This window comes from Melospiza georgiana, chromosome 3, assembly GCF_028018845.1.
Source record: "Melospiza georgiana isolate bMelGeo1 chromosome 3, bMelGeo1.pri, whole genome shotgun sequence".
NCBI lineage: Eukaryota > Metazoa > Chordata > Aves > Passeriformes > Passerellidae > Melospiza > Melospiza georgiana.
Genome location: NC_080432.1, coordinates 31,068,795 through 31,190,690, shown reverse-complemented (window position 1 = coordinate 31,190,690; position 121,896 = coordinate 31,068,795). Strand labels below are relative to the sequence as shown.

The window sequence follows — 121,896 nt, the reverse complement described above, 5'->3', positions numbered from 1 at the left end:
TCCTTTAAACCCCAGACACGACTTTCCGACAGTTTCGATACATTATTAAAAGTGTGTCTATTAGGCTGTGGCTCTTTGGGCAGATTTGGACATGTTCCATTCATCGCAGCCACTACCCCAGGAGCCGGGCAGGCTGCTAGAGGCAGAGTGAGTCTTCACGCCACGCTCAAGATGGCGGCCCGCGGGAGCCGGGCCGGGCGCCACGCCTTCTCCGCTCCGCCGGCTGTGACTTCCGGAGGGGGCGGGAGAGGGCGTCCGTCCCATGGTAACTGCGCCACGGTGGGGACGCTGCGGCCGCCTTTCGCTTCCTGCCGCCGTCCGGCCCGCGAAGACAGGCAGCCGCCGCCTCCGGGGTCGCGCTGCCGGCAGCCGCCAGGTCGCGAGGTGAGAGGAGCCCGCCAGGGCGGGCGGGCCGACCCCGCGGGGCGGTCTTTCCGCACCGCCGAGGTACCAGGTCGGGCCGGCGGCGCCGGGGGAGGAGGAGGAGGAGGAGGTGGCGGCGGTGCTCGTGGCGGCCGCGGTGGTGGCGGCGGCCGCGGTGGTGGCGGCGGCCGCCTTGTGCTCGTGTAGCGGGGGAGGAAGCCCCGGTCCAGGGGCAGCGCCCCGGGGAGCCGCGCCCGCAGGACAGCGGCGGCCCCGCCGCGGGGAGAGCCCTGTTGGGGGCGGCGGTGCCCTTGTGTCGGCTGAGCCCTACCTTAAAATATCTTGTAAAAATGAATTAATTCTTCACCTTCACTTCTGAATCTTTTGTATTTATTTTACTGGGATCTGGAGCCTTTTTTTTCCTCCTTTATTTAAAGGAGAAAAAGCACCTAACTTTTTTCGTTCGCTACGGGCTGAGATGTGATCAGCCTTTCGCGTGCTCCTGTCCTGCCCTTTGTTCAGACATAAGGTGCTTGTAGTTGCCTATTTTATTTGTTAGGAGCAAAGACGCCTTAAGAGCAGGTATACAGGCAGTGGTTTCGAAAGGGAGCTCATATGGCACCTTTGTCTTGGGAAATAAGGATACGGTTATTCCCGACTTCTGGTCGTACAACCGATATTATAAGGTTACTCATTGCTTCCAGTGGCGGTGGAAAACGCTGGAGGTGTTGGAGAGACCATTAGGGCAGAGGTCTGTCCAGAGAGGTGTGGAAGCCTCTTCAATTTCCGGATTCAGTGCGAGCAGCCAGTTCCGATGTCTTTTGTGGAGTTGGCACCTGCAGCCAGTGCAGGAACTCTCTCTGTACCCCACTTTGGGAATGGCTTAGTTGCTGCATCAGGGACAGCTCACCTGCTGGATCTTCACATCTTCATCCTAGGAGAGATTGAGAGGATACTAGAAGTTTAATGAAAAACTTTTCTGTGAGTAAGGCAATATGACACTCCATCTCTTTTTCTCAGCCTCTGGAGGAGATGGAAAAATAGATTTTTGCAGTATGGTTGATGGTTCACGTTGCATGGATGTAAATGAGAACCAGCTTTTCAGGAAAGAGATGAAGAGCTGTAGTTACTCAAAGTGTGTCTGTACCATGTGTGTGATTTAAATGAACAAAAACTCTCTGATCAGAGTTGCAAGTAGCTTGTTATAGAATATCTGGCATGGATAAGCTGTGAAGTAGTAACAAATATTTAGGGCAAGGCATCTGTGTTGTCAGTGAGTTGATAAAAGTGCTCAGCTTAAAGAGTGTCGACTGGTGGAGCTACAGGCAAAAATGGGTGCCAGGAAGCAGATGGCATGAATTGAGACTGGAAGGAATGAGGGATTTCTTAACTGAATAAATGAATAAGAGCCTGAAGCAAGCAGCCTGCAGGGATGGGCGTGGAAGAGATCTAGTGTCAAACAGCCAAGGTGGGGCCAGGGAAAAGTGCATTAGAAAAATATAAATATTTCAGACGTTGGCATGGCACTAAGGCTGCCAGAGTTCAAGTGTTTGGACAATGCTCTCAGACACACGGTGTGATTCTTGGGGCTGTCCCATGCAGGTGTTGGACTGGATGATTCCTGTGGTTCTGTTCCAACCCAGGAGATTCTGTGATTTGTAGTCTCTTGTGGCAGATATTTAAGCTTGTAATCAAACCTTCACACTATATTAGAATGTATATAACATTTACAGATTGTATTTATTTTACTCATGTTTATGTTTTTCTCTGAATATGAAATAAATTACTTGTGCTTATTCAGTTTTTTAGTAGCTCCCAGAAACTAACTACTACTGGGGGACTGCTGTGCTGATTGCTGAATGCTTGTGTAAATTGAAACACAAAGAAGCAAACATCCAGGTAGGGGCTTTTTTTCTTAAGTAATTGTCTTTAAATGTTAAAGTAAGGAAACAAAACAGCCTTTGACACTCATGTTCTGTTTCAGAACAGAGTGGTTGAACTTTATCATTGTTGTAGAGTAGGATATTTTGGTGGTCATTAAATAGAAAGAAAAATCAAATTCCACAGGAAGATTTGTTTTCTCCTTTAGAATGAAGGGAGTGATATCTGGTAGTAATATCATAGCCTAGTTGGAGGACAGTTGTTTTGAGATTAGAAGCTCAAATATGTATGTTGGTTAGAAGCAGATGGATGTTGAAGTGGGGACTTGACTCTAGAGTGGTGCTAAGTATGGAAGAGTGCCTTTGGCACCTTGTGCCATCACTCAGGGGGGCTTTTCCCCCTTTTGAGGGACACAGTATATATGTAGGGAATAAAACTCACTGATTGGCTTTTTCCATTTTTTTTTTGCCTGCTTTTGAGCTCACTGTAGCGAAGTTAAGGTTGTTTGCCGGTTATATGAAGTGATAAATAAGGCCACAGCCATGTCTGTTGGCCTTCAAGGCACCTGGGAGAGGGCAGTGTCAGTGGCTGGGCTTTCCTGTCTGTGGAGCCAAAACTTTGCTTCAATGGATTTGCCTTCTCCAGGGCAGGGGCAGACACAACTTGAGGATGAAGCTTTCTTAGCAGAGTCTCAACATTGCTGAGAATGGGGTTTTTTTTCTCTTCAATTTTTTTTTCACTCCTTCTTTCCAAATACACTACCATCACACATTCCTGGCTCTGTTGGAGCATGCCATTTGAAGCTATTTTTGACTGCTCAGAGAATTACTGTAGCAGGAACAAAGGACAGTAATTGGGGCCTTGAGAAGAAGGTCCCAAGGGGCCTTGAGAAGAAAGAGATGGAATTCAGATTAGTAGCCTCAAAAAAAATCTTGCCGTAGAAGAGGTGAAAAGTAAGACTTTGAAAGAACAAAGGTAAAAACAACATGTGAAAACACTTAGTTCTCAAAATGTTACCCTTTCCCATGAGGAGGCTTTTTGAATGGCTTTCATAGTAATGTTTCTCATATGTTGACCATAGATTTATTTGGGCAGTAAGCTTGACTTTTTCTCTCAGCCTTTAACAGAGATGATTGATTTACTGGCTTTGATAGAGGGATAGAATTACTTTCAAACTTCAAAATACATAAGAAGCACCTCAGGTAATTAGCAAGCCTACGTCTGTCTCTCTTTAAAGTGATCAATGGCATGAATTTGGTTTGGTAATCATGGCTATTTTCTTGTTCAGCAGCCATATGGTATTTCTGAGTTTAGTGTAATTTCCTGTATGTGGTTTTTTACAGAGTCTACTGGGCTTTGGTGTGAAGTGCAGCAAAAATTAAATACTGTGGGAAGGTGTGAAAATGTTCTTATGTTAAAAGAGAGAAAAAAAAATGTTGCTTTAACTTTGGGGTAAGAGTAGATTGTAACCTCTAAATCACACTTTCAGGCAGCCTGTTATGTGAAAGCAGTACAAATTTGTAACTGCTGCTTGTATGACACTGAAGTTTTTAATGCAAATAATGATCAACAGACCAGTGTTTAGTTGTAAACAAAATACTTTTTTGTTTTTCTGTAAAAAGGAGACCCTTCTTTCAGTATTATATCCTTTTAAGGGGTTTTCTTCTTGAGGTGATACATTAATGCTGTTGTTAAATGTGTCATGACATTAATAGAACAGCCACAGCAAATTTCCGTCTTTCTGATTTTTTGAGGCCTGCAGTAATGAAAAAAGTGTGAATTGCATCTGTCACATGAGAAGTGGCTGAGGGTTGTTTAGTCTGGAGAAAAGGAGGCCCAGGAGGACCTTACTGCTTTTTACAACCACCTGAAAGGAGGTTGTTGACAGGTGGGAGTTGGTTCCTTCTCCCAGGTACCAAGTAATAGCACAAAATGAAACAGCCTCTGGTTGCTCCAGAGGAGGTTTAGATTGGATATTAGGAAAAATGTCTTCATTAAAAAGATGGGTCATGCATTGAAACAGGCTGCCCAGGGAAGTGATGGAGTCACCATCCCTAGAAGTGTTCAAAAAACACGCAGGTGTGGTGCTTACAGATGGGATTTAGTGGTGGACTTGGCCAGTGTTTGTTTAATGGTCAGACTAGATGATCTTAGAGATCTTTTCCAATTGTAATGATTCTAAGAAACTTCTGAGAAACTTTCTGGGCATCAAGAAGCATAGTCCATCTGAGCTGAGCAAAGCTAGAATTACAGAGGAGTCTGGTTGGGAAGCTCAGAGCTGTTTCTGAAGCAGTTTTATAAAGGTGGAAAATCCTGGGTTTTTTTTAAGCTGACCTTTATGCTAATAAATAGCAGCTTAAATTTCTCTGTGGGAGATTCTCCAGCATGCAATATTAACAGAAATAAATCTGTCTGGGAGAGTTGTGGGAAGGGGAACCAGTGTCAGATGATGATCTTGGAAGGAGATCTGGAAGTGGAAGCATTTCAAATAAGGGGAGTGGGGCAAAGAAAAGCAGCAAAAGTGGTATTGGGAAATGGAATGGGGCAAAGCCCGGGATCACAGAAGAGTAAAAGTTGCTAATGGTGTTGTAGACTAGTGTAGACCTTGTGAGCATAGTTTTCTGGTTAGTAAAGGTAGCATTGAGGAGAGACAGAGGAAGAAACTGTGTGGGATACAGTCAGGTAAGTGCCATTTAAAATTAAGTAGAAATACATCTGTAAGGCACCAGAGAAAAAATTAGTGATTGTAAGGTGCATATTCTTGGAGTGTGTGGAAGGAAATGAGAATAAGGGCATCTGGAGCCAATTCCTGTGAGGGGGGAGAACCTTACTGCAGAGGTGGGGAAGTAGAGGTCTTGTGATATGGAGACAGCCTAACACTTGCAGCCCCAAATGAGAGAAGCTGTATGGTAACCTAGGGGCATGTCAGTGTGCCATGCTGGGTGTTCTCATTGATGCAGAGGCCAGAGTGCTGCTCACAGTGTGTGCAGCTTATAGAAGCTGTGAAAGAAACATTCTTTTTGTTCTCTCTGTTCTTATTTCTCCCCCCATCTTTATCCTCTGTAGGAGACATGAAAAACTTGCTTTCATGGGTTGGTACAGGCAGCATATGACTGGAAATAACATCTTTCTGCATTCAAATTTCTGAAGAAAGGTCTTGCTGTGTATCTTTTTGTATAGCATTGTTGTTTTTGTAGAAACAGATAAACCCAGCATGATAAACACATTCTTGTGCTGTCTATAGTACAACATAACTCTTGTGCTGTGTAACACAAATTAATAAAAATGACTGAATTAAGCCCTAACTAATAGCAGATGGAAACTGTGGTTTAGTCTTGTGTAATCTTTCCTTGTTAATGAACTTCACATGCAGATGAAATGGGAGGGAGATAGGCTTTAATAAGGGAAAATGTTTGCCGTGTCATCTGAGAACACTTATGCTCCTGGGTGAAGCTTGTGTGCTCAGCAGTACTCCTTTCTTGTGCAGACCCAGAGTGTTTAGAAATTAAACTTGTTACTCCTGGGATGACAAGAATATATCCCCCTCCTAGAGCTTTAATTCTTATCTTTCCTCTTTATGTAAACTGGGTTGGTCACGGGCTGTAAACAGCCTTGTTTTAGACTTTGTCATTGCCATCCTTGCATGTGATAAGGCGTGCCTGCTGGAGCTGAACCAGGAAGTCAGTCTCAAAGGCACTAAGGTTTATTGCCACAGCTAATACTGGGCTTGTGCCTTGCTTTTTTGAAAGCATCCTGTCTGCTGTTTACTGAGTGTTTGAAGAGAGTCTCGAGGAGAATTGTTTCAGGTTTCACAGTTTAGGTACAGCATCATCTTCCTGTGACTTGTACATATTCTGGTCATGAATATGCTTGAAAAATATTTTAGATCTAAAGTGACTCACTTAAGAAATTGTTTCTTTGAATGCATCTCTCTTTAAGGCTTTTTTTCCAATACCTTGTTTATTTGTAACATAAATTTTCTTTAACTTATAGAAGATTCATCTGCTGATGAGCTGCCTTTTGTGAAGTGTTTGTGATTAAGTATTTATAGACAGGATTGAGCATCGGTAGTGAGATTTGAGAAGACGCATTTTGTAAACACAAAACCCATTCTACCTGGAATGTGAGTGGAATGGTACAGCTAAGATTACACTTGTGCTTTGGGTATTGTTGGAATTAAAGCTGGGAGTTTTGGAGCATGTTTATTAGTTTTTTTGCAAAGCCTCAATTGTGGTCTTCTGCACTTTCTTATTACTTGTTGTAAGACCTAGAGGGTCCTTGATACTTACAAGCTTAGACTGAAAATGCTTTTAGACTTGATGTGAACTTAAAAGACTTTCTTAGGAATTTTCTCCCTGTTGTGTTTACTGAAAGTAGTTGCTATGCTCAGCAATGCAGCTGATAAGATCCATTTCTAATTGTAAAAGTATTTAATATTGAAACACCCCTCTTGGGCAGCAGTTCTTGAAGTTGCATCAAAACTGGGTGATGTGGAGATATCTTTGGGTGGGAGGAAGGAAGAGGGGATTTTGAGAACTAGGTAATTAATTAAAGATTGCTGTGGTTATGATGTTTTAGGCTTAGAAAATTACAGAGTGCTATGCCACATACTTTGAATATGCAAGTTAAAATATTTTCTTTAATACATATGCTGTTCTAAATAATTATATAAAGATGAAGGGAATTTTTGCCTTGTGGAATAAACTTTACCCTAGTCTTAAACATATGTTCTCACTTATTGTTGATAGCTTCTTTACTACTATAAAAAACTACAGTAGGTATTGCAAGAATTCAGTAACTTAACACTTTGAAGTTGAGTCCTGTGAAATGTATGTCATGCTGATAGCTTTATAAAAACATAATGCAATTAAAACTAAAATCCATTATTAAAGCTAAAAGTAAGATAATTTATATAGTTTAGAACTCACTCCTGTGGCAGTGAAGTCTAAGATCTTGAATAGTCCTGTACGCTTTCTGGGTCTGAATTAGGCATCAGGTATTTTCTTTGACAGTGAAACTTTACAAACAAGATTTGCTTTAAGGGTTTTGAAAATGTCATTGTCTAATAATGTTTATGGACCATGACAGCTGAAGAAAGTAGTTGTGGATGACTGTGAGCTGTAACTGGGGGGTTTTTGTGTTACTGCTTAACTGTTGCATCAGTAAACTGCTTTTCTTTGGTGTCAAACAAAGCCAGTTTGATCTGCTGCAAACTGAGTACTTTGGCAGCTTTTTCTCTGTTAAAAAAGTGATGGAGGTGGCATTAGTGGGAAAACAATTACTTGCTTTGTAAGTAGTGAAACTGAGTTATGACTAAGTGTATTGATTTGCCTGGCCAACACAAACTCCAGACAATTTTTTTTTTCATGGCCTTTCCATAAGAGGGTTACATGGTGGTTTGTTATTTCCCTGTACATGGCTGAATTTTACAAACCAAACCGCTTTCTGGGGAAATTGAAAGGGGGTGTGAATTTATTTTTTTAATAGATTTTGATCATGATGTGTAATGTTGAGTGGATTAGGGAAGACTTGTGCCTCTCTTAGCTTCTGTTACTTTGCAAAGCTCTTTAACTTCTCCTCTTTTATGGCTTTACTAATTGCATACACAATAAAGAAGTTACTGACTTGCAAAAAGATAAGATTTTCTATTTTTGTTTTTACTACCTAGGTAGGAGAAATTGCATCTCTTCCCTTGTGCCAAACATGATTTTGTTTTTTCTTAAACTGGCATCTTATCCTCAAACCCCCAAAGGCAATTTGAATATGCTGTTAAGAGTTCTTAGCTGATTTTAGAACTTAGGATGCTGTGTATCTGTAGAATCTACAAGTTGAAGGCTGCTAAAACTTTAAAACCCACAAACAGAAGCCATTATAACAGGATTATGAGACTCTGAGATGAATTCTTCATTTGAGTGCTCTCTCTTACCTGCTGTTCCTCTCATCATTGCCCTCTCTGGTTCAGGGAAGGCTTTGGTGGTCAGTGCCTTAGTGTAAAAGATGTAGTAGGTTAACATTTAGTTAACTGATAATAATGGCTCTGAATGATAGCTCAAAACAGTTTTACTATTTTACTCTTCAAGAAATAACACCAACCCTTCTGTCAGCCCTGTTAAGAGGATGTTCTGTGGTATCTTGTTTGTTTTTTCTGAAAATTTGTGTTTATATTTGTGTTGTGAATTTTCCCCATTGTATTACAGCTTTGAGCAGAATGACTGGAGCGGAGTAGAAAACTGAAATGCAGCAAGTGAAAAGTTTAAATAAAGTCAATATTTTGGTAGCTGTGAATTGGATGTCGTTATCTCTTCTGTGAGCTGTTTCTGGGTAGCCTTCCATTGCATGTGGCACGTAATAAACCATGGGCCAAAACAAGCGCTTGTGGCTATTACATGGAGAAGGGCAGGTGCTTTGTTCCACTGCTTAAATTCTTCTTTTCTCACAGTTACCTCCTTCCAGTGAATTCAGACATGTACAGACAGCTTGCTGAGAGGCTGTCTATAATTTACAATATCAAGTAGTTTTAGGTGTAGCTGTGGCTGCTGTGTGCAGTAGCTGTGCTCCAGTGACGTGGTCGTCCTTTGTCCTTGTGAGGTCCTGGCCAGAGGCTATGCAGAGCAAGCTCAAGGCATGATGGGATGTAGGACAGGAGGCAAGAGACCTCAGCACCAAGGTGATGCTTGGTGGTCAGTGAGATCATTTACATTTGCAACATAAGACTTTGTTTTCCCATTTCACCAAACTGGATTGTTGTTAACTTGAATGTGAAATACTGCTGGGTTTTATAAATCGGGATGCAGACAACTAATAAAAGACCTGAGTGGTGAAAATGTTCTAAAAAATCAATTGGTTGCAGCCTTTTTGGAAAAGGTTCAAATGAACTTTCTTCCCAGGAAAACATTTAAAAAATTCTAGACTATATGTTTGCTATACTTGTTTCAGATATATCTTTATTACAGGATAAGCTGTAGTTATACCTGATACAAGAAACAGAAGCATAGGAATTTTGCTTATATGAGGAAGATGATGAAGAACACTTACAAAAGGGATAATTTGGAAAGCAGGTGAAACTTAAAGGATAATTTAAGGTTTACCTGCTTCCTGGTCACAGAATGATTATCAGTTACCATGTAGACAGATAAAATTCTTTAAGTGGGGAGACAAGCCAGGCTGAGCACCTGTATCTAAGTGGGTCAGGTAGAAAAGAAGCTTAAGAGTTCTGGAGTCCACTTGCAGAAATATTGCAACAAATGTGAGCTATTGGATAAGTTTTTCAAGTAATAAATACAAAAAGTGTTAAATAAACATAAATGTGGATGTTTTCAAATCAAAATTCACAACCAGTCAAATCTCCTTTTATGGCATGGTATCCAGTCTTTTTTGGGAGGAACAAATGTGTTCTGAGTTTAGTTAGTTAGTCTAATGGCTTTTTCTGTATTATAAGCAAGGACGTTTCTCTAAATACCATAAAGTTGGTGAAAAGCCTTAAATAGTTTCATGGATCACTATCAGACCAGAGATTGTGGAGACTGAATGCTCTCTGCAGGGTTCTGTCACTAATTTTGACTTAAGTGAAATGTTAAGACTGTGCAGTATTAGCAGCAGATGGTATCAAACTTGGAATTGCTGTGTGTTGGAAAATATGGATAGGGTTCAGAGAGACTTGAGGACAGAGAAGCAGCAGTCTGGAAGGGAAGAAACCATGCCTTTTGGATGAGGACAAGATTCAAGGTCCTCCATTTATCATCTTTGTACAGGAAGACCGTGGAGGAGTAGAATGAGTGTTGTGCAGAGTTCTGGGGATGATGCAGTTGAGAAACCAGATATGATTCTGTTAACACAGCTGCTGCAAACAGCTTGGATGTACTGTGACATGTAAGCAGGATGAGTTTCTACAAAGCACATAATTGTCCTTCGTGCCAGGCTTAAGCATTTCACCCCTTGATTACAAGACAGTGTAGAGGAAAGTAAAGAATGAAGTCTTGAAAATGTAATTATTTTATTCACAGAACGATTGAGAAGTGTTTCCCTTACAGAATGGCAGACTACAGAGGGAAGGAAGAGGTGAGGTATAAACACGGAGAGCATTTTTCAGTTTAGTCTCTCTGACAGCAGAACCACTGGTAACGTGCTTAAACTGCAACAGAGAGAGTGGAAATGGAGACTAGAAAAGAACTGTGACCCACTGAGACAGACTGCTTGGGAAACCTGTGTAATTGCCATTTTTAGAGTGCGTTGTAAGGCACAGATTAACTCTGTCTAGACTGTGTTTTTCTCCCTCAGTCCTGAGAGGCAGGATTAGCTGATTTATTGAGCTGCTTTCTAACTATTAAAGTGTTAGGAAATCCTAGAAGGGTTTCTAGAAAGCAGGGACATTCAAATTAGAAAGGTATCAAAGTGGTTAATAGCACTGGATGCATGTTAATCACCTTCTCATTTTGTGATAATGGGTCTTCTGTCAAAATCACACCTCTGTGCTCCTGCATTTCCACTCCCTGCTCTTCAAAGAAAGTAATATTGCACTGGGGGAGAGGGGAAAAATATTTTTATAGATCTTCTGACTCGCTTCCATTTCACATCTGTAAATATCTTCCAGCTGATACACCAAATGTATACTGATGGCTACAAATTTCCAGAATCATCTTTCTTCCCTAGCTGTGTGTAAAATTGCTTTGGGGATGAGGGAGAAATTAGACTCTTGAAACCCCATGGTAAGTTTGATATCAGATTCTAAGATTTCTGACTGCTTAGCTCATTCCTCTGAGTCAGAATTAAGATATAAAATAAACAATTCCCTCATTAGCAGATAGCAGCCTTTATCTTGCATGCTTTTTTTTTTTTTTTCTCAATCTGGCAATTAAAATGCATGAATAAGAGGCAGTGTATTCTGATAGCAGGAACTGGGGCCTGGGAGACAGAACTGTCAGTATCTTAATCTTAGACATGTTGTTGAATTATGATTTGCTGAAAGGAATGTTTAATTCCTGGCCCTGTTTTCCACACACAGAATATAATGCTGCAGGGATTAATTTTTGTCTGTAGCTGCAGAGTTAAAACTCTCAGACTTGTCTTCCCACATTAAAAGTTAGTATATAAGCCCAAGGTTCTCATTCATGAAATCCTAAGTTGTGTTTGAATTCTTCTGCTACAGTATCCTCAGGTTAAAGAACAATAATTTGAAATTCTGACAGGTTAAAAATATCTAACCTTGTGGTAATTTCCTTAGTTTTTAATATATGGAAAATACAAATTTTTTTTCCTTTCCTTATTTGGTTCCCTGCTGTTGTTGAAGACAGCTCCTTTTTCAAAGACTTCAGATGTATAGTGTGGGTTTTTACTTCATTCATGGTTTATGAGGATACAGAAAGATTGCAGAATTCAAATTTTACTGGAATCCAGTCCTGTTATTTTGTAAGCATGGAGGCTGCATTAGTATAAGCTGGTTTGTCTTGGATCATTGATATAGCAATACAGCCAAAGGATTTTTTTAAGTTCCTGTAGAGGCTGAGGGCAATGCTGTATGATGTCATTCTGGTTCAACAGACCACCAGTGTTAAAGAGTGAGAGGGTGTGGGGAGTCTTCAAGGCAATGAAATACTTTTTCCAAGGCTGGTATCATCAGGTTGAATTCCCTGTGGGCTTCTTCCTGCAGGTTTTAAGTTAGGTCTGCATGGACATTTAAATTTATTATTATGGTGTCACCATACAGGGTTTATTTTTCTTTCAGTGAATTCTTTGTAAAAGAGCTGGCATCATTTTTAAAAGGTTATGTTGAATTCTCATTTCCTCAGCAAGTTGCCATGGATATGTCAGGTTCTTAATGTTTGTTTACAGAGGAATGAGGTAGAGAAAGTTTATGGTAGCTATTTTCAAATGCATGTTCTGCTTTCAAGTGATGCTGTTTTCATTGAAGCTAACTGGCCAATGAATGTGAATTCTGCTGTCTGCCTGCTTTGAGAAGAGTTAACATAGAAATGTTCATATGTATATCCTTACTTGGCATTAACTTATCAGTTGTTCAGGTTGCTTTATTCCCACTGCAGTAAAAAGACCCTGCTGATTTTGTGTGCCCTGTGTTGTGTGTTGGAGTCCTGTCAGTAAGCATTGAAATAGGAAGGCAGTGTGCACACCTAGAACTAAGGAACTGCTGCTGCAAAATGAGCTGCATCTCATGCACCTGCACAAAGCAAAGAGGTCCTAGACCTGCTGTGATTGGGAAAAGGCGATGGTGAATTTTTTCTGGCTAAGAACAGGCATAACAAGGAAATCAAGACGAAACTCCGGCATGCATAGATGAAATGCCCACGAGAGAGCATTTGTATGTTGTATTACATAACACAACACGTGAAGTATGTCTCTGGTCTGTTCTCTGCCTTCCAAGTCATCTGCTTTGCTCCTTTGTAGCTGCACACTTACTTTTCTCCCCTTCCAAAATAAGCCCACAAAGATAAATGTGCTTATGTAATCTTTCAAGTCTTGATTCAGAAATACAAACTGCTACCTTTGGAGCCCATGCAAATAACCTGCACAGCACTAGATTCTGCTGTCAAGTAACCACTAGAAAAAGTATGCAATTAAACCAGAAGTCAAACTTTAGCTTGTTCTTTTCCCAGGTCACACTGGAAGAGGTGTGGGCAGGCATGTTTGAAAGCTGAGGAAAATGAACCCTCTGTCACAGCCAAGGTGTCATTAAGTGCTGCTCCTGTCTCACTGTAAGCTGTGCAGCCCTTAAGGATGAGACAAACGACTGCTACAGGACACTTGTTTCAGTTTTGGGTCAAATACCCAAAAGAGTAACAAAAAGTCAGGAGGCAGCATTGTGGAAAAGTATGAAAAGGTGAATATCCTGTTGTGGAAAGTGAAGGATGAGAGAGAAACACCTGTTAAAAAGCAGCTGCTAAAAATGGATGACCACTCTTAGTGGAGTAAAAGAATTAGCAGCAGCTTTCTTGGTAAAGTTGGTCCTTGTGTACGTTCTGTGATTAATTTAGTTGTGAAACTCCACGGCCACAATGACTGTTCCCTTCCAGTCTGTAATCAAAGGTGATTTCTTGAGTGGGGGAGCATGCCTGGGCGTGGTCAGTCTGTGCCAGTCAGTTCCCATATAAGCTCTGCTGTCAACCTTTTAGAGTTACCTCACATGTAAACTTTATTAAAAGTATTTTGAGAAAAGTGTGATAGTCTTATGCCTTGTGTGTTCCAAAACCTTGAAATGTTTCTACAAAGAAGTGTCTTGTGCGTTTTTAAAGGTGTAAATGAAATACCCTCAGTATGCTAATTTTAGTGCAGTAGGTCTGAGTTTCCAGATGAAGGTGACAAGATGTTCTCTTGCTTCTCTGTTAGTATCCATAGCAATAGCCAGAGATGCCTTTGTGAAGTGACAGGTACAGAGATAGCCATGTTTGAAACTGTTTGTGTTTCATAGAAGAGCTCTTTCATTGCTTTTATAGATGGTAGTGCAAAATATCTTGAGTGGTTCATGTAAGCTAAATACCAGCCCCATTAACTATTGAATGCATGGAAAATGCATTTTCCATTCAGAATGAGCAATGTGGAGTCTGTACTTTCTGCGCTTCTTTAGAGATAGAGTTTCATTCCCTGTAGCCAAACATCCAGTCAGGAGTGTGTGCAGGGAGGAAACCCTTACAGAGCAGTGAGACAAGCTGTAGTCTAGTTTCTTTCACATGAGTTCAGCTTCTTTGGGAAGAAGGTGGGCATGGATCTGAAGACATGTCCAGGACTAAATGAAATTGAGAGAATCTTTACTGGAATTGCCAAGAGAAGTGGATTTCTAGCTTCATGTTGTGAGGCCTGATGTGGTACTGGCTCCACATGCTGCTCTAATATAGCCCATATCCTACAAGTGTACAAACTCAGCAAGATGCTAAAACATGACTGTGCTTGGGGATGAATGTCTTTTGCAGTCCGTGCTTATTTCATTTTATTAGATGTTGTCTTAACAATACTAATCTGTCTCTTCTGCTGATAATCACCAGAGACCAAATGCTTTTGGGTTAGAATGCTTTTATGGTAGCTCAAGCATAATTTCCAAGTAGATTTCTAGATAAAAAGCCACTATGGTTTTTTTTTCTGTGTTGGGGTTTTTTTTCAATCATCTCATATATTGATTTTGCATACCTTGAGATTGTGCTGTACACAGAAAAGCCACTTGGTCCTAGTGACAGGGAAGAAAACCTAAAGTACTGTGTACATCTGTTCAGTTATCTCAGTTTTCATCAATCCTCATGGCCTGACCCAACAGCCAGCTTCCAAAGCTGACAGTACCAACCATCAAGATCCTAATATTCACAGAGTAATCTCTATTAAATGCTTTTTGGTTAACCCTTAATACACTTTGAGAAAATGCCCCAGATGCCGAATGTTGGGATTAAAAAAGAGATACTTAAAATTTTTTCTCTTATTCTAAAAGGCGTGACTGCTCCCATGAGTGTTTCAATGTGAAGGAAGCTGAGCAGCCACCTTGTTCCTATTGCTCTTCTGGAACAGGTCATGTGGTTTGGGTTATGTTTGGAACTGAATTAGATGAGGCTTTAAAGTGAGAATGCTCAATATATGACAAGTGTCAAGTTCTGTTTTGCTGGAAAATATTTAGTATTTATCTGTTTTTTTCCTCAAGGTGTTTTCACATATAAGATCCCCTGTCATGTGCAAGAACTGAAACTTGTTCTATGAGCCATAAAAATAAATCTTAATATTCTGAACTAACGGGACTTAATTCTTCAGTATTGCTGTTTCTCTGTAATCTGCTTTTAGTGTAATTATTTCCCTTTGAGAGAGAAATGATTGTGTATTACTCTGCTTAAAAGAGTCATATTTGAGAAGCTTGTCCCAAACCATAGGTTAGGCTTTAAAACTTAAAAGTTCCCTTTGTATGCAGATGGGATGTGGGAGTCTCATGAGAGTTCGTGATTTGCACTTCTGTGCTGCTTTGTGCAAACAGTGCTCGATAGCAGGAACTTAGCTCCAACTGTGTTCCTGCAGGAATTTGTTTTTCTCAATCTCAGGGGGTATTGCTTATTTGATGCACGTGCTCTTTATTAATCTTCTGTGCTGAAAGCCTGAGAGAAATTGTGATAGGCAGGTATGGTCAGCTTAATGAATGAAGGTATTGTTGTATCTATTTCAAACGTCTTAAGAGGACCTCTTTGCTGGCTGGGCCTGTGACTGTTCTGTAAGGCTGCCAGGGTCAAAAAAAAGTCACACTGAGAAATGTTATTTTGGAGGTTCTTGAAGAGTGTGGTTGAATTCATACTTCTTATCCACACAAGAAAAATAATTGCATAAACAGTATGCCATGATTCTTTCTCAAAGTAGTAAAGAGCAGGTATGTGGATTTACAAAATAAAGGAATAAGAAATTATTCTCAGCTGGTTTTGCATTCTCATTTAAATAGCTGAACTATCTGATCTTATTTCCTGTTGCTTTTAGTGATAATTTAGCTGAAACTCGGAGAAGGGATTCTTTGCTTGTTTTTTTTTTTTTTAACATAAGTATATTAATTTTAAGTATTCTTTTTTTGTCCTGTATTACTCCTTTCTTCTCCTTTTGGGATTAGCAGAAGAGCAATTATCAGCTACTTAGTACCAGAATTCTGTATTCTAATTTCTGGGGGAAAAAATCTCCTAAATAGGGAAATCCAGTGAATTACTGTAAGCATGTGATTTTATTGAAACTCTGAATTAGGCATATAAAACATCTCTCTTTTCAATGTCTTGCTGTGCTAGAAAGGAGGATTTTTACACAGGGAGAGTTATGCATACTTTTGAAAGCATGTCAAGAACGTCAGTGTTCAGAAGTAAAATGCGCTTTCAAATATAGTGGCAATGCACTTAAAGTGGGTGTTATCAAGTTTACTCACTTGCTCATCAGTTATCTATAACCTTTACTTTCTTGCTATATATCAGTCTTTACACATTTTGCAGAATAAAAAATTGATGATTTGAGATTCATTCATTTAAAATTTCTTTTTGGATTAGCATTTGTGCACTTGGTGTCACTTCTTGAGCAGGCTTTTTGCTCTGTTTTCTGTTTCTGGCTAAATAGGATAGGTGTACATGTTAGGGATGTGTACTGGGAAGTCTCTGCTAGGGATTCCTTAGGTCTATAAAACTCTGGAAGTTCACCCTCCTGGCCTAGAAGCAGTTGTTGCACAGAGGCACTGGCATTCCTGCAGACAGAAACACTAAGTTTTGAGTTATAGTGGTGGTGAAGGGAGTCTGAAAAGTGCAAATTCACATTACTGGAGTATTGTATGTGTTATAATGATTCACAGTTAGCAAAAGACCATGGCTTGCCTCAATCATGCATAGCTGCTGTTACACTTTTATTTGTTTTTCCTGATATTTTAGACTTTTTAGCAGCTGTCATTAATCATACAGTTGAACAGTGTGAGAGCTAGCTGGAAACAGGTGGTGCATGCTCCAAATATCTTGAGATACAAATGATGGTCAACAGTGTTGATACGAAAATGTAGATATTTGTGCCAGCTTGTGTTGGTTTTGCTTCAGCAGACCTTCTGTGTTCTTTGCTGTGGAGAAGTACGTACAAAGCGTTCAAAAATGAATTTAGGCAAAAAATGTTGCTGAAACATCAATTTATTCTGCATTGCTAAGGCTGTACAAAACCAGCATAGAATTTGCTGGCTTTATTGTAGAAGGTATGGATTAAAGCAGCAGCAGAATGTCACAACTCTCAGCTGAAAGACAGCTTTGTATGGAGCATTTCATTTAGCTGCAATTCCCACCCCAAATATTCCCATGTCCAGTGAATGTGTGTGTAACTGGGAGATATCACTTGCATAGCACAGTGGTATCTTTCACAAGGAGGTACTTTGGAAAGGCTCAAACTTCAGACAGGATCTGGTATTTTGTACCTTATTTAATTTGCAATCGTCTATCCTGTAGACAAGATTAGTTTTTTGTCTTAAATCTGTTTGCAAATTCAGCCTTGTGAAGTTGCAGCTAAAAGTGCATAGTTTTGAGTGTTCTGTAATTGAAGACTTTAGAGAAGAAGAAAATTGAGGAAATTAATTGGAGCTCCTTAATTGAGTCTGTGGCTGATAGACTCTAATTAAACCCCTTAAAAATATTATCCTGTGTTTCTGTACAATGTTGTTTTGCTATTCAAGTAAATGAGGGTTGATTCAGAGCTTTCTTTTAAACAAAGTTCCTAGACCATTAAGCTGGCTAAAATAAATGTAGACATTTGGTTTTCATTAGTGCTGTAACTGAAACAAAAACATTTTAATGACTGATCCCAGAGTGTTTTGAGGTTTGTGCAACTTTGTTAGGAAGGTATTTAAACTGTAGTATCAGTTGCAAGGTTGGCCATAAGCCAGCGTTTCAAAGCTGTTTCAAAGCAACATGTTGGGTTTCCAGAGTGTTACAAAACAGGAAAACTTTGAGAGGGGAGAAGTACTGGAAGGTAATTACAAGAAAATTTGCACTGAAATGAAATTATCTGCTAAAAGGAGACAGTGATGATGTTCATGCTGTACTACAGCCTGCTGCTTTGTTAAAGAGTTGTTTCAATTATTTGGAAAGAAACATGATTTTGAGCTTTAATACTTACATTTACAAAGAATTGACTTTGCCCAAGAAATTATGTGCAGTTTTAGGTGGGCTTTTGGTATCTTAAACTTGCACAAAATGCGATCCTGCTTCTAAGGGAAAGAATTTAATATATTGCTTACAAGATCTAATTTAAAAAGTACTTTCTGGGAAAATACTTAGGTTGGTCTTGAAAAATGATGGCCGTGAAATTGTACAAACATTAGCATGTGGTATTGGACAAATAATCAATAGCTTTGCATTTGTGGGAGAAGCTGGAGATTATTAAAGTGCTGTAAGATGAAGATTGCTTATTCTGTATCATGTTGTAGTCACAATAATGTCTCGGGGCAAACCTGCAGAAATTGTTGAAATGTTCTGGATGATCAGGGGTCGATCAGGGCAGCAAGGACTGGATATCAAGAGCTTGTGGCCAGACGGCATTCTTGTGGGTGCTGCTTGGCTTGGGTACCAAAAGTACTGTTTATCAGAACAGTCTTAGTTTTTTGGTGTTTCTGTTTTATTTTTTGTCCTCATGGTTGATTGGCCTAAGTGGCAATTAGAAAAAGACTTCTGATGACTTCATTTAAAATATTAGAAATGGGATCTAGGGAAAATGACCACTTCTAGCAAAAAACTCCAGAACTTCTCAGATGGAATTACAGAAAGGTTCATCTGAGCATGTTTGAATTTTGATGGGTTCTTTTGCATAGTTATAACCTTAGTGATTTGTCTGTAGTTGACAAAAACCAAGTGTTCTTACAAAAATCCCCCTATCTTAAGCAAGAAGCAGACATCTGAGAGTTTCATCCCAGTTTTCCAGTTGTTATGTTTATACTCCACTTTATGTATTCACCTTCTAGGCATAGTGTTTTTACGTAGAGATTTTGCATATCATGAGGTGTCGGTTTCTCGGCTGTTTAGGTGACCTGGAAAGGCCCAGAGTGGCCTTGGACAGCCCGCGCTTCAAAGGACGAGGAGAGACTTCAGATCTTTTCTCGGTCTCGGTGTTTATTAATTGTTTATCTAAAAGATTTTCTCTTGGCCCGACAGAGGTCTGCACAGCAGCCAGCCATGAACACACTGAGAGCCCCCAGGGCGGTCACCTATCTTTATACTCAAAATTACGTATACAATATTTATCATTTTTCCCCAATACCTTTTACCCTTATTAACCAGTGCACTTTTAGTAATAACCAATCCCAAAGTGCCAACATCACCACAGAAGATGGAGGCCAAGAAGAAGAAGAAGAGGACACGCCCCAATTCCTCCATCTTACTTCTTTAGACCCCCCTGTACAGAAATCTTAAACCCTGTGTTTCACTCTCTAATTAACTTATCCCTTCACCATTCACCCAGTGAAATCCTCCCATCCTCATACAGGTGTCGTCTCCTGTGTAGGATCAAAGTCCAGCCACCAGACACTTCTGGCAACATTCCAGGACTCCCGAGCCCCCCAAGGGTGGTCTGGGTCACTCTGCACATCAGTCCTGAGGTGCTGAGATCCCACAATGAGGGTTTTATTTGAATGCCTGAATTAAAGATTTTTACAAATGTCAAATAATGAAAAGTTGCTGTCCTTCTGGGATGGGTCAGAAAAACAGTTTGCCTTTCCTCTTCTCCCATATTCTGTCTGCAGGATATTACTTTGGTGGTTTCACTGTTGGGATGTTCTAGCTGAATTGTCCCTTCTCCTAAAGCTTGTGGAGAACATTGTGTATTTACACCTTCATGTTCTGCAAATGGAAATAAAGGAACAGATGCAAATGAATGTTTACTTTGGTTCCTTTAGCTATAGGTTAGAAATATATTCACATTAAAGTTGGTTTTGCTAGGCCATGTAATAGTCATTTGACCACAAGATCATAATAGAGATATAAAATTTTGCTAAAGATACCTTGCCTCAGCTGAAGATTTTGGTAGTACCAGTTTTGTGTTGTTCTACACCTGAGAAGGAACAATTTGTCATAATTCAGTTTAAGATAACTTCTTTTTGTGATCCTAAAATGCTAGAAGCTCATCTATAATTAAACTCTTCTTTGAAACTACTTCAGTCAGTTTTCCTTTTTTTAATACCTTTCCCCATTCTAAGAGTCATTAGAGGTTCTAAAAAAATATTACTTTCAAGTCTCATTTAAGAACTTAATTTCTTGAGAATGTTTAGTTGAGATTTACTACTATTTGGTGGCACCATAGTCTTGGTGTACTGAATGGAAATACTAACTTGGTGCTTGTACTAACATGAAGAGAAACATCTGATCTAGCCTAAGGCATTAAAAACCTTGTTAGAAAGGGAAGAGCTGTTCAGTACCATTTCACTGTACCATTAATTCACTACTTTTTTTTTGGTATTGTGGTAGTTTGAGGAGAGATGAGATGGAGATGGCAGAAGACTGAATAACTGTGAGAAGACAGAAAGAAGCAAAATTCTTATTTGTACAAAGTCTGTCAGAGTGCTGGGTATGTATAGGAGCAGTGATGTTTTTTGCAAGTGTGGTGGAACAGAATAAGCAGGAGGAGAATGCATCATTATTAAGCTGGAGAAAAGGCAAGTTGAGGAAGAATGTGGAATCTTACTGTCTCAGAGCGTGTGAAGTTGTTTGACCAGAGGCATGAAAAGCTTAACATGTTAAACAGCAGATATTCACCTCTCTTCGAATAGTCCTTCAGTTGGCATTGATAGTTTAAGCAGCTAAAAGTTCCTGACAACCATAAAAATTTGCAGTGCACTAAACTGCCATATTCCATGGTTAGCATCACGTGGCAGGGAATTTTAAAGGCTGATTGATTTCAAAGACATTAAGGTGCCAAATTTAGATTTTTATTGAATGTTCTTTCGTTAGGAGCAGACAGCTTGCTTTGCTTCTGTTGTATTTCTCTCCACTTTTAGGCTGCAACTGGGAGCAATATTCTTTGTAACGAGACTCCTGAGCATGGAGCTGCAGTAAGAGCAGCAACATCTGCCTGTAATAAGGCTTTGCTCTCTTTCCTGCTTTGTTAGTTCCATATGCCAAATGCCTGGTGGCTTTACGCAGCTGAATCTTGCTCAAAGCATGTGAAGTATGGGGAAGAAAATGAAGGTGCTGTGTGCAAACCCAGGAGATGCAGGCAACTGAGGGGGGGAAAGAATGTAAGGTGGGAATATAAATTGCAAGGTCAGGAATGTGTGAGGCTCCTAAGTCTTGAGACTATGAGGACAGAATTTTCCCAGTTCTGATGAACCTCTCTGTGTGGTTATTCTCCATGTATCTTTTAGTAAGTAGTAGTAGTAAGCAGGGGAAATAAATTCTCTAAGTTCAGTGTCTTTTGATATGGATGGGCTTTTTTTCCACTCTATACTTGGGAAAGTCAGAATGACAGGAGTGTTGTTTTTACTATGGGAAATTAGGATGGAGGGCAGATGGAAATTCTGTGATTGGGAATTGGTTTCTTGATGCTGATGGAGAAGACAAGCAGGGACTTGGGGAAAGATGCTGAAGTACTGATAAGAATGCTTACTTAGAGAGAAGGACCAGAGGGATCAATCAAGAACAATGATGAAGAGGTCTTGGGTGGCAGTTGCATTAAAGGTAAATTTTTACAAATGCATTAACTGACTTTTAAATAACAACATTCAAATGAGCCATTATTATCTCTAAAGAACTGGAAACAGCAAAGTTGAATATATGGGATTTGAAAGCCTATTAAGTAACTGAGGAATCTTTTTACTGAATCTTTTTTTTATTTTCATTGTTCTGCTTGTAATTATTGTCATGTCTGATTTGACTCTGTTAAAAAGCAGGTAGAACAATTAAATGATTTAAAATATAGTGCAGACATAAGTGCAGCCTGCTGGAGAAGTGCAGACCTAATGGATGTGCTTGGGTGGGATGGAAGCTGGGCACAGGCTGTGGAGGGTGAGGTCCTGCAGCAGGGGAGGGTGTGCCACTAAAATTACATCAGTGCTTCACTTAAACATCGATCCTGTCAGTGGAAGCAAAACAATTTCTTTGTGATTCATGGAATTGTTGACTTGGTAGGATTTTTTCCTTTGGTTTACCTCATTGCTTGGGTGAGTAATTAACATGGCTGTAGGAGTACCTGAAATTTGGAATTAACCCTTTTTCATTTGATGGAAGAAGTACTTTGTCTGGGTGAAGATACTGGCATGCTTTCTCTGTAGAAACGGAAAATTTATAGTTTTTAGGCAACAGAACTGGGGGTGAAAGTTGCAAATAAAACTTGCATATGTGTGCTTTCCTGTTCCCATGTTTACATTACCCACTCAACATCTCTAAAAGGCCACTGGCTGAAAATATTTACCTTCTACTTGTCCAAGCAGAACTGCACCTTTATAATAAAACCTAAATATTAGAGAGGTACTGTGTGTTCATGTAAGCCTTGAGAGTTTTAGTCATTTAATTGCAAAGTAGTTCTATGACAGGGAAAGCAGTGTCCAGCATTAACTACTTCTATGAATTTATTTGCTTTGTAGAAATGCAAAAATTGCGATTCTTTGTTTATAAGACGCATAGTTTGTAGATCAGACAATTTGGTTCCATGGTGCAGAACTGATGATGCAGAGATAGGACCTCTGCCATGTCTGAAACCTACCTTAAAAATGTCATAGACTCCAAAAGTGAAACATTATTCAAGCATTATTTTTAAAAAAAATCATAGTTATTGACTTACAGCTCAAATGACTCCTAGGGGAAGCATTCACTATAGAGTTGTCAATTTTGTGGTAATCATACTTTTATCTGAAGAATCAGATGTTTTGTTGGTTTTGAGGCTCATAAAGTTCTTATTTTGTGGATTGAGTCAGCACAATCATTCCTATATTTCAGTCACAGAAATGTAAATACCTACAGTTGTTTACACTACAATTTGTAGTATTATAGCTGCTTTCGATGACAGACATGATTTAATGAGCTGCAGAAAGCAGGAATGCCTTTTCTATTCCATAAACAGATACGCTTCAGTATTGCTAATGTTTTCTCCTAACCTGCTCAATATTGGAGAGAACTCTGTATTGATTTACATGTGATTTCTCCTACTAAAGGTGCGTGCCTGTCTAAAAACATGCAAATGAAACTAACCTGTCTTCAAAATCCTCAAGAAAAGAGACTTCTGGCTCACTTTTCTCCAGCAAGGAGATTCTTAGTTTTCTTTTTCTTGTTGAGTGTTTTGTTTCAGTGGCCCACTACTGCCACTGATGACATTCAAGATTCCAGAGGCAAAATTTTAACATGATTAAGCAGAGATTAAAGTTTCTTAAGCATTCGTTGTTCATGGAAAGTAGAGCAAATCAGCAGACTGTGAAGTAGGAATTGGTTTGCCTTGAAGTTTTAAGCTGGAAGTAGGTGTGCTGGAATGACAGATTTCTGCCTCGTCCCCGACTTTTACTTTTTGAGACTTTGCACTGCACTTCAAAAAAAGGTCATGAGTAGGAACATAGTCCCCTGCTATTCCTGAGTGCTCTGAGTCTTCTCTGAGAGGAGAGTGAGTGGGGTGATAAACTGCTTTCTGTCTTTCCATTACCTCATCCTCCCACCTCCTTGTTTTTCCAGTATAAGCCAGTGTTGCAGATACTACATTTTTTTTTCCATCCTCCTACAGCGACCTGATGGGCTGATTGCATGTTTTAATGGTTTGGTACAAAAAGACTAATTCTTGTTTGTGCTGTGCTGTAAAATAAAACTATGCACTTCGTGTTTCTGCTTAGTTTAGTGATTACAGGAGGAAGTGGTGTTTGTATTTTGTCTTTTCATCTCAGAGCTAGATGAGTATCTTTGCAGAGCTCATTTCAAGAGATGTGAGGTGGTTTGTCATTCCCCCTTCTACTTGCATCTACTTTCTGTCCCATCCAGCTCTGCTGCAGTCCATAAGAGCAGGTCCTGCCTAGGGAATGGAGCAATTTCTCATATGCATTTTAGCTCTTTGAGTTTAGTGGCAACAGCTGCTTCCATCTGTGTCCATGTGCAAGAAGAGATGTTCAGCTGAACAGGCAGCTTGCCTTTTTATTGTAGTGTGTATAATGCTCACATATGGTCTCAGTTTGCAAAGCTGCAGAATATAACAGATTTTTTATAAAGCTCATTGAGAAAAATAGGACTGTAAGAGTGTGTATGTTTATATTTAAAAACAAACAAACAGCTTCAAAAAACCACCCCGGATCTCATAGCTTGAAGCTATGACCTGTTTGTTCATCTATCCAAATGAATTTCTGTTATAAAAGGCAGATCCATTATTTTTCTTTCTGTATTCCACCTTAAAAGTGAAATACTGTTTTCTGTCAGGGTCTCCAGAGAGGGAGCCAGGGCTTTTGGCCTGTATCCCCAGTATTGACAGTGTACACAGACTCTATTTGCGACTGGCTGATATCATCACAGGCAAAGTTTCTGTTCATTGAGTCTTTGCACCTCGGTCTATGAAATATATTTCTGATGCAATATATGTTTGGGCATTGGGATATATAGGAACTGTGGATTTAGTTATTAAAAAAAAAAAAAAAAAAGAAACCGAACCAGTAAAATGAGAAGTAGAAATTCTATTTTAGGATAAAGACAAGTGAATTTTCACTTTTCCTTCTAAAAAAATCTGGATATTGTGTAGCACATAAAGTCTTTTGCTTAAACAATGGATAGTTGCTCTACTACTTGTGTTAGCTGTTGCTTTGCAACATCAGCTAACTTGGAGCCCATCAGCCAATTCTTTTCTCAAATACTGTGATTAAACACTTGTTTTACTTCTGCTTGCAGACAGAGGGGAAAGAATGGTGTAAGTCTTACTTCTCCATCAGACAGATTAATATACTGACAGTTTAGCTTTTGTGAAGAGGAGCTGTGACTTGGAAAGCTTTGCACTTGTTAGTTCCAACAGGACAGGCTGAGGTGTGATGCTGCCTTAGGTCAGCAAGAGGGAAGACAGACTGGATCTTCAGTCCCCTGCAGTGTACACAGAAGGGTTGAAGAAGCATGGAATAACTAAAGTTTAAAAGCACTCTAATTATGTTAAGGTATTTGGAGTTCTGATGCTTCCAAAGAAGCTTTTGATACAGACATAAGTAATGTTAGCTGAAAAAAATGAAAAGCAGACCTGCTCAGGTATTCTCTCAGACTCTTATGTTTCCTGTAGAGTACAGATTTTTTAAAAATTAATGTTTTATTCAAATGTTGTTAGAAGTACTGGCTCCCTTTCTGCAGTACCATATGTTTCAGTGATCAGTATACACATGTGCACTTTGAAGGTGTCTATATCTAATTACTTTGTTGAAATTCTAAGCAGAGCTGCACTTAAAAATTTACACTGAGATCCCCTCACAAGGCTGATCAGTTCAGACTGTTTACTTTCAATCCAGGTACAACTGCTATTTCACTCTAAGAAAAATTTGATTTCTTAGAGAAACTATGTAGAAAGTGTGAAGTGGCATGGTATTCTGATAATGAGAAACTTTGTTCTGCTCTTTATCATAATTATCCTTTGCAGAGATGTGATTTTCCTAAATGAGCACAAATACTTTGTACTAGTTTGTTTTCCACGTCAAATAAAGAATAGATAAACAAGAGATCATATTCCTGGTATTAATCAGGTATTAAGAGTATTAGAAATCTGCCATCAGTGTCACACCTTTTGATTGTTTCAATTACACAGATTTGATTACATTCTGGGTTTTGAGTAAGGTACTTTATATTCATGTAGTAGGCAAGATCAACAAGATACTTCAGCCAAGGAATCAATCACATTTCCTTGCAAAGCTAATTCATGTGGCTTTCCACACCCAGGACAAACTGCATTGTAGAGGCCTTGACTGGAACATCCTTGGCAATCTTCTGCCCCAGTGATAATCTCTGAAGGGTGTTGAAATAATATCAGGTCATTTTTGAAGGCAAGTCTTCAAAAAGGCAACTATCCATCACTACTGATGTTTCCAGTGAGTAAAACTTTTTACTCTCAGTTCTGAAATCAAGTTGTTTGTTCAACTTGCATGAGCAGTCAAAAAGTTATCTGATAACATTTTTTTATGGATGCTGCCTGAAGCTGAGTATCAGCTAGCATGCTAGAGATCTTCCTCTCCCACTCCTAGTATCTAAGATTTATAGTTATTTTCTTAACTATTTTGTGTGCATATATTTAGTGCTTTGGTATCTTTGTGAGTTCTCAATCCTTGTTTTCAAGTTAAGGCATTTAAAATTTTCTTAGTTTTTAATAGCTTTATGAATATTTAAATAGACACTTGTTGATAATTGTTTTGTTGGTAATGTCTAAACTCAAATATGGAGTGTAGATGTTGTCTGCTTTTACTGTGTTGTTTCAGACATGAAAATTTTTGCTTGAAGATAGCATAGATGAAATAATAAATCCATACCAGTTACTTTGTGGAGAGAATGAGATTGTGATGGTAATTTCTATTAAACTTGCTGTCTGAAACATCTTAGTCTAGAAGTCCCAAGATAACATAGTTCTGACAAGAAGTCATCATCCAGAAAATGCAGGAATCAGACAAACCAAAACAGGGCGTCACTGGTGAAGCAATGCAAAAAGGGGAAAAAAGTCATTGTTAACCTTTTTGACAGAGGGGTATGCAGGGCAAATTTTAGGGAGATATTGGGCTGGTAGTCATTGGACTCCCTGTGTAACGGCAGGATGAAACTTTGCCTATTGGTCAAACTTGGTTGGCTCAAAAAAATCTACAAAAATAAGTGTCAGAAAGCTGATAGATGTCTCTAGCTACCAGTAGTTCCAAGACAGACACCTGTTTTTCATAGTGTAAAATTTTCTGTCGTTTTTCAAGATTGACAGATGAGGAAATTGATGTGACTGTTACTTTCAGATAATGCAAATTATCCACACATCTTATCATTGTGACTTCTCCAAGACAGTCTTTTCTTCCATAACCTCCATGATTTACAACCATTTCCTTGTCTGCTGCATCCCTACTGGTATGGATGTCACCAGCCAGTGCACGTCTGTCCCATCTGTTGGGTGTTTCAGCTGACACTGTGCTGCTTCAATTTACAAAGCATCATCCAGATAGAATATTTGTATCTAGCAGTTTCCAAAGTTAAAGGTAGCTGAAGGGCCAAGACAGGCAAGCTGCTGTTATCCACCTATTTAAATGGCAAATTTCATTCATGTTACTGCTGATCGAGAGAAAAAGGTACAAAAAAAGGAATGGGGCCAAGAGCTGCTGTTGGGATTGGATGGAAATCAGTGAGTCCAAGGCAGGACATGCAGTTCTCCAAGCTCATGATGTAGCAGTACAGGGAAAGCAAGAGATATCCTTTGTTCCATCTTCTTTGGAGATTTAACTCCAAAGAAGATGGAACCAGTGTAGATAACTGGTATCTTGGATTATCAAAATTTTATGTGTCCATGCTTCTCTGGTCTGAGAGTGTATTAATAGGTTTGTTTCTCTTGTCTTCTCTTCCTCCCTGCTCCCTGACATGAGTTGTATGAGGAGAAGGGAGAATCTGCCCTGATTAAGGAATTTCTAAGCATCATCTTAAGCTTCTGTCAAGAGTGGGCAAAAGTTTCTGCCAACACAAACAAGATGATGAACTTGGATGCACAACATTGCATGTGACAGCAATCTTTGCAGCACATGGATGAAAACAGTGAATCAGCAGTGCCCAGATAGCAGACAACAGCAGTCTTGTGGGATTTGTTAAAACTGCATGTCGTGCAACAGGATTTATGACTTAAAATATTTCAGTTCATTAGGGCTGGTTCTAATGTGCAAAAAAACATGCAAAGGTTTGCATGATCAAGTGGTCAATAAGTTCTACTTGTTAACCATTCTCAGGACAGTGAAATTTTATATACAGCAGATGAGACATAATCTCATTCCATATTCTGATTTATCTTTCTGTTCTGGAAACTAAGAGCAATGTATTTGGATGGATGTCTCTGCTCCCTCTGCCTCGTGATGCATATAACTTTTCAAGTAAAATTTGTCCTGCTTATAACTTTTCAAGTAAAACAGATGTGACTGGCTAAAGACCCTTAATTTTTCTGCCTACGTGGAATCCATTTTGGATTGCCTGGGATGTAGGAAGGGAAGTCAAATATTGCAAAACACTGTTTTAAGCTGTGACAGTCAGTGCCTGATTATCTTAAGTTTCCAATGAGTGTATTGATTGAACCAGCAAAATCCTTGCACAAATACTAGTTTCTCTCAAACTGATTAAAAAGTTAACTCAGACTCTTACCTGTTACAGGCTGCTTTGGGGATTTTGGCCTCTTTTTTGATTTTAGGGAGAGAAGTAAGTTTTGGGGATTTTATTTTTCTCTTAGGTTCCAACCTGATGATGACATGCATTCAGTCTCTTCTCTCGTGTTACTCTTGCTCCCAGACAGGTTCACCCCCTTCAAGTCCTTTCATTTTCTTCTCAGAAAGTTTGTCCAAAAGGCCAAAAGAATGGATTTTCAGATGTGTAAGACTTCTAGATGTACTTCCAGCAATACTAGGTGTTTAGCCAAGGCCATCACATTAAGGACAAATTGAAATCCTGCTTTGCCATGAGTATTGTCATTTTTATTTGTCTGCTCTCTACCAGTTTCTGCTTATTCTTGTGGCTATGAGCTGTCCTTTAGTGGCTGTACCAGTTTGGCTTGTTCTCCTGCTGAGCTCCCATCACCAATTCACGGTGAATGTCTGAGCTTCTGGCTGGCAAGCTGTATTTTTGATATCCACCTTGATGTCTGTTTTGTGGGGAACTTCATTGAACCAGGTGCTCAGAATATGAGGTACTTGTGCACAAATAGTGGCTTGGGCCAAAATCCTCAAAGTACCTAAACATGGTGTAGTGAAAACATGTCTGTAGCTAAAATTGTACAATTCCTTCCTTGACAAGGATCTGTTTGAATCATATTCCTCTTTAGTTCTGTTGATATTTAGGATTTTTTTGTGTGTCAAAGCAGTTCAATTAAACTTCAAACTCTCATTGTTCAGATTGTTTCTACCTGCCTGAGACCTATTACAGAATCCCAGATTCATTGGGGTTGGGAGGGACCTCTGGAGATCACCAGTCTAATCCCCTGCCAAGAGTCACCTGGAGCAGATGACACAGGAATGTGTCTAGGTGGGGTTTGAATGTCTCCAGAGAGAGAGACTCCATGACCTCCCTAGGCAGCTCTTCCAGTGCTATTGTGTTATTAAATATCTGAAGGAGGAACACTTTCTATGACGCTTTAAGGCAATGTTCTATTTGAGTATGTACTGAAAGATCAAGACAATTTGCTTATATTGTCAGTAATAATATTGATACATAAGTTTTGACATTTATTTTTTCAGTGGTACATGCACTAAATGCTTTTAAAAGCTATTTCAGAATCATGTATTGCCTTTTTTTTTTTTTTTTTTTTTTTTTTTTTTTTTTTTTTTTTTTTTTGTAACTTAGCTGTTGGAACACAAAACACGTAGGTGGCCAAATAGCATTCCAGCATGACCTGCTAGCAGGCAGGAGGATTTCTGCTTCAGAACTGCAGTTCATTAAAGAGTTGTAAGCAGAAGTGCTGGAAAAGTTTCCTGTGGGAATGTGACGGGAGATTTCTGATAACCTCAAGGCTGCCTTCCAAATGATTTTATTAATTCTGTGAGTAATCCGGGGAAAACCAGTAGGGATTCTTTGACCTTTGCCCTCCAAGGTTGCCGTTTTTTCAGCTCAGAGCAGCTATTAGTAACAATAGCTCTTGAAGTGTGATTTAAGAAGCCCCAGAAATTGTGTTCCTGTTTCTCTTTCCGGTACTCTTAGAACTGACAGCTCCTCTTCCTTTAGCCCCTAATTCAATAGGCTGCTGTACCTGGAAACCTGTTTGGAATGTTCTAATGAAGTTCTTCACTTGCCTAAAGTACATCAAATGTAACACATGAGTCTGATTTCCAGCAGAGACTTGAGTCTGTGTGCAGTCAGCTGCTTCTCAGGAGTCACTCTTGTGGCTGGGTATGGAAGGATGGGGTTGCTTTGTGCAGGCTCTGAGAAGTTCATGGTTTTAATTTTGCTGGATTAGGAAGGTGTTGTTAGAGTTGTCAGCTCACTTGTGTTCAGTCCAGAACCAGAAAGTGACTTCTTTGTTGCTTTTATTGAGGAGCATCAATGGGAATTTAGATTATAGGACATATGGACCTAGAATGTCATGGTCTGCATTGATGATCGGAAGAAAGGGCAATAAGTGTTTTCATCTCTTTTTGTGAACATGTTCTCTTTTTTATGTAGCTTGAGGTTAGATTTTTTTTCAGATTCCCTTTTTTCATTATCATTAAAATCTTCTATTGAAGAGTAACACAAAGAGCTGATTAAAATTGCTTTTTCTCCTTACACAGCAGGTTTCAGTGTGTTATCATTCCAACTAAAACTGGGCTGCTTCTTTCTAGGTGCCTTTTCTTCTCCTGTTCCCTTTTGCCTTTGCTCTCCAGAGTTGACATCATACATTCTGCATTGCAGAGGGCAAGATTCCTGAGAATAGCGCACTATTTGGAAAGAATTGTATCTGTGGTGTGTTGTCTGGATGTTATTTATTATGTACGCAGAACTGTTAACTCTCTCTCTAAACATTTCCCATTTTAAGACTGTTCCTTTCCATGCAGATTCACCTTGACTGCTCTTTAAAAGTGGTTTTCCAGCTGAAAATAGGACTCTTACCTTGCTGGTCAGCATTAGCAATGTATTTATTTGCTGCATATCCATGTAACTTTAATGCTATTACAGTTTCCTGTTCAGCTACCTGTCTTACCTCTCTGCTTTTAATTCAGTTTTGGGGAAAACATACGTTTTAAGTCAGATAAAAGGGAAAAGCAGAATAAAGATTATCAAAAAGTTTGGTCCAATCTTCAGTAGTGTTCAACTTTTGGTTACTGCAGTTGGGAGACTATGAAAAGTTTAGCTTTGTTTTCAGCCTAAAATTTTCCTCATAATTACTGGTTTTGAAGCCAGCAGCTGTGTTACTTAATGCATGAAACCCTAACTGTTCAGCTATGAGCTTTAAATGGGAGAGGTAAACAATTGTTTGTTTTTTAATGACTTCCAAGTCAACTGTTATGCCTATTAAAAAAAAAAAAGGTTAAGAAAAATACGTGCCTACAATTTGTGGATATCCACTGAAGTTATTTTAATGAAGACTTTGAATATTACAGTTTCTCCCTAGTCTTATGAATAAAACTTCAGATTTTGTTTTTCAGCTCTTTCCCTTAAGGGTTAAATACCTTGGAAATAATCTTACCCTAAATTGGAGAACTCAAGGAATGCCTAATGAAGGAACATTATGGTGACTGGCTCTTGAGTGTTCTGTGAGATGCAAGTGCAGAGTACAGGTCACTGCAATTATTAAAAGGTGAAAATGTTTAATGGGGTCTGTGGAGCCTGTGTGCCCACAGCAGCTCTTTGGTTATTTGTTCAAACTGTCCTGCACATCTGAATTGCTTGCAGTGATAAGTGGTGTTTATGCAGACAGGTATTCTACACAGGGAGATTGCCTGCAGGACAGAGGCAGATTTCTTCCTCTCTATCTAGACTGCTGCTTCTAGAAATTATTCATCAAAGTTTCTGATTCCTCTGATTTAGAACGCTTTGTAATTAGGGAAATTCAGGACAAGAGGAGATAAAAACAGAAGCAGGAGACGAGAAAGAAACAAAGGTCCATGTAAAGTGAGGAGGAATGGGGCAGTACCAGGAGTATAAGGAGAGATTGCTTTTGATCGACTGGTGGAACTGTGTGAAGTGGGTTTGACAATAACAGCCATTCCTTTGAAATATTTTTGTCCTGTTTTTTTAAAAATGATGACTTGGTTTTTTTCCTGCCTTAGACTGAAAAGCAGATTGGGACAACCTCAGTTTTCTTCCCTCTTTTTTGATTTGCCCATGTGTTCTGAGTCCAGTATTGAGAAGCTGTAGCTCCCCACTGCGCAAGAACCACTTTTATTTTAAGTTTCTTTACATTCCTCTGTCAATTACTATGCACTTGTATGGATTCTTAAGGAATTCTGTAATATGTAGAAACAATGATTTCATTTAGATTCTTATCCCCCAAGTTTTCAGCATCCATAAAGGGGGCAAGATTCAACTTTATCAGACGGAATAGACACAAGGAAATGTTTACTTTGATAACAAAAGAGGCTCAGTGCTCACAAAGATTTTCTGGAAGGATATTCTTTAGTTAGAGTGCATAATTTGACAACTTCAAAATAAAGAATACTATAATATATTGAATAAATTCACATTTATTCAAAGCTTCAGCTAAAATGACACAATCAATGGCTTTAGCAAGTTTTAAACAGTCTTCTGTGTATCCTTAGCAACAGATTTCTGTTAAGTAGGAGAATATAACTTGTGTGCTTAAAAAAATAGGAAAACTGCTTTTGTCTCAGATGACTCTGTAGTATCTTACATGTTTATATCTCCATTAGATTTACTGTAGCATGACTTTCTACACTATGGGGTTGATTTAATAAATAAACAGTATATGGAGCATTTCTCTTGTAGGTCACTTTGCTGGATTTGTGATGCCAGCAAAGACCAAGCTGACTTCCCTCTTTGATACCAAGGACTCAGTTGCTCCTATGGAGACTCCAAAAGATCCACTAAGCATAAAAATGCATTTTTCTTTTTCATGTTGTTTATGCTTGCATTTTTTTAGTACTGCCTTCACATTTTTGATTAAGCTTTTATTGAATCCTTATCTATAATGACAGTTTAACTTTTCAGAAGATAAATTGAAGTGACGTATACAGAAAACTAATTTTTCAGTAGTGCTAAACATTTCCAGCTTTCGATGCAGTTTATTCATATCTACACTTTATGAAAAATGTACATCTGCAGTTCTCTAAGGAATGTTTCCTAATACCTTTAATGTTTATCATTGTACATAGGGAAGATATACATAATCCCTCTGTGTTAGAAAGACACCTCAGTTTAAATTTATTAAAGATTACTTTCCCCTGTCAGGAGCAAAGTGTCATCTAAATCCAGTTCCCTCCCATGAAAGCGTGAGAATTTCTGCACTGCTTGGGGTCTGTGGAAATCATCTGCACTACAAAAGAGCCCTGGCTTCTTCTATTTTAGGAATCTGGGAAGGGTAAATATTTAGAAGTGCTGGTGTGACAATAGCAGAAGTAGAAGGAAATTGAAGTGTAGGATCCAGTGCTGAGACACATTTGGCTTAAGTCTTGGTTGAAAAAAACATAAACTTTTTGGTAAATTGGTGAAACGTTACAATTTTCAACTTTGGAGTACAGAATCAGCAGGAACTGTTCTATGTAGAATAAAACACCCAGTTTTGAAAGTATGTCTTTTTGTTCTTATTTAGGTTTTTTGTTTTTTTTTTTTTTTTTTTTTTTTTGTTTTGTTTTTGTCAGATCAGAGTGTGTTGCTGTTCAGTCCCTTTCTGACACGTTGCAGAAGCTAATATTTCACTGAGCAAATACTAGCACTGTTAAGGGAATGAGGCTCTTTATGGAAGACAGCTGCTGGTATGAGAACTTCTTTAATATAAAGCTCAGGGGCTGTAGGTTGAATGAATATATGAAGTAAACTGAAATTAAGGCCATGGCATAGAAATTGATTTCATTATAGAAGCTCTGGTGTTTAGGTTGAGAAGTAATTTACTCTATAAAAGATTTTTTGTAGAATCTCTTAGAGAGTTTTCAGCATCTGTTGTTTTCAACAGCTGTTCAGTATTGAGCAGAAAGATTAATCTGTTCTCTGCATAGCAAGAAAAATGTATTCTTTATCTTGATAAATTCAATTGAGCTTGAGTAACTCTTTGGATATTAAAACCAGTTTTCCTGGTGTGTTTCACTTATCTTTGGGAGATTTTTGGCACCATCTTCAAATACCTGAATGTGTCGAAAGACTGAAGTCTGTTTCTGCCAGAATTTGCTGTGTGACTTATGAGCCTATATAAAGACTGTTATATTAACTTAAGCTGATACTTGACTTGTATTTATGCAAGACGACTTCAAATAATCCTTTAACTTAATTTTGAGCTGTGTTTTTCAGAAAGATGCTATATAGAGTTGGCTGGATAAAGAGAACTATACTTTTGGAAAGAAATTAAGTATTTTGAAATTAGATTTATATTTTTCATCCAATTTAAAAGCTAAAATAAAAAAAACCCTGAATTTCATTGTAGAAGTAAATAGAGTTTAACATCCATGGATAGGAGACTGCTTGGGTAGCTTTATCTGATGCCTCAGGGCTCTTAGCTCTCACTCGGCTTGCTTCAGGTTGTATAGGTCTTCAGAAAAGGTAGGTTTCCAGTCAGTTCTGTTGGAAAGTTGTCAAGGTTTACCATCACTGTTGTGTTTTAATAATATTTTTTTCATGTCCCTTCCTATAATTTTGATTTTTACAGTTTCCACATGGCAGAAAATTCAGCACAGCCCCTGACAGAGTTTGTTGAATTTTAGATCACCTAATGTCTGAAGGCTAGGAGAAGTTGCTCTGCAAGAGGACCTAGACTCCTGAAATACAATATAAAATAATATTTGGAGATAGTTTAGACCACTCCAAGACTTCAGTGGCTCAGTTTCCTTGCAGACTTTCTCAACATTTTGGTTACCTACTTTAATTAATACTGTTACCTCTAAGTTTCTTTAGCAGGATAAGAAACACTTCAATATTTAAATGCCTGTCCTTTCTTGGCTTATTCTTAATCATAGTATTTTGCAAATTCTGAATACTGAGAGTATTTTGCAAATTCTGAATTAGAACAATTCAAAGAAATTCTTATTCCTGTCAGGTCATTTGCCCAGCCTAGACACTGGAGAATGTATTTTTTTTCAATTTACTCGCCCAGTGCCAAGAGGAAGTGGAATAGTACAGTCTTGCTGTCTACCACAAAGATACAGAGACTAGTGCAGCACAGAGCATATTTGCCTTCCTTGTTCAGAATCAGGTATGTCCTATACAAAAGCTGATATTGAATCTTAGAGTTGATTAATCAAGCTCTTTTTCCAGCCTTTTGCATCTTTATCTTCTATGGCTATGTCTAGTTGTTCCATGAGATATATTAGTTATTAAAACAAAACCCCTTACAATAGTAAGCAGAAAAAAGGAATTGCAAAGAGTACTGAGTTCATAGTAAACTGAATTTAGACCAAGAAACCTGCACTCTATGGTAAGTTAGTCTCTTAATTGCAAATTAGTATCAGTCTGCTTCAAATTCAAGGTCTCTGGCAACTGTGGAATTTTGGTAATAGTTCCACGGAACTCGTGACCAGGGTCAGTGGGATTCTATGATCTTTGCATAGCAGTGTTCTACTGGTAAAATAAATGACAACAGAGCACATTTTAAATCTATTTAAGGCTTGTGAGACCATAAGAAATCTGTTAGACTTCCATTTAATACTAATGAACAGGGCTCAGTTGTGACAGGTGACCCTCATTTGGTTTAAGACTTACGAGGACCATTTCATGGGATTTTCCATTTCTTCCCCAGTAATTCAGTTATAACCCCGTTTTACCTATCAATTCCTTATGAACCAGTAGAATTCAAAGTGTTTGTTTTACACTGTGTAAAAACAGACATTTCAGAATGGATTTGGCTAGGTTGGAATGACATTACTTCTGGGAGTTCTTAAGGTAACCTCTGACAAAGTAGATCAGAAGTTCGGAGGGACAGTGGGGATGAAGACTCTCATTGCTTGTGGGAGGAGTGGAGAGGTTGGTGTAAGCAAATGTGACATCCAGTCCCTCTGTGGTCCTAGCAGCCAGGCAAACTGGGTGTGCTGGGGAGCACACCTGTGCCCAGTGCTGCTCCTGCCAGCGCCCCAGTGTCCCAGCACCACACCAATGTCTGCACATGTCCTGCGAAGCTGGGATATAATTGCTGGGCAGCTGTGTGATAACCCTGAGATAGGGAAGTCTTGGATTTAATGCTGAAATCCTGCTGAAGTGAGGTTTCTCACCAAGTAGTGGACTCTTCACTCCTCAGCTATTTACTGGATTGGGATGAAAGGCATCCTTTGTACTCCTAGGAATGCAAAATTTACGGGACCAGAGCAACAGAGAGCACTAGTAAGAGAAACAGGACTTTATAATCTGGTGGTGAGGTCACTTCCTTAGAAGGGGAAAACGCAGGCTGGACTTTGAGAACTCTGTATGTACTTTACATGAAACGGTATACAGAGTTTATGAACTGTCTTAGAAGATTAAGCATAACTAAGTGTAACCTATAAAGTGGTGAATTGAACAATTTCTGTCTAAGGTGCTTCATCAATAACTGAGCAAAACTTCAAAATGGTGGTAGTAAACATAGAATGAAAGTAACGTTTTTGTTCATGTGGTTTCTTTTTATTTTTTTCAGATTCTTAATATTGCAAAATTGATTCATTTCATAATAGAATTGTATGTGACAAAAGTTTTTTTTAATCCTATTTTAAACCTCTGCATAATCTTATTTTAAATGTGCTAACCAAGCTATGGTTTGTGTGCTTGCCAGAAAAATCATTCTTGATTTGTGTTATAGTTCAAAGAGATATAAGCATATTCAAAAATCAACAGAAATTCTACATCCACATCTGTGGATATAAAATGTTGATGTAATAGTGATGCATGTCAAAACTCTTCTATTTCTCAGTTTCTAACTTCAAAGTGAAGAAACGAAAATGTATTGTACTACAGTGCATGACTAGATTAGGGTATTAAAGCAGGTTCTTTATTATGTTTACTTCTAATTTAGTTGCTTTCAAAAACTCAGTTGTTATTAGCTAAATTTACAGGGGCAGTTTTAGGTTTCTAGGAAGCTCCAGTGACCTCTGTAGAGAGGTAATTTGGTGAACCTGTCACTAATAATTTCATTTTGCAGCTAACAGTAATGGATTTAATCCAGAAATTATGAACTGGGCCACCCTTTCCTGAGGGAAATATTTCTTTCCACCTTTAAATATAAGGAGGAGTGAGCATAAGAAATAAAACAGAATCTGTGCTTTTATTTTTGCAGTTATGAGGCTTTTGTGAAGTACTGTGCAGAATCAGTAATGTGCAGCAGAGTTTTCCTTGAATGACCTCCTTCTGAAGGTTTCACTGCTGCCGTTTTAATGGAATACAGCTTTATCTGCTGTCACTCACATGTTTACATGAAAACTAGCTCCTGATGGCAATGGAGTCTTTGGGGTGTGTTCTGTGCACAAGAAGCCTGACTGCTCTCAGTCATACTCTGATGATCTGAAGAGCATCATGCTCCTGCTTAGTGTTTACAGTGGCCATGCAAGGAGCTTAGTACTGCAGCACTTGAGAGGAAAGTCATAGCAGATGATGATGTTGTTGAACTGTTAACTTCTTTTTTCTGAAAGAAAAAGTGCAGTCATTCAACAAGGAACCTGGGAAAATGCCCATCAGTGCCTTTACCAATTGTACCCCACTATGTTTTAGTATTGAATTAAAATGCTAATCACTGACTTGTTTTCCATCTTGTCCTAATGAAAGAAAGTCCTGTATGTAGGGAACTGGAGTTGCAGTTTGTCAGTGTTTGAACATGGCCCTTTGTTTCTGCTTTGTTATTTTGTGGGAATTCAAAACTAGTTCAGCAATAACTTTTTGTAAGAAAAATTAGAGGCAGAGATTGTGCATCATGCTTTTCCCTATGATTTGCATTTCTGCCTTTTAGTTATATTCTATGTACTGCATGCTTTTCCTTAAGCATTTTTAAAAAGTCTGTCTTTAGTCCTGTAAAGGCTATTGCTTTTGCAGTTTGTACTCTAATATACACATTTTATGCCTGGGTTCTCCTAAGTGAACCTAAATCATCAGTGCCACTGAAAGAAATGCATTGCCTCCATCGGGTTATCCTTGCCTGCTGTAGCAACCATCCTTATGCCAGCAAACAAGCTTGTGTAAGTATGTGGGGAGTTGAATTTAGAAAATTTATTGGGATTAAAACTAATCTCTGAAGAGGAAGTGTGTGGATGAACATGATTGAGCACATGTTTGCATGATAGGCACTTCCCTCTTAAAATTGCCACCTGGCTCTGAAATTCTTTGTCCTTTGACCCTGGGTAAGCATTCCAGGTTCCTTTCCCTCCCTTCTTCCCAGCCCCCTTCCCCTTGATATGTGTGAGCAGTTTGCTCTCACCCCTGGTTTATAATGTGCCAGTAACTAAGGAGCTCAGGGTCACTCAATGTGCACCAAGTGTTGGTCCTGCCTGGCAGCTGACACTGAGCTGTACTAGAAAGGTGGAAGGAACGCTGGCTGGTGTTACAATCTCTACTAATGCCTAGCAATAACTCTGTGTGCCTTTGAGTACTGTGACCAGATCCATGTGATCGTTTTTTTTGTCCACTGTGAGGAAAAACATGGATGTGTCATACGAGTATGAACAAGTCATGCAAATCCCAAAGGGATGATTCCCTCAAGGTTAGATTATTTTTGGCTTTGTTTCTAAAGCAAACTCTTCGAGAAAGATTTTTTTTTTTTGCTGGTAGATTTATACTTTACTCGTTTTGGAAAGGGCATATGCAAAGATTAATATCTTCTGACAAATGGGGCAACATTACTGAGGCTGGTATTTTTTTTTCTATAGCTGGCCTGTGAGCTCTTGCTGGGAAGGTCAGTATATTTTGCATGCATTGCTCTTTAAAACGATATCTGCTGGTGATTGTTAAATCTGTAGACTAAACAAGGCTGTTCTGTGAAGTAAGATTTAAAATTATAAAAAGAATAAAAAGAATATTCAGGGTTTAATATCTGAATACTTGCTGTAAAGGTTCAATGGCTTGGTAGTAAACAGATTGCTGGGGTTCATTCGAATTGCCAGTGCCCATGCCCTGGAACAAGTACATGATGCAATTGAGGGAGATGGAAGGGAGGGAATTGCAGAGGGACCAAACTTCCCTTGGAGGCATGGAATGGCTGTGCAGCTGCTGCTGCCTAGGGCTGCCAGGAATCTTCAACAGCTGCTGTTTGCTCGTCTCCATGTCTGATATGGAGGTGCTTTGTTGGTGTTAACTTTGTACAGCTCTGGTACTGCTGGCATATAGCCAGGCACTCCTCTTTGCCAGGATATTAAAAAAAAAACAACCAACAACTGCACAGTTGTAGTCCCTAATGGCCAACACTGAGTAGTGTTCTCTCAATTCTCATAGCCTGGCTTCCTTTGCAGACTGCTATCAGTCTTGCTGCTTTTGAGTCCTGATCCTCAAATCCTGGGTATGGAAACATACTGTACTCCTAAATACATTTCAGCAGCTGATCCTCTTTAGATTGCTTAATTCTTGTGTGAAGAGAGTTAACCTGATACTAGAGTTCATACAACCAGTAGAGAACCAAATCCTATTACAATGAAATTCCTAGAAACTGAGCATGTGAAGCCTGTATAGGAATTCAACAAAATGGTAAAATCAGTATTGTCTGAATTTCTATATACATCACAGAATATATAAAGTAATCTAGTCAAAGTCTTCTCTTGAATTCCATCTTTAAGTAGATATACAGCTGTATTTATTGAATGTAAATCTCAAGAGGTACCCTTAAGCTTGAAAAGCACTCAAGTACCTTGCCTTAGATATTTTGGTCAATACTGGGTCATCTTCTGCATAAAAATCTGGTCTGTTAAATGGATCTCATGCAGAGAAGCAATTTATCTGGGTTTGTATTACAACTGTAATGCAGTGTTTCTGTACCGTGTGCTTTTCTAAAAGATTTTTTGAGTCAAGCATTGATCAGAAAGGTTTGCAATTGCAGTTTTGTACTGACAACAGAAGTTTTGTACTGTACAGTCAGAACTACGTGGCTCCAGGGAACCTGTGCACAGTAAAAAACGCCAGATCAGTTTTTTGAGAAGACACCTCACAACCTTTGGGCATAATACAAAAGGAATAGAGATAGCATAGAAAAATCCATAGGGAAATGTTACATAGGTGTTTTGTAGTTTAGACTTGTCTCATGGTTTTTCCCATAGATAGCAGATGAAATGGAAGCATATCAAGCTTGGTGAAGAGTTTTGGAAGTTATGTGACTTACATGATTGTCAATAACTATTTTAGTCAAAGTAGTGTGAAATCACAGGCTTCTGCAGAAATCTGACATCTCCTTCTAAAGCCACAGAGGCTGAGGCTCTGAACAGTCTGGTTCTTGATTTATCTGAATGTATGAAGAATTCCCAGGCTCACATCTGTTTGCTAAGAGACAGCCAGAAAATATTGACTTCACATTGCAAGGGCTGTGTTTGGGTAAGCCTGTGGCAGGCAAGCAGCCTGGTGGGCAAACATTGAGGTTGTGCTCAAATACCATTTTCTCCTGCCTTGTCTGTCAGGCCTTTGTTAGTGTGTCAATAAAGCTCACTTCAAATAAAAGGTCCTCTCTGGGCTCTAGCAATGCTTGTTTACTCCAAACACTTAGATCTCTCTTTTTTTCTGGGAGAAAAAAAATATTAGCTCTGGTGCTTATTCCACTTTTCTGGTGAAGAAAGGTGAAGGTGTGATGTTGGTTGAGCACAAAAGGAGGGGGAGCTCTTTCATGTATTGTTTGAAGGTTTAGGCAGCAAATTTTGAAAATCTTTAGAGCAAAAATGCTGGTAGGGATTTCCTCTCCCGTTAGTTTTACTAAGCCAAGAGAGCTAGGCTAAGCTGAAGGCAAAAAGCTGAATGTGCAATAGGTACAAGAAATGTTCTAAAAGTGTTTCAGAATTGCCTTTGTTACCCAGTTTACTCTTAAATGAATAGCAAGAACCTTCTACTTAGCTAAGTGAATGAATAGCAAAATGAATAGTTTTCTGATATCTGCAACATAAGAGTTTATTTTGCCCATAAATGTTAATATTGCATAAGCATTATATGGCAATACTTACACAGTTGTGTTAAATATGGATTTTACCTTTTTAGTTTCCCTAAATTAATTTCAAAATACTTGTCCCTATCTTAAAAATAATTTATATATTTTGAAAGAATCCCATACATTGCAAGACTTTGCTGTTTCCTGAACTAAGAATATGAATCTGAAAAAAAGTGACATTTCCTTTGCTTCCCTAAGTGAAATGGAAACAGTGGTACTTGTAGTTTCTAGACTGTTGCTATATGAATTTCTCCAAATGATGGGAGAAATACAATTCTTTATTACTTTTTTGATTACAGACATGTTAATGCAGTGGTTATTAAAACAGTATTACTAAAATACATTTCTCCTGTCTAGGAAAAAAAATTACACTGCAATAGTCGCTTTCACTGCCATCAGGCTAGTGGTTGTAATTTCAGTGCTGGTGTTGTACAAGTGGTAGAATTACTGCTTTTTATGTCACTTGTTTATTTTATACTCAGATAAAGCATTCTGTTAGTTTTTCCCCCTGGTCAGTCTGGACTGTTTTACAAGTGACATTATATATGTGTGGACGTACATAAGATACATTTAAGTTTACTTACTTCATAGTGGAAAAAGTACACCTGTGAGAAGGGAATGTGAATGAGAAAATATAACCATGTGTAAACATGTTTATGCAGCTGCATTTTAATGTAACTTATTATTGGAGCACTCTGTTTAGAGAATAAAACTTTTACAGCTGAAGACAAGCTATTAAAAGTTCCTTCAAAATATTGTAAGCTGTAGATAAATCAAAAGTATAGATACTCAATTCTGCTTCCAGATTTATTTGGTTTTTTAACAAGTTTTCTTTGTATTAGTATTTGAAAACTATTTGAGATGCTAATAAAACTGTCTTATAAATTTTCCATATTAAAGCTTTTTTGCAGAATATTAAATCTAATGTTTTCTTCTGGTTTTCATGGTTAATACACAACTTTCAGGGTTTTTTTAGAAATATAAATAGTTTCATCCAATGTGGGGAATTTTAAAACTTAATAGCTTTCCAAAGCTTATTGTGTGATGTGGGACTTGAGTTACTGTGGAACCTCAGATATGCATTTCAGTTCAGAGTACATGTCATTTGGAAACATGAAAAATAAAAGGTTTATGTTTGTTAGATGTCCACCAAAAAAAAAGTCATTAAATCTACATTAGTATTTCTGTTCTGGAAGTAGATAAAACAAGACAGTCTTATATGTCATAAAACTCAGCCTTCACATTTAAAAATCTCAGAAGCTCAATGAAAGAAAGTTAGGGAAGTGCTGACAGTGACTTGTTTCAATTGGGAGAAGAGGCAAGGCTGTAAAATGTCATTATCATACTTTGAGAGCTTTTTTAAAAAAATCAATAAAGGCCAAAAATCAATAAAGGAAATAGTTTAGAATCAGGCTCTGTTTTTTGGGGATCCCAGTTGTCAGTTTCTCTGGGTCTGGATTGAAGGCACTTGAGATGGTAGTTCATGTTTGGACTCAAGTGTTTATTACTTCTTATCAGTAAAACAGTCTCATTACTGTGAGTTCAGCAGCTTTTAATTAGAAGGCACAAAATGGCCAACTATCTCTTGTTAGAAGGTCTTTTAAGACTAAACTGTCCAATTAAGAACTGACACCTAGATTACTTTCCCTTTTAACCCAATAACTGATCCCAAAGAGGCCACAATGCGGACTTTTCTGCCCAATTAGAAAATGCCACCCAAACCCAAGAAGAAGAAGGAAGAAGCAGCATGAAGAAGAAACGCAGGACGACACCCTGTGCCCTCCATCTTGCCTCCATCCACAACATACTAAAAATCCCAAAACCTAAATTTCTCACCAAGTGATACACCTACATTACTCTCTATAATCTGTTTCACACTTTTGTGGATTCTAGTCTGTCTTGAAGTCTAGGAATCTTTCTCCATGAATGAGGGTCAAAGTCAGTGCTCCCCATGGGGGCCAGGGCACCAGAGTAGATAGAGAAATATTCCTGGTGCCTTAAATTTCCACAGTATTTGTTTGCAGATTCATATTGAACTAACTTTTTCATTACACTAGGGACTGAGAGGACACTGTTCGAGGCACTTTGTGAATAATGAAAGATCCTCTTTGCCCCAGAAATTTATTTCTGTGCTTTGACTTTGTGTTATTTAAGCTGATGTGGCCTTAAATGTCCAGTTTCCAGCATATTAAAAAAAGAATGGAAAGCTGGAGAAGGACCGTCAATGTACTTCATGTCCTCTATTGATCAGACAATATTTCATCTTTGTGGAGGCAGCAGTCTGTAAGTAGAGGAGTCTGTAAGTGTACTTAAGGCTTCTGCTTAGGGATATGATGATACTGAATCAGTTTTGCTTATATTATGACCTGTAATTATAAGAAGGTCTGTCTTGTACACTTCAAGGAGAAGAAAAAACTGTATAGAAGAATACCAGTGTAAGAGGATGCAGATTTTAATACCTTGAATTTCAATCACTGCATTTTCTTCATCCTGTATCTCAAATAAATATACCTACAGATTAAAGTGCCAGATTTTCGTTTCTGGCTACTTTTGTTTTTATATTTTGCAATATTCTCTTTCTTCTTTGGATAGATAACAGAGATTGTCAGTTAACTCCAATGTTCAGAGGCTTCCAAATGCCAATTTTGAGAGTTTCTGGCTTCATTTCCTTATGGATACAGGCATTCTCTTTTCAGGTTCAGTTTATGCTTAGGAGCAGAGAGCTCACATTGGCATGTCTGCAGTCTCAAGTCACTTTGTGTCTGTGCCTCATATTTCTGGACCCAAGAACACTTGGCAACACCGTGTAGGCTCTTGGATCTCTGCAGGTTGTCAGGGGTGAGGATCAGTGGCAGTAATGACCTTGTAATCTCTGATGGATCAAGCTGACTCAGTCCAATTCTCAGTGCAGTGCTGGCATGTCCTAAGTGCTGCTAGAAGCTGGAAGTTCCTGGTCTGTGCCCTGTGTGCCTCTGAGTAACGTTCTGTTACGTTTGTATTACCACAAGCATTGCACAAAAATATACTTCAGTATGAAAGTAGTAAATAAATGGTTGGTTCCTACCAGCCAATATTTTTCCTGCTATGTTGTTTATTTTAAAAGGCATTTGGTAAATTGCCTGTGAGTACTGTGCTATGGCATCTAAAAGGCAACAGAGACTTTTGCATCCAAGAAATAAAAAAACCCATCAGCCAGGAAATTCTGGAGGTGGATAGGAATTGTAATAAAAATTCAATGTAGCTGTAATAAAATATGTGCAGAGTACATGTGCCACGTGCAGAACTCATTTTGTCATTTTAAACTCTAATTGGTTATTTTATTCCATATACCCTTATTCTCCCCAGTTCATTAGCGGTTCATCAGAATTTCTACAGCACCTCTTGTGCCCTCTGTCTGGCTTTCAAAGATTTTTGAAGCCTCTCTACTTTTTTCCTGAGCACTTGCTGAGTCCTTCATCACCCATTTGACCCCAGAACACCCAAGACTTCCACTGGCTTTCTTATTAACATGCAATGTTCAAAGTCTTTCAGCGTATTCTGGATCTCTCTTTGGAAGAGTGACACTGTGACAAGAAGAACCTGTAATCAACGTCATATTAAGGCAGGTGAGGGCATCCAGCCAGGAAAAGGTTCAAGATTTTAGCTGCACTTCCTGTGATGCAAGGGTAGCAGCTTAGTCATGGCTCTTGATCGTGGGCAGACAGAGGTCAGACAAGTGGCTGGCACTCAGTGGCATTGCCTGATGTCTTCAGTCTAGGAGAGGCTGTGGAATGGTCATGGCCAAGTACTGCAGCTCTTTGTATCTTGTTTGAAGAGAGAAAACTTCATGCATTTCAACACTCTGTCCTGCTTTGTAAATACAAGCTTCAGTTTTTTTAGGCTCATTTTCTTGCACAGACTACAGCTCCTTTGAGTCTCTACCATGGTTATCTTCATTATCTTTTTCTGAAGTATTGTATACATAAATCTGGGAACTACTACTTGATTTTATTCATGAAGTATACTGTGAAAAATGTTATTTTAAAATCTCAATTGAAAAACCACAACTTATGATAGAAAAAAAGTTATCATAAGAGATGCTTTTTCTAAGTTAAAGAGTTTTTCTTTGCCTGAACAATCAAAGTACTTGTAAAATGTATTGGCAGATCCGTATACCTATGGACAGAACTTCCTGATACATTGAGGATCATTTTGAATTAAACCAAGGCTGAATTAGTAGTGCAGATGTCCTCCAGATTCCCTGCATAGATGCATTTCCAGGCAGTGAATAGCACAGTTTATAGGATAAACTCATTTATCCTCTCAAGGCTTCCACAGATCAAATCTGACATTCCTGGTCTGCCTTGAATCATTCCAAGTTCTTCTGTTCTTTTTCACTGGACTTGCATTCCATATGCTGTAGGGCTTAGTTGTATTTTTAATCACTTGCGAATAAAGAAGTCAGCATTTGTCTGCCATTGCTGAAGATGAATGGCAAGATAAGTAGCAACATTAGAAGTGATGCAGAGGGGGATGTTAAAGGGTGGATGATGGAAATGTCCAAACCAGGAATATGTTGGGGGACCCAGGGCAACCAAGGCTCTGCAGGGCCTAAGCGTAGCATGGGGAAAAGGTTTTTCAGCACCTTTTTGAGTTTGGTTTTCAGGTACTGTAAGGGCAATGGTCTACTACAAGGCTGTAATTCTAATATATTATACACTATTTAAATCCCATTTGGACAAATACTTTTATTAAGCATATCTCTGAACATACATTATACATTTGTTTTACTATCACCCTTGGGAACAAAGTATCTGCATTAAATTTATGTGCTTAGAAACTAACACTATTTTCTGCAGTACATATAATCTTAAGAGTCTTAATAGACTGTAATCCTTTAGATTTATGTAGTCCCTTTCCTCCTTGATATAAAAGTGGTGAGCAAATAGTATGTGCCTCTTGTCATTTCTTTGAGGTGATTAGCAAATACAAGGGACACAGTGTCTGCAGTGAACTGATACACAGTAATACTGACACATTTCAGAAATACTTTTATTGGTAGATATGTCTTTCAAAAATGCATGGAGTTGTGTGACTTTGGAAAAGTAACTTTGAGATTATTCTTCTGGTGCTTCCAGGCTATATTATGTGTTTCAGATATTCAGAAAGTGAATACTGTATTGCCATCCTACTTTCATTTTGAATTATGGTTGAGTTGCCTGCTTTGTAGTAGTGCTGTTTTGCTTAATAAATAGATTTGAGCAAAATACATTTCTGACATAAAATCTGTCCTCGATCGTTAACACTGAATGGTTCTACCTTGGATAGAAAGTTGGTTTTCTGTTAGAGGATTCATTAATGTTAGAAAAATTATGTTCTAGATGGCATACTGATGTTGTGGGGGAGGTGGAGATGGTAGTTGATGCCAGTGAAATTTCCCTGTTTAAGCTCAGTGAGAAAGTCCAGGAAGACAGGTTTAACAAAAAAAGTTTCCCCTTATAAGTGGGGAAGCAGCACAGTTTTTCACCACCTGTTAAAGACCAGATCCAATTAGCAGGAAAAGCTGCCTTGTGTGATACAAGCTGACTTGTATCACAATTGGAATGCATAATTCTAAGGACACACTAAGGAAAATTGCGCTTCAGTGTTTCCTTTGGTTAAATCTTTTGCTTTACAAAGAGTAAAGGTGTTTATAGATGAGCAATTCATTTTGCTCCAACTAGTTCAACTTGACCCTGAAATGAGAACTCCCATATTTCAATAGAGAGTAAGGAGAGCACTTCTGAAAGCTAATCAGATGCCTGTGAATTGTGATCTACTTTGGATTTACAGAGACTGATTCACAAGATCTGCCCCAGGATGATACCAGTTCTGAGTTTTGTATCTGAGATACCCAGAGCTGAGGAAAAACCAGGAGTCAGCTCCCAAAACACAAGGCTTGTGAGCCTATGGGCTTTTGTAGTTAGTTTGAACGTAATATCCTAGTAAACCACACACTGAGACCTGTTTGTAGCATTTCCTCTGGTAGGATTTTAAGCTCATAGAACACCTCTGCTAAGTGAGCGAGTACCATGTTCCCCACGTTAATACCTAGAACTGAGGTTTTAACTATCTCCAGACTTTGGTAATCTCTATTTTTTAATTTTGAGTTGTGAACCATGAAATTTTCAGGTTTTTTGCAGTAATAGTCTGTAATAATTATGTTTGTATTTATAAAGTCATATAAAGAATTGTGATCTGAGATGTATGTGGAGATGAACTGCAGGTTCTCAAGTACTCCTCTGTGGGGGAAGCTTTTTTAGGTACAAATATCATAAAATCTGGTGGGGTGAAGGCCCTTAAATCCCAGTAGGTATTCTGTTGCTGGAGACCTGTTGGAGATTTGTAGCCACACACCAATATTTGACCTGACAACTAAAGGATGAAGTAAGAGCTTGGTGCTTGGGGGAAAAAAGCCCTTGCTAGGAGCTAATGAGGGCTGAAGTGAGTTTGAAAGGCACTCTAGATGAGCCCCGGACTGATTTCAGTCTCCCGCCTTCCTCGGCTCTTTCCCTTTGCAGCAGCCGGTGCCAAGGCAGTGCCACTCGTGTTCTCCATGTGGAGAGGCTGGCGCGGAGCCCGCTGTCTGCGCAGCCCCGGTGGGCGCGGGCAGGTGAGGCGGCAGTGCTCGGCTTGGCCCCGCGTCCGAACCGGATCCGAGGGGGCCGGCACCGAGGGCGGGGAGCGGCCCGGGGCTCCCGCGGCAGCAGCAGGAGCAGGGAGGAGCCGCCAGGCGCTGCTAGAGCCCGGACCTGCCGCGGGGAGGGGCGGCCCTGGCTGCCGGCGCTCCCCGCTCGCGGCCAGTTTTGGGGCGAGCGGAGCAGCGGCTCCGGCTGCGCAGACAGCGGGCTCGGAGCCGGGGGATACCTGCATCGAGACCGGGCTGCCGCCTCCGTCCTGCCCATCTGCCCTGATTTCGGCTGCTAAGTGGCCAGAGCTGCGTCCCGTCGGGTCGCTTCGGACCTAGCCGTGCCTTCAGAAAGCGCGGGGATGGAGATTTAACTCAGCGCTATTTGCGCTGCAATGCTACTTTGTAATGTAAGTGGGCTCCTGGGATTGTGAGAAGCCTTTCAGCTGAGTAGAAATGCCGGAGAGTTCAGCACAGGACCCTGCCAGCGCTGAAGAGCCTGGTGAGAAAACAAACTTCCCCGCCCCGACTCGAGATCCGGCTCTTGGGGTAGATACGCTGTGATAAAAGTGCTGTACGAGGTTTATCACTGACCTTCAGAGCACGGCTCAGCGAATGGGAGACTTTAAACCCACTCAAGCTTGGGAAATGAAGCGGGGGGAGGGTGGGGGAACCAAACAACTCCCATCTTAATTTTTCGAAGAAAATTATTCTGGACTGATAGTGTAAAAGTGCTTTGCTGTGTTTTCTGTAGCCAAGTGCAAAAATGCTGTGTGTTTATCAAATAGGTGTGACTGCCAGTGTGTACCCTGCCTGATGTGTCCTGATGGTCTCACTGATTCTTTGCCTTATTTAATGTACTGTAGAGGGAGATTATATTACTGCTCCTATTAAAATTGGAAGAAAAATGCTAATATTAGTAACAATTCTTATTACTGTGTTACTGTGCTCAAACATAGTTTTTAAATTTGGACAGAAAACAAATAGTCTGATTCTAAGAAAATGGTGGAGTGGTTTCTTAAGCTCTTACGTAACATTTATATAGCCAGGGTGCTGGTAGGTATTGCTGGGGCTGTAGCTTAAAGTGTTGCTTTTGTGTCCCTTTACAACTGTAGTAATTTCAGTGTTAGTCCCACAGCATAATGAAGTAAAAATCTGTGGAACTGTCAATGCAAGTAACTCTTCTTACACCCAGAAAGAGCCATATTTTAATTTCTTCCTATCCTGTGTAAGCACATTAGAGCTATTTTGGATCAGAATATTTGCAATTACAAAAACCTTAAAGTCTTTCATATGGTAATGGAAAGTCAGTAAGTTGTGTAAATAAGATTTAGTGCAATGACAGTGTGGCAGTTGTAAGCAATGTTTGAGGTTCTTTAACAGCTTTCTGGGCTCTTAAACTCTGCTGAGGTATACACCTACTTTCCAGAACTATGCATATTTTTTCTTGAAGTAGAATGGTTCCAATAATTTCTGGTTCTAGCTGTATCTCATTCCAAAACTTGAATGAAGCTTTTTCAGACTTCAATATATTTTCTTCCATTTTCCCGACATAGATATGCTTTTTTCCTCTTTTTTTTTTTTCTAATTGAAACTTTAGAATTATACAAAACTTCTGGAAGAGAAGTTAGAGCTCCTTGTTGTTGCTTCTGTCCCTAGTCTGATTATATCTATTGTAAATTTTGACTTTGAAAAGACTTTGTAGTTAAAGCACTACCATTGATTTCTGTAGTTGAAGCCCTGCAAATGATTTCTGGAAACGGTCTGCTGTTGTTTGTTCTCTGTGCCAGAAGAAGTAACTTTAGCTGAAAAGCAAAGGAAATCTGCTTCTGAGGGTCTGAAGAGGTTGGTTTTTCCCATCCTTTGCAGGCTTTCCCAGCTCTCTCACCCCACAGCTGTCTTTGGTGGGTTGGTTCTTGTGCCAGCTTGGCAACACTGGTTGCCAGTGCCCATCTGTACGTGAGCCGTGGTGCTGGCATGGTGACATCTGGAAACTCCCTGTCACAGGAGTTGCGGTTCCCGAGCTAGCCTGCTACACAGGAAATGAACTCATGGAGTCTCAGGTTCAGAACAGGACAGCTTCAAAGCCTTGAAGGCTGTGGAGAGGGGTGGCAGGGACAGCTGGCTCTCAGAACACTTGGAGGAGGGGAAATTTCCCCTCTACAAACCTCTTCTGCTTCATAATTGTCTGCTAACTACTCCCTCATGGAACAAGGACTTAGATTGCTGAAAATTTGCTTGGTAATAGGGTGACATTAGTTGACAATGTGGGTATTTATAGACTGCAGAAAACACACTGACCATGATGGCATTTCTCAAAAATAGGAGCTGTGTTGTACCATTTCACAAAGTGAAATGGCTGCATTAATAAATACATCAGGTAAGTTTGCTCGTTGATGAAATAAGAATTTGAGACTTTCTGAAGCTGAAATGGTTATATTTAATGTACTTGAAATACCTGGGGAAAAAAAGGAGAACACAGGGATGTCTCGTTCTGGGAAGCACCTGTATTTTGTACAGAGAAAGCTTTTCAGGGAAGAGGTAGGGGTTAACAGCTGAAATGGAAGAGCAAGAATTGAGGTATTGAGCGAAACCAAGCACCAAGTATGACAGCATTGGAGTAAGAGCTGGAGAATTCAAAGAATGTCTAGCTGGGAGCCAGAATGGAGATCAACAACCGTGAAGCATTAAAAAGCAGCTTGACTTGCTAAAGACCATTGCGGTGATAGATACGTAGACATCTCCCATGAAACCCAGTATCAAACACCGAGCACCACCTGTTACTTCTCTGGGCATGGAAAAAAAGCAAATATACAAAGAATTTTGGTAATGTGAAGGAGGAGCAAACCCTTCTTTAGAGTGGCTGTGCACTGGCTGACAGAGCAGACGAAGGCTGGAGAGGATTTAACTGAGTTTACAGACTGTAAGACTGTTGGCTACATTGGAAAACTTGATCATCTTGAAGGACTGCAAGGCCATTATGGTATTTCATCTGGAAGGAGTCACCAGTTAGCACTGGGATTGTTAAATGTTGCTTATTTTAGAAATGCACTGCTTCTAGAATACGGCTGGTTTAGACGAATTTTTACATGAAAAGACATTTTTATTACCTTGGACATTATGTTTATCTCAGAACTATGATGCTTTGTAGCTGACAGGTCTGTGAAGTCCATAAAGCCTGGGCTGGTTCAGCTGGCTGAGTGGTGCAATGCTGACTACACTGAAAAGCTTTAGATAACTTTGAAATGAAATTTGAATTCTTTCCTGCCTTAAATGAAAAATCTAAACTCTTACAACAGTTTAGTTTTGATTTTGTGCAAGTCACAGATTTGGAGTATTTTTTTTTCTTACATGGTTAAAAAAACCCTCAACACTTGGCTGTTCTCTCTGTTGTCTTCTAAAAATCTATAAATTATCTGTACTAATATATTAGGTTATACTAAATTTCCACTATGTCATTCCTTCTTGGATTTGCATTTCTATCATTCCCAATTGCAGGCATTGAGTCCAGATGGGATTTGTTGAACCAGTGTTTTTTTAAGTCTGGTTGGGTTTTTTTGGTTGCCTTTTTTTTTTTTTAACTTTAAAGAAACTAAAATTAACAAAAAATTCATTCAGTTGCAGCCAAAGGAGCAGGTGTGGGGAGCACCAAATCCCACATAGTTGTACGGGATTACTTTGTTTCCCGAAGGGCTTGCAATGCTTGTCTACTGGGTGAGGTCTGTTCACTGTTAGCTCCACAAATAATAGATGGATTACTCCATAAAATTGTTAAGAATGGATATCGCCACTGCAGACCATGGTACATTCCAGATACAATGCTCTTCCAGGAGTTGTTTTGAACTGCGTGTCTCAAGTCCTTTCTGAGCAGTTACTGCTATCAAGAGTGCAGTAATTAAAGACAATTCTGGTTTTCTTCCCTTATTAGTCCAACTGGCATAATTTCCACAGAGATGATCACATTTAAAATACCTCGTGTCCAGCCTGAGATGTGGAATATATTAAATGTATAGATTAACACTTTTTCTAATTGTATTTAATCTTCTATTAAGTAGAAGATTCTGCCTGCATTGGAACCTGTATTTTCTATCATCTCATTGTTCAGGGTACCTGTGCACTGCTTCAAAGCTTTCAGGTGTAAATTTTTATAAGTCTGAAACCCCCACTCTACTGGAGAATGCCAGGTCCTAGAGCAGTCTGAGGAGTGCAGCAAAAATGAACTTCAACATTGAAGGAATTCAGAATTTTCTAAGACTGAATTTTCAAAGATTCCTATTTTTAGATTCTTTTTATCATGGTCAGCATGTTCTTAGATTTCCCATTCCATGTCATCTTAAAAATCTTACTATGCTTTTACTTGTCACATCTTAATTGGCTTATTTATTAATCCTCTAAAGAAAAGACTCTCCGTTAACTATTTCATTGGGCCAGTTTTACATCTAAGTTCCCAGTCACTGCAATTATGGCAGAGGAGACAAAATGCAGTGGAGAGTTAAGAATATATTTTGGTGTGACAGCTGCAGGTGAAGTTTTGCTGTCAGTGGATTTACAGCCACTTGTGTAAAGAGGGACACAAATGAAGTACCATAGTACAGAATTTTTAATCCTCTCAAACATGAATGAAACAAAACTCAGATGACATTAGCCTGGTCAAATTCAGTGACTCAAAAGAGAAAAGTTACCAAACCAAATGAAAATGTACAGCCCAGCTCACATTCTAGAGAACTGGTTTGAGTCCCAGTTCTTTACAGATGTGACTGAATAAAATATTTAATCAGATGGCTACCTTAGCATGCAAGGTGCTCTTCCTTTAATGTGTTATTGGAAGAACTTCAAGGCAAGCAGGTGCTTCCATTGCCTTTCTAAGAGTCCATAAAAATGAACGGAACTCAAGAGTTCCTCAGGGCTTAAGAAAAAAGAATTAATTAGCTCTATCTGTTAAAATTTTAATGTTTGAAATGGTTCATTAATTGTTTGTTCAACAGGAGAACAAATGCAGAATTATATGTTGTGGTACTGAGGATCTTTTCTTTATTCAGTAGTTCTAAAACATTTCTGAACAAAAGGTGCACAGGTAGCTATTATATCTGTGGAAAATAAAGCCTTTATCTTTGATCGTATTAAATGGAGGCTGCTGAGCTGTCTGGACAAAAGTTACAATTGTCATGTCAGTGTTCTCAAGGGGCACAGATACACTGAAGGGCCAAGGCCCTGTGTCTGTGGTGGGGTTGTCCAGCAGTTGCGGGCACGATGTTGGGCATCTGTGTTTGGCACAGAGTTGTGTGGTTTCCTTCATGAAGTGGTTGAAAACAGCTACTAAAAATTAATGCTGTAAGTGTCCTGGGTTTAAAGCAAAAGAATGTGTGTCTCTCTTCCTGAAATATCAGATATTTGCAGTCTCTCTGTCCCTTCTGTTTGATTATTACAGTAGACAGTAATTTTGAGCAGTGTACAGCAGTTTCAAGTGATGATATGGATGGATCCAACTAACTTAGAAACTAATGGAGAAGCATCACTGTGCAGCCTATCTTTATGTGAGTGAATGTAAAAATAAGCAGCCAGAAATTCCAAAAATGCTGCCAGGCACCTGGAGAGGAGCTTTGTCTGCCTCAGTGTCCAGCTCTCACTGTGTTCACTGTTGATGTTGCCTGCAGTTGTGAGAGAAAACCAGACTGCTGATACACAGTGGAATTTCACGTAACTGATACATCTCTTCTGACCAAACTGAAGTTTAGCCAGCCCCTTGAATTTGCTCTCTATGCTCAGCAGAAAGTCCCCCTTGGGCTTGACTTGCCTGGGCCAGGGGAGGGGGTACCTGGCAGGAATGTGCGGAATTGAAGGCTGGAAAAATCTGCATGTCAAACAGCATATTCTCCTGTTCTGAGTGGGTATCTAAATAAAAGTGATTTCCCAGGGCATCAGGCTCTGCACATGATCTAGAACAAATAGCAGAGGATTAATTTTCGTTTCAGAAGTGGGGGATTTAGCTCTGTCTCAGGGAGATGCTACGGTGGGGGGGGGGACATTCCAGTCTGCAAAGCACTTTCCTCAGAGTTAGCATACAGGCAATTATGCTCAGCTGGCTGGGCAGGCTTAGCTCTCTGAGCATTCAGCAAAGGTATCAGGGAAGAAAATGAGTTAGAAACTTCCTTGCTTATCTGCCTTAATCTGTGCATGTTGTGTCTCCCTGCAAAGTTCGGTTGTCTGTAATGCAAGCCTTGCAATTTGGACTTAAAATGATGCTAATTAAATTCGGTATTAAAAAGTCAAAGCAGTTGAGATTAACTGATTATATTTTTTCAGCAAGTGTTGATTTATTCTTCTAAGTAGCACATAATTAGTGTTGTTCATGCTCCCTCCTCCCTCCCCCAGGGTAGCAAACTCTTATCTGAGTGTGGTGTTTGACCTTTCATGTTATTTATCAAAATAATGATCTCCAATTTACCTTTTTATCTTATTAAAACAAAGTTATAGTTAAGATGGGAAAAATTGACTGCTGTAAGAACCTCACACAAGTTTTGATCTTGAGCTGTGGTCACTTCTACAATGTTAACAGTTCTCATTTATCTACATATTGCCTGAAAAACCTTAGGAGAAAATCTTTTCATATCCTTTATTTACGACACGTTACATTATTAGTGTACTCTATGCACTGCCTTTAGAGTACATGTTGCTGGGAAGTGAAAGCTTCTCAATCAACAGTAATTCAATCCTGGGATTATTTTTTGTCAACCTGGTAAAAACATGTGATTGTATTCTATCTTTTAAGTATTCACAACAGTTCATTTTGAGCTTCTGCTAAAGATCTAATCTACTATTCAGAAAATTTGATATAACTGCTGAAATACCTTGATTTATTCAAATAAGGCATTTCAAAATTTCTTTATAAACATGAATATGCCTTGTTTTTAATAGAAATTGGAAAGGAGGTTACTGAAACCAGCACTTTATTGGTTATTAAATAATCTCTATTGTGTAGGCTTGTCTCCTGCAGTTTTTCAAAGCACACAGGTAAATTGCAGTGCAAAGTGTGGTGGCATTGTTTATACCAAAATCTGTTTTTATAAATAGTGGCTGTTAGCTTAGTTTTGTGCACAATGATTTTGCTCTGTGCATGTCAGCCATTACTTGTTAGCTATGACACAGACACTGACAAATCTCTATTCATTTGATTTATAACTTGGTGTAATCACTGAAAATTGACATAATTTCACTCTTAACATTTTGTTCAACAAATTTAAGTACTTAAGGACATTCCTGGCAGTGTGCATGGCTCCTTTCCCTGTTTCCCTGTGTTGCAAAAGGTAAAGCTCAGAGCAGAGCTTTACTCATGTTAATTTAAAGTTATTTCTGAGCATCTGAAAACACTGCAGCTCTCTAAACTACCCTTTATTTGTTTCCTCAGGAACATCACATGTCCACTGAGAACTTGGAGCATGGCTATGAGCAACACCACTGACTCTGTGGTCCTGAGCAATGGCAGCATCTTGTCAAATGCTGCTGGTCCAGGGGTTGTTGCAGCGAATGACAGAGACATCACGGTCCAACAACTCCCATCCAAGGAAACACCAAGATCAAAACCAAGTCTAAATGGCTGCCTGCAACTAAATGGAGCAATCAAACCATCCTTTCTGCCTTTAGACAACCAAAGAACTCAGCAGATGTTGTCGCAATGCTGCCACCCTTGTCCATACCATCATTCTTTAAGTAGCCATAATAGCAAGCAAGAATGTCATTCAGTGGTTGGCAGCTCAGCATCATCTCCTATGACCTCGTGCTGTATGCAGCCACACACTGAGTACTCAGCCTCTATTTGCCAAAAACACAGCCCTGTCTATCAGCCTGCCTGCTGTCTTCAGCCCTCCCCATCCTTCTGCCTTCACCATCAGTGGCCTGACCATTTCCAGCATCAGCCTGTGCAGCAACACCTAGCCAGGATCAGGTAAGCAGGTTGCATTATTTCTTAGTTCTCAGCATGGATAATCTTTCCCTGAACTATTTTGTTTTCCTACAGAAGTAGGAGATCTGAAAGGAGGATGAACCAAATTTCTTTCCCAGTGATTTTACAGATCAATTTTCAATGCATTACCAAGTCATTATTTCCAGGAGAAACCAAGTCAGGAGATTTGTTTTGCTGGGCTCCATGAATATTCCTGAAATGAAATAATTCTTTCTTGGGAGAAAACAAGCACTGGTGTTTTTTTTTAATTCGTGGGGATTGTTTGTAAGCTTATTAGCTCTTTCAGAAGACATAGGGTACACCTCTATTGTGTAAAACAAACCAGCAGAGATAGCTAAGAATACACTGAAAGATCTGGTATGTCTGCACAGTCTAATCAAAATACATATTTCCTTAAAAAGATGCATTGAAAAATATTTTCAACAATTCTATTCTCAAATGTGCAGGGTGTTTTTTCTTTGTCAGGTCAGCTGGTTCAGTGGGTTGCCCTCTTTTCAGTGTAGGTTATCTGCTAAACTTCAAAATTGTGCTCAGATTGAGGAATTTGGGATTGTTCCAGGATTTAGTCCTTTCTCTTCTCTATTTCATAAGAATCTGCCTCTTTGTATTTGTTAGCTTTGGAGTTCCAGAGCTTCAGGGAGCAACAAACACAAGAACAATCTTTACAGCCTCCTGGTCCTGGGCAAAATCAGCCAATCTAAGAAGCAACTTCTTAAAAGCAAATTCCCATTGAAGGAAGACACTTTGAAGCTTTTAAGCAATGTTACTATTTTTTCTGAGTTGCAGTTGGGCTAAAAGGGGTGGATATTCATGGGAGCATTAAAACTACCCTTCTCCCTGTTATCCAACATCTGCACCCATATTCAGGAACTTGGAGCTGTGAGTGTTTCTCAGTCAGTTACAATGACTTTGTCTTGATGAAATACATGCACTAATTTTAAACTCTTAAAAATATCAGACGGGGAAAAACATGTAATGTGGAAAAACTCATAGTGAATAAAGCTTTTTTCCCCTAAGATAAAAACAGATGAAAATAGGGATGATAATACAGAGCACAAATCAGCTTTCTCCTGCCAGTTATTCCACTTAGAAATGGAAAAAATCTTAGTTGTCAAAACTGCTTATCAGAGCATGTATTTTCCACCCCATTCGTCAAGCAAAGACGTTGTATAATTTTGTATACAAAGGTATGCGGGAAGTTGAACTATTGTAGGATCAGTTGTACTTTTCAAACTGTTGGAATGGTTGCATTCATTTCACTGTTTTTCACTGTGCATCAGGGTTGTTAAACGTCATCTGTATTCCATAGTCATGAGGAAAGGAACAAATGCCATCCATAGTCTGGGTTTCTGGCTTTAGTCTAGAAATAAAAACAGTGAAAATTTTTCTGGATATGATAAAATAATGTTTTCAGTCATGGTTCACAGATGCAAAAACTGTTTGAACTGCTCTGATTGGGCTCTTGAGCCAAGACACTGTTTTTTCATCTTCCTTGCCATACCATACACTTCTACAAAAATGCACAGAAATTATGAACAATGATTTATGATAAATGGTTTGTTTTACTGCTAGCAGTCGAAAGATGCAATCCAACCTTTAAAGCACCTATACCTAATTAACCAGCTCTATCTGTTAGCATACCCTGCATATCCCTATCAAATGATTACTGTACTGCTTCTGTGCCTTTTCACTCCGTAAACTGCCCATGGCTGCATTAATGGACAGTGTATACTGATCTGACTATCACTCAGCATGGAACCAAAGACTTATTTTCTCTCTTCATACTCAGCAAGGTGTGTCTAAATACAATAGTCTGTCATTGCATTGTGAGGTTATCACCCAGAAAGGCCACTGTCAATGTAGACATGTGGGAGATGGTAAAAACTGGGAGCAGCTGGATGCAGTCTTGCTGGTGGATGGATGTGCACTGAGGAGGAAGCAAACTGCCTCATTTGTAGCTCCTTGGCAGGGCTGAAAAGGAGAAGTGATAAATGTGTATTTGTTTTTATGTGTTGGGGTCACTTCCTGTAAACAGAAGACTAACACTTAGGTGTGTGATATTTGAATGTGATCATTGTTGCACACTCTTAATTTTTTTGCAGTTTGAGCTTATAATCTGCACAGCAGCTTCTTCTCTAGGTATTTTTATTACAAGGTTCATTGGAAATCATCCAGCTTTATGAAATGTGCATGTTTCAACAGGGTTATTTAAAATGCAGGTTCTTATACTCTACATTAGTTAAATTCAGTATGTAGTCAAACAACAGTTAAATTATCTTCTTCCTTTAAAAAAAATGCATTCAAATACTGGTATAATTTTAAGAAGGGGGAGAAGTTGTGATTAGATACAGGAGGGTGAACACTCTTTGCAGACTGTATCGCCTATGCTTACAGCTTTGGGTAGGTAACCAATTGTTTCAGCACAACAGGCTTTGTCAGGTTTTGAAGCCCAAGGCTTAACATTTGCCAGTGACCTAATATTAAAGGAATGTGGCTCTGGTATATCATTGCAGATTGAAGTATGTAAAGACAGATTGAAATAATGCCACACTTGTTCTATCCTCTTAAAGCTGGCTGGATCTGGAATTTTGAAGCATGGCACATTTAATTCTCTTCAGTACTGTTGGATGTTTTTTTTGTTCCCCTATCCTGCCCCTTTGGAAAGCTCATGCTGAAGTATCCGTTTTTGTTGGAATGCACTTTATGTATCTCAAGAAACCTGGGAGCTTAGACACCCTGGAAGATATGAGTGACTGCCCTTCCTTTGCTGCTGCTTCTGTAGTCATCAGAAGCATTGAGTTAGGAGTCCCTAGGGAAAAGTAAAAATGTGCAGCCCAGTAGCATGCTTAGTGGGATGAAAGTAGGATAAAATAAATAATGAACATTTGCATAGTTCTCTGGAAGAACTGAATAGTAGCATTTTTAAAAAGCCAGAAAACAATTGCAATCTTACAATCTCTTACAATCTCTTACAATCTCTTACAATCTCTTACAATCTCTTACAATCTTTACTGGTATTTTTCAAAACTGCTTCTTCATATAGGAATGTATGCATATCAGTAGGAGTGGCAGAGGAAGGATGTGCGCAGATCATTTAGGAAGTTGTCTCAGGATTGAGGAAGGCATGTAATAACGATTGTGGTATCTCTGGTGCCAAATTGGATTGCTTCCTTCAGACATGTATGGGAAGTTTTTAGTAGGAAAACACCAGTTAAAAGCTACCTGTGTGCGTCTTAATCTTGATATCAACTGCTGGAATCTCTCTGATGATAAAATTTAGAAAGCTTAGGTCTGTGGACTCAGAGATAAAACGTAGGGCAGAAGAGGTCAGGGAGCTGTGAATGAACTGCTGGTGCTGCTGCTAAGGAAAATGCTCTAGACTGCCAGTGTGTGCAGTGCTTGCACTTTCACAGCATCAATCCAATAAATTCAAACAAGCCCTCTTGGCTTAGGGTGAACCTGCTTTGTGTCACCCACTGTTTACTTTTTTAGACTATACTGTTGATGCTTTTGACTACAGCAGACAAGTAAGGAAAACTGTTCTGAAAAGCATCTGAATTATCTGTGGTAAAAAAACAGGCTGAAAGGATATATGGGATGATCTGCCCATGATCATGCAATCATCTCAAGCTGGAACAGGAAAATAAAATCTGTTTAAAGCCCCACAGAATCCTTACTTTGGATAAAATTTAAGAATTGCTCCTCATCCCCCAATAGCTTACTTTGGAGGTTTTAGCTCCTAAAGCTTAGTTAGTTTAAATTGCTGGATTCAAAGCTTTTGCTTGTTAGACCAATTTATATTCTGAAGAAGACAAAAGACAGCGTCAGGAAACTGGTAAAACATCCAGACTTTTTGTACATCTTGCTTTTAGTTTGATTTAAACCTTCTTTTGAAGTGTTTTGGCATTGCAGATTTATGTGATGGTTCTGGGACTCTGGGTTCTGCTGTATCTCAGCATTCTGTACCACACACTGTTCAAACAGTACTGCAGACACAAGTGAATACTTACACTTTATTTAATACTTTAAAACAAATCTCTGTAGAAATGAAAAAGCTGTGAAGTGAGAATAGAACACTACAGCTGCCTCTTACCCATTTTAGATTTTTCCTTCTAGTTATTTGGCATAAAGATTAGAACCGGAAAAAATAAAATCTCCTCTGATTTTTCAAAAAGCAAGGGAATGTTTGTCAAATACCAATCTCAATAACAAGACTTTGTTATGAAACAGTTCCCTGCTTGATTCCAGGAAAAGGACAATGGTTATCTAGTACATTCTGCATGGCTTGCAGAGCTGATTTTGCATATACATGTGTATAAAATATTTTCAAATAGCCTCAGTTCAGGAACATGAACTGTTCACAAAAATTTTTCCACTGTTAAAAAATAACAACCTATCCTAATTTGAAAGTTGTTAGCATCTGCTTATTTTGATGCATTAAAAGATATTTTAGTTTTCACTTTTTATATTAATTGTATACTAACGTCTTTTGTACAAAATACATGTTCATATAATGATTAAAAAATTAATAAAGGAACCTTTCTGCCTTCCCCTAAGAAGATTAAAAACAGGAATCTTTAATAAGAAACAATTAGGTCAGATTTCTGGAAGTGGGATTTCTGAAATGTTTTATCAACCTTTAGCAACCAAGAAGCAAAAGCTATGACATCATTTCATTCATTGTTCAAGGTGTTGCAAATCTTTTGGTTCATGTTACAGATCAGGAGTTCCTGAAATAATACAGATTCTTTCTCTGTTCTCATTTAAGCCATTTTTTCTATGCCCGAGTAGGAGTTCTCCTTATTATGAAGCATTAACAACCCGATGGCATACTTGGGATTTTGATGTAGTTGAGAAAAAAGAAAAGGAATGTGAAGCCATCTCATGCATCCATCTGAGTCCATATGTGGGATTCCCTGTTGAGCACATGTGGAAAAGTAGGTTTTCCCTGTGACCAAATGGATTTCTTTCTTTCTTTGAAATAATTTTTCATGTCAGTCTAATTTAAGCTGTGCTTCTTAATTTTCACACATTTTTATTTTAGTCTTGCATGATCTCTGAGTGTGATACCTTAAGAATTTTATTCTGGTTTTATTAATTCATTTACTCTTCCCATGATAAATATTGTGCATTGTTGGCTGTGCAAACAACTTGCTCCACTTTCTGGAACTGAAAGCAAAGAGCTGACACACAGAGACTAGAATGCAAATAAAAATGCCATTTATAATTTGGTGGCTGACCAAATTTAAAATAGCATGGCTAAGAAAGTATTAAGTGCATTTAAAAAAAAACCCTGTCATTCTGAGCTGTTCAGGGGATTTTTGCAGGCTTTGGAATTGTACTACTTAAACATTAGTGTTTGTCTAGACTTCAGGTTGTTTGGAATCAATCAATTTTGCCATGGGAAGGTGGTGCTTGGTGCTTTGGTGTGAGTGCAGCTGAGGACCAGCCTGGCTGTATATTGCTGTGTAGATTCTGCTCCTTAGGGAATTCAGGTCCTGTGTGTGCTTGAATTTCCTGTGCCCTGTATCCCTCACCTTTCCCTGAACAACAGAGGAGCTCACTCATAACTAGCAATCTGCTGGGCCTTTGAACTGCTGTCCTTAGAAGATGTAAAGCTGTGGGAAACTCAGCTTTATGGGAGGGAAACCATAAAAAAACATGGCTCCTTTCTTTTGTACTAAATTGACTGGAAAACCAGCATCACCTGCGCTCGTTCTGGAAAAGGACTAATTGGTGTGGGGTTTGAGATGACTTTTAAAACTGAGCATTTATATACACTTAGAAAAAGCCCACAACATCCAAAATTATGTCAGTTTGTTGGAATATTTTGATGATGTTTGGTTGTTTTCATGTACTTTTAATTTAGTAGGAGGTTGTAGTAAATGTCTTGTTCAAATGTGAATAAGACAACACCAGACAACATTATTTCTGTCTCTAACTCCTTCTAAAATCACTTGTTCTTCCTCTCTGATAATTTCAATGTTGTCTTCATCTCCTGGTGAATAATAATAGATGTCCACACTTTTAATTGGTCAGTGGTGCTTGAACAGCAAAACAAAACAAAACCCCTAAACACTGTGCAAGAGGGGAATTCAGAGGGTACCTGAGCAATTTGGCATTGATTTTGCTACACAAAAATTGCAATGATATTCTACTGAATAAAGAAATCTCTTAAAAAATTGACTATCAATGCAAAATAGAAATGAGGTGATACCACTGACAGATCAATGGAGGTAAGGGAAGTTACAACTAGAAATCCTGCTGATATTTCAGAGAGCTTAGTCTCACTACTGGCAAATTAGGATGTGTTTTGGTTCTTTTCTAGTAAAATCATAAATAGATTTATGTACTGGACTGGAAAAGCTGATTTGCATCACTTCTTCCACTTCTCCCATATTTTCTAGCAAGTTAATAGGATCCCTTGCCTCAAAATTCTTATGTTACCTTTCCAGTTTGTAGGATGTTTAATTTATTCTGTCAAATGGATGAACTTTTGCAAACATTTTGCTGAATATGGATTATGTTAAATCTGTTTTATAGTCTGTTCAACCCTAGAGCACTTTTTGGGGGTTTTAGCTACAATAATGGATGTATTTAGCTCTTAAAGGTTCCTTTTTTTTTTTTTTTTGCTTGCTTGTTACTGAGCATACAAAACAAATTTCATGTCAGGAGATCCAAAAGATAATGTTGCATTATATATGTACAGGTTTTCATTAGCACTAGCAAAAGCTAGAGAGCCTTCTTTTTGCAATTACATATTAAATCCTATTAAATATATTAATTGTGTTGAATAGACATTTATGTCACTTAAAAGTGATATAAATGACTAAATTCACAGATATTGGAACAGGACTTCCACACTGAAGGGAAGTATTTGACTAAATTTAGAACAAAGATCTGAAGTAACAGTATTTTCATTTGCTGCAAGAGATTAAATGTGCAGAAAGGTAAAAACTGTTGTTTGTCCCCATGGTTAGATGAATAATCTGGAGAAATTTTAAGTGCTTTTAGTCTATCTTTAGAAAAGCTCTCGGGACACAGAAGGTTTTCTGAGAGCAAAACTGAACTCCGTGGTGGCTTATGATCCCAAAGTCTTATATCTGCACAGGAAGGAAGACTGAAGCATGTATCAGTTGAAGTGTGATTTATGACACTCCAGGTCTCCCTACTCCAGAGCTAAACTTCCATGTACTTAATGTCAGTCTTTAATACCTAAAGGGACATGTACTTCAGCCTGCGTGGACAGATGCCATCATAAAAATAGGCACTCTTGGACATTTTCCTTCTTGGTGGTATTGTGAGATGGTGGTTTTCCTCTGTGTATGTTGTGATTCCTTGAGTCATGTTAATTTCCTGTTTGTCAGAGAAATCCAAGATGTGGCCGTGACCTTGTGTTGCTCCATTCAACTGGGAAGTGTGATAAAAACAGCTTTGAAATAAGGAAGGGACTTTTTGCCAGTAAAAATGTTGAAAACTACTCTAGTCATCATTTAAATCCCAAAACATATCTATTAATTTCACTGTAATTACCAAGAAAAGAGAAAAGACTAATGGTTTTAGACTTGTGAAAGATCTTGAAATAATATTAGTCTGCTCCAAATTAGCTGTTGGCTTGTTTTCAAATAATGATTCATGGTGGTATTTTACTAAGCTTTTTTAAAATTCTCTTTAATAGATCAGAACTTTTGTTTAATTTGCCAGGCAGTGCTCTATGTAGTCCTGCATTCAGTGCTTCAAAAGTTTAAGGAATATATATATAGCTTCAATTAAACCTTTTGAAGAAGTATATACTTTAAATTGTGTATAAACTTTGCCATTTAAAGCGGGGAGAATCCAGTTGAAGTATGCTTAATGGTAATCTTCTTATTGACAGTTGGAGCAGTGTTTAAAAGTGGCTACACTCGTTGGAGAAAAGTTTAGGGAAAGAAGAATACAAGAAAAGTGTTTGGAGGGTGTGTATGACTTGTCTCCTTCATATGCTGTCAGATTTTCCTGCAGAGAAGATGATTTAATTCCTTTTCAAGACAGGTGAACCAAGGAGATGCTATAAAGGAAAAGACACAGCTTTCCTAGGGGTTGATAATACTTAGTCAGTTGTTGAAGATAAAAGAAGAAAGACATTAGAAGTCAGTATTGCAAAAATGGGTTTCTAAGGAGCCTTTAAATGAAGATTTGGTCAGTAAATCCTGGCTCATATGTGGATACCATCCCTATAGAGCAGTGAGGAAAATGAGAGGGGGGAAAAACCCAACAATCCCCCCAGCCTTGGAGATGACTATATAAGGATCATTTCAGTTTCAAATCACCTGTATGTTATAAATTTATAGAAGTTTTAATTTTAGCATATAATGAATTATACGGGGTTAGAATAAAATAGACTGTTTCACTTGGGAGGGACCTGCAAGGATCACCTGACCCATTCAGGGCTGACCCAGTTAAAGCATCTTGTTAAGGACATTGTCCAAATGCCTCTTGAACACTGAGAGGACTGGGACATCAGCACCTTCCTAAGAAGGTCTGGTCAGGTGTTTGACCACCTTCTAGATAAAGAAGTATCCAGTCTAAATATCCCCTGGCTCAACTTTGAACCATTCCTGCATGTCCCAGCACTGGATTTCAGGGAGATCACCTCTCCACTTACCTGCCTCAAGAAGCTGTAGAGAGCAATGAGGTTACTGCTCAGCTTCCTTTTCTCCAAATTAGACAAGTCCAAAGTCCTCAACCCATCTTCTTGGGACATTCCTCACAGTACTGTTACTAAACTTGCAAATGAGAATACATTTAGTTTCTTAATGGGATTGCAGTGACGTTTTCCATCTCTGGTGCCTTGATGGAAACATATTTCCCTGTTGTACTCTGGCATGAGCCAGAGTTTTGTCCATGGGAGGTGTCAAAACTCCCTGTTACTTTTGCAGAGTAGGTTAATAAAGTTTAATATTGATTTTATAGCACAAAGAGAGGGAGTGAAATGCTGGCTTAGTTAAGGATACAGGGTTTGCCTCACTCCATGGAGTTTTATCCAGTGGGCCTATTATAGGTCAGTAAAGCTTAAATTTCTATGCTGAATTTAAATCAGTAAGAGCAAGAATCACTCAGACAATTATTTTATTGTTAACACCTTCCTTACAGTTGCTTTCTTCGCAGAAAGGCAATCTTATTTGCTCCTATTTGCTGTGAAAGTAGAGCAGATGCTCAGTTGGAACTGAAGAGGTAAGAACAGAACAAGAAAAGCAGATGGGAACTTTTATAAAACTTGATGTCTCAACAGTAAAAATGTTAATTGACATCTGTAATACAGTTGCCAAATAGCATATTGATTTTTGGTCTGCTAAGTTGCATTTTGCTTAATTTTAAGCAAAAGAAGAGTCATGTGTACAACATTAAGAAAAGTTGCAACATTGATATTTTAATGGGATGAAATAGCAGTTAGTTTCAGATAATTTCACCCTGATAATTTAGACATTAAAAATATTAAATACTTTTGGATTATTCCTTGATATTTTATGTGGGGAAAACCCATGAAAGTAAGTTGCATTCTTCCTTCTTTTAATAAAACCTTAAAAAAGCAACTTACCAAAAAATGGAATTCTCTGTCTCCTCTACAAGATCATTTTGCTGTGGGTTGTCCTGTTCCTTAGAGATCTAAACAAGTAAAACTAAGTGCAGACAAATACAACGAACACTGCATGTTTAAAAAACCATCTAGATAGAATTCATTATTAAAATAATGGAGAACTGCTCATCATAGCAAAAAAATTACATTGGGAGGCTTATAAAAACTTTTTTGGCAACCTAATCTGTTGGATTTGTTGTCTGAGTGATTGTTAAAATGATAAAGCACATAGGTGCTGCATTTTATATGACAGCGAAAGCTAACTTGATATTTAGGAGCAATTCAAATTGGGTCAATGACATTCTGGAAACACAAGGATTTTCTTCCTGTGCAGGAATTTAGTTTGTATTGTATGTTCTGATGGAGAATGTACAATATGATCCATATCTCATTCTGTCCTGCAGGGATTTAGCTTATCCAGGAGTATAATAATGACCAAAAGCTATGTTTTATCACTTCTGGTAACCAGATCTACCAACAAAGGGAATAGTTTCCCTCTGGCAAAGTAAAGCATTGAGGTTAAACACCTCATAATCCTTGGACAGGAGAGTCTTTTTTTTTTCAGTAAATACTGCTATTTATTGCAATGTACCATTTTTGTCTCCAGTGAATCTTTAAGTGAAAAGCAAGAGTGCAAAATGAATTTGTTGCCCTGTGCAGGGACAGGAGTTGGACTTCAGTGATCCTAATGGATTCCTTCCATCTGGGGATATTCTGTGATTCTATATTGAGTAAATAATTTTATGATAAATATCAGTAAGCTGTGCATTTACTTTCAAAATTTTTTGCAGCTCAGCACCAAAATGACAATGCTGGATGTCATTGCTGGGGGAGCAGGCTCTGCTTCCCTTAGCTCTTGTCTCCCAGAATGAAACAGAGGAGAAGCACCCACACTGACAGTGTCACATTTATCCAATGCTGTTTGTTGTTTCCTTACACCTAAAAATAAGGCACAACAATCACAGGCAGTGCCTTTGTGCTGCCCCATATCAGGCTGGTAGGCATTAATTTCAGCTTGAAGTGTAACTTGTTGTTTAGGCTTGTTGTTTCTCCAAGGAAAAAAGGAGGAAAAATCTTTCTATATCCAAGTTCCAGTCTCTACATCTGCTCGTGGTGAAATAGAAATTGATTGCAGCTAAGTGAAATGGCATAAATTAGAAATCGAGTGTTTAGCCAGGGCAATATCCAGAATTGTAATAGGAATTTTAGGAAGGTAATGTTTGGGTAAGTTAGTACAAAGTTATGATTTGGAATGTGTTGATGCTTTTTAACTGACTCAAAAAACGACTCCAAGTGACATTACTGTCAGTGTAAGCAGGAATGTTCCTATTTAAAATCATATTTATTTCTCTTTCAACCTCTTAGGTTATTGATAGCTGCCTTTTTAACACTTCTTTGAAATGATGGGTGCTTCACAACAGCTATAAATCTCTTCAAAGTATGCTTCAAAACACAGCCTGTTTTCCTAATTTTCTATTTCATGGCTACCTTCTGCAGGGTTTCTTGCACCCACTAAGGAAGCAGCAAGCATTAATTCTTTGGGGTGTGAGGCCAAGGGGTTGCTTACATTGATACCTTTCTCACAACCGAGATTTGTGAAGAAAGCCTGAAAAAGAATGCCTTGGACTATCTCGATACTTTTGTTGACTTCTGACACATTCAGGTTTGTATTTCCCTGAAATGCATTAGATTAATGGAGCACGCTGCATATGAAGTAAATCAGCCATAGTGTTATTATTAAGTCCCATGCTGTGGAACATGTTTTGAAATATTGCCTTGTGCCATGAGATGTCCAGGTGACATGAAGGTTATGAACTAGATTTAATAATACATAGAATTTCCAAAAGCTTGTTTTCCAGTGTGATAATTGAAATCAGGACCACGCTCTTCTCTCTGATGTACCCTATTAACTTCGATGAGAACTCATTCAGTGCTGTAATCAAAAGGAAGCTTTGGCTTCCCTGGGAACTCAAAGTCAGGATGTTGCCACGTGGCACAGCATGTTCCCCTGCAGGAAGCTCAAGCATTGGTCATTATCTTTCTCAGATTGAAAACTATGTAAAGCGATCATATTTTTTATACCTGTGAACTGCCCCTATTCGAGTAGGTTTGTTCTCAGAGAAACAAATTATTTCTACTACATCACTGTTCAAAATACCAGTAGAAACCCTGAGGTTAAGTGCTTATTTAGGCTGGAAAGGAGAATAATTGGAGCTGTAGTAGTCCAGTCCAAAGCTGATGAATCCTCCTGATACTCAGTTATTTCCTAGAATAAACTTACTAATATTACAGCAGCCCTTTTTAAAGACACCATTCCTCCCTTTCAGCATGTTACATAGTAGGATGCTGGTCATCCAAAATACATTTCATACTGAGAAACATCTGGGAGTTTCAACCAATCAATTTATCTTTTCTTTATGTATTTCTTAATTGTGTAATGTTCAGACAAAACTTGCCACTAGGAAAGGACAGAAGCAAAGTATGTGTTGAGCAGTGGCTGACACTCGCAGTAAATGGTGCTAGAACAGAGCCTGTCCTTTGCCCCTCTTGTTGCCGAGTGTTTATTAGATTTTATCAGTGACTGCAGTTTGTGCAGTAACTTGCTTGTGCTGGTCTTATCACCTCCAACTGTGATTGTCACTTTCTGCTCTCAGACTTGTGAGAACTAAGTACAAAGGTAATTTAATACACAGATCAACTTGGCTTTTGTCCCAGCAAAAGAGTGGAATTCAAGACTTCTTTCTCATGAAAACTGATGAGGACTCTCTTTGTCCACACTTTTTTTTGGAGGCTGATAGTTTTGTTTAAACTGGCTCAATGAAAATATAATACTTCAAAAATTAGATACAGCAACATTCATTAAGTGGGAAAGATCTGGTTTTGCCATGCATTTCTGTATTTTAGAGCATAACTAAAGAATTTTGGGGCATAGTTTTCAGGGATAGCTTCTCCTATTGACCAATATAATAAAGTCATCACAACAGCTGCAAGGGATTGGTTACACTGCTGGAATTTACCCGGGTGTACCCAGGTTTTTTCAGTGTTTGCTTTTCAAAACAAAACAGTTTGATAGCAGGTGTGACCTTTAACCCTGCCTAGCTTTGAAGAACTTAATCATCATCATTTGTTCAGCACTGAATATATTTTGCAGGTGCAGGAAACAGAGGGAAATGTAGTTTGGTTTTGATGAGACCAGGGGAGGATGAGGAATGACTGTGTTGGTATTTTTACCCACTTTGTGTAAACCAAATTAGACAGATTTAATTTTAAAGTAGCCCCCATGCAGAAGAAAACAATTTAATCTGCTGATATAAACTGGAATTGTCGTAGAAGCTTTTACACAGGTCAGCATAAAAACAAAGCCGGTACTACTAATCATTGTTGTTGGATGGCTCTGCTTGTGCCAAAGTGTTGCCTGATATTATTACTCATGGCAGAGCCTATTATGGCACAGACAAAAACAAATGGCTGAATATATATGGAAATTCAGATCTTTAAAAATGAAAGATAGGAATTAGTGTTCGAATTACCTTACTAACAGTAAGTATGTCTGCTTATATTTTTCTCTCATCAAACCCAGGAGATTATGCTGCAGTTTAAAAAATTGTTATTCCCAACACTGTGACTTTGCCCCCTTTTCCATACAGTCTTGAAGGCACATTCAGCGTGTGCTCTGCCTTGGTGCAAGTTCATAAAAAGGACTGTCTGTTTAAGCATTTCTCTTCATCCAGAGTCCTGTTACTGTTCACTTCAGATTCAAGTTGAGTGAGTTCTGACTTCAGTACCTGGTTTCTGATCCTCCAGTCTAGCCTGAGTTGGGAAAAGTTGATTTTGTGGTTTAGGCTGTAGATCAGACAGTAAGCAGTCCCCCAAGCCTGCCACAGCTTCTTTTCAGCCTTGGGTAATTTACTGCTCAAAGTAATTTCAGAACTCAGTTTATTTGAGTTTCTCTACATTCTGGAAGCTGGTGAGTCTGTTGTAGTGGTACCAGCAGCTTTTAGCATCAGTTGGAAAATTGGGTATGTTCTGTACCTCTGGAAGTCAGATTTCTGCACCTAGTCTGAAGGTTGGTGGCACTTCATAAATTTAATCTTTTGTGTCTGCATTCAACTGAGAATCTTTGTCTATACCTTTCATTAATCCGCGAGTTACTCTGCAACTAGAGAATTGTGAATCTGCTTTTCTCCAATTTTCTTGTGGCTGAAAGGAGCAAATCTTAATCTTGTGTAGGAGTAAACAACTCTTACTACTTTGAAGAACAGCAAATTTCATTTCTATTTACTGGATTAAGTTTTCCTGAAAATCTCTGAGGAGCATGACCTGTTTATCTGTGTGTGAAAGCATGCAAATCTATGCTTTTGGCAACCTCATTGTGATGTTACTAAGTGATCTATATTATGCAGGTACCTGCTTCTTAACTCAGTGCTTTCCATACTTTTTAAAAGAAGTAATATTAAATATGTCCTTGGTGGTAAAACAAATCCATAACATAACTGAAGCTTTTACATGGTTACAGCTTCGGAGGGATTTTATGTCACGTTCTTGAAATGACTTGCAGATTGTTTATGAAGATTTTTTTTTAAGTGAAATTTATGTGAATCTTACTGGTCCAGTAGCTAAGAAATTGAAGTACATGCTGAACAGTGTTAGATAAGAATAATTTTCACTTGGGTTTGCTACCTCCTTGTCAAAATAATATACTTTATATTAGACATTTAAGAAGTAACAAAAACTTGGATAAAAATATTTTATAGAGGTATCCTATGTCATTCTACTTCCTGTATTATGGCAAGACAGAATTTATGGCCAAAATAATTTTTTGTAATGAAATTACAAAGGACAACTATGAAGTTTTCTGAATTACACTCAGAACATCAACAAGAATGGTCTTGTTGATGATTGTCTGTTTCCATCATAGCAAACTTTGTTATTATTTTCAACAGTATTGAATTTTTATCATATTAGTGTATTTGGTCTTTTGTTGAAAACTGGAAAAGCCTCAGGAATAGTGATCCCAAAAATCAGCTGCATAAATTCCACTTTTGAAAACCCAGCTGCCTGTAGCTGTAATTGTTCTCTGAACTACTTGTTTGCAAAGGCTCAATTGAATATGATTGTAGGCCTTTCAAAATAATTCATAGCCTAAAATATCTGATTTTTATAATTTATTTTCTTACGTATGAGAATAATTAAACTAATTGGTGTGTGCATGCATATTTCATGCATTCTCAATTACTCTCTTTTTTCTTCTCTTTCAGGCCAGCCAGACCATTGAAGTTACCAAAAAGGTAAGGTTCAGTGCTGTCACAGCTGCAGTTTGTGGAATTATAAAGGTGGTAGATGAGGTGCTGGCAAAACTGTTATTCCCCATACAAAGGAAGAATAAGGAATATTCAAAGAAAAAATATAAGCATTCAAGTTAAATCAGACTTTAAAAGTATTTCTTTAGGCAATTGGTAGTAAACTTCTGCAACTGCCGTGGGAAACCAGATACTATCAACAAGGTCAAACCACATTTAGAAGAAGAGATCTGCAATGGGTCCCTAAATAAACTCTGAATCAAGGAGCCAGGGCCACGTTCTTTTACATCCCTAAAAACACATCTGTGAATTCTACAGGATCAGGAAGGGGATAGAACATGCAGGATATCCAAATTTAGGCTCCATTTACAGACAGAAAAGCAGTCTCCTCATTAGTACTAGGCCATAATTTTAAAATCTATCCAGATTTCAATGCTTCTTGTTTTCAACTATTTTAGGCATTTTTATTACAATATGTGCCTGGATACTCCATGCCTCAGTACTTTTTTGGTTAAGGGTTGCTCTGAGAAGTGGCTTTGTTGTATCATCAATAGTGATAAACACACCTGACAGGCAAGTTCTGAAAATTTTGTCAGAGTAGTTTTTAATTCTTCTGAACCCCCATGCAATCTAGAACACTGGGTTTGGATTCTATAGGCTCTGTAGAATGACAGGGTCAGAGAAAATAACAAACCATTGTATCTAAAACTGTCAGTGCATCAGAATGGCAACAAGAAACCATCTCAAGTGAAAAGACATTAAAAACACAATTGTTGGAGTTTATTTGTTAAAAACACTGTTGTCCACAAAGATGGACAATTGTCCGTCTTTAGGATTTGCTTTCAGTAAAGAGCAAGCCTGTTTGTTAAATGTCATGTAAGTATTTGAGTTACAGAAATCTGTGTGTTGATATGATTTGGGTCACACAAATATCTATTGTTAATAGTGACCTTTTTACAATACAAAAACTATATATGGTGCATTTCTGTCTCTGTACAAACCTGAGGAGTGGTTGAACCTGAGAACATCTGTATATAGGAGCTGAATTGAAAAGTTTTTCACTAGCCACATATTATGCTTAAAATGGGAAAAGAACCTAAACATTCTCTTTTTTTACCTTCTCCTTTCAAAGAAAACATTTGAGGTCTTGGATCACCTTTAGACAAATTGCTTTATAACAGTGGTGCTTTTAGTAGTGCTAAATATAGATTGAATTACTCTATCTCCTAAGCATTTTGAGTTACTTAGAGCATGAATTAAAAAAAAAAAAAAAACTAAAAACAAATCAAACCTTTTTTAGGTGTGTGAAAAACATCAGGAAGAAATAAATTATTGAAAGCTACAGTTTAATGGTACATAGCTAGCTCAAATTAGTACCATTCTAACAGACTGAAAACAGTGAAAAATGGCATAAAAATGGTATTTCACTCAGTGTCAAACTTACATGAGTTCAACATTCAGTGCTGGAATATTTTGGATGAAACAAAACCAAGAAGGTGTAAGTGTGGCTGTATGTCTAGGTCTTTGCACGAACAAAAAATAGTTTTAATTAGGCATCCAAAAGGAGGAGGTTATATCCTGATTTAGAAAAGTACTAGAGAATATTCTTAGCACTAAAGATATCCTTTCTCAATGTGATTCCTCCACTGAGGAATTGATTTAAGCATTTTCAGGCAAGTGGCCGTTTATGCCCAATCTGTCAGGGTGGTCCCTTCCTCCTCACAGAGGAAAAAAAAAGTAATTAAACTCATGTTATAGCTTTTTAATGAATAAAATAATTCAAAACCCACCATTTCTTTAGCCATGTACAGTGGGTTGGGGTTGAGGCTAGTTTTAGGCAACTTGGTTGGTTGGAGCTGGAGCCCTCAGCAGCATAAATAATGCTCAGACAGGTAAAATTAAAAATAGAGTGGTCAGTCCTCTTGTCAGCCCAGGTCAGCGCTGCTTATCTTTATTTCAGTGTGTGGTAAAAGAAACAAGAGAAACTTGCACGTGTAAACAAGTACTTCACTGTTTTCTGTATGTGGCTTATTATCACATTAAACACTTAGGACATAGTTTCTTTTACAGCTGAAAGAATTTACCCAATTTAAGAGTACTCAGCTGAGAATGGAACTGTAGAGACAACATGTCAAAGTGGTAAATCTGGCACTAGTGATAAATAGGAAAATAAATCTTTTGGGTATAATTTTTATGACTTCAGAGCAAATATCTGTAATAATTAGTCAGTCTAGCTTGGAGTTTAGAAAAACATTTAGTCCTATAAATAGGAAAATTCTATTAGGTCATTTACTTCCCTTCTGCTTTGTACAATTGCTCATTTGGCAAGCTGCCCCTTTGTGATTGACTTTAATGAAAATTTTGACTTCAGACTACTTTTCAGGCTTTTGCTAATTAACTTCTTGTGTGAGCATGTCAGAATTATTCCATGTTTACTTAATGGGAAATGGAGAAACACCCAGTGCTTTGGATTTCTTTGCTCCTCAAAGCTGTACTTAGACCCCTAGCGGTGCCTATTTCCACATGCTACGGAAAAACAGGATTAAGCTTGCATATGCCATTGATTTTGCAGTCAGAGCTCTGGGAACCCACTGGGAACCTGGAGTGGGGAGATGGACAATCCCTCCCTTCTTAGCAGCAGGACAGAAAATTTCGGTGAAGCTGATAATTATATTGTGATTAATTAACAAGTTGCTCTTAAAACTGAAAAAGAGCCATAATCTTTCAAGACAGTAGAAATAAGTAAAGGAGCTCTCTGCAGTAAACTTTCATGTTATGCTGCTTGAAGTTGAGGAGGAAATAAGAGTGGAGATCTTGATCAATATTTAATGTTTACAGAGACCATTTGTATAGAAGGATTCATAGCCTGTAATTACTTTTCTAATGCTTTTATGGGACTTCATATACTCTGTTTGCTCCCAGTATTAAACAGTGTTGCTTTTGAAACATTAACTCTATGAATTCAATTCTTTATTGTAAGAAAAATCATTTAGAAATGAAGATTTATTGATTTCCCCTAATTTTCTGAACATTTCTCTTGAATTAACAAAAATACAAATATTTTACAAAAATAATGAAAATTAGGTTTGCATATAACAATTCTGCCACTCATAAAATGTAGAATGAACTAGGTGTTAAAATCCAAGGATGGATGTTATGCTGTAAGACTAGACACTTAATGTTAGTTTATATATCATCTTGCCAACCCCTTGCATGTTTGAACTATAACAGATTTCATGAATCACGAGTGTGTAGGGTTTGAATATTTTTTTAATGACTATTTTTTAAATAGAGGAAGTGTTTTCTTTGGGTTATACTTTAAAACAGATCTTTTTCTTTCTTAGATATTTTTCTTAAAATGCTTAAGTTTTGAAAAGATCCCAAATAGTGACGTTTTCTCTCACTAAATTTTTGACAAATTGTCTTTTTCTAGTGGCTTGCAATCATGGATAAACTTGCATTTTTTGTCCAAATCCTGGGGAAAAATAGTCTGATCTGAAAAGCTCTTGAGAGAAGTATAGATGAGTTCTGTGTGCAGCTTTTGTTGCTGTAGCACCTCTTGCTGCTCCTCTCCCATAGCTATGCTGCGCTCATCGCCGACTGGCCTGTGGTGGTCCTGGGCATGTGCACTGTGCTCATAGTGGTGTGTGCACTTGTGGGAATATTAGTTCCAGATCTTCCAGATTTCTCTGATCCACTGCTGGTAAGTCAATTCCCATCAGTTGTCCTGTCAAATAAGTATTTTTCGTTTGCTATGTTCCATTGGAATCAGTAAACAGCAAATGCAAGTACAGCAAGTGATACAGTATGAAATCTTGACATTGGAGCTGCAAATGATAATACAAAGCTGCAGTTGCCATCAAAGAATATTACCCACTAGTTTCCATGCCCTCTGCATTTTGCTAAGGTCATGTGTCCTTCAAGAGAACTGCTTCAGATTGAATAATCTAAATTCATCCCAGTTTTAGATGTACAGCACAGACCATACGTTCTAAATCAGGTTTCAAAGAATGAAGGCCAGGATCTGTTAAAGGAGAGGATATTCTAAGTCCCTTCTGAGGATAGTGATAGTCATATTGAAAGGATAAAAGTTCTTGTTATCAGATTTATTAAATATTTCACTGATTTTTTACTTTTTATGAGTTGTCTTAAGCATGAGTAGCTTTCAGGATTTTTAAAATTGAAAATAAGGCATTTAATCATTATCCTCAAATAAAAATAAACTGTTCCTCTAAGTTATTGGTATTTATAGTGTAGAATGTGTATCCATACAAATCCATATGTAATTAATATTTCTGGAAAAGAGCCAAGTTGTTAAAATTGTTTCAAAGTCACTTTCAAAATTATTTAAATATTTGCCTTATTCTTAATTAAGAGTGATAATTGAGATACAGAAGAGTACTTTGTAGAATGCCTTTCCTCTGAAAACCAAGTGTTGAACATTGGATGGACTAAATCATATCAGGGAGAGCAGTAGGACGGGCAAGAATTCTTAATCCCTTGTCACTCTCAACAATCAGTCATTATTTTGTCATAAAGCATTTTACTTCTAAAAGTAGATGCCTGGAGTAATTATGCTTCATAGTGAAAGCTATCCATCATTTTGATCGTGTTTCCACTCTCCTGTTTGAATTGAAGTATGAAAAGCATTAGTGGAATTGTGTGCTTCTCTCTCCTTAGGGCTTTGAACCCAGAGGGACAGCCATAGGACAGAAACTGGTCACATGGAACAACATGGTGAAAAACACAGGGTACAAAGCAACACTTGCAAACTACCCTTTCAAATATGCAGATGAGCAAGCTAAAAGGTAAGACTTTGTAATAAAAAAGTAAATTTTGTTTTATTGGTGGTTTTGAACGTATATCGTGCTTTCACTGGTACGCTCTGAAGTTAAAATATATACTGCCACTGATTTCAATAAATACAGAATCTAATATTCTACAGTATTTAAGGCCTTTCATACCAGGCTAGATATTTCCCACTGCAAGCTTTTTTAAAAAAATATATAATTGTACTTTTCTCTATGGATATTTTTGGTACTGGACTCAATGTCGTTTCATTTGAAGTCTCTTAATTTAAAGAAAAAAAAATTATTGTTTCTGTTTTTGTATCCCAAAATCACATTGGTAAAAATATGTTTTCTCGGGTGTAAGAGCTGTTAAAACTGTGTGACTTGTTTGGATGGTGCTTCTTTTAATGATTTCTTTGCTAAGGTAAAGTGAAACCCTTTGTTCTGGTTTAGTCATCAAGATGACAGATGGTCAGATGATCGCTATGAAAGAGAGAAGAGGCAAGCAGACTGGAACTTCCACAAGGATACCTTTTTCTGTGATATTCCAAGTAAGTGGAGAAATGATACAAGGAGAGCTAAAAACTTCTGACAGTTCAGAGTTTTCTGAACTCTTCTCTATATTGTATGCTGTATTAGGTAGATTTTTTTAAACTTAATATATAAACACAATAAATACCTTCTTTCGCCATGCAGAAATCTTGGACCAAAATGTTTCAAAGTCACTTTCAGAATTATTTAAAGATTTGCCTTATTGGTTCCATTCTACTGGCTCTTTCTCAGAAAAAAACTGTATTTACTTGAAGTGCTTCCTTGAAGTGTTTCCATTTCCTGTTAGGAATTTTATTAGTTCTTGATAGTACTGAACATTGTAAATCATTGTTTTGTGTGTGGCTAGAGATGTAGTTCTTAATTCACATTTGGGAAGAAGTTATGTTTTGTCCATGCCATTAACTTAATTCTAAAAAACCTAAATCAAAATACTTTTCCTGTGTATCCACCAATTATATTTTGTACAGAATGTAGGGGTTTATGTATGGAAAAAAAATAGACACAAAAAAACCCAATGAAGAAAACATCCCCCTCAAAGAAACAGAAATAAAAAAAAAATGTCCCCACCTTAAAGCACTGTAGGCTATGAAGCTGACTAAGTTAAACTAGAGGACAAAAAAGACAAAGTCTTTTGACTTTTTACAAGTCAACTGCAGAACTTTGATAAGTCCTGGTCTGGCAGAGAGATGTAGATCATGCCTCTATTCATAGAAGGACCTGAGCTCTTTTGTGGCTACTTCCACATGTGAGGACTGATAACAGAGCACAAAAATACATTGGTGAAATTATTTGTGTAGATTACTTGGTCTAAGAGAGCAATGACCAAGGAAAACTGGGGTGAAGAACAGATTTATTCTTTTTTTTTCAATTGCAGTATAGTCTTACGTCAAAGTGAGAGGATGGGAGCAAAGTCATCATTTCTACTCCTGTGAACAGAACCAAATTAGCATATCATGAGTGAGGGACAGAAAATGTACTTGGTACTCTGCTGAGCATTCTTGAAGCAGAATTGACTCCTCTTATCCAGGCTGCTGTTCTGCACAGTCTCACTCTCTTCCTTTCCTCTGCTGTTTCTGCGTAGTCTCAGTTTGTGACAGTCATGAAGGAATTGCATTTCTCTCGGAAAATTTGCCAGTCCATTATGTAAAGAAAACAGTTGATTTCCTCTTGACACACTCTTGTCATTCCTGGTATCTTTCTTTGTCTGCTCCAGGACCTCTAGATTTCAGTTCCCTTGATCGTAAAGCATTGTTGGATATCATGAAGCACTGCCCCTGAGTCTTTTTATTGCAGCCTTGTGGAAGGCAAAAATTCTGCAGCTTCACAGCAGTGGCGAAAATTCAGCCTTTTGGGTTTTTGGAATACTTCATTAGTGTGATCATGTTTCTTAACCCAGAGTACCATACTATGTTAGGCAGATGTGTATATTTGTGTTTGTGTATTTGTTTCCCTTGTGAGCTCTGCAGACAGATCTCATTGCCACTAAGTAATTATTTGCTTTCCTAAATCTGTCTTCTGATAAATGTGATTTAATTTGTAATTTAAGCTCCATGTTTCTAAACTGTGGAATTCTTGAAAATGGCCTCAAGGATATCACAACAATTTCCATTGCAGTCATTTGCTTCTAAAGCAAAAACATTCTTGTAGAAACAGCTTTATAATTATTATTTATATTCCCAAATGACATACTAAATCAGCCTTTGATTACTGTTATCAGTGTACTGCCATTATACTGTGCCAAGAATTTAATAGTTTGCTGATTAGATCTTCTGATTTTTGTTTGTCATATTTCAGAAGATAGTTTGCTTAAATAGAAGTCTGTAGAGCTTCTGAGTGGTGTGTAGTATTGCAGATGCCATATTTACTATAAGCCCCTTAAGGAAATCGAAACTTTCACGTGGAGTGAGTTTTACAGATAAACAGCTCATATTGAAAAGGAGGTGAATTCCCATGACTTAACAAAGATTTCCCATGTGCCATTTGAATGGTGGGATTTTGCCTCAGCCTTTGATACCAGGCCCACCCAAACAATCAGTAAAAACCCCCTTCTGTAATTTCAGGTGATCGCTATTCACGAGTGGTATTTACATCAACAGAAGGAGAGAATTTATGGAATTTGAATGCAATTAAGTCAATGTGCAATGTAGACAACTTGAGGGTAAGTCAATTTGGCATTTGTTTCACTTGCAAATACAGAGCATACATTTGAAACTTTGGTTTGCTGCCCACTGCCATCCAGTAGCATATGAGAAGACTTTATGTGTTTCAACTTCTGTCAAATGATCAGTCAGTATGTATGTGCAGTTAAAAAACAACTTTCAGTTTGTAGATCAGGTTATATATTGGGGAATTTCTTTGAGTTTTCTACTAATAGCATCCAGAATTGGGTAGAATAGGGTTGCTTCAGGAAATAATTATCTTAACTTTTACTTTGTGTTTCCTTATAAAATATTATTCAATGGGGTTTTGTTCTTGGGTCCCAGCAAATAATTGATTTTTCTTGTGTTTTCACCTCCAGGTGAACTAACTATAATCTCGTAATATATGCTTTTTTCTCTGACACCCAGTGGATCGCTCAAATTTGTTTTTGTTAGTTTAGAATAGTCTGTTAAATGGACTGCAAAGGAACTTAGGTAAAATAGCTAGAGATACTAATTTTCATTTAAACTTTATTTTATCTGTAAAATGTAAGCTTGTCACTTGCTGGAGCAAACTCCTTTGAACTGAGTAACAATGAACTTTTGGTTCACATACTGATGACTTTGCATGGAAATGCAGCAATATGTTTTTCATCTGTTAATACTGAACAAATTATTTCTACTTTGCTCTTCTCCAAAACAAAAATAATCATAGACAACTTAATTCATATTTCTGATTTATTTAATAGGAAATATTTTCATTATTGGATTGATCATTGCCTATTAGACAACTGTATTAATTTAGCAAATTCCCAAACTGTTTTCTCTACAACAGCCATCATTTGCTGGCTTAAAATGTTGATCTGTAGTGGAACATTGTATAATGAATCTCCCTTGGCAGTCTGCTGACAGGCATTTTGTCCTGGTTGGGTCCCTTGGTGGAAGTGAGTTTTGTCCTCACATGCTTGTTAAATGTTCCTTATTTCCCCATCAGAGATGATTGCACTGACAGGATGGCTCATGTGGTTTTATCCCTTTTTTCTTGCAATCAGAACGAGCCAGGTGAGCAAGAATACGGGATCTAAAGCAGCCCAGCTCAGTTTTGAATGAGCTGAGCTAGGGAGTCATCACATCACCAGTTCAATCAGGAGATCCAGGGGAGAATAACCTTTAACAAGGGTAAAAATTGAGGCTGAGTGAGGGAGGAGATGCTAATCTGTGCATTTACTGTTGAGAGGTTCAGTTGCACAGGCACCTGATGCAGGTAAATCCCAGGTAGTGCAGATCGTTGCAAAGCAATGCAGTCTGAATTAAAAAACATCATTCTGTTTAACAGAAGATAGTAAATTACCTCTGAAGAGAATCTCTCTAATGATTGCATTACTACCGAAAATTGTTTCTTTTGTTCCTCCCAATCTGCTCACCTTGATAAAAATGTATTATATCAAAAACAGCTATACCTTCTGAGGGAAGGATGAAACTACTTTACTACAACAAACAAGGCCCATAAAACCAGCTCTTCCTTTGAAATAAGAGCACTTCAGAAAATTAAATGTTTGATGCATCATCTACACCCACAACTGTGTAGATATTTATAAAAATTTTTTTTGTAAATAATGACCTTGCAGATCTTTATTTGTAAATTACTTAGGAATAAAGTAATTTAACACCTCAGCTGAGCAGAACAACAGTGCATCATGGTAGCAGCATTGATTTTTAGCTAGTTGGTATGGAAAAATGAGTATGGTTAGATTTTGGTATTTTTGCTGGTCTGTGCATATAAATTTATTTTAAAAATTAGATACTCAGAACTCAGAAAGGGATGAAGTTTTTTTCATAGTTTCTTTTTAAATGCTTGTTACTTATGAATAACATTTTTAATTATTTGAACACTTTCTGGCAATTTTTAAGTACATCTGACACTTCTTAGAACTCACAAAGTGCTGTGATTATGTCCCACCTTTAAATGCTAAGTTCTGCTAGCAGCCAGTCCCTAGGGAGGCAGAGGATGCTGACTTGCACTGCAGTCATAACAAAAAAATCTATGACTTTGGTGACCTTCTGGTCTTACAGACTCATTTCTGGCTGTAGTTATTTTTGGTTTTGACCTCATGCTTGTTCAGGGCCCCAGTTCTGTTGAATTAAGTGGAAAATCTTTCTGTATTCAAAGACAGGAAAATCAGGCACTGCTTCCTGGAAGTGCAAACCTTTGAATTTATGTATTTTTCTGATGATAAACAGGATATCAGCACCAACTAATATTGGCTTTAGTATGGGACTAACAGCATGTCCTCTATGTATTAATTGTATTCCCATCTGCTTGTAACTACTTCAACTATAGGCTTTATTGACATTTAGGGGCTCTACCCTGTAGCAGTTCAGCATATGCAAGTCGTATAATCATCATGGAAACTTTATATACAAAATAGTTATAGGAGGTGTTCTAATTTTTTTACTTCTTGGATAAGAAGAGCTTTTTCTTCACCCGTTAATTGCAGAATGTTTTCCCTATAAACTGTAAACAGTTATTTTATAAACTTTAATGACTATATATTCTGTCTTAAGACTGCTTCCCCACAGCAGTGGATTTGTGATTCTCTGTCACTGCAGAGAGTCATTTGGGCAGATCTGCCCACAGATGTTTGCAGGTTGCACAGTTTCATTTCCTTACTTGTTCCAAAGTAAATTGAAGCGGTGCCAGTGACAGAGCAGGTCTGGAAACACCAGAATGACCTTTCCAGTTCCTTTGGATCACCAACAAAGCCCAATGCTACAATCTATTAACATTTAACGTAGTATTTTAATGAGCTATCAGGAGCTAAATTTTGTGTTTTACTTTCTAATTTCCAGCTACCACCTCATGTTACTTTATCTTTGCCAGCAGTTACTTTGCCAGTGAATGTTTATGGCCTGCAGCAAGTGTAGAACAGTGTATAAACGTCATTGTCCCATCTTGAACCTGAATACATAGAGAAGACAATCAGTCCTTTCCTCCCAGTTTGCTTATTACATCCTCATAGGACCAACCTGGAGATGTGCCATGAAAAACACAGATATGCTATTCCAGTGCTTCCTTTTATTTAGTTGATTGTTCAGTTTTTCCTGAGTTTGCATGTGTGAGAGTTTTTATCTGGAAACAATCAAATTTGAATTATCCTGGGTTTTTGGAATGCCAATTTGTTATTGTTCAGAAACTGGTTGACAAAATTTGGTCCATATTAAAGCTTTTATAACTGCTGAGAGAATTCCCAAGTGTATTTTTCAGTCTGCATTACGAAGGATTGCTAATAATAAGCCTGAGCAATTTTGCTGAAGAAAAAAAAAAAGAAAAAAGAGGCTAAGTGGTTTCTTTCAGATCACTTAAATTTAAAGCATACATGGACAACTGTTTCAGGATGCACTCCTATAAAATCTGAAGAACATGGCTTTATTTATGTGACTGTATTACTATGTGTAATATTCAGTGTAACTTGATCAGAACATAACTTTGACATGTATCTTAACTATTTGAAGGGCTAATTCTACTTTGTCACATATAACAGAAGTTCTGGTTTTGGAGACTTTTATTCCTTGTGCTCTTCAAAGATTGAGTTTTTTCATCTTGAGAGAATTTCCCTGATCTAACCTTGTTAGAGTTTCATTTCTGGTTTATAGTTACTTTCAGTTTGTGTAGAAGTGTCTTGAGGTGATTTAGCTAAGTCGTGCTCTTACTGTCTTCAACTAAATCTGGAGTATTGTGGAAGTGAAAGAAAAATATCCCCATAAGGGATTAAGACTCCCTTGTTTGAGGAGTATCTTTAACCAGAATGTGCCGTGCACTGTGGGTGCAGTGTTTAGAGGCATGACCTGTTATTTTGGGGTGCTTCATGACAGTGGAATTACCTTGTGCTTTGGAAAACCTGCATGACTCAGGGACATGCAGTGCCTGGGTGGCAGGCAGAGCTGTTTGGGGACAGTGCCTGCCAGATGTACAAGAGCTGAAAGAGATTAATAAAATAATCAGGGTTGTAGAAGAGAGATCAGGTGATGGAAGTTATGGTAAAACTGTCACATCTTTCCTTTCAGGATGGTAAGTCCTTGCCTCTCCTAGGAACTGCAGGATATGATTACAAGCAGAATGAAACTTCACTGATGTATGGCTGATTGTGTGTTCTCAGGAGTATAGCATGAGATAATAGAAGAGAGTTAACAGTCCTCAGACTGGAAAGAAACAAAACATTTCAGTGGATCTTCAAATAATACTCTTTAACACTTTTGCCAATTCTGTGCCACTGTGACAAGTCTGTATACTGACTGGTTTAGTCTGCTGCATGTAAGAGGATACTGATCAAAAGCAGTTATGTGGAAATAAGAATTTAATATGTTAACGCCAAATATTAACATAAACTGAAGTTTCATAATTTAAAGTAATTTTTTGGGTTGGTTTTTTTTTTGGGTTACTGAATGTTTCAGACTGTTACTTTAAATTGGATTTGTCTCCCTGTCTTTATACAGATCAGATCCCATTCCCAGTTTGGTGATCTCTGCCAGAGAGCCACTGCTGCTTCATGCTGTCCCAGCTGGACACTGGGCAACTATATTGCTATTCTGAACAACAGGTCATCATGTCAGAAAATTGTTGAACGGGATGTCTCTCACACCCTAAAGCTGCTTCGCACTTGTGCCAAATACTACTACAATGGAACCCTGGGGCCAGACTGCTGGGACATGAATGCCAAAAGGAAGGACCAACTCAAGTGTACAAACGTGCCTCGAAAATGTACCAAGTACAATGCTGCTTACCAGATCCTTCACTATCTAGTGGACAAGGATTTCCTAAGCCCAAAGACAGCTGACTATGTATTACCAGCTTTAAAATACAGCATGCTCTTCTCTCCCACTGAGAAAGGGGAAAGCATGATGAGTATTTACCTAGATAACTTTGAGAACTGGAATGCTTCTGATGGTGTAACAACCATCACAGGGATTGAGTTCGGAATAAAACATAGATTGTTTCAAGATTATCTGTTGATGGATACTGTGTATCCTGCCATAGCCATTGTAATTGTCCTGTTAGTTATGTGTGTGTACACCAAGTCCATGTTTATCACACTAATGACTATGTTTGCAATAATTAGTTCCTTGATTATTTCTTATTTTCTCTATCGGGTAGTGTTTAATTTTGAGTTCTTCCCATTCATGAATCTCACGGCATTGATTATCCTCGTTGGGATTGGAGCAGATGATGCTTTTGTCTTATGTGATGTTTGGAACTACACAAAGTTTGATAAACCTCATGCTGGCACCTCTGAGACAATGAGCATCACATTGCAACACGCTGCTCTTTCCATGTTTGTCACAAGTTTTACAACTGCTGCTGCCTTCTATGCTAATTATGTCAGCAATATTACAGCAATCAGGTGTTTTGGTGTTTATGCTGGCACTGCCATTCTGGTTAATTATGTTTTGATGGTTACATGGCTGCCTGCTGTAGTTGTATTACATGAACGATACCTTGTCAATATTTTCAGTTGCTTTAAGAAACCTCAGCAGAGGGTATGCAACAACAAAAACTGCTGGACAGTGTTGTGCCAAATGTTCCACAAGATTATTTTTGCAGTCTCAGAAGCATCCAGGATATTTTTTGAGAAAGTTTTGCCATGCATTGTTATCAAATTTCGGTATATTTGGCTTTTCTGGTTCCTTGCCTTAACAATTGGTGGAGCATATATCGTGTGTGTAAATCCAAAGATGAAACTGCCATCATTGGAGCTCTCAGAGTTTCAGGTGTTTAGGTCTTCTCACCCATTTGAACGATACGATGCAGAATACAAAAAACTTTTTATGTTTGAACGTGTCCACCATGGAGAAGAGCTCCACATGCCAATTACCGTAATCTGGGGTGTCACACCTGAGGATAATGGTGACCCTTTAAACCCTAAAAGCAAAGGAGAGCTGCAGCTAGATACCAGTTTTAATATTGCTAGCCCAGCTTCGCAGGTTTGGATTTTACGTTTCTGTCAAAAGTTAAGAAATCAAACCTTTTTTTATCAGACAGAAGAACAAGACTTCACAAGCTGCTTCATTGAAACATTTAAGCAATGGATGGAGAATCAAGACTGTGATGAGCCATCTCTTTACCCCTGCTGCAGCCACTGGACCTTTCCATACAAACAAGAAGTTTTTGAATTATGTATCAAGAGAGCTATAATGGAGCTAGAAAGAAGCACAGGGTACCATTTAGATAGCAAAACCCCAGGGCCTCGCTTTGACCTTAATGATACCATCAGGGCAGTGGTGTTAGAATTCCAAAGCACCTACCTCTTCACACTGGCTTATGAGAAAATGCATCAGTTCTACAAAGAGGTGGACTCATGGATTTCAAGTGAGCTTAGTTCTGCTCCTGAAGGTCTTAGCAATGGCTGGTTTGTGAGTAACCTTGAATTTTATGATCTTCAGGACAGTCTTTCTGATGGTACTCTGATTGCCATGGGCCTTTCAGTTGCCGTTGCATTTAGCGTAATGCTTCTTACAACTTGGAACATAGTCATAAGCCTTTATGCAATCATTTCAATAGCTGGAACTATTTTTGTCACAGTGGGTTCTCTGGTTCTTCTTGGGTGGGAGCTGAATGTGTTGGAATCTGTCACAATCTCAGTGGCTGTTGGCTTGTCAGTGGACTTTGCTGTTCATTATGGAGTGGCTTATCGCTTGGCCCCTGACCCTGACCGAGAGGGGAAGGTAATTTTTTCTTTAAGCCGTATGGGTTCTGCTATTGCAATGGCTGCCTTGACTACATTTGTAGCTGGGGCAATGATGATGCCCTCAACAGTGTTGGCATACACTCAGCTTGGCACTTTCATGATGCTTATAATGTGCATTAGTTGGGCTTTCGCAACATTCTTTTTCCAGTGTATGTGCCGATGCCTTGGGCCCCAGGGCACTTGTGGCCAGATCCCACTACCAAAAAAGCTGCGGTGTAATGCCTTCTCTCAGGCCTTTTCAGGTGCCCAAGGGGGCAGAAGTCAAAACAAATCCCATCCTGTTAGCAAGTACCAGATGGACTCCAGAAGCCAAAAACCAGAAATGGAGCATGAGCACTATGAGCTTGAACCTCTGGCGTCACAAACTGGAATCTGTAACCCTGCAGAGAAAGTGACATATGAAGAAACTCGTATCTGCTCAGAGCTTTTCAGCAGCAGGCCCCAAAATTCATCTGTGCCTGTGCATCCAGCATATAATAGTGAAGTGAGTAAAGGCATCAGAAACGTTGCTAATTCATCTGTGCTCCAGACCTCTATTGACCAACACACCATATGCCCAATTTTCTCTCAGAACCGGCAGTGTAGCTGTCCTGATACGTATAAGCAGGTGACAGCGAAGTGGAGTCCACACTCCTGTCAGCAGTTAAGTGACACCTTCTGTTACCAGTGTTCTCCCTCCCCGGGGACTGTGCAGATCCAAAGCTCTGTAGTTCCTATAAATGCTTTACAGCAAGCTGCCGAGGGTTACGTTCATCCAGTCCAGCATATCCTGCACTGCAGCTGCCTTCAGGGAAGGCTCAAAAGAACGATGACACAAAACTCTCTGCCTAAAAACTTTTTCCTCCAGTCTGTGCAACAGTTCCAGGCACATCAGAGAATAAACAGGACAGATACACATGCTCATCAAAACCCAGAAGAAAACATAAGAACTGTTCCAAAGGTGATGAGCTCCTCACAGTTCCTCTGCCGAAACGCGGCACCTCTAATAGTGCGTTGCTCTGAATGTGAGAACAGCGTCCAAAATAACCTAAAGGGATTCTGTCAGCAGACAGGTAAGTGTGATGAAAAGGGTGGTACAGAAGCAAACAGGGTGGAAAGCAAGAAAGCCTCTCTGTCAAAGCAGAAAAAGAAAGCTGACAGCAAGATAGATCAGTGTTCTTTGCAGAATGACAGAGTTTTGAAAGCAGACCAAAATGATAAAAATCACCTGCTGACCAAGTCAGGGAGAGAGGCTCGCTCTGAGGGTTGCCACGAAAGTTCACACTGTTGTGGCAAGACAATTGCAGTAAAGTGCAATTCTGTTGACTGTCAAATGCCAAACATCGAAGCCAATGTGCCTCCTATGTTAATGCGCCCAGAACTTTCCAATGAAAGTTTGTTAATAAAAACACTATAATAAACCTTTAATTTGGCAATCCTGCGTCTTTCTTTTAAAAGTAAGTTTAAAGCACTAGAAAGGAAAGTTCTGAATAAATATGAAATATAATTTGCCTTTTGGAATGAAAAATGTATTTTATAGAACAATAACATTTATACATTTCATAAAGCCATTACATGTAGTAAAACCTGATGTTGTCCAGAATGTTTTTTTTGCTATGACTCATAAGGTGGATTATGCTTCATGTAGATTTTGTTCCAGGACATTAGTGCTTGATTTCTCCTTATAAACCATCTCAAGAAATAAAGCATTACAAAGAAACTCTCCCTTTTCTGAAGCCAGGGCTTGTGAGATCAATAACATTTGGGGCAGACTGAGATTGCACATTTCCTGAGTACATCATTTACCTTTATTCTTCTGCTGCCTTGGCAGGCTTCTGCACACTTTGAAGCAGCAGCAGAACTGTATCTGTGTTCTTTCAGAATTGTTTGACAGACCAGCTCTGCAGGGTAGCCTGTTAGGGGAATATTTTTAACTATTCATCCTAACAAAATCTAAGGAAAAGCTCCTTGAGGTCTACAGCATTTACACTGCCTGTGTTGCATTTCTGTATACATAGTGCAGTAAAACATTTTAAACTGCCTTTCTGGCAGTTACTGTATAGACTTTACCATTACATACCAGAGAATACAGGTGGAAACAGTAGTCAGTGAACATTATTGACTTTTCAGTGATCACAACAAAACTACAGTTTATGCAGCTGACAGATGTATGTAAAGTCAGGACTTGTAAAATTGGACAAGAAGTGCCTTGCAATACTGAACTTTTTCCCACAGAGTTAATCTACTGTGGAGAAAGGCGTAGTTAATGCACAGGCTCTAGACTTACTGCCAACAGTAAGTATCAGATTAAGTCAACTCAAAAGGCTCAGAAACATAAATTTAAATACTGTGTTCTGAGTGTTCTATCTGGAGAAGTTCCCAGATGAATATTTTGTAAATACTGAACTAAACCATGTAACCAAGACTTTGGATTTCAGATGTTGCATTTGTGTAAGACTAAGCAGGGTTTAGTAACATGATAGCTATGGGTAATCATGGGAATACTTGCTGGTCTTATCACTCCAGGAGGGTGGATTTGAGAGCTGGAATGGGTACCATGTCATAATTTCTGAGTATCTTAATGACAAATCTCCATTTCATTGCTTGGTTATGCTGGTGATGTTGATTTATGAGACACAGAAGATAGATTTCATGGGCTGATGTGATATCAAGTACTTGGTGTGTAATGAATCACTGGGAGAAAAGCCTGGATAATCCTGTCCTAGTGTACATGTTGGAGGCATGCAGAAGGTTCATATCATGCAACAAACCACTTACGTTTGGCTGGGAGTAGTGATGTTAGTGCTTGTATGTCCCAGTGACTGGAAGAGGTTGAAATCTACAAAAAACCCTAAATTAGTTTTACATAGTTTAAGAGTATCATTCTTTCTTAGTTATAAAATAAAACTCAGTTTTAGTTACCTTGGAACTTGTCACTCAGTTTAGAGCCTGATTCTTCAGCCTGTAACGAGAGTTTTCTGTGCCCTACAGACACCATTAATTAAAACCTAACACTTGTAGTGCTAGCAATCTAAAGAAATTTAAGGGAATAAGAAATAAACTGGACTGTTGCTGTTGTCCAGCTTTTTTTCTGCCCACCACACCTGCTTGAGTGTAGTTTGTCAGACCTTGTCAAAGCAGCATGTAATGCTTACTACAGTGCCTGTCACATGAGCTGTCATTCACAGCTTTGAGACATGGGCCTTTGGGGAGGTCCCTAGCCAATGTGTCTACAGAACAGAGAACTTTGTCATCTGATGAGCTCAAAATGAGATTTTTCCCTAAGGCAGTTTTCCATCCTGCATTCTGAGTAAGGAAACCACCTTTGATTGCTTGTATTAATAACTGTTTTTGAAACGGTGATGTAGTGATAGAGATTATTGTTATGTTTCCATAATGATTTATATGTTCTGAAAGGCTGATACAGTGAGAAAAATGGGGCAGATAAAGAGTTCTGGTGTAATGCACTCTTAGGAAAGATTAAAATGAACTAATGTGCTTGGCTAGTGAGCAGGATCACTGCTGTATCTGCCTTTTGTTGTTGCAGTAGTATTAATCAAGTTATAATAAGCAGGTAAGCTCAGCTCCATGAGCAGCCTCTGGCCTGGCTGACAGAAGCTCACAGCCAATGGGAGCTTTCCTAGGATGCAGGCATCTTACTGGTTCAGAGTCTGGAGACACAGATATAGACCAATGACCTGTCCCAACCTGGGAGTTTGGAAGGGGATAAAAGAGTGCAAGACACAAAAAAATGATGCTGTTGTCTGATGACCAAAAGGGAGTTTATCTTGTGTTACATATCAGACATACAGACATCATGGATGCTTCTTAGTATTTTGTGACTTTGCCATTTCCTCCCTGCAAACTGCTTTGTCTTTTCCAAATCAGTTAGCTGGACAAGGAGCAATCACTGGCCTAGATAAGTTTGGTAGTTATGGATGTAGCACAGTGTGTGTGTGTGCTGCATCTGTGTCAATTGAGGTGTAGACTATAAACCCCAGCCAGTGCAACTCCTGGCTTGGGTTTTAGAGTCTACACCTGAATTGAAGAATGGAAGAGAATAGGAATTGGTTCCAGTGACAGATGAAGGTAGATGAGGGTATGCATTACTCCCTAGAAAATCCAGGAGAGAAATTAATAAATGCTAATAATTAAGTTTTTACAGGCTACTGGGAGCAACCAAGGACGGGTTCTGTTCTACTCCAGGAAATTTTAACAAGAACCATTACATCCTGCTGAGACATCTCTCAAAGACTTGCCAGTGATGGCCAAGTCCCAAGGGAAGCTGATTATGTTAAAATACTGTAATTTTCATTAACTAATTTCCTGTTACTGAGGTAACTATACTACTTAATACAGGTAGTAGATGGGTGATGCAGGCCAGAATCACACTGGCTTCATTGAATTGGACCTTAAATTTTTTCCACATGCTGGCAAGGTGTATTAAATTTTACTTCTGCCAATAACACCTGAAGTGCCTCTACATGCAGCATTTGATTTATGATGGTGAGCTGAGGGACACCATCCTACTAAGTGTTGCATATTCCCACAGTGAAAAACAAGGCTTGCCTTTGCAATAAAAAGCTAATAATGGAGAAGTTATAGTCTGGAAGAAAGGCGAGAGCTTATCCAAGTTCATAACAGATATCTGCAGACTCATGAATTTGGATCCGGTGACACCATTGCAGAGTTACTCTCACTTTAACTGTGTTATCCTTTGACTATTTATTCACTCACTTTATCAGAAAAAATCTCAGAGGTCTGCAAAGCCTGTGACATAGATCATGCACAGCTTAGAGTGGCCGCAGATTTTAGGTAGTACTGTCTGAATACTAAGTAGTCTGAAACCAAGGACTCTTGACTTTGCTGTTTCCCTTTATTTGGCAGCCTGTATTCCAAGAGTTTTTCCTAAGATCCCCACCTCAGAAAGTTGCATGGAGTCATGTGTTACCTGGAGACACATAATTTGGGGTATTTTGGTGCACCTGAAATGTATTAAAGGTAATATGGCCAGCTGGGTTTTGGATTCCATTATTTTAAGTTTTGGTCAATGTCACTTTACCTGCAAATGGGTAGACATATTCCAGAGGAGCGGCTGCTTGTTGCTTTTATTTAAATTCTGTTAGTTAGAAATGTATGTTGAGTCTAGTTCCCAAGCTGTTAATTTAAAGCTAATGCCTATATGTCTTAAAAGCAGCAGGATAGCACTTGCTCTCTTGCTGAGAGCTGGCCTCAATTGGTGGCAGTGTTCAAAGTTGAACTCTTCCAGCAGCGAGTCTTTAGAGCATGATGGATGGCTTTGCTTTGAGGCCTAAACAAACTTTCTTAAACCCTTGTAAAGCCTTAACCAAAATTGTCTGTAGATTAATCTTAATGGCAATTCTAGAAACGTTTCTCTGTGGCTTAGGAAAGGAGCAGATCATTGATGGCTGACTAGTTAGTTATTCTTGCTTTCTTACAGTGCCCTGATCCTTGGAAAACAGTGTGACTAAAATACACACTCAGTATTGGCAGGCCCTTAAAAATTTGACCTAAGCCATGTCTTCTGCTTACAATAATATTTTTACAATATTATTCAGTAATTGGAAGTGTTTAAATGGTAGGATTGATGATGTACTGAAGTTTACTGAGTTTATGTGTATTTGAAGTCATTTTCAGGACAAGAGAAGGATAGGTGAGGACAGCTTGTCTGACAAGGTGGCACTTCTGGTTGTCTGCTCTTACTCAATCCTCAGAGCAGGTCACTGGTGTCACCTGGCTGTGGTGGCAGCATTCAGGAGCTGACAGAGGAGCAGACAGGCATCTGCAGTGTGGTGGGGAGCAGAGGGGCAGCAACTGCAGCAGCCTCCTCTTCTTCCCCTCCCTCGCTGGTAAAGTTCTCCACTTGGTAATAAAATCCCCTTCAGTGTGTTGTGTCTTGGAGCAATAATTCACCTCTTGTTTTAGTGGTATAAATCAGAGGTAAGTTAATTGGAGTTATTTGAGCTGGGTTAGCATAAGAGAGGTATCACAACTGCTTAGTTATTGGCTCTCGTAAAAAGTCCAGAAGTGTTTGGCCCAAAATCCGCTTTTGAGGAGATATGTTTATGTGCAAATGCAGAACCCATCGAAGTTCTTACAGTCCAGGTAAAAACAAACAGAAATTGGCAACTGAAGACATGTGAATCTCTGAAAAGATTTGACAGCACAGAAAAGCAGGTTTAGCACTGTTGGAGTCATCCTGCAGTACAAAATTAGATACTCTCCTTCACTTTTTCTTACAAAAATAGTCTGTTTCTATATATATATATTTAAATCTGTATTTTTAAAACCTATGTTTTAAATATCTTTTCTATAATATATGATAGTATTGTCCCAAAATTTTGCAAGTGGCTGAACACCAAGCCTTTTCCCTAAAAAATGTTATTTTCAATCTGATGGAACTTGAACTCATGACAGTCACATCAGCAAGGTTGCCCAAGTCTATTATTCACCTTTTTCTCTACTCTGTGTTCTTAGTTAGGGTTCTGTCTCAACTGACCCTGAAATTTTGAGCCTTTCTTAAGTGCCCCGAGGGCTTGCTTTGTTTCCTGACATAGTTAATCTGTTAAGAGCCAAATGTAGCTTGTTCTGTCATTAGTGTACATTAAAGTAACTAATTTCCCTGTATCCCATGGGTTCATGTAGCAGGCTTTCTCTCCTTTTGTTGTTGTCTTTTGTCTCGAGCTCCTGAAGTACAGCTTCTGTAGTGGTGTAGAATAATCTCTTTGAGCCTTTCTTATTAGAGAAGCTTTATTTACATTTGTGGAGTATAATGTATCAGCTTTTTAAGACTTCACAGCAGTATTGCACTACAAAATAGGGCAGAAATAGAGAGGGCTGTGTTGCACTGAAACTCGCTTGAATACATGGAGCAGTAGGTAGTTCCATTACATGGAGGTGTTTTATTTTGCATAGCACTAAAAGAGTGTAATCCTCACAAAGACAGGCATTATAAGTCTTGTAACATAAATGACAGATAATAACTTACTCTCACCTTTTGTGTAGCATAACCTTCACACAAAGAAACTTAAAAGAAGTAATTCAGGAAGTATTAAGCAAAACAACATAAAATTGAAAAGTGCTTAGATTACAATGGCGTGCCAGGAGGTAAACTGCTGCTTTTTCAGTTCTAAACCACCTTGCTTAATATGTCCCAGGTGAACATCATGCTGTTTTTCAATGAGAATTCAAAAAACTTTCCTCTGATAACTCTAGACAGTATTACTTTCCAGAGAAGTTTGAGTATGCAAAATAAAAGGACTGGGGAAAAATTCCTTACCAAAATAAGGTGCTGTAATGAAACTATCATTCAAGAGTTAATCTGGCTTTTTCATCATTTGCAGTTGAGAATTATTATGGAACTTGAACTAATGCATTTTGCCTGCAAGTTACTCAACCCTGTACACAAGAATTTGAGACAGCTCAGTAGGTGCACTGGCTAACGTAGATAATTTTCAATTATCATAGAGCAGGGGAGAGAGAGAGAATCCCAAATCCTTACTTGTATTTAAATACTCCTGTACACTACACAGAGGGATGAAATGTATTGAAAATATGTTTAAAATACAATATTTGAGATTATAGTAACTTTTATGATTTCAGAGTTATAAGCATGAAACAGAGTTACAAATAATAGCATGTATAATGTGATTGATTAGGGAATGGAAAGTTCTGTGCATTTGAAAACACCAGTATTTGAAAAGGGAGCATTCAAAGAACCTGCAGTAAATCAAAGAATCACTTAGGTTGAAAAGACCTTTATGATTATTGAGTCCAAGTGTTAACCCAGCACTGCCAAGCCACCACTAAACCATGTCTCCAAGTGCCACATCTACATGTCTTTTAGATACCTCCAGGGATGGTGGCTCAACCACTTCCCCAGGCAGCCTGTTCCAGTGCTTTACAACCCCTTCTGTGAAAAAAAAATCCTAATATCCAGTCTAAACCTTCTGTGGTGCAACTTGAGGCCATTTCCTCCTGTCCTATTATTTGTTACCTGGGACAAGAGACCAACCCCTGGCTGCAAGCTCCTTTCAGGTAGTTGTAGAGAATGAAGAGGTCTCCCTGAACCTCTTTTTCTTCAGGCTAAACACCCCCAGCGCCCTCAGCTGCTCCTCACAGAATTTGTGCTCCAGACCCTTCACCAGCTCCATAGCCCTTCTCTGGACACACTCCAGCCCCTCAATGTCCTCCGTGTAATGAGAGGCCCAGAACTGGATGAAGCATTTGAGGATTCACTCCTCCCATCCAGATCACTGATAAAGTGATCACTAACATTAAACGGGGTTGGCCTCCGACACAGAGCCCTGAGGAACACCTCCAGAGACTGGCCACCAGCTGGGTGTGACTCCAGTCACCACCACTCTGGCCCTGGCCACCCAGCCAGCTTTTACTCAGTGAACAGTGCCCCATCCAAGCCATGAGCAGCACAGGAAAATGCTGTGGGAAATGATACCAAAGGCTTTACTAAAGTCCTGGTATGTACATCTACTGCCTTCCCCTCATCCACTAAGTGGATCACTCCTCATAGAAGGAGATCAGGTTGGCCAAGCAGGACCTGCCTTTCATCAGCCCATGCTGGCTGGACCTCATCCCCTGGTTGTCCTGCTGATGTAATGGGAACCCAGCTGATCTACTTCATGGTTTCCCTGGCACTGAAGTCAGACTGACAGCCCTGTAGTTCCCTGGAGACTTCTTCAGCCCTTTTTGGCAATGGGCTTTGTCATATTTGCCAATTTCCAGAAAACAGGGACCTCCTCTGATAGCCAGGATTGCTGGTAAATGATAAAAATGGCTTGGAGAGCACATCCACCAACTCCTCTGGTACCCTCTGAGGGGTCTCATCCAACCCCACAAACTTGTGTGTCTGAGTGGTGCCGCCGATCTTGTTGGTGCTTGTACAAGTACCTCCAAATAGTTTTCAGTGCTATAACTCATATATACTCCACTTGGTATCTGTTACACAGGTTCACAGGTACATCAGTGCAGTGAATTCAGCCTGTTCAGCTTATGCCATACACTGGTTTGTTGCGATTTCAATCTCCCTTGTCCTTGTTCTCCAATGGACAAGGGAGATTGAAATCCCTACTTCTGTAATAACATTCCTGGCTTAAATTCCTATTATTATAACTGATGTTTAATGTTATTATTACCTCTGTATTTTTATAAATGGGCAAGACCAGTAGAGCCATATAAGCTCTGATTTAATTTACCAATTTTAGTACTTTGGGATTGTATTTCATGAGGCTTTTAAAATAATGAATTTGAAAGGCTAGGCCTGGATGCATAGATGATTTAAACCACCTGAACTTGCAACCTAAAAGACAAGAGCTGGTTATGATAGAGCAAGGGACCAACCAGTTCTGAGGGCTGCACCTATGCCAGTGTATGTCTGCTTTTTCAGTGGGTTTCCAGACACAGAACTTGAAAAAGAACCACTGTTATATCTCTCCTATTGCTTTGAGCAGAGGGAGGGGTTGATCTCAAGCAGCAGAGTATGTGCTGTGGCCTGTGCAGCAGGGGGCCATGCAGTCCCTGAGGATTAGAGCTCTCAGCAATTTATCTGTCCGATACCAGGTCTAAATTTGCCTTATGTCCCTTGCCATTGTGTTACCCTGCAAGTTATTCCCCTTCCTTTGTGCAGCTGAGAGCGGCTCCCTCCTGGTGCTTGTGTTACTCAAAAACCTGCAGTTGCTGCTGCCTGCAAGGACCCCCCACTGAGGAAGAATCCCTGTTGCTCCCAACATTATGTGCAGCCTTGTTGGAACCCCTTGTTAAGGGGAAGAAGTGCTGGTGGTATTCATTTATTTCAGTGGCCTTGCCCCAAAGGTAGCGGTTAATTGTACAGTCACTTCCTCTGCCTCCTGGGGTCTGGGAAAAGAGCAGGGGTGCTGTGAGCTGCTGAGGTGGACTGTAAATGTAAGGGCTTTGAATTTAAACCTCTTCTGTCTTCTGATCTCAGAAATCATCCGGACATCTCACATCTGCTGTCTCACTTCTGGGTTTTGATACACTAAAATAGTGTATTGAAAAGCCTGATTGATGTGACACCCTGCTGGAGTTTTCAGTTTCTGCAGTTGCTCCAGTTTCACATTGCATTTTAAGACCAGAAGAGCAAGATTCATGTCAGATGTTGCTGCTGGTGTCTTCTCCCTTCCCTTCACCCCAGCCCATGCTATCTGGAAATGGGTCTGCCCTTCCTTAGGAAGCCCAGACAGTGAGGAAGCCACAGCCTCTTCATGTTTTTACATTTAGGTGTGCCTGGCTGAATATAGATTTCCTTAAAGCCATCACAGCTCTTAGACTGGTTTGTTTTTACTTCAAAGGGTGGTCTGAAGTCATATTTCAGTGTATTGAACTAGATGCAACTCTTGTAACCTCTCCTACAGCGGGAGAGGGGAGAGACATACAGAAGCTGTGTCAAAAGACTTAGTCCTTCCATCCCTTCTCTGCAGAAGAGTGGCTGATTTCTAGCTAATGATCTGAACTGGGAATTTAACTCATAGCTACTGAATTTTGCCATATAGTGAATTAGTAAAGGAGATCTTGGAGCTCCAGCCTGCCTGGGTATGGGTGCAGCACCTGGAGCTGATTGCTGACCTAAGGAAAAGGATGTGTATCCTGGGCTGTGCTGTGCTGCCTGAAATCCCTCTGTTCTCACTGCAAAATACTCCAGCTACTAACTATGGAATAGTAACATGAGACATACTCTCCTCGTCTTCTGCAGACAACCAGTTCAGGTACAACCTTCTGGAAGTACATGTGTCTTTTCCCAGTGACTGTCCAGAGAGCCCAAGGTCCTAATTCAGGAGCAGCAAATCATACCTAACTTGGAACATCACCCTCTGAAGGTTTTCAGAGGTTGCAATCAATGTTTTTTTTTTTTTTTTTTTTTTTTTTTTTTTTTTTTTTTTTTTTTTTTTTTTGCTAACATTGCAGCATAGGCTCTTTCCTGTTAATTCACAGACAAGCAGATTGACACCTGAAACTGGAATAACATGAAAAAGCACAGGAACAGGTGACATACTTCTATCTTCTTTAAGGCTGCAATATGTCAAAGGGGCTTCCATAAATCTTTCTGTTTGACCAGACAAAGGAAAAGGAGGACAGCCTTACCTGAGATATGTGCTCTGCTCCCCTTAGCTACCAAAGGAATCCAGCTGGGACAACACAAGCTCTGGCCTGGTTTCTTTATCCTGCCTTCCCACTCAGCTCCCACAGGTATCTCTGTGCTGTGGAAATTAAATCATAAGCCAGTGATGGCTCTGTGGGAAATCATCCTATGGTCTTTAGGATTTGCCTTTTGGGGACAGCGCATCTCCTTTTCAGGGTAACTGCTTACCTGTGTCATGATAGGGTTGAATCAATGGTTGTAGTAGTCCCTGGCTCTGAGCCCAGCTCTTGTCTCTTGCCTTTCCTGTGTTGATGCTTCAAATCCAGTCCATCTTCGTCCCAACACTCAGCCCTCAATCATGTGCTGGCTTGGGAAAGCTTGATTCAGTTGACCAATCTATTGTTCCCATTTGTTTGCGTGTGTAGTTTTTAACAGGAGAAGGGTGTGGGTTTTATGCATGGCATCAGACAGCACTCACCCAGCTCAGCTGGTACTACTGTTCTGCGTGCAATGTGCATCTTAACAAATATTGTGTGCTCTTTGTAAACTAAAACTCTGGATTTCCAGTTCAGAATGTTCCGGTGTGTAAATACAGATGTTAGGAAATACAGGTGTTCTACACTTGTTCTTGGGAATAAGCAGTTTTCTTGCACACCTCTGTACTTTTATGTCAGTGCCATCCATTTGATTTAGATTTTGAACAAAATCTTTCTGACTCTGGAATTTACAGTCATCCTTTCTGTGATGAGAATTTAAATGGGAAATAGTTTTTCTGGTAAAGTTCTATCATTATATACATATATGTAAGTGTATGTATAAAAAGAAAAGGTAAATAAGCAGGCACACCTCTGAATTTCTTTAAATGTTACATCTAGTCATAAAAGTTGTGACTGTTTTAAAAAAATAATTTTAAAATCTTGTTCTTACAGTGTCTACTCACAGTCTTTAAGCCAGCTGAAGCTTTGAGACACATCAGCATACTTTACTTGAGAAAGGTCAGGTTTATGTTAGTTTCTAAAATTCTAGTCTTTTACTCCCAGCTTTCTAAGAAAGAAGGCACTACAAGGTATCTGCTTCATTTCTGCAATATCAAAGATAGGGCAGATGTGAAAAGAATGCCAAAATAGGGTAGATTTGGTTTGGTTGTCCAGCATTTTTAGTTCTGTATTTCTTCTGCATCCTTTTGTGGATGTTCCAGGATTCGTAGGGCAGCTCTGGAAGGAACGGTTATTAAGAGATGGATAGATGAAAGAATTAGGGAGAGCTATGTGACTAATATTCATATTAACTATTCCTGATTCAGAATTTGCAGAGCTCCAGGTGAAGGCAGCATCCCATAAATTACATCTCCACTGTGATTGTATGATTGTAGTTATTAAAAACCATGTATAAAATAAAAAGGCAAGCCTAATTCTCAGGTACTGAGTTAAATCTATAGTACTGGCAGACAGTTAAATCCTTCTTCTGCCTGATAAATAAAACAGAGACAGAAGTGGCTGTTTAGAGGTGTATTTAATATTGACTGCAAGAATAAAAGGGGAGAGAGAGAGAGAGAGAGGAGACCCTGAGTTGCAGATTTGCCTCTGAGAGTCTATATTGGTTCCCCAGGTAGTTAGGGGTCTTTAATGTGTTGAGTTAGGAAGAACTGCCCTGGAACAAGTGGAGTTAAGCAGTATGTGCAGAAGTGTGACATGGGGCCCTGGTGGATGTGCAAACAATAGGCTGCACAGTAACTGGAGAAATGCCTTCTCACACACCTGTTACTGTGTTGGCATGGATTGCAGCATGCAGCCATCTGGGGCTTCTCTGCCAGCATTTCAAGTGGAAAGGCAAAATTCCTTCATTATCTCGGTCTGGATTGCTGCCCAGCCTGGATTTTGCACTGCTATACAGAAGGGGTGAGTGAGTTGTCTGGTCAAGATTCTTCCTGACACTGCTCCCAGGTGTGGCTGTTTCAAGGAAGGTTTAAGTGCTGATTGTGTCCCCATTGTAATCACACTGAAGTGTTGTATGGGTGAAGGTGGGGAAGCTATCTTTTCATGTCTGGTGATCAGTTTGTCCCCTTGAAGCATGACAGTCAATACCTTTGGCCATTTTTCATTAGCCAGAGTAATATTAGATACTATTCTTATTCCTCCTAATGTCTAATCCAGCTTTTGCTCCCTGCCAGAGGCTATCCAGGCAGAAAGGAGAAGAACTAGGAAAACACTGTACTGATATGGTGTGACTGATGTTACCATGAATCCACATCAGTAATTGCAGGGTTTTCCTGATCTAGTTTCTTTTTCCTGTTGGTACTGAACATAAAGAGGACTTGAAATAATTCTTCAATCTTGTGCTTGCATAATAATTATTGATATTCTGAACAATGAAGGCAACAGAATGATGTGCCATCAGGAAATGCTAAGGGTTGTTGCTAGGGGCCTGACAGAATCTTACGAAATACAGTGCAAACAATATTTCTTCAAGTAAAGCAGGAAGTCAAAACCTTCCCCAGGCCTTTATAGTTCAAGAATTCATTCTGAATTTTGCCAAGAGAGCAACTTGTCTAAGAAGGCGGTTTCTGGAATAAATCAAAGTCCTTTTTGCCCTTAGGGTCTCACTGAGATGTTCTTCTCAGATACCAGCTATGTGAGAGATGAAAATAAGTGTGTCTTCCTGACTGACTGCTGTTGTACCTTGTCTTTCCAGCAGCCTGGAGAGAATTTACAGAGTGACAGGCCTGGAGTGAGTGGGGTTGTCAGAAACTGCAATATTTGGGAGTCTTGATCTTTAAGGGAAAACTTCAGAACATGGCTGTACTGGAAAACTCTAAAGAGAAACACAAATACAAGAAATTTAGCCATTTAATGAAACCAACTCTGTTTATCTATTCTGGAAATTACTGTCTAAATCTGTGTCTGGCCATGGATTGGCAGTAGCAAATGTTTTCTTCTGCTTGCCATTCAGTGTGGGGCACTAGGCAGGAATAAGAAACAGTGAGCCCTGTACCCCACTAAATGCCATTTTAAAAAAGAGAAGCTGGAAAGAAAATAAGAAATAAACAATCAATCATGTTATGCTCTTTGTTTTCAGACTGATGCTGAGTGATACCTAAACCCAAGGGCTTGAACCTCCAAGATTATTGTTTGTTTCAAATATTATTGCTATGATTTTATTCAAGTGCCGTTTGGACAATTTTGAAATGTCAGAAATGCTTTGTATGACTCAGTGTTATTACAGGGCTTGTGACATGCTGTGGATAGAAAAATTATCTTTAAAAATGTTTCAGTTTTGAAGGCCTTTATATACAGCATAAACACCTTACTAATTCAAAATATGTCACTAGCATTTTAAAAGAAAAAGTCCACATTTCTCTGTACCTGCTTGACATTTTCTCTTTTTCTCTCTGAGTCCTTCCATTTTGCCACTGAAAATGTGTAAGAGGAGGGAAAGAGATAAAGTAAATCAATCAAACAAACAAACAAAAGAGAGAAGAAAACTGAAGCTTCTTTAATCGAGTGTTCTTTTTTTTTTCAGAAGATGATTCTGAATATATGATTTTTGTTGGAAACAAGTATTTTAAATGTTTTCTGAAATGAAAAAAGAACCCCAATCTGATAAGAAGAGCTTGGTTTTTTTTAAGACTTTGATCTTTTCCCTGCCCATGGCCTTTGTCTCCTCTTTTGTAAATCACAGGCTGGGTCTTTTCACTCCAATTTGGGAAGAATGTCAGGTATGCCTGTGTCAAATTGTCCACATAACCTTCTCTGCTTAAGGCACACACTGACATTAAACTGTCTCTGTGTAACAGCATCCACCCATCTGGTTTATCTCTGACACCTCAAGGTGAAGCCTCCTTCCACACTTTTCCAAGTAAAACTTAAAACCAGTAACTGCCCAGACATATCAGCTCTGCCACGTGTGCCTGATGTTTGGCAATGCGAATCCTTGTGAGCAGAAACTGCAGAGGAAATCCAGCTCCAGTGAAGTCTAGATTCCTGGTATTTTTAGCACTAGACAATATGAAAAAAAAAAAAAGCATTTATTTCTCATATATTGCCAATCTTTCTATGTGGAGATGCCTGGATCTCCCAAATCTTTCAATTTCTTTCCTTCTTTTCTCTTAGGAAAAATTGCTACTTTGTCCAGATGCTGGCATGCACACAGTTTATCAGCACTGGTTTCAGTGAATTTTTTGGGGGCAATTTTGATTCCCATCAAGACGTCTGTACAGCATTGTGCCAGGTTCCCTTGCTGTATTCCCTAATTTCTGCTTGCAGCTTTCCTCCCATCTCAAATTAGCCTATCCCAGTAATACTTAGTTCTGCTTCTTTGCTTATTTCCATGTGTTATAAATGATCAATTGAAAGCCAAGTTATCAAGGATGTGAAATATTTACTTATCTTTTTGCGCAACCAAAATACAGTCCTCAAAACCACCACAGCCAAAGAGACAGCGTCGACACCAGGATCGGCGCTGGGTGAACCTGGATCCTACCTCTATCGCATCAAATCCTCCCCGTTCACAAGAGTCACTTCTAGTGATGAGGTTTTATACAGTTTATTGTACCCAAAGCGAAAGAGTTCCAATTTCTTTTGCAACTCTTCACATTCATAGTTGTTTCTTTCACTGTGCAGAGCTGGACAAAGGCCCGTCTCCTGGTTGATAGCCAGTGTTGATTGAGTTCGGGGAAGTAATGTATTCACATGTATGATCCTGGCATCCCTGGCTATCTTGATTGATGTTATCTGCAGGACAATGATCGCTCTTAGGCAGTTTTTGACTACTCGAGATGATCACTCTTAGGCAGTTTTTGACTACTCGAGATACCGGTGATCATTGTGCTGGGGGTGTCCATTCTTACAGCTAAAGCATCGATCATTATCTAGCTGTGTCTGGGAATCTTAGAATCTGAATAGACATCCGCTCTTGGGCCATGTGTGATCAGAGACATGTTCAGATTTCACCATCTTTATAAAATACATTCTTTGATAGTATGAATTCTTTCCAACATACATTACACATGTTTCACACAAAACCTATTTATGATATTTTCCTTGGCAAAGGCACTTGGAAATTAGGGGTGTTATAAGAATAACTCTGCAATGCGATGACTTTTTTTAATTTTGACCAAATCTCCCTCCATATGAAGCAAAAGCTTTTCCAAGTTGAAACAAAAGCTTTTCCAAGTTGACTGTACTGTGAAATTGCAGTCACAGAAAGTTACTTGTATTTCCTTCTGAGGTGTTCAGTGTGTCCAACCAGTTCTTGGACAAAAACTGAGTTTGATGACTCCACTGAGCAAAAATGGAATTATTTGATTTTTCTTCTGTTATATATGAATTAGCCAATTTGATTAATAAGGAGAATTTCTTCCATAATAATATACCATTTTATTATGGAAGAAATAAAAGTAAAAAGGCCACAAGCAAAAATCAGATCGGTGCTGAACCAGGCTAACAGCATTGGGTGAGACAGGAAGGGCATTCTGGCTCTTCTCCTCCATACAGCACAAAGAGACAGCTCTCATAAAGACTTTTTTATACATTTCTAAGCACCACGGGTTGCCGGGAAGGGTTTCTTTCTTTTTTATTGTTGATTTTATCCTTTTAGCATATTCATGTAGTTTTTCCTTTCTTGCTGTCACTCTTACTGAGAGTTTCCTGTAACTGTTGGAGGAAAATCTCCTGCAATATACTTTCTAGGAGACACAAATTTATCTTATCAATGATGCATATCAAATGCATATTGCTGGAGTTTGATCAGACAAATAATCCTCTGGAGTCAACATTTCTGAAGATGAATTTTCAGGCTAGGATTTTGGTGCTATTTGCTGTAATCTCATCAGAGGGAATTTCCCGGAACTCTCCTTTGGTATGCTAGGATTTTCATCTAGCGAGATTACTGTAGCCCCAGCACAAGTTTATACATATCATCTATTACACTTCCAAAATATTTTGGATTGTCAGCATGGTGGTTAAAGCAAGAAACATGGGGATTGTGATGATGGCCCAGACTCTGACTTTTTCAATGACTTGTACTACTCGATTTCTCTGTCCTCTCAGAGAAATGAGCCCAGGGGAAAGGATAATGCTCATTATTCAGGAGGTTTACTGTACTCAAGAACTGCAGGCTACTGTTACATGCCATGAATTGTGAACAGTTCACCCAGACATTCCTAATCTGTGCCGGGAAGAGACTACCTGGTTACTAAAGCCCTCTTCCCTAGAATCCCAAAGGAAAAATATCAGTGGGATGATATGGCCATGAAAAAACAGAGAGAAAATGTGCAGGCACATAAGCAGAATTTCATGTTGTTTTTCATCTTGGAAGTCAATAATTTCATGTTGGCTTCCAGAGCCAGCAGGACTGAGATTGGGTCTTATCTGTACCTTGGACTTGTCTTTTTTAAAGCACAGATTGAAAACAACAGCCTGAATTTTTGACGGTTTGCTGTTGTTGTTTCCCCCCCATATGAATTCTTTAATTATTCCCCAAAATTTTGTAGCCAATTCCATTTCACACCTCACACTTTGCAGCTCTTCAAGAGCCCTGTACAGTTTCGACATGCTTGGAGATACTTCACCTTAGATACATCCCATGTGTCAGATATTGCCTGGAAATGAGACAGAAAACAATGGGTTGGAGTGTGATGACTTCCACATGATATATAAATCTTATATGTAATATGTAATGCAAAGTAATTCATGCTTAGGTGGAAAATGTATAAAATGAAAATTGTAAAATAAATTAAACATGTAACGAAAATCCAATGAGCCTCTGACCATGGACAACCCAGAGACAGATTACCACATCGAAGTTGCAAAACTCCTGGTGGCAGCAGTAAAGAATGCCTCGTTAACAAGTAAAAGGACATGGCTGGTGCAGAGATGGGCTTCCCCCAGAACCACCCAGGAACACCCAAGGACAATCAGTACTTCATAGGTATCATCAATCAAGATAACAAAGTCATCAAGAACATACATCTGAATAGGCGACTTGACTTCTGACATGATCAGTGTCTGCCACCACCCAAGAAACAGCAATTGTCCAGCCCTGTACAGTAAAAAGAAACTTCATACATATGCAGGGTGACAAAAGAAATTGGGGTACCTCTGCCTTGGGCATAAAAAAACTGTATAAAACTGCCCTGCTGGAGATGGCGTGTGTGAACAGAGGGAGGTCCGATGTGATAGAGGTCGGATCGAGGTTCACTCAACGCTGATCCTGGGCTCAATGCTGTCTCTTTGACTGTGGCTTTCAAGGACTGTGTTTTCAGTAGTGAAAATAAAATCTTTTGCCTTCATTAATTTGGCTGTTTTGTTGATCATTAATAACATTATATGAATTTTATATAGCATGTAATAATACTGCTATATAAAAAGTTATCACAGACGCTGAAAAAGTTCCACTTCCTAACAGACCTCTCAAGGTACTGTCACTTAAGTATGCTGTGATTCTTCGCCATCCCACTTTGTCCAAGAAGAGTTACAGATGTGCTTAAGTTTAGGAACAAATTTTGCTTTGTAGCATGTGCAAGTGGAGTGGAAGTCACAGAAGCCACTGTGTGTAATCCAAAACCAAATATTTTACTCAAAACTCTTAAGAATTTTGCCTTTAAGTGCACTTTATCGATTACCTGGTTCTTCCTGTTCCAGTTACAGCTTTTCTGATTCTTTCTCTGATAAGTGAAATCACATTATGAAATTGCATTAGTGTGCATTGAGAGAGCACCAGTTATATCATCTGACATTTTATGTATTGATTGAAATGCTGAGAGACTAGAAAATCATGACTTATAAGAGTACACTGAAAAACTGAGAAACAGGTGAGGGAAGGTCACAATACATGAGCAGTAAATGCGGTCTGAGCACACTCAGATGAGTCTGACAGGCTGACAGGGCTATTCCATGATGAGAAGGAAGGAAAATTGGTGGGGGGATGGATGGGGTGTCTCTTATTTCAGAATCCAATTTTGGTTTGCTTAGCTGTTTTATTTTTCTAGGTGATGTAATAGATGTTAGAAAGAATTCATACTATCAAAGAATGTATTTTATAAAGATGGTGAAATCCGAACATGTCTCTGATCACACATGGCCCAAGAGCGGATGTCTATTCAGATTCTAAGATTCCCAGACACAGCTAGATAATGATCGACGCTTTAGCTGTAAGAATGGACACTCACAGCACAATGATCACCGGTATCTCGAGTAGTCAAAAACTGCCTAAGAGCGATCATTGTCCTGCAGATAACATCAATCAAGATAGCCAGGGATGCCAGGATCATACATGTGAATACATTACTTCCCCGAACTCAATCAACACTGGCTATCAACCAGGAGACGGGCCTTTGTCCAGCTCTGCACAGTGAAAGAAACAACTATGAATGTGAAGAGTTGCAAAAGAAATTGGGACTCCTTCAGGCACAATAAACTGTATAAAACCTCATCACCAGAAGCAGCTCTTGTGAACGAGGGGGTATTCAATGCGATAGAGGTAGGATCCAGGTTCACCCAGCGCCGATCCTGGTGTCGACACTGTCTCTTTGGCTGTGGTGGTTTTGAGGACTGTATTTTGGTTTCGCAAAAAGATAAATAAATCTTTTCACATTCTTGATAATTTGGCTTTCGATTGATCATTTATAACAGGGGTCTCACCAACCAATATGGAACAAACCCCACTGATTGTAAGAATTTGTACTAACACCTAATGCAGAACTTCTTATTCAAAAATAGTTCAGAAAGTTAAAGCAGCAGAGATGCCCCAAGGTGATTACCTAGCAGGCTGCTGGGGAAGCCAGGAAAACCCCCCAGCACTCTTGAACCCCAGTCAAGGAGTCTGTCCTTTTGGCTGAATTGCCTCTAAACATGAGACCAAGGAGTGATGTGAGGCTTATATTATCATCTGCATCTTGGAATAGCTGGACAAGTCACATTTAACTTAAGCTGGTTTCTGAAGCACGCTTGGCTTTGTCAGCTCACCAGCCTTGACCATAGGATATATTTTAGGGGAGGGTTTTTTAAAACAAGATTTTGCTTTAATTGCTATTTACACGTTCCACCCTTCACCCTTTTTCAGCTGCAGGGAGATCTTGTTCTATTTTAAAAGCTCAGGCAGGAACTTGATGCTAGAGACTGCAGCCAAATCAAACAGGAATCTCACCAACCCAAAAGAGGGTTGGCTGATAATAAAGGCTATCTTCCCAAGCCTTTAAAGCTCACTTTTTCCAAAGACACTCCCTTATCTGAAGCCTCTGGCTTCCCATGAGAGGGTATAAACATCTTCCTATGCAGCAGGGTACCCTTTGACATTAAGAGGAAAGCACAACTCAAGATGAGTTGAAGAGGCTTTTCAGTAAGCAGAGGCTGTGAACGTCTTTTTATCCTGAGTTGTTGAGGTTTGTTAGGTTTTTTAGGCTGGGAGCACATTTTGCTTGGAGTTGTATTACATCCCCCATTGCTTTTTTTTCCTTTTTCCAGATGAGCTGTCAGTGCTCTATGTAATATATGATAGAGATAATTCATGCTATAGAGGTAGATATATGTGTATATAAAATATTGTGAAAATGCAAAGTTATGCCTTTGACCACTCTGGCTGGCAACAGAGTTCTATTTTCATTGTAACCAGTTCCTGGACAGCATTAGGATAATATCAGGTCTGTTACCTTATGAATGGGACAGTCCCAGGCCATCACAGAGGATTTCCTCTGGCATCTACACCTGGGAGATAGCATCTGGACCTTCCTGGACCATGATTAATGGAATGTCTCAAGGAGCTCACAAGACCTGCACCTGGGCATGATTACATCTGCGGTACTCAGCAACTGGTATCATTCTACTACATGTGAATGCAGCTTCTGCCTGGATACTCAGACATTCGTCTGAGTCTCCGGATCCGTCTTTGTCTGTTCCTGCACATGTATGGATCCAACTCTACATGTGAAGAGACGCAAAGAAATATGTGGTCATCCCTGCCTCAGGCAGAATAAACTGTATATAAGATGGCCATTGGAAGCACTCGGGGTGAACCTCTGGGGGAACACTGTCACTCTGTCAGCTGGAACCCTAGTTCACCCAGCGTCTGCACCCAGGGCAGATGCTGTCTTGGCTGTGGTGGTTTTTCAAAATTCTATTTTTTATTATTGATCTAATAAATCTTTGTTAAATTTTTCATAAATTTGGCTACCGATTTGATTATTTATAACACTGTACTTTTTTGGTCAAGACTTGTGTGTTTACTTGACATCTTCAGTGTATTAACCCAGTGCTGTTTGCAGGGCTTCCATGTAGCCAATTCTGCTAATATTTTAAGGCTCTAACTAATGTGGCTTGAGGGTAAAGGTTTTCTGACTTTAACATTGTACCTTGTTCACAGGAGCAAATTCTGATGACATCCTTTCATTGGCAGAGGTTTCAACTTTGTCAATTCACTGCTATTCCTCATTAGAGGTTTTTTAAAAGGTGTCAAAGATTTTATTCTTTTTTTTTTTTCATAGCTGTTGCGATCCCATGAATGAACAGCTTTTAGAAAGTCGAGCTCACGTCATAGAAATGCATCTTCTGTGACTGCTGAAGGCAAAACCCCTGTGCTCCCTTTGCAGTAATAATCTCATCTTCCAGGAGTACAGATCTCCAATGTGCTCTCCAGGACCTCTTCACCAATCCTTTCCCAGCTTCTGTATCCCAACCACCCTTCTCCTGGTTAATGCAGAGTAAATGAGGTCTCACTCAGAGCCTCTATTAAGTGACCCTACTGCTGTCCTAAAGGATGGAGGCTGAAGGATTTGGGAGGTTCTTTGTGCCAGCCCAGGGCTGTACCACTCTGCTTCTGCTGCCCTCCAGCCTGTTAGGCTGGGAAGACACTGGAATTTACCTTCTCCTCCCAGCAGCAGTGCCAAAGGCTTTTCTGTTCTGCTTGCTGGGAGCCAATTAGAGAGAAAACAAAGACCTTTCAGCCTAAGATTCACCCCTGTGACTTATCACCAGAGTTGTCTTTACTCAAAGGCTGTCCTAAGCCTCCTCCTTCTACCCCGTGGATAGAAAAGGTGTGGAGAGTTTAGTTCAAGCATGGCTTAAAGAAAAAGGCCATGAAGCCATGCAATTGAGAGAAAAGTAAAAAGTAGTTGCAAAGCAGTTCCAAAAGCAGTTCCCAGCCTGATTTCTATAAACAATTAGACTCTTTCAGGCATCACTTTATAAACAATAAGGTTCTCAGACAGTCTTCCCATAACAAGCGAAACACCCTCTCTGGGAAAAGATGGCACCCTGGGAACAGATATGGAAGTTTTGGGAACCTTTCATATCACAATGGGAACACTGGTTTTGTTCTGTGTGAACAATTAACGGTATTGTAAAACAAAAGGTGTGGTTAGAGTTTTCTCTGTTAGCCTATCATGAACCTGGATTTTGGAATATGCATGAAGTTCGTTAACACTATTATTTAAACTGGCTGATCGATCAATAAACCTGAGTTCCATGCATCAAAGGATTGGTCGTTCTCCCCTCACTTCAACAAAAAGGAGTGCCTCACACCTTCCCAGCAACTAGAACAGGCCTTCCACACTGGATGTACCCTCATATTCCAGACACTTTAATATCTTTCAGAAGGAAAACATCCCTCAAGGCTCATGGTGTGAATGTGTTTTTAGATAAAGAACATGTATCCAACCACTATAATTAACCTTCCATTTAAAAACTTCCAGTTCCAAATCATTTCCCTACAGGCTAATTTTTCTGTTTGTAGGAATGCATGAGTGATGCACAGATGCTCTGTCAGGAAACTTTACCTATTCATTAAGTTTGATTAGATAGCATTTGCACTCTGACATCTAAGAGTGTGCCACTTTCTGATATAATTAGTGCTCCTCCAATTAGGATAAATGGCTGTTTCATTACTTTAAAGTGGATCATTAAAGTGCCATTTCTGTCTCCTGCCTCTGGAGCTGACATGCGTACCTGCACACTCCTTTTTGCAAAGTCAAACCTAATTTCAGGAGGCTAATGGGGAAGGTAATGTACCAGGGAAGACGTTGCTCAGGGCTCCTGCTGAGAGCAGTTCCTGGGTAGCTGATTTTCCTGTGTGCTTGAGACTCTGATTTGAGAAACAGAAGTGCCTGATTGCCAAGACAACTTCGGAAGAAGTTCCTGGAGGCATCAAAACCTGGAAATTATTTAAAATACATATTGATAAGCTTTTGTTGCCAAACAAATTTCTGTTATGACTGTGGAACTGTATTATTGTCATGGGAAAAACAAAGACATCGTGCCTCATCAAGACCAGTCTTTGTATTTTGTATTCCCATCCCTCATTCCTCCACAAGGATGTCTTCTCTCCACAGTCAAGCAATTTTCTTGGAACCTGGGTGTAGCAGCCCTTTTTGTTTCTCCAAGAGGCCTTGCAATTCCTTAATCATTAGATACTACTGTGTTAAAAACATCATTTTCTGAGAACTAGAGTGCAGATTTCTGGCCCATATCAGAGAATTGTGGCTCACATTTTGGGAAGGAATAGAGACATCTCTTTCATAAGGGAGATTTTAGTTGTGAGTGACCATGCAGGTCCCTTTCTGTAATTTTTTCCTTTGTAGATGTGGAATTCATAGACAGCTGTATATTTTAAAAATGCTTGAGGTCACATCTGCAGAAAAATAATCTTGACAATTTTGGAGGCTGTAAGTCAGAAGCTGGTCCAGCTCTGAGATCATCTGATTTTTCCCATCAAGATCTAATACTGTTTTTAAAAATTTCTCAAGAAGGGCTAAGATTTTGGAAAACAGAGATTATACTTCTTAATGCAGGATTAATCTACTCAAGAGGTAATAAAAATGCATTTTTAAAAAAATTAAAATATCTGTGGAAGTCCCTGTGTATCCTTTTATTGATGAAGCTGGGTCAGACCTTAGAATGCTTTAAATGTAAAAGGCCTATTTGTTTTTCTCTTCACTTTTTGTTTTCATCTAGTTTTCTCTGATTTTCAAGCCCTTTTGTTATCTTCTGACTCATGGTCACTGTTATGAACAAAAATTCGGTTAATATTTTTTTGTGAGAAAAAAGTTACAAAGAGGCAGCCAGATCACTGGCCCTGCCCAAGTTCTGCGCGTTTTGTTATTGTAATCACGGGTCCTTGTCTTAATGGTTGTTTTTGTATTAGCAAAAGCCCTGGCTGGGGCGAGTTAATGGCCCTTCTCCTGAGACTGTAACGGGTGGGGACCTTCCCGAGGCTAAGTTATACCTTTCCCAGAATAGTGAAGACACCTGAGAGAGTGGGGGGGGTTATGCAAAGTGCCTCCCAAGACCAGAATGCTTTGTGGGACCCCCGACTCCAAACCCACGGAGAAACCCCAAAAACAACGAGCCACCTAAGAGTTGAGAGACTGGAGTGATGTCTGGACGTGAGGAGCCGAGTGCTGAGCCTGCAGAGACGCGGAACACCTTCGGAGCCTCTCGCCCTGACCATGGGAGTCGACCCTGGCAGTGAGACCAGGCCGACTGAGTGGAAGGGGCACTATCGGACGGGGACATCATACCCTAAAGGCTCCCACGAGGACGGGATTCCCCCAGCTCTGCCCCTAGTGGACAGAGCTGTGCATATCCTCCTCCTCTGAGTCGCCCTGAGAGACGACGGGACGCTGCAGACCTGTCGAGCCACCCAATCCTGAGCTGATCACTTTTAATAAAGGCATTAAAAAGGAGAAGAAGTCTCCTGGCCCTGTTTATTTCAGCTGGGGCCTCGTCCGAGATAGCCACGCCGCAAGAGGTCTCAGGACTGGCCATCTTGGATCTTCGGAGGACAGCTGGCTACCAGGACCAGAGAGATCGGCTCAGGAGCAGCAACGCAGAGGAGCACCGGAGCACCGAACTGGTGAGAAATCCGGTGGCAGGAGTGGGAGACATGCGCATGTGTGTGTGAGTGAGATGAGGGCCGGCAGCCGGACCTTCGAAGTGAGAGGGACCCCTCAGTACCGCGTTTCCTGACTCCTGCGAAGGGGCAGGCCGGAAACAGGGGAAAGCGAGTGGAATTAGCGTGAGTGAAGTCGTCTCCCAAGGGGGAATAAAGGGATCCCCCACTCCGGGTGTGCAGAGTGAATTACTGTGTATGAGTGGCACGCACCCCAAAGTCCTGACAAAGGGAGGTCAGGCACTTTTGTAAGTCTCGAGAAGGATTCGGGTAAGATTTGTCAGTCCCGAGAAGGATTCGGGTGGTTCACAAGCCCTGCAGGCAAAGTAAGTCCTGACAAAGGAGTCAGGCACAAACCCCAGCGAAGGAGGCTGCGGTTTGCTTTTAAGTCCTGATACGGTGAAGCCAAAAATTGGCGGGTTAGGTGAACTAAAAAATCAGGCAGTTGTTTTTCCTGACTGAGGGAGTCAGGCACGACCCGGTTTCTTAAGTCCGAGGCTTCGTGTGTTCAAGTCCCGATAGATGTAAGACCTGACGTTGGGAAGTTGGGCAATCAAGAGATTGGGCAGTTGTTTCGGTATAAAGTCCTGAGCATCAGGCAGAAATTTGAAGTTCAGTGGAGGAGGCTGAAGCTCCTCAAACAAGATTTTTTGAAATTCCCGGTCAGTAGAGGCACCTTTGGGACTTTTTTATTGAGACCTGAAAAATGGGAGGTTGTAATAGTAAAAAGACCGGCAAGAGACTGAGGGATGTACCTCCCAGTAGTCCCTTAGGAGAACTGTTAGTAAAATGGGATTCTATAGAGGCCACGGAGGGATTAGATAAAGTGAAAATGATCCATTATTGTATGGAAGCGTGGCCAGAATTAGAGTTGCAAGGAGGATGGCCTTGGTGTGGGACAAAGGATAAGTGGATGTGCCAACAATTAAATAATTATCTGACAGCTCGAGGCGATACTGATCCTGAGCAATTATTGTATGTAGCTTGCTGGGTAAAGAGCGCTGTTGAGGATGAAGGGATGTGAATTTGTAAGGTACAGAGGAAGAAAGAGGGGAATGAAGGAGGGGATGATAGGACTAGTAAAAGATGGGACCCCCTGGATTATTTGCCTCCTTCTGCCCCTCCACCTTATAATCCTCTTCTTCAAGCATCTCAAATGGCAAGTCCAGTTCCTCCCCCGGCTGCCATCTCATTACCACCTGCTCAAATTCCTCCTTCTACCTCTTCAGCTTCCCCTATGACAAACCCAGTATCTCCTCCAGTTCCTTCTGCATCACCACAAGTGCCTACTCCACCTGCTGCATTCTCCACCCCTTCTCCAGCTCCGCTTAATATCTACTCAGGCTCTTCTCCCCCTCCTATTGCTGTCCCTTTACCTCCTCCTAGTTGGGACACAAATGCCTCCTCGCCCGATAAACAGCTATCAGCAAATACACCTGCTGATGGGCAGAACATTCAGGGTAACCCAGAGAACCCTCAAAGTAGGTTGGCATCTGAAGATGGGCCTTACTGTAGCACCAGACCCAAGACCTCCAAGGCAGAGAGACTCTTTCCCCTCAGAGAGGTTCCTATGGGAGGAGTAGCAGGAGGTGTTGGCTTTGTGAATGCTCCCCTAACTGCTTCTGAGGTGAGAGGATTCAAGAAAGAGTTGGGGCATTTAGTTGAGGACCCAGTGGGCATAGCCAACCAAGTGGATCAATTTCTAGGTCCAAATATCTACACTTGGGGGGAGATGAATTCCATCTTGAGTATATTATTTTCCCCAGAAGAAGTCCAGATGATAAGGGCGGCTGGCATAAAAATTTGGGAGAAAGATAACAGTCCAGGACCCCAGGTGCCAACAGGTGAACAGAAATTGCCACTAACGGATCCCAGCTGGAGCCCTAACCAGGAGGAGGGGAGGAAGGCCATGAGGGAATATAGGTTTTGATAATACGGGGGATCAAAGAGTCAGTTCCCAAAGGAGCTAATACCCAATTGGCATTTGAGGGTACACAGGAGAAAGATGAAGCTCCTGCTGCCTGGCTTAATCGCCTAAGGCGGAACTTTCAGTTGTACTCTAGAATAGACTCAGACACCCCGGAAGGTCAAATGCTACTAAAAGTCCAATTTGTTACCAAATCTTGGCCTGATATATGGAGAAAACTGGAAAAGATGGAAGATTGGCAAGAGAAGGACATTAATGAGTTATTAAGAGAGGCATTGAAGGTGTATTTAAGGAGGGAGGAAGAAAAAAGCAAAAGCCAAGGCTAATATCATGGTTGCTGTAGCTAGAGAAAGTGCAGGGTGGGCGGGTCCACCACCAGGAGGAGGCAAGGATAAGTCAGTACTGTCAGGTACAAGAGGGATGGAGAGACCTCAAGGCTCTTTGAGAGAACGACATTGCTATTACTGTGGAGAACCAGGACACGTCAGGAGGTTTTGTAAAAAGCTCAGTCTCGATGAGGCAATAGCCAGGGAACAAGATAATTTAGGGAAGATCCTTAAAGGTGATGATTAGAGGGTCAGGGGCTTTACACTATAGGGGACCCGATGTAACATCTAGAAGAGCCCTTGGTAAACTTTGAGGTGGGACCCTAAATGAAGAATTTGAATTTTTGAGTAGATACAGGGGCAGATAAGTCCTGTCTCAACAAAGTACTAAGAAGTATAGTATAGTATAGTATAGTATAGTATAGTATAGTATAGTATAGTGAAAAAACATCTGAAGTTAGACAAAACCAGCTAGGTAGAAAGGATATCCAATAGCACCAAAACTGGCCAGTAATACTTAACTTGTAATAAGTGATGTGAAAGTAAAAGGTACCTTGTTGTTGTCTTGTTGTGTGTGAGAGTGAGCCACAAAGTCAGCCTCAACTTCCCAGGCAGGTGGGAAGGGGGCAGTGGAAGTGTGTGTATGTGTGACCTGCAAACCAGGCTTGTGTCCCCCAGGCGGGTGGGGGCTGTGACTGAAGTGTGTGTGTGTGACCTGCAAACCAGACGAGTGCTCCCCAGATGTGTGAGGGAGCCGTAGCTGTGAGACCGTGAGTGACACGCAAACAGCCTCACAGGTGAATGTGCACCAGAGGCAACCAGAGTCAGGGCCCTTCCAAGAGGCCCAGGGATACTGAGACCTGTGGGCCAACCCCAAGGTGAGGGGAGCCACAGTGATTTTCTAGCAATAATGATCCAGTTTGTGTCTTGAGGGTGTGAAGGAATGTGTGAGAATGAATATAGACAAATAAGAATAGAAGTAATGTAGATTGTGCATTATAAGTTTTACCACATCTCCTTAGAGGGAAGTGTATTTTGTAGAAGAATGGTGTAAGAAAAAAAAAAGAAAAAAAAATTAAATGTAAGGGGTTGAAAGAAGTATTTAAGCTGTAAGTGAAAGTGAGAAACAGAAGCAAGAGATAAATAGATAACATCTTGGAAAATAGAACAGCAAACCAGTGAATTAAATACACAGAAAAATAGGGGAATAAAAATACTTTGGGAGTTAAGTTAGCTGAGAAATACACTCCTTGCAAAATACAGAGTATGTAGAAGTTGATGAGAGAAACATGCAAGCTATGGAAAAAGAGAAATTAACCAATAACATTAAACAGAGAAACTAAGTTTTGATAAAATCATTAAATTGCAGACCACTAATTCCTGTGTTTGAAAGCCCATTTCAGGTACTCTCCATTACTAACTCGACAGTGCAGACCAAAAGGAAAAGGTTGGACTCACATCACTCTCACCCCCTGGCATTGGACCAGGATTCAACATCAGGTTTTTCTCCCTCTGGCATTCTAGCATTGGACTGGACTGCACCCCATTCTTCCTCTGGCATTGGACCGGACTCCACCCCTTTCTCCTTCTGGCATTGGGCCAGACTCCCAGTTTTCCCTCTGACATTGGGCCAGAGTCCACACCACTCTCACCTCTGGGCACTGGATAAGGATTCATCCACATCATAAGTTAATTCACCTGAGTATACTGTGGTAAAAGGACCAAAGGATTTAAAGTTGACTCTCAGAAGGAAGAGTCAAAAAGACTGAACTGTGTGGGAAAAAATTGGTATCAAGAGTTCTAATATTGTTTAAAAGGTTTCAAAACTGTTCTGTGTAAACTATGTTGATAAAAAGTTTAAGACTGTAAATAAGTAATTCTGGTTAAGTTCCCCAATTTAATTCTAAAGACTCCAGGTTAATCCTCTACAGGACACTCCCCTGGGGGAAACAAAATTGGTAGGGAACAGACCAAGAGAGGCTTTAACCAGAGAAGCGGGTAGAAGGGACTCTAAAGAGCTTGGAAGCTTCTCCTCAGTAAAATTCCCCAAGAGGCAAGGCCGGGTGGGCAGGCTGTGTGAGATGACCCATACCGGACTCTTGGGAAGGGTAGTGCTGATGGCTCTGATTGTTGGTGATGCTCTGGGAAGCCCAGCTGAGGCGCGCAATGAATGCTACCAACCCCTCTATGAGGAGGAAATGAGCTTCTTGTCGAGAGTCCACATCAGTTCTAACCCTGATTGTGTTAACCTCTCCCAATTGGTCCTTTATCAGAATAATAAAAGAGTGTATTGGATAGCATACAATACTGCCACTTTTAGGCAGCCACTCCTAGGAGAATGCCCTATAGGGGAAGCCTGGTTGTGCTTTGAATGTGATGCTGCTGAAACAAGCTCAGCAGATATAGTAAAAAGCAAAGAAATGGTGAAAATGGTAAGAAAAATTGTTTGTTACAAGTATTTATATGAGTGTACTGGAAAAGAGATAAACCCCTTTTGGAACACATTTCAAGGGAGCCTTAAATCCCTAGATTTGATCTCATCTGGCAGCTGCACCGCTAGAGTGATAAAACAAATTTTCTTATTACCCAAAGAAACTGGATCAAGTTTGGGAGTTCCTATATATAATAATTTGGGAGAAATTAAACAGAACAGGCAAAGTGAAATAGAAATTGAGAAAATCCAAAATTGTAAAAGCCAAATTTGGATCCCAATATCTAAGTTATCTGGCTCCAGGCAGTATTAAAGATAAAGAATTCAATTATTAGGAACATTTCAAACGAAATAAAAAGGTTAGCATGTGTAAATAATGAAGAACAAACTCCTACACTTGATCCTAGTGGGTGGGGGAACCTGGAGATTTTCAAAAAGGATGTATGGGAAAAGGTAGTTTTTCTCACAGTGTGTGTACTTGGAGGATTGCTCTTTTTACTATGCTTATTTATCTGTTTTAGTAGAATAGTACTTGCCGTGCAGACCAACCTGAAGAAACCAAGGAAAGTAACAAGGTTAAGTAACCATGATTACCAAAGTGCACAAGAGATTTATAATAGATTCAAAACAAAAAATTGTGAGTTGATGCGAGCTTAGAATTTAATCTCGATCAAAGAAAAAGAGGGGGGACTATTATGAACAAAAATTCGGTTAATATTTTTTTGTGAGAAAAAAGTTACAAAGAGGCAGCCAGATCACTGGCCCTGCCCAAGTTCTGCGCGTTTTGTTATTGTAATCACGGGTCGTTGTCGTTAATGGTTGTTTTTGTATTAGCAATAGCCCTGGCTGGGGCGAGTTAATGGCCCTTCTCCTGAGACTGTAACGGGTGGGGACCTTCCCAAGGCTAAGTAGTACCTTTCCCAGAATAGTGAAGACACCTGAGAGAGTGGGGGGGGTTATGCAAAGTGCCTCCCAAGACCAGAATGCTTTGTGGGACCCCCGACTCCAAACCCACGGAGAAAACCCCAAAAACAACGAGCCACCTAAGAGTTGAGAGACTGGAGTGATGTCTGGACGTGAGGAGCCGAGTGCTGAGCCTGCAGAGACGCGGAACACCTTCGGAGCCTCTCGCCCTGACCATGGGAGTCGACCCCGGCAGTGAGACCAGGCCGACTGAGTGGAAGGGGCACTATCGGACGGGGACATCATACCCTAAAGGCTCCCACGAGGACCGGATTCCCCCAGCTCTGCCCCTAGTGGACCGAGCTGTGTATATCCTATGAGTCGCCCTGGGAGGGACGACGGGACCATGCAGACCCGTCGAGCTGATCACTTTTAATAAAGGCATTAAAAAGGAGAAGAAGTCTCCTGGCCCTGTTTATTTCAGTCACTGGTTCTCTTTTTACCATACCATAATTGTGTAAGACTTATCCTCCCCAGTTCATCCAGTTTACAACCATCCACATATTTCTTAGGTTCACATCTCAGATGAATCATGAAAGCCAGAACATCCATTAACCAGTTACCAACTTACTGATTGTGTTTATTTCTTGTAAGTCTGGAAGAAAAAACCAGTCAAAGGTTTTTTCCCATCTTCCTTGAAGTCAGTGGGTGTCAAGCAGGTGGGCTGCAGCCTTTATCCCCTTCAATGACTTCTCAGTGGGTACACTAAAACATGCAGAACAGTCACAAAAGCCAAGTGGGAGCTGGGCAGGAGGGATTAGATCTTGAGGAATTTTATTTAATTAATCTTTCTGCTAAAGTAATCACATCTCACTTTTCAGATACCCTTCTAGGTCATGTTTTCTCTATCAAACTGTGAAGTAACACAAAGAATTATATAGCCTTCTTGGTATCTTTGATTTAAAATAAAAACATAAATAATTCTGAAGTGACATGAAAGTATAAATAGATGGGGTAAGAAAATATTTACTGCTGAGTAAACAGCCATCAGTCTGTCAGAGACATATGCAGCTGCTGGATCTTGGTGGGAGGCAGCCTGAGCCTTGCACCTTGAGCCCCTTGTGACAAAGGTTTGCATTGATCCCAGATGCTACTTTGAAAACTGAGGCTCAATACATCTGTAGTCTTTGCAGGAAGTCAGAATGAACCCAGCAGCTCCTGTCTCCAGTCTGTGCTGGTTTTGCTGTGGAGGGTGTAGCTGCAGTTCCAAGTGAAGATTCTGGCTCCAGACGTGCATTCCAGAGCAGAGCCATATTTTGCAATACCCCATTTGGTGACTAAAGCACCAAACACATCGGGGTAGATCATCAGGCATTATCAATGCATTTATCCTGAAGCTATTGAGATGAGGTCTGGCCTCAAGTTCAGAGGTTCAGGCAGGACGTGGTGCTTTGTCATGCCAATGAAACACAGTCAACAGGATATGGGGAGATCTCCAACCTCAGTAAGGGCTACCAAAGGGTCACTGGAAGAAAAGCTGCTTCTTCTGTATGTGAAGTACGAGTGTATCCCTTCAGAGTGTCTCCTGCTAAGCTTTTCCTTCAAAGGGGTAAAACGAAGGTCAGGGAGCATTAAGTTATTGAGTTTAAAAGTCTGGATTCTGAGGCCATCTGGGAAGTCTACAGCATGGCAGTAGGAGAGGTGAGGATTTGCTGAGGAGAGTGGTTGTTGTGCTGCTGTTGATGCAGATCTGTTCACTGAATTGTATCACCCATTGCTGTGTCTCATGAATGTGAAGCATAAGCCAGCTTCTGGATAAATGTCCTGCTCCCATGGGACAACAGACATCTGAGAAATACATTTCTCTGAAAATTGAGAAGGCAGAACTGCCCAGCCACAATGATTACTTGCAGCAACCTACTTTGTAAAATATTTTTTCTCCAGAAATTCCTGATGGTCCCTAATTTATGGTGTCAGGCCTCTTTCCTAAGGGCTTGCGAATACTGAGTACATGCAAACTTGAGATGAGTCATGGATCTTAATTTTGGACCATGCAATAAATCCATGGAGAGTAACTTGAGTGACAGAAATGATTGTTTACTGATAAGAGTGTCCTTGGTGCAGCACTCTGAGGTCAGTCAGTGGTGTCTGTGCAGGTGTCCTAGGCTGTCTGTTGGGTGAGAAGGATAAAGCTTGTAGAGTGCCACTGCTGCCTCCTCTCCACAGTACCAGCAGGATTGACTAAAAAGATGCATCTCTGGTGCCTCTGCCAGATCCCAAGTATGTTAGAACTCTGTAGAAAACTGCAGTTATTGTTTTTATTCCTCAGGCTTATACAACTGGGCAGCCCTTTTATGTCTCAGTACATATCTTGGCCTAGTGGAGTTGTGCAGAAGAGGTGCTGGGCTTTGCAGCTGTGTGCACTACAGTGCTGTAACACGAACAAGATAGTTTAGTTCTGTCCCTTCAGCTAACTGTAAACTATGTATCCTCAGGCAGGACAAACTTTCCTGTGTGCCTTTCCTCCTTGCAGGGAACAGATGTGTCCCCCACGTGTGCACTGTGATTGGCCACCTGCAGCCTGGCATGCCTCTCTCTTTGGGGTCAGGCTCTTGGCTGACTGCATCAGTCTTCACCAAATCATTTTCTACAGCCACTCTTAAGCATATTATAGGCCTTCCTCTTTATTGCTCACCTTGCAGGTAGCCTATTCCTCCTCCATGAGGCATATGCTCTGAGTTCTGACAGCACATGTGGCCTGTGGAAACAGTCACAGGGCCAAATCATCTAAATATTGTAAAATTCCAAGACCCAGTCCAGGTCTCCTAAAATAGCATGTCTGTGCAAACTTCCTGGGGATTTTTAAACAGCCTTCTGATGTTTGTGCTGGGGTATGAATGGACCTGTGGATTTCTGAAATGTCAAGGGGGTGAATGTGTGTGCAGCCAAATGAGAATATTATCAATGAGTCTCTTCAGAGAAGAACACTGATGAAAAGGACACTGTTAGCAAAAAACAACCACAGAAGTATGAGCAAATACTCAAAAGTAAGAACACCCAGGGGGAGTGGGTTCCCACTTTCTAGTGAACTACATTATCTTTTTTTCAGAAGTCATGCTAAATAGGAAAGATTTTCCAGTTTTAGCAAAAAAACTGAAATAATGTCTGTCCTTAGTGTAAGTTCTCTTGGGTGTGAAGACAAGTCCCAGTGTACTTCTGTGGCCATAGGATAAGACTATGGATTTGTCTCCTAAGAGGAGTTAAGTTAAAAAAAGCTAAGCTCTTATCTGTTTTCTGTGTTTACTTTGCTTCATCAGCATGTTGTTTAATTGTTTTAATATCTTTACAATTATAGCACCCTCACAATATAGACCTTGTGCTGTCTTCTCACAAAAAAGATGAAAAAGTGAGGCATGAAGAGGGTGATTTGCACAAGTTTCTTTAGAAGTTGAATTTGTTTCCATTATTTCAGATTATTGGCCTCTCATACCATTCTTTGTCTTTCATTTGGTCATCTACAATATGAATAGACAGTGACCTGACCGGGACATTTCCCTCTGGGAAGGAAGCTCCTCTTCCTTCACACTGATAAGTTCAATTGGCCTCAGATATAATTTTCCTGCAGCTGTTGTTGGTAGTTCTGCTTCTCTGGGTTCTTCAGCTCTTTCAAATCGGACTAAAGATCTCTCCTAACCTCTGCCTTTAGTGATTTGTTTCCATCTTCCACGAGGAGAATTGTACAAAAATGGGAAACAGGGCAGAAAACTGCACAGGATTTTCTAAAGCATGTCTCAAGTTTAGGAATAAAAAGAAGAAATTCCCCCTTTATTTAGACTAACCAAGCTCTGTCATTCCCAGCTGTTCTCCATCAGGTCACATTCCAAAATTATTCCTGATAAAGAATTGTAAAGAGAGAACCAAGTGAAATACCACTGGCTTTTGTACTAACCAGCAGCCTACATTTTTCCTCTTGCTGGATGTGGCCCTGAAGGGTATCGAGGGATTTGGCAAAGGTGAAGTGTGTTCTGGGTTTGTCTTTGTTCCACACCAGCCTGTATTTTCCCTCATGCCATGAGGTTTGTCAGGGGCACCACTGGCTGCTACAGCTGAAGACTGAGCTGGCATTTCATAGAAGGTCCTGCCTCTGGCAGGAAAAGTGCAGCTCAGACTTCAGAAACATGAGGAAGGGCTGTGATTAATCCATGGCTTTTCTCTGAAGCCTGGTAGAGTATGGTGGACATAAGCGAGTAAATGTTTTGCAGGTCTTTCCTCACTTTTATTTAATCACACAGACATTCATGGTACTTGTCAGCTGCTCTCAGTCCTCCCTTGCAGCACAGGATGGGCTTTTCCTGGGTGGCTGCAAATCTATTTATAACAAAAGATGACGCAGGGATGTTTGATAGTGCAGAACAAGGAAAGTTACAAAAAGGAGTTGCAAAGCAGTTAAAGCTTGAAATTAAGGAAGCTGACACTGAAAATTGCAAGATTGTTTCCAACAGGCAGCTGGAATGTAGCTTGAGGGCTGTTCTCCCTAGGAAAAGAATGAGAAATTCAAGGCCTGATCTTTTGGAGCTGAATGTTTGTACCAGGGCTGCAGATGCTAGAGCTCTTACACAAAGTCAGTGATTCACCCTGGCATTTCTCACCATCCCAAAGGGAAACCTGGGTGTATGAGCCTGGGGTTTTCCTTTCTGATGAGTTAAAGTGGACAAATTCCAGAACACCAGATCTTTGGATAAAATGAGATTATAATTAAGATAGTTTTGTTCATTTCTCATGCTCTGTACAATTTATTGTTTCACCTTATTTTTTTCTTACTGATAATGAATCATTGTTTTGAAGCAACACATCCAAATGGTCCATTCCAAAGATTTTTCATGATTACTGGTGAATTTTGGTATCCGAGAGTTCTCAAAATAAGCTTCATGCATTTCAAATTATCTTGCCTTCTCCGTATTCTCCCTACTCCATTGCTCACTTTCCCATAGGTCCATCTTCATGATGACAATGTCCTTATTGGGCTCATATGTTTTTTGTGGTTTTTCCTATCATTCTTAATTTGCAAGCCCTCATCAGAAATACTAGATCATGTGGGTACCTGAAAAGTGTCAGCACCTCCCAGTGAAATGTCCAGTGGATTCTGGCTCCCATCCTGAATAGGCTCAAATCAAGTTGGTGACACCCTTCAGCCTCCTTCTCCTCCCTGTAAAATCTGTTCTGACCCACATGGGCAGACTGGTAGCCATTAAGCAGAGGCTTTACACTGTTAATTAGTTCTGCTGATAAATAGAAGACTTTAGTTTGAAGGTTATAAAAATGCCCATTGTAAAGCTCCTACTAAACCAAGTAAACAGATCTAAGAGCTTTGACAAAGCTGAGCTCTCTTCCCAGTGCTGCCCGTGCCCAAAGGTACATAACTTGATCCTCCCTGCCTCAATTCCTCCATCTTTATAGAGGAGATAATAACATGCATTCATCTTTATAAAACACTTCTATGTTTACTGCTACAAAGTCCCACATGTGCCAAATATGTTTTGGTACTACACCTGATCTCAATGCTGAAATTGCATTGCCAATCCAACTTTTAGGAACAGTGTCAACAGACCTCATGACTTGAAGTACTTAGCTTTAGGTAGCAACATGAACAGCCTGATAGGTATAACCCTGATTCAACAATCTCCCCCAAATCTGCAATTCTGGTATCTTAAACTGTTGTTTTGCATGAGGATTCTCCATTTGCTCCACTCCTGTCCTTCACTGCCCTTCATGCAGGCTTGAGGCAGCCTAATTTCTTACACTGTGGAATCTGGTATATGGTGATCAACCCAGTGCAATGACTGCTCATAAATCCAGTTTTGCAAAAGAATGGCAAACTGGTAAAAATACTCTAAACAGCATTTGGGACACACTAAATAAAGAGTGAAGTCTTCTTTGATAGTCACTGATGTTTACATACCATATTATAATTGAAAATCCCAACTTCCTCTCTTTGAACTTAATGTCTAAACAGGAAAAAACTAACCTTCCTGCTTGGAGAATTGTTAGTTTCGGAAGAAATATATATTTTTTTTTCTCTCTTGAAGCTCTCAAAGATTTTATTTTTAATACAAATGAAAAAGACAAACAATAGATTATCTAAAAGGAAGGAAAACCATGTCTGAAACAAACAGTCTACTACAAGAATAGATAATCTTGCCACTATGAAATAACTCATGTCATACCTACATTTTGACTTTTGCATATTGGGAAAGGAAATGTAGACTTACTTTTGGCACTGCACTGCACTGTATATACACAATACAGAAAGCAAAGTTAAGGTTAGAGAGGGAAGAGTAACCTCCTGTCAATCTGTACAGAGAGGAGGAATAATGTAGGCAGTTGGCCTGGCCCAACAGAAATTTCTAGATGTGATGCAAGGCTGAATTTAAAACTTGAGGAATGTGCTTGGCATACAGTGTTCTCTGGTTCAAGTCAGTGCTGACACGGCCTTTTGGGTAAATCTCATCTCCTAAACTCTGCTTCTGCAGCTTTTGTTTACTAAAGGAAATATTGATGGAGCAGCACCTGCAGCTCTGTTCCAGGTGTGTGTGGAATTTCTAATGGCTGCCAGAAGCAGCACAGTGAGACTGAAGACTGAGATGCTCTGCTCATCTTTGGGAGGCAGAAATCAGAAAACATGTAACTGAAAGCTCCCTATCAAAAAGTGCTCCTACCAAAGGCAGAACAAACTGTTTGGCATTCCAAAAGTACTTCATACTTTCCCAGAGTCTGACAGGCAGCCTAATGGGCTAATCACTAGGAGAGGCCTTGTGAAGACTGCTGCTGTCAGTTTGTCAGCATGGGAAGTGTTCATATTGTCACTTCTCCTTCATGTTATTTCATCACAGGCAAGGCTGTAGTCTTGCTGATCCTATTTAACAGCAACTGCTGAAATATTTTGCATGAATGGAAGAGGATATATATGATATAAGGTTGCTGCCCACAGAGGACTGGGAAGCTGGAAAGGCCTGTCTTTT

At 39.5% G+C, this 121,896-nt stretch overlaps 1 protein-coding gene across 3 annotated transcripts; it reads left to right on the top strand.

Moving 5' to 3' along the window:
- The first annotated feature begins 265 nt into the window (after positions 1–265).
- Positions 266–85,706, top strand: DISP1 (dispatched RND transporter family member 1). Of its 3 annotated transcripts, XM_058020184.1 has the most exons (9): positions 329–384; positions 38,306–38,331; positions 54,606–55,142; positions 70,035–70,064; positions 73,656–73,779; positions 74,757–74,884; positions 75,320–75,417; positions 77,479–77,576; positions 82,051–85,706. In XM_058020184.1, exons 3-9 carry the CDS (start codon positions 54,637–54,639, stop codon positions 85,693–85,695), a joined length of 4,629 nt encoding a protein of 1,542 aa, XP_057876167.1. In that variant the 5' UTR covers positions 329–384; positions 38,306–38,331; positions 54,606–54,636; the 3' UTR covers positions 85,696–85,706. The 3 variants fall into 3 exon arrangements, with proteins under 3 accessions (XP_057876164.1, XP_057876167.1, XP_057876165.1); XM_058020181.1 differs by lacking the exon at positions 38,306–38,331 and having other exon boundaries at positions 266–384; XM_058020182.1 differs by lacking the exons at positions 329–384; positions 38,306–38,331 and adding an exon at positions 47,541–47,610.
- The last annotated feature ends 36,190 nt before the right edge of the window (positions 85,707–121,896 follow it).

Coding starts and splice junctions, on each gene's coding strand:
- DISP1 (XM_058020182.1), top strand. Junction 74,885..75,319: donor GCAGATGAGCAAGCTAAAAG/GTAAGACTTTGT, acceptor GTTCTGGTTTAG/TCATCAAGATGACAGATGGT. Junction 75,418..77,478: donor CTTTTTCTGTGATATTCCAA/GTAAGTGGAGAA, acceptor CTGTAATTTCAG/GTGATCGCTATTCACGAGTG.